This window comes from Pelodiscus sinensis, chromosome 10 (genome assembly GCF_049634645.1).
Source record: "Pelodiscus sinensis isolate JC-2024 chromosome 10, ASM4963464v1, whole genome shotgun sequence".
NCBI lineage: Eukaryota > Metazoa > Chordata > Testudines > Trionychidae > Pelodiscus > Pelodiscus sinensis.
The window spans coordinates 25,411,314-25,555,061 of record NC_134720.1 but is presented as its reverse complement, the minus strand read 5'-3'; the positions used below and the strand labels follow the sequence as shown (position 1 = coordinate 25,555,061).

Here is a 143,748-nt window from a genome sequence, read left to right as displayed (position 1 = left end):
CCTACCTCCCCAGTAGCCACAACTACAGATATGGAGATCTGGGTATCCACATGGCCATGTGATTGGCATCCATTATGTCATTAAGTATGTATTTAAGGTAGAAATTGAGTTTAACTGCAACTTCTGTGCATTTATATTGCAGCTTAGAAGTGAGTTTGACAAATTATTTGAAGATCTGAAAGAAGATGATAAAACTCATGAAATGGAAGGACCAGAGGTATTTGTTCTATTGAAAAAGTCTTACATAGAATTTAAGACTTGATTTAAAAGCTTATCATACACACTTTGCATATAAATATGTATACACATCTTTAAATTTTAGCAGTGTTATGCTAGAATGAGTTGCCCTAGATGCCAGTTAATTTAAATAAAATTTTAATAGTCATTAATCAAACATACCTGCCCCTGTCTTTTCAAAGGGATTAGGATTATTTAATGTGCAAGATATATAATGTTACTTATTTTTTACATATAGGCTATTGGAACACCATTACTTCCACACCAAAAGCAGGCTTTAGCTTGGATGGTTTCACATGAGAACAGTAAGGAGTTGCCACTGTTTTGGGAGGAGAAAAATAACTTTTACTATAATACACTTACAAACTTCGCTGAAAAAGAACGGCCAGAAAATGTTCTTGGAGGAATACTAGCTGATGATATGGGATTGGTAACTATGCTTAGTGCTTTAATAAATTTGAATACAGTTTGACTTATCTCTGGAAACATAATACATTCTGTCCTTTGTATTTTTATCTAGGGTAAAACACTTGCAACAATTGCATTAATTCTTACCAACTTTCATGATGGCAAACCTCTTCCTGTTAAAAAGATTAAAAGTGATCAGTTGCATAAGGTGAGATTTTTTTTTAAGGTAGATAGCGCACATCATGACTTGCTTTTTTTTCTGGTGAATCGGTTTCTTCTAGCACAGGGATGGGCAATAATTTTTGTTTGCAGGGGGGCCTACTCCAAGATTTTGGTAGGTGGTCAAGGGACGGACTTTCCTGTGGAGGGGATGTGGGGTCTAGGATGGAGGCTGAGTACAGAACAGTGCACAGGGTAAGGGACTGGGGTGCAGGAGACGGTATGGGGTCTCAGAGGGTGTTTGGGGAAGGAGGAGTTGTGACCTTGGGCAGGGGAATGGGGTGCAGGGTTTGGAAGAGTGCTTGGGTGCAGGAGAGGATTCTGGCTTTGGTGAGGGATGTAGGAGGGGGTACAGAGAGTCTGGGAGGGAGTTGTGACCTGGGGCCTGGGGGGATGCAGAGGGTTTGGATGGTGACCTGGAAGAGGGAGTTGTGGTGCGGGAGGGGCAGAGATGCCAGAGGCAGGCTCTGGCTGGGAGGCACTTACTTAAGCCTCTTACTGCAGCACCCCAAGGCAGGCTGGGCTCCCTGCCTGCTGCAGCCCCAGACTCCTTGAAAATACAAGCTATTCCCTCCAAGTGGCTCTCAACTCCTGGTGGGGGAAGAGTCTTGTGTTGCTCTCTGGCTCCCAGGACATCTCTCATCTCAGATTGACTGGCTGTTTCCAGCCAATAGGAGCTGAGAGATTAGCTGAGGTAAATTTTTATCATTCAGTTGTTTCTGGCCAATAAGAGCTGAGGATTGGGCTGGGGGTGGGGAGATCACAGGAAGCTTCTCCCTTCTCTGCATAGCAGAGAAACATAGGGACTGCACTTTAAACTGCAGCAGCTGTGTGCCTGAGGATCCCAGCTGGGTGGTCCGCAGGCCTGATATGGTGGCGGATCTGGCCCCCGGGCCGTATTTTATCCAGCCCTGTTCTAGCAAGTAAGAAAAAATCCTTACTTTGTATCATTTTATAGTTGACATGAGCTTTTTAATCTTGTAATATCTAGTGATATAAAGTAAGAAGCAGAATGGTATTACGTTACACCACCAAGTCTGTTACAATTACAGGACTTTATTTATACATAGATATGTGTGTGATTGATTTAGATGATGGCATAGAAATACAATTATTAAGTTTGCAGATTATACCAAGCCGGAAGGGGTTGCAAGTGCTTTCCTGTGGGTCAAAATTCAAAATAATCTGAACAAACTGGAGAAATGGTCTGAGGTAAACAGGATGAAGTTTAAGGACAAATGCAAAGTGCTCCACTTAGGAAGGTATAATCAGTTTAATACATAGAGAATGGGAAGCGACTGTAGGAAGGAGTACTGATGAAAGGGATTTAGGGGTTCTAATGGGGGACAAGTTAAACATGAGTCAACAGTGTGATACTGTTGCAAAAAACAAAACATGATTCTGGGATGCATTAACAGGAGTGTTGTGATCAAGAAGTCATTCTTCTGCTCTAGTCTGCACTGATTAGGCCTCAGCTGGACTATTGTGTCCAGTTCTGGGCACCACATTTCAAGAAAGATGTGGAGAAATTGGAGAAGGTCCAGAGAAGAGCAAAAAAAAAAAAAAAGATTAAAGGTCTAGAAAATATGACCTATAAGGGAAGACTGAAAGAATTGGGCTTGTTTAGTTTAGAGAAGAGAAGACTAAGAGGGGATATGATAGCAGTTTTCAAGTATCTAAAAAGGTATTATAAGAAGGTGGGAGAAAAATTGTTCTCCTTGGCCTCTGAGGATAGGATAAGAAGCAGTGGGCTTAAATTGCTGCAAGAGTGGTTTAGGTTGGACATTAGGAGAAACTTCCTAACTATCAGGATGGTTAAGCACGGCAATAAATTGCCTATGGGGGTTGTAAAATCTCCATCACTAGAGATATTTAAGAGCAGGTTAGACAGACACCTGTCAGGGATGATTTAGACCAGTGGTTCTCAATGTGGGCCATGCCTTACTTCTAGGGGGCCACATGGAAAAAAACCGGAACATTAGGGAGCCACAGTAAGCTTCTGAGGGGGCCACCTAAACTAAACTGCCAGGCATATGATGAATGAAGCTCAGAACAGGGCCATGAGCAAAAAAAGGTTGAGAAACACTGATCTAGACAGTGCTTGGTCCTGCTGTGAGGGCAGGGGACTGGATTCGATGACCTCTTTGAGGTCCCTTCCGGTTCTGTGATTCTGTGTGTAGATATATGTGTATATAAATGAATTATATTTTTATACACACATCTCTCTCTGAAACAAAATGGTCTGTGTTTGAACTTAAAACAGTGTACTCCAGGGAAGAGTTAATTCAGAGATCATGAAAATGTACTTTGTTCAGGTTCTATTGGGTTTATTCATATAAAATCAAATACAAAGGTCTATTTTTAAAAATGACCTTTTGTTATGAAAACACAAATGAGAGTTTTTTCCTCCAAAGACTTATTTACATAGTTCCCTAAAAATATGAAGCCAAGGGTCTGAATGTTGCAGGGTGAGGGGGGCACTTCAGATTTAATTTTTGGAATACCTGCTTACGAAATAGTGGGGTGTGTGTGTGGGTGTGGCTTTTTTTTTTTTTTTTTTTAAGGAGGGTCACTGAGGGTTGGAAAGGTCCTCTTGGACCATCTTATTCACCTGTCTATTTTGCTGCACTCACTGCCATTCCTATAAGTTTAATTAGCTGTGCTGTGGAATAGCATTGACTGATTATTTTATTGTATTTTGTACATGATTGCTTCAAAATTACCTGGCAGTGCTTTTTGTCTGGGCTCAGTATAGTCTGAAAAGCTTAGTGTTTCATTTTCCTTCCAATATACTTGTGTAATTTGAAGTTCTCATTTTGCCTTTTTAATGTATCTGTTTGGTTTTTTAAAATTATTTGTTAAATTTATATCTTAAGTTTTTGATTAATATACATGTATTACCCCCCAAATCAATCTTCTTTTTTTTTGTATGCAAAAAATTATCTGGACAGATTAAATTAGTAACTATCCTATTACAGTAATATTTACTATATTACAAAATGTAATTTTTTTCTTAGGAATTTGGTGTCACTGGTGTGAAAAATGAAGGACATGAACTTTTGGAAGGTAACAATAAACATGTGAAAGGACATATTTGTACAAAGTACTTGAATTATTAATATGATATTCTAGCTCTAGATCTGCTATCTCAGTAGTAAATAACACTACTGTTATTTAGACTAATGATATGCAATTATAGTTAGTTGGAAATTTTGTAATCAGACTGGAAAATACTAGTTCATCAAACTTGAAATTGCTCACAAAAATGATTCCGGTACTGGCAGAGCCCAGTGGAACCTGAATACTTGCCTGACAGACTGCTTGAGGGGGCTTGCCCTGGGGCAGCTCTGCTATGCCAGGGTTTCCAGGCTCCTATATAGCTAAGAGCTTGGCAGGTCTGGAAGGCCTGACTTTTAACTGAAGCTTGGGGCTGGGCTCCATAGCACAGAATCTGAAAGCTGTGAAAAATAGAACTTGAGCCAGGGTTCTAAGCCTAGGTTCCCTTGTCTGCAGTCAAGAGCTGGGAAGCCATGGGAAATATCTTTGGCAATAATACTAGAAGCTCTGAGACTGAGAAAGTCCTGGATAGGACTCAGAGTCCTGTAGCTTCAGGATAACCCTGCCTTGGATTGGAGATTTTGCAAGTCTCAGGATCATATCTCTGATCCTGTTGACTTTAGCTAGCTTTAGGTAACCCCAAAACTCAGATATCCCTAATTAATCAAGTCTTCAGTTAGAAGAACCCTTATCTTGAAAGTGTTCTATCCTGACATAGCAAGGACAGTCCCAACAAAGATATTCATATGATGATAACAATGGGGATGTGAAAATGTAACTGTTTACACCAGTGTTTCCCAAATGGTGTTCTGCAGAACCCTTGGGTTCTGCAAAGTGAAAAAAAGGGTTTCGCAAGAAAATATTACTCATTGCTGCACGTGCAGTCAGTCAGTGGTGCAATTGTGTATTGTATAACACCAGAAATCCCCGTGCTCACTGTCCAGGAGCATGGATCACTTGGGTGACTTTAACAATACAACTATTTAATAGTATCTACACATAGAATTTAAATTATTGAGACCAAAATTCCCCATGGATAATTGGCGAAAAGGAGAAACTTTAAAGAAGAGACTTTAAAGAAAAAAGCAAGTAATTCACTCCTGTTGTTACTGAAACCAGCAAGGAAGAGATACCAAGGCAGTTCAAGTTAATTATGAAGAATTACAGCCAAGTAATAAGAAACGTAAGTATGCCAAGGACTGTTTGTCATTTGGATTCACAAGCAATGGAAATAAAGATGCTCCAGATGCCCATTGTGCACTATGCAACAAAATATTATCTAATGGTTCTTTAGTACCTGCTAAATTACGAAGACATTTTGAAACAAATCACTCGGAATACAAAGATAAAGACATTAGTTTTTTTTTAAATGGAAGCTTGAATCACTTGAAAAAAGCAAACTCTTTGTGTCAAAAATTGCTAAAACAGATAATGAAAATGCAACAGTCATCTTACAAAGTTAGCTATCGTATATCGCTCGATGGAGAAGCACACAGTTGGGGAATCACTGATAAAACCACGCGCAAAAGATATTGTAATGTGTATGTTGGATGAGGAGTCTTGTCATAGTTGAGGCTGTGTTGCTATCAAACAATACTGTCACACGTCGTATTCATGATCTTGCTGCTGACATTGAGAAAGAGCTTATTTTTGGCTGCATTTATATGATGCATATACATTACAATTAGACGAGTCCACTGACGCTTCAGGTCTTGCAGTTTTGTTTGTATTTGTCCGTTATGATTTTGATAAATCTGTTGAAGAAGACTTGCTATTATGCAAATTTTTGCAAACCAATATGACTGGTAAGAATATATTCAATTGTATCAATAACTTTATGAAAACACATGAAATAAGCTGGGAAAAATGTGTTGAGGTATGTAATGATGGTGCCAAAGCAATGGTAGGAACAGTGGCTGGTGCTGTAACACGAATAAAAAATGTAGCACCAGACTGCACCAGCAGTCACTGTGTTCTCCTCATACATGCATGGTAGTTAAGAATATTTCTCCCTCTCTTAAAAAAGTGTTGGACAAAGCAGTGCAGATTAATAATTATATTAAAAACTCGACCATTACAATCAAGACTGTTCAAAATTATGTGTGAAGATATGGGTAGTTAGCACACAGCCCTGCTTCTACATACAGAAATCAGGTGGTGATCATGAGGCAAAGTGCTTGTTAGATTATTTGGGTTGCATCATGAGCTCTCTGCATATTTTCTATATCCGACTGTCTGATCATTTAACAAACTTTTTGTGGTTATCGAAAGTTGCGTACCTTGTGGACATCTTTACAAAACTAAATGAAGTAAATGTGTCACAAGGAAAGAATGTAAATATTTTTAATGCGAAAGATATAATTTTGTCATTGTCATGAAAGCTACAATTCGGATCTCATGGGACAAAATAATTTGGATTGTTTCCCAACCTTGAATGATTTCCTTGAAGAAAACAAATGTGAACTAGATGAATATATTCGCAGCAACATTGCAGATAATCTTTGTGATTTGTACACAAGCATCATGATGTATTTTCCAACCATAAATAACAACTACTGGATTCAAAATCCGTTAAGTATAACAGAAAAGCCAGTGGGTTTTTTTCTACACAAGATGATGTTGATCTCATGACCTTGTTTAGCATTTGTTTATTATTATCTTACTTATTTGTGGTCTACTTTTTCAGCTCTATATATATATGACTATTGGTTGCATGAAATTCTTTCGAGTTTAAAAGGGTTCGGTGGCCAAATAAAATTGGGAAACACTGGTTTACATGGTAAACCCAGGAGCCTGGATTCATTGTGTAGTCACGTGCAGGCCTTCCCCATTGCCTCTGCATTCCCATGTGCTCTGGTCCCTACTCCCTTCCTTCCCCCAGAGGGTAAATGTGTAACTGCTGACATTTTTCACTGTTTCCATCTAAGGGGAGCTGCAGGATAAACAAAGTATCTTGCGGCCTGCCAGCAGCTTATCTGCGCAGGCTTGCAACCCAGCTTTGAAAATCCCTGCCTTAGGGGAGTGTCTGTGTGTAACTGTAGCCTGACAGTTATCCACTGGCTCTCATTGGTTATATCGCACAAGGAACTCAACACATTCCCAGTCCCAGATTTCCCACCAGAAACTTATATCCTGTACTGCACAGCATAAACATATTAAGTCTGTTCATCCTTTAAGGGAAAAATAGGCTGGTTTTTTTTTTTATCTTAAATAGTTACATACTTCAGCTTCAACACACTGGGTTAGATAAAGCAATAAAACCAGTTTATTAACTACAAAGAGAGATTTTAAGTGAGCATAAGTAATTGACCACCAATTGTTTGGTAATTGAAACACCAACTGGCTACCCCCTCCCCCCCCCCCCCAAAAAAAAGGCCCTAATTAGGGATGTAAAATCCCAAATTAAGATGTTTTGTGCAGGGGGCCTGGCCGGGTTGGAGCAGTTCCCTGACTGCAGTTCAGTGGGCCCAACTGTACTAGAGCAGCTCTTCCATCCATAGTGTGCTGCAGACAGGGTTTCCTCTGACTAGGTTGGGCGCTGGTTAACTGGTTACCCCGGTAAGCATGCCGGTAAGGCAATGCTCACTGAGTAACCTGTTGCCCTTTTACATTCCTAGCACTAGTAAGTGTTTTAACTTAACAAACTATATTAAATTAAAGCAAAATTCTCAATACACGTGTCCAGTAAAGTTACTAACCTACATTCCCTCTTAGCTGTGTGGCTGTGCTGTTCCAGACCTGCCCATAAACAGGAGAGACCCCTGTCCTGGCATCTCTTACCTGGCTCCAAGCTGCTGCAGTGAGAGAGGGCTAGGGGTAGTCCTCTCTCCCTGGGCAGCTTGCACCCCAAACATCTCATCCCTGTCCACCCTCCTTTGGCTACTGTCACATGCCATCTGTGTGGAATACATTTTATGTGCACCAGTATGGATGTGAGATGTCACTGCCATATTGGTGCACATAACAAAATTCATTCTGCACATACATATAAAAAATTAGAGGGAACGCTGTTCTTGACCACACTCTTCAGAAACCGGTGCCCCCCAGATTTCAATGGCGGTCTTTCCTTTGTCGTCTGAGGAATACCATAGGTAGACAGAGGGGGACTTGGGGTGTTTGCCCCTTTTTATAATTTTCAAATTCTCACTCCCTGAAAAACTTTCGGATTCCCCCTAAAAACTTTTCCAGCTGGCATCTAGGAAAGAGAGAGTCTGTATGGCAGGATGTTTCTTACTGTTTTTTCCCCATCTGTTTGAGCTTTCTTTGATGACTCTGAATGCAAACTAAGGCAAACATAATCTCCATTAGGCCAGTAGTTAGGCCTCTGACCACTTTGGTGGAATGTAAGTTTTGCACAGTAGGAACGTTAGAAGTAATTTAATAAGGTAACCGTTTAACCTCTAAAAATCTTAGTGGTTACACTTGCTGCGGGATCTGCAGTATGAAGCTTATTTAAGCTTCATACTGCAGAGCCTGCAGTGAAGCCTCCCTGGGAGTGGAGCCTGCCAGCCTCTGCTGGTCCCGTTTCCAGGGAGAAGGTTCGCTGCTGCAGCAAAGCTACCTCTGCAGGAGAAAGGCAGAGTTTAACCAATAACCCTGGCTTATTAGTTAACCGGTTAATTAGTTAAACTCTTAACATATATAACTTTACGTTCAAATGTCGCACAATATATTTTATCAGGTCAAAAGTTTTGTAATGATATTTTTCAAAGGCATGCTTTGTACAAAGATTAGTGTACTAAGGTGTGAGTGCAATTGTGTACGCTATCATACAGGCTGTTAACTTTTTTTTTCAACTTTGTATTCAAATTTAGCTGATCAAGGTGCAGAGTGGTTGTTTTATGTCTCGGCATTTAGATATCTAGAAATATATTAGGAACATCTTCATATATTTTTATTTTACATTTACTGTCTTGACTCAAAATGCTAGTTTTGCTGATTGCATGTTGAGGAATTTAGAACATTATTATCTAAATCTTGTACTACTTTTATGCATCAAATAGCTCTTAGGTAGCTTGTCTTTCAGGCAAAAAACCTGTATTTTGTTTTTCATCACTTTTTTTCTGAAGGGACCAGCTGTAATGTGGAGCCTAGCATTTCTAATGAGAAGAGTGAAATTGTTCAGTCACAATGTTGTAGTTCCCAGCTAAAAGGGTAAGATCCTGAAACACACTTTTTCTCTTTGCTGGTTTGATACATGACATTTGAATAAGTGATTAGCAAGAAACTTAGAAGATAGTCTTTTCCTGGGTTTTTACATAATTTGGATTGGAGTAAGGATGATCTTATCCAGGTGCTAAGTGTTTGGCATCCTCTTCTTTGCCTATTATGACTGTTACCTACATTCTAATTGTTTTTATCTCTCTTGTCCCTATGTAATAGAGCACTGCATGGATGCAGACTTATACCCACAGATACAGATATCTGCAGATGTAAATTGGTATCTGCAGAACTGCAGGGCTCTTCTAGGAGCTACAGCAGCGAAAAGAGCAGAATGTGGAGCTAACACTCCCAGCTGACAGCATCATGTACCAACAGCAGTTCTTATGCTGCTGTACTGCAAGAGCCCCTTCCAGTGGCATGGGCACCAGGGTCTCAGTACCATGTCACTGGACAAGTAAAACATACTGCTGCATAGAAGGATTGGCGGTGATACAGCAATGTAGGGAGTGCTGGCTTCTGGGAGTGGCAGCTCCATGTTCTGTTCCTTTCGATGCTTTGATCTCTGGGAAAGCCCAGCAGTTCCACGGGTACCTGGATACAGACCTCTAATAATATTATTAAAGGTGATAACTAATCCATTCTTGTAATAATGCTGTTTTGATACCCCTTCTTGATTTTTTTAAAAAATAATGCTCCATTTGTCCGTGTCCATAGCAACAATAGTCCCTTTTCCCTCAAAGCTGTAGTCTACAGTTGTCAGAAATCTGCTATAGCATGTATTATAAGATGAGAAGTATCAAAGACCACAAATTGAGACTGAGCAATAGCATAAGTGCCAGCTATCTACTTCAGAATTAAAATAATCAGAAACTCTGTTTGATTTAAAAACCTTGTTTGATTTAAAAACCTTGACATAAAATTCTGATGTCCTGCTAAATTCCATTATTTTTTGTCAGTGTTTCAGGTATATTCAAGGGACAACTTTTGGCTTCATATGAGTTTAAAACATTAATATTTGTTCATGCCATTTCATCATGGCACAGCTTGTTCTTTTTATTGGTTAATGTAACGATTTCTGTGTGGGTTTTTTATGTTTGAGAAAATAATCTGTCTATAGAATTTTTGCGTGTTGAAGTGCAACAATGAATAGAGTGTGTTTTGTTTTGTCCCCTCCCACTTCACTCTCTGAGAAGCTTTTCAGAGTGCATTGGCCATATCTGTTGTATGTCAATCTCTGTGGCTAAAACATGCTCTTCAAGTTTTAGTACTGATTGTGAGGGTTTTTCATTTTAATATTTTAGAGATAAATCTGAAAAAACCAACTATATATTAATCAGTGACTCAGAAGAATCTGAAGAGTGGCTGCCACAACAAACGAGTAAGCTGTACTTACTTCTGTTTAACCCAATTATTTAACTTCATTCAGATTTTAAAAATCAGTTGTTCTAATTTTTTTGTTTGTTTGTTTCAGATAAATGTGTGAGAGAGGTCCCAACAACCAGAAAGAGAAGTAAACGTATGGGATTTTTTTTCCTTTGGAGTATGAGTGTTTTTACTGTATGAGAAATACAAGCAGAAATGGTACACTAGTAGATACTTCAGACCAACTTCTTATAAAGAAAATAATCTATATTACAAATGATATTTCAGTAAAACTCCTGCAGACTTATGTTAATGCAGTGAGCATAGACCTTGGTTTGACCAATACCATCTGTCAGAGTAAATTTATCTAGAAAATAGAACCTTGAACTCTTTGACTCTTGAGCTAATCTAGTGATGATACTCCTTTCCTGGGGTTATGTTTCTTAACAGCTTTTCTGGCTGAAGAAATAAATAATAATGTGACAATTTTTGAAGAATCCTTTCCTCAGTGGTGGAAGGTATAGTGAGGAAACATGAAATGCTTTAGATTCTGACAAGGATGTGGTGGTGCGTAGGCACTGAAATGGAAAAAGTATATTTGAAAGGCAAAGCTGTATTACAAATGAAAATGCTTTGATGATAATCTAAATGTACGAGAAGATATGTTATCTGTCAGACTAAACATCTTAGATGGAAGAAAATCTATAAAACACTAGATACTCTGCAATGAGAGTTTGTTTACCACAAACAGTTTGTAACAAGCTGGAATGTAAATCTACCCAGCGCTACCTTGCTTGCAGTAAGTGTCTGCGAGGACACAGCTGGAGTGCATTAAAAGTTCCCTAGTGCGCTTTGATTTATGCTGCTTTAAAACAAGACTTCAAGTTGAAGCTTTGAAGCATTCTAAGGAACTTGTAGGGTGCAGCAGCAGGACCATGTGGGCATTTAGTGAATGGCAGACTAGCAGAGGGTAGGTTTAAACCAGTGTTCCTTGTAAGCTGAGCACTGGGGTGGCCACTTAGAAGAGATTCAAATGCCGCTCAGCTGATTAGCAGAGAGCTCACAGCTGGCAGCATGTGCTTCTACTCGTGGTGCACATCCATGCATGCCTTAGTACACATAACACCGTTTATTCTGCACGTGGAAAACTTAGAGGGAACATTGGTTTATACCCCAGCTTAATGTTAACTAGCTGTTTGTGTAAACAAGTCCAAAGTACTTGATACATATGTGTGCTCCTGGAATGGAATTTTGGGCTAAATTGTTTGTCCTAATGGCTAATAGATTCTATCTGTTTGAGATTCACTTCATGTTAGTTACACTGTAATCTGTAGCCACCTGTAAAACAGTGAGAAAAACATTTGGTTAACAGGTTTCACTTAGTGTGACATCTGTATTAAAAAATATACCCACCCATGCACACATTTTAAAAATGTCTTGTATTCGGATGTTGTCTTTTGGCAGCAGCTTCTTGCATTATTCAAGAAGATACAGGCTTTGCATCTGCTCTTGCAGCTCCATCTACTCCATTAAAAAAGAAAGCAAAGAAAAAAGGTAATGAAATAAACATAAGCCTTATGAATTATTGTTTATTTTCATACTGAAATGATATACAAATGTTGCTTATCCTGAGAAGTTCTATTATTTGATGGGGACCTACAAAAGGAATACAAGGAACTGTTCAGTTTTTTTAGATTTATATTTTTATAATATTTCAACATAAAATAATTAAGTTAAATGACAATTCTGGGAAAGTGTCACTTCTATTTTCTCAGGTACTACAAGTATACAGTCTGTTAAGAAAAATGATTGTGAAGATGGCTCCAGAACAACACTGATCATATGTCCACTCTCTGTCCTGAGCAACTGGATTGTAGGTTTTACATTATCATGTTCATTCTTTAATATGTTGTGATGCATAATTTTGGTAGTATAAATTACATTGCTCCTGTAACATGTCATGTGACTAAAAATTACTGCTTCTCCTTAATTCAGAAATAAAGTAGTTATTTGAAAAACAGGTAATTTTTGGTAACAGAACAAATTGAAGTATTAATGCAATGAGACTAAATGGCTTTTCTTCACTGGTGCATGTGATTTATTTCATGTCTTTTAAAAAGCAACAAATATTAGTCACCTTACAATCTATATGAGGGAGTCATTATTGAACAAATGATTTCCACTGGGGCTCACAATTTCACTTTCCTTTGCTATTGCAGGAGAGGAGTTCATTGTAAACATTTTAAAGGGACACACAGCTTTAAAAAAATCATATGTTTCTTTATAATCTTTATGCCAACGGATTTTACAACTAAAAGAATTAAAATGGAAAAGAGATGATAGCTACAAAATTGAACTGAGAACTTGGCATCTGAAACTATTTTCATTTAGCTGTTTGAAAATCTGACAAATTTGCAAATAACTCTGAATATACTGAAATGGCAATTTTTGATGGGAAATAAACTATTCTGAAATTTTTTTGCCTAGCTCTAGTTAAAATTCCTTCTTTAGATTCTGGTGATTCATGAAATTGCTGAAATAGAGTTGCCAGAAAAATGCTGCCTAATACTTAGTAATGGAGAAACTTGCAGAAAATCCAATAATGAAGCTTTGCATGGAGAACTCTAAATCAGGCAGTTAAATTTACTTCCTCATACATTATATTTGTGTCCTAGAACAGTGCTACTTTTGATCAAAATCATTCTCTCAAGACTTCATTTCCTCCTTTTTGCCAATAGCTCAAATTCCACACCATGGTACTAGTGCTGGGGAAGAACAAAGATGAAACACATTAGAAAAAAAATGAAAGTGATGAGTGAATAGCTATTTGAAAGAGTTGCAAAAATTAAACACTAATGATTGAAAGATTTTATAGAGCTACTTTTCTTTTTAATAAAGTGTGTTAGTAACGTGAGAAATTTTGTTCAGAAATGCCATTCCAGCTTTATTTTACATCTGCGTAAAAATTTCTCCTCTTTTTTCCTCTTCCCCACAATTCCATAGCAGTACAATTATTTGAGAGTTCCCATGCAGCTTTTCTTTGTTTTTGGCACTGTTTTTGCTGTTACTGATTTGTCTGCTGCAGTTCCCTCTACTTCTCTTACCCTCATACAAATGACTTTTTTTATATGTCCTATCTGTACTATTGGTAGTTACAATATCTCACAGAGGTGGAACTGCAGTTGTTCCTTTAAATCATCCTTCAGGAATGTAGTTTTGTGGCAACATTTGATTAATTGCAGTTTCTCTAATGAATTTCCTTCTAGGATCAGTTTGAACAACATATCAGGCCAGATGTTTGCTTGAATATATATGTTTATTATGGTCCTGACCGCAGCAAAGACCCAGTATTTCTTTCAAAACAAGATGTAGTACTGACAACCTACAACGTCTTAGCCAGTGATTATGTAAGTAAGTAAAAAGTTGCTATAAAGGCATTAGTATCAGAAGATAAAAAAACAAACAAATCTAAAATGGCCATTTATGGAGAGTGAGAGGCTTTCTTTGAATATATCTGTTGTATGAAGTGCTTAGTACAGGGGTTGGCAACCTATGGCTCGCCAACCAAATATGGCTCATGAGGGAGCCAGACATGGCTCTTTTGAAGCTCAAGCCCAGCCTCCCCCTCCTGCTCTCCCTGCAGCAGGCAGCTGGTGCTACAGCAAGCCTGGGCAAAACACCCTCCACTGGCTGAATTGGGTCGGTGGAGGTAGCAGGGAGCCCCCATGCTGCCTCCCCTTCTTGCCCCGTTCCCGCATGCCATGCAGAAAAGCCTCTGAGGGACCCTTTGTTTTCCACACACTGTGAGCTGGCAGCAGAGGGGGGGAGTGGTGCCTCATGTCTGCTCCCGCCTCCAGCACAATCCCATTGGCCGGTTCTGGCTAATGGAAGTTGCCTGTTTCCCTTCAACCCTCCTACCCCATATAACTCAAATCCTCTGCCTGCCCCTCCGGAGCCCATACCCTTCCCAGATACTGCACGTAGGGCTGCCAGATGTTTGAACAAAAACTACCTCCCCCCCCCCCCCCCCCACACACACACACACATACCCCGCCAAAAAAAACCACAGCACCAGGAAAAAAATCTGTCGCGGGAGTGGGGGAACCAAAGTTGTTTTAAAAAAAGGGGGGAGGGGGAAGAGCCAAAGTTGTTAAGCAAAAGTTGCACCACTCCCTCCAGTGTGGGACCACACACTAATCACCAATGCACCCACCCCTCCCCCTGAGCCAGGACCCCCAGTCTCCCCATCCCAATGTACTCATCCCTGCCTCAGACCCAGGCTCCCCTAGTGCCCTCCATCCCAATGCACTCACCCCTGCCTCAAAGCCAGGCTCCCTTAGTGTTCCCCCATTCCAGTGCAGTCCCCCCTCCCCCTGAGGCAGGCATCCGCACAGCCTCGGGAGCCTCCCTTCCCTGCCCCCCCCCCCCCCCCATCAAATCTCTCTCCTCCCTCCTGCAGATCCAGGCATGGAGGAACAATCTGACTTTTCAAGTGGCTGCTCCTGCTGCCCGGTCTGGCTGCCTCGGCTTGCATTGTAGAGAGAGGGAAGCATCACGTGGCCAGCTCCCGGTCTCTGCTGGTCACATGGGCCAGAACAGCGTGCGCTCCACTCCCTCCCCCAGATGCGGCAGGGGAAAATTGTCCCTGCCTGGCTTCCGTCCCAGGGAAACAGGAAATACCAGACATTGCACATGTCTGGTATTTCCTGATTTTTTTTTTTTTTTTTTTTTTTTTTTTAACCGGATGGAGCCCGCAAATACCGGACTGTCGGGGTGAAAACTGGACACCTGGCAACCCTAACTGCACCGCAGTCCCCTCCTCTAGGTCACAGTCCAAACCCTTGGCCAGACACCCACCAGCAGCCTGCTCCTGCCCCCTCGCTCCCCTGGCCAGACACATACCCCCAGTTTGCTCCTACACTCTACCTCCCACCCAGATTCTGTACCCCATCTCTATCCCACTCACTGGCAGCTCTGTCCCACACACTTAACCCCGCATTTTTGGCCCCACCCCAGAGCCTGGGGGGAGAGCCCGCAAAATCCACTAACCCTGGAACCCCAGAAGAATTAACTTGGCCTGAGACCTTGAACCTCAGTCCTCCCTGCGCTTCACCCTACCCAATGAGGCTGGAGTACCAGGGGAGAGAAGTGTGTCAGTTGGGGGCCACATCAGTGAGGGTGGGAGGTTGCAGGAGGGGTTGTTTTTTTGCAACTCACTTGTGTGGTTACCAACTGATTTTTCTCTGGCACAGTGACCCCCCCCAGCACAAAAAAGGTTCCCCATCTCTGCCATCAATAAAGACAATGTTGAAACCTCTTGTGTTGGGCATAATAATTGACCCCATCTGGCTACAGCATCAGAACACTCCTGCACCCTCCCATCCCAGCCCTGAGCCCATCATACACCAGAACCCCCTGCCTGGACCCCTCTTACCCCCACATCCCCAGTTCCTGCCATAACACTCCAGTGTCACCCACACACCTCAAACCTGTGATAATCCAAACTCCTGCACCCCCACGTCCCCAGCCTCCATCATAAGATTGACAGAAGTCAGCCTGAATACATGCAGGAAGCTGGATTTGACCAATTATGATGTAAACTGCTGCTGCATCTTTTCTCACATTCCAGTGTTTCATTGATGCTATTATTAATCATTATGTCAATTATCAATAATATTAAGATGTATATTTTCAGTCATGCAAATGAGCATTCTTATATGGTTCTTTGTTGACCACTTGTTGTGAATTTTGATGTAGTTTGGCTATTTAGTTTGAAAAGGTTGCCGACCTCTGGCTTAATAGGCACTTTGATTTTTTTTCAACAGACAGTTTCCCCACAGATTCTTATTGCATTGTGCTTGATCTAAGCTGGGGCTGCACAGGATTTTCCTTATATTTTTAGTTCTGGGTAGTTGTGGACTGTGCTGGGTCTTAGAAAGCAAGTATGTATCTTCAGTAGTCAGTGATCCCGCAAACCCTTGGCAGCATGGAGGAGGAAGTTGCCTGATTCAGATGGATGGAGAGCAGGTTAGAACACAGGCAGCTGTAGAGGAGGCAAACATTGGGGTGGGAGTTTGGGACTAGCTGGGCAAAGAGACAGGGACTAGTAGTAGAAGAGGCAGATGGATTAAGAAGCAGCAGGTAAAGGTGTGGATAGAGATTGAGACTGGATGAAGAGCTTGAGGCAGAGACTGGGATTTAGAGCCAATGTATCAGAGGGGTAGCCGTGTTAGTTTGAATCTGCAAAAGCAGCGAGGAGTCCTGTGGCACCTTATAGACTAACCAGAGTGTTGGTCTGACGAAGTGGGTCTTTGCCCATGAAAGCTTATGGTCCAACACTCCGGTTAGTCTATAAGGTGCCACAGACTCCTCGCCGCTTTTGCAATGTGGGAAGGTAATAAGGTAGGGGGAACAGAGGGCAAAGATAGAACAAGACTGGCTGGACAAAGAGACTTAGGACAAAGGGCTGGAGGTAGTGTGGGACACTGAGATGGAAGGAGGAGCTCTGGAGGGTAGTCAGGATGGGGAATATAAGTGGAGAGCATTTGGAGACTTGGGCTATGTCTAGACTGCAGGCTTCTTTCGAAAGAGGCTCTTTCGAAAGCATCTTTCGAAAGAGCCTCTTTCAAAAGATCGCGTCTAGACTGCAGGCGGATCTTTCGAAAGAGAAATCCGCTTTTTCGAAAGAGAGCACCCAGCGAGTCTGGATGCTCTCTTTCGAAGACGGCCTCTTTACATTGAAGAACGCCTTCTTTCGAAAGAGGAACTTTCGAAAGAAGGCGTTCTTCCTCGTGAAACGAGGTTTACCGCCATCAAAAGAAAAGCCGCGTTCTTTCGAAATAATTTCGAAAGAACGCGGCTTGAGTCTGGACGCAGGGGAAGTTTTTTCGGGAAAAGGCTACTTTTCCCGAAAAAAACCCTGAGTCTGGACACGGCCCTGGGGAGAAAGACGGAGGACTATGTGAGTAAGGAGAGTGGGGACAGGAAGCTGGAGAATGGATGGAAACTAGGGTTGAGCAGAGGGATGAAAGTGGGGACAAATAACCGATGGGGGAGTCCTGATGGATGAGGCAAGGATTTTCTGGGCAAGGGGTTTGGAATAGGATAGACAAGGGAAGTGGGACTGGGATAAATAGCCATGATGTTAGGGCCATAGGATTGGGACAGAAAATAAGATGTTGAGCTTGAAAGGTGGGGGGAGATTGGCAGAAGTGGTGTGCTGTGCTTTATTATATAGCGTAATAAATGAAACTCAAAGTTCCCGAGTCTCACTTTTCCTCAGATGTCAACAAAAAATCTGCTAAACACTCTGGCATAGTGTCCCATTCCTTTCTAGTGTAGATCCACACTAAGGATTAACACCTTTTACTGCTATTAGTTACTCTGTTAGATCCACTGCAGAGATCGTTCCAACCCTGCCTGCTATTTTCTATTACATCGCCATGGTGCTTCAGTAAAGCTTTTTAGTTGCACAGTCAATGAATATATGTAAAAACTGATTTTTTTTTTCTTGAGGAGTGTAATGGTTTCCTGAATAAGGGAATGTGATTTGCTTAGCTTAATTTTCCTGCAAATCTCAAGTCTCTTTCAAAAAAAAAAAAAAAAAAAAAAAAAAAAGGATTTAGTATCAGATCTTTGAAATGTCCCCTCCTATTTAATTTATTATCATGTAGCATGCTTCCCACTCTTCTGTTGTCTGATCTGGCTTCCGTGTTATTACTCTGGTCTCCCTTTTGCATCCTCTTAGTCCCAAGAACTTGATGTACATTTCCAAGGCTTCTTTAAATCCAAGAGATGGGGTTCTTCACATTACTGGTTTTATTATTTTTTGTTGTTGAGTAACCAAGATTAAAAATGAATATGCTTTCCTGTATTAGTAATCTGTCCTAATGAATCTACCTCACTTCTGCTATGTCTGTTAAGTCTATAGCTCTATTTATCATAATTGCAAACATATCTATTTGTTTGAGTTACAATTTTATTTTTGATCCTGTATTTCAGAGCAGAACTGATAGCCTGTTACACAGATTAAAGTGGCTGAGAGTGGTGTTGGATGAGGGGCACACTATTCGAAATCCAAATGCTCAGCTGACTAAAGCTGCGTTAAATCTGGAGGCACAGAGGAGATGGATACTGACAGGTGAAATGTTTTACACTGCTGTAATTGTAGTGTTAAGCATTATTTTTGTTTTTGTATTACAATGACACTGTATTTTTAAAGAAATATTTTCGTTTTGTCTTTATTCAGAAAACCTAACATTTATGTTGGCTGTTGGGCTCTAAGTTCAGACTTATTTTGGAATATTCTTAAATTAATCTTCGTTCAAGATAAAGATCTTAAAACAGTTTTGAAAAAGTAATGACAGAGTTTTTCATAGGTCCTCAGTACCGAATTAGAAATAAATCGAAAATGGCTGCTCATATCATCTTTATAAAAGTTGATGAGAATGCAACCAAATTAAACTAAACTATTTAAAATAATGTTATTATTTCAACTGCAGTTTAAATTATCAGCAAAGTAGTGAGTGATTGATGCACCAAACCACATGTTGAATTTCTTTGAAACCCAGGTGTTTTGTTAATTTAGGCCTTGATTGAGGATAAGATTGTTAAATTTAGTTTAACCAACTAATTGACTAGTCGATGGATTAGTCAATAAACGGGAGAGCTGCAGCGCAGTTAGCTCCTAGGCCATGAGCTAACTCTGCTGCGGCTTTGCCTTTTAATTGTATTCAGAGCCTTTTGGCTCTGAATACATTTAAAAGACTAAAGCGCTGTAAGATGGGTCCAATGAGAGCTGGGACAGTTGATTCCTGGCTCGTGCAGGTTCCCCTACCCCTGCATACCAGCCTTTTAAATCAGCTGTCCCAGCTTGCACTGGGTCCCTCCTGCTGCACTTTAGCTTTTTTAATGTATTAAGAGCCTGTCAGCTCTTAATACATTTAAAAGGCAGAGCTGCTACTCCCTGCCCCCTCGCGAAGATAGTGTTGGGGGGGAAACTTGGTTTTAAGCCATCTCCCCCCAGCACTGGCTCTAGCTCCCAGCCTCCCGCTGTCTCTGCTAGAAGCAGCAAGGGTAGGAGGAAGTGACTAGTCGAGCTTTTGCATATCAGATAGTTGACTAGTCGCTTTCATCCCTAATTCAGGAAAATATCCTTATTCAGGACAACATTTAAGCGTGTGCTTGACTTAAATCAATAGAAAATAATCATTTGTCTGAACGGCGGCCTAAGTGAACTGCAAACCGTAAACAGCAGGAATGCGTAAATACCAGCCTTCGGGCTGCATCTGGTCCACCACGGTTAGCTCCTGGCGGGCCCTTACCGCTATATTTACCTTTTTGGCTGCAGGAAAAAGTCAATGATTTTTTTTTTTTAATTTTTGTACATTTGGGTGTCTTCCTTGTCTCTCATTACAGGATTGTGCCCTAACGTTGGGCTATGAGAGATTCTGGTTTGGTTCTTGCTCTTTCTCCTGTTCTACTTTCTATACATTCAGAAAATCATTCCAGCAGGAACTTGAACTTGGGTCTCCCACATCATGAATGCCCTAAGCACCAGACTGTGATCCTTCTCATTCTCTTTCCTAGGCCAAAAGTTTCTTCTTCGACATTCCTAGTATCAGTTCACAAGATCAGCCTTCAAGTTTCTGTAGTGTTTGCAAAGTATAGATTTCTCACAAGTCTCACATTTCAGAGTGTTTTGAAGTATTTCTCTTAGAAAAAGAAGACTCAGTCATGTTATTCATTTATCTTCTTAAGAAAAATTGATATGCAAATTTTTTTAAGAGTGTTTTTTGTTTTCTGGTACTTTGTGTTCAGTTTGGGCTGAAGCTATCTTTTCATCTGACAGAAAATATTGTTGGAGATGACTTTGACTACATTTTTTTCAGATTTGCATGCAACTAGTATGAATTCTTCAATATTTAAAACTTGCTTGTTTTAAAAATAATCCTAGAAACGGAAAACTTTCACTATACTTGCTTTTCTTTACTTAAACCATTGTGTATAGTTATGTTGTATTTTGTTTTTGAATTCCTACTACAGCAAATTGCATGTCTTGTAAGGAGGGGTGAGGCACTGAAACTTTGTTCTGAAAACTATTTAAAAAAAAAAAAGCCTAGAGAGTTTGTAATGTGACTGGACTAAAAATGAGAGCTCTGAGACTAGATTATCATAATCTATGAAAAAGGAACACACATTCAGTAACATTGTATGTCTATCAGTCTTAATAAACAAGTACTTTTGTGTCAAAACTGCTGTGATCTAGAATTCCCCTGACTCTCAAACCACCAGTTTCTTCTAAGTTTCAAACATAGTTTCAGCCAATTGTCGGTCTACTTCAGAGGTTTTCTAGAGTAGATGCTGAGACTGCCACTTTGGACAGAGAATTAGTCTTTTTTTATCATGAGCTGTTAGGGTGTATTTAAAATTTCATTGTAAAGAGATGAAATGATCTTAAAGAAATAACCAAGTTCTAACTCTTTTTTATGATAGCTCTTGCATTTTCCTTGTGTGTGTTATCTGAGTGATTTTAATGTGTTGTCCCATTATTATATATGGGTTAGAATCTTTGTTAGCTAGTTGTAGCTCTTCCTCAATTATGCCTTTTCTATTTAAGTGAAACTGTGTGGGAAAACTACTATATTTTAAAATAGCTTCAGAAACACATTTCCAAAGGAGTCTATGCTAGTGTAACATTGCCTTCTTTGTGAAAACCAGTACTTTATTTCACATAGTGGATCCATGGCTCAATCTTGAAAAAACAATAATCTGTGCTCTGTGTTTTAAAACCTTGCTCTACGTATTTGTGGAGGGGGAAGGGTGGACTACTTCTTTTAATCAAATTTGTATGTTTGGCTCTTAAGATTTTCTGGATTCTTTTTTTCTTATTTTAGGCACTCCTATCCAGAATTCCTTAAAGGATTTGTGGTCTCTTCTTTCCTTTTTAAAACTGAAACCTTTTACTGATCGAGAGTGGTGGCACAGAACAATCCAGCGCCCAGTCATGCTGGGAGAGCAAGGGGGACTCAGGTATGAAGAGCTTCCAAAATGTTTGCGGATAGTAAATGTGATAGTTGATTGTTAACGCATTATGACAGACTTATATAATCCTAGAATACTAGAACTGGAGGGGACCTTGAGAGGTCAAGTCCAGTCCCCTGCTCTCATGGCATTATGCATTTGTACTTAGCTTAAACTAGGGGTGTAAATTCCCATTGAATTGGCTAACCAGTTAAATAGCATGTTTAATCCGTTAACCGATTAAAGGGAGGGTTGACCTCTCTGCTGCAGGCCCCCTCACCAGATCACCAGAACAGGTAAGCATCACCCATTAAGGGTGATGCTTACTGGTTAACCCATTAACTGGTTAACCTTTCACGTCCCTAATTTAAACGTTATGTGCATTTTTGGTTCATGAGATTTATTTATACTTTGGTTGTAAAATGTAATATATTATATATAGCTTAATATTAGTGCAGTATAGTGTATTATCAAACTCAAATTTTATGCATAAGAATCAGTCATACCAGGGGCCGGCAACCTATGGCTCACTAGGGAGCCAGATATGGCTCTTCTGGAACCCAACTCAGTCCCTCCTTGCTCCCTCCGCAGCAGGGAGCCAGCACTGGTGCTACAGCCTTACAGCCCCTGGCATGATTAGAATGCCAGTTCTGGCTTCCTGTGGGAGAGAAGAGAGCCCCGAACCCCTTCCCCCCCATCTGCCATGCAGAGAACAAGCAGAGCAAAAAAAGTCTCGGTGTGCAGCTCTTTTCCTTCCCTCACATGCAGGAAACAAGCAGCCAAAATGGCTCCATGTACACTGGCCGTTTTTGTCCCCTGGGAAACACTTCCCTGGAGGCTTCCCGTGCATATTTTTTCTGGAGGCTTCCAGGAAATGGGAGCAGCAGGAGGTATATTACACAGTGCCTGCCACGCAGTGTGAAAAAAAAGTAAGCACCTCCCCACACCTTTATGCTAAGACCCCAATGCCCTCATTTCCTCTCCCTCCTCCCCCCGGTCCCTAGGGTTGCCAGATGGTTTCAGAAAAAATATCAAACCAACAACAACAACAAAAAAAAGCCAGGAAAAAGTTTGTTGAGCAAAAAGAAAAAAGGACCCCGAGAGTTGTTAAGCAAAACAATACAAAACACTGTGGTCCCTTTAAAAACTGCGTGGTGAGGCTTTTTGGCCCTAACAGGCTGCCGGTGGCTGCCTGCCGTCTTGCCTCCCTGCGCTGGGCTGGACAGCACTAGGGTTGCCAGGCTGCCTCTGTATTGAGCCAAACTGCTTGGGATTTTCGCCTTCTGGCCAGGAAAAAAATCAGTAAGTACTGGACATTTCAGGTGACCAGTATTTTCAGAATTTTTTTGCCAGACAGGAGGCGAAAATAACGGACTGTCCGGTTCAGTACCAGACACCTGGCAACCCTAGACCAGACATCCCCAGTCACCTGCCCCAAATCCCCCTTGCTCTCTGCCCTCTGGCCAGAATCCCCCCCGGCCGGGCAGCCAGCCTCCCAGCCTGCTCCTGCCCTCTGGCCAGACCCCACCCATTTATCCCCTTCTAGGGGGCCCCACAAAATCCACTAACCTTGAAACCACAAGAGAAAATAGGGCCTGAGGCCTTGAACCTCAGTCTTCCCTGCCCGTCCCCCCCACTATGGATCTGGAGCACCAGGGGAGTGAGGTGTTTGAGCTAGAGGTCACATCTGTGAGGATTGGGGATTTTTGGAGATGTTTTTTTCTTTTTGCTTCTCACTTGTGTGGTCCCCGACTGATTTTTCTGTGTGTCAGTGGTCCACAAAATAGGTTCCCCACTCCTGCCATAAATTAAAACAACACTGAAACATTTTGTGTTGGACATAATATTTTACTTTATTTAAAAATGAAGCCTGGCCAAGAGCCCCCAGTTGGGGCCCAGCCCTCATCTGGACACAGCATCACAACACTCCTGCAAACCCTCCCCCAACCTTGAGCCCATCATACACCTGAACCCCCTGCCCTGAGCCCCTAATATCGCCACATCCTCATAGTCCTGCACCTCCACATCCCCAGATCCATGCCATAACACTCCTGCCCCTCTACACACCCCAACCTTGTGCCCTGAGTCTGTCCATACACCCCAGTCTCCTGCCTTGAGCCTCTCGTACATCCCAACCAAGATTTCTGCACCCCCGCGTCACCAGCCCCCTGCCATAAGATTGACAGAAGACAGCCTGATTGCATGCATAAAGTTGGATTTAACCAGTTATGATGTAAATTTCAAAGAAATGTGTGAAAAGATTTAGCAGCAGAAGTCCCATTAAATAAAGGCTGTGAGTAAATGTTTCATTTATATTATTATTAATCTTTATCAGTTATCAATAATATTACATAGTATATTTTCAGCCCTGCAAATGGGCATTCTTATACAGCTCTCTGTTGACCACTTGTTGTGAATTTTTATGTAGTTTGGCTCTTTGGTTTGAAAAGGTTGCTGACAGTGTACAAAATTTTGTTGTTAGTTTGTTTTACTAAATACTGGTTCATGTGTCTTTCTAGGCGTTTACAGTCCCTAATTAAAAACATCACTCTGAGAAGAACAAAAACAAGCAAAATTAATGGAAAGCCTGTTTTGGAATTACCGGAACGTAAGGTATTCATTCAGTATGTTACACTTACAGAAGAAGAGAGAAAAATCTATCAGTCTGTGAAGAATGAAGGCAAAGCTGCTATTAGCAGGTAGATAGAAACTAAACTGTGCAGTTATTATTAGAGTTATCTGTTCTTTTTTTAGTCTGACTTCTGAAAACTACTGCTCCAGCTGTAATAGCAAAATGTAACTAAAGTAGGGTTGTAAAATCACAGTTAATCCAGTTAATTAGTTAAACCTTAGGTTTAACCGGTTAACTAATTAAACGGGATCCTGCTACAAGCCCCCCTTCACTCCCTGCTCTTAGAGCAGCCCTCTGCCTGTTGTGAGCTATTCCTGGGTACTCATTAACCAGTTATCTGTTCACATCCCTAATCTAAAGCAGACCAAACTCACTCTCCCCCCCCATCCCCATGATTTTCACTCTTAGTATGCCCTAAATGAATAATTGCCAATGACTGTTGATTTGTTCAGTTGTTAGCATGAGGAAGAATATGAAGAATATTCTAGCACAGGAGTGGGCAATAAGCAGCTCACAGGTTAGATGTGGTTCACCATGGTAGGTCCCTGGTGGGCAATCAGTGCAGCTCCTGTTGGCTGCTCTTACTACATTTAAAACGCAGAGGTGCAGCGGTCTTTGACTGGCGTGAGCTGGGATGGCTCAGATCGGTCCTGGCTTGCGCCAGGTCCAACAGCCACTGTCCCTGGTGGCCCAGGCTGGCCGCGGTCAGAGGCTGCTTTAGCAGCAGTCCCTGTTTTGGCATCCGGGGCTGGCCACGGACAGGTGCTGCTGCTGGAGAAGCCTCTGCTGCAGGTTGGGGGAGGAGGTGGCACTGGGGAGATGGTGCTGGGGTAAGCTTCCCCAACACCGGCTTCTGTTTCCGCCGCCCCTCCCCCCATTGCCACTTCTGTATGAGCGAGTGGTCGATTACTCGACTTCCTGATAGGTTTAGGCTTATTGAGTAGTTGATTACTTGACTACTCACTTAAATTCCTAATTCGCTCTCAGTATTTCAGGAGAAAAGTAGAATTAAATGAGTCTTAGTGTTTGTTTTTGTGTTTCACAACTTTAACAAAAGTAAAGACACAAGCAGTTGCACACCCACCTAAAAAAGAACAGTCATTTTTTCAAAGCACTGCATGAGGTTTCAGACGTGATTTATATTAGCTGGTGACCCAAATTCACCTGGTGCAAGCCCACTTACTTCAGTGAAGTTACGTTGAGTGGATGAGTGGGAGAACCAGGGCCAATGTAAAATAGATTATTAAAAGTTCATTCACCTCTCTGAAAATCTACACAATAAAAAATAGCTGAGACTATTCAAACATTCAGAAGTCCTTAGTTTCTGTGAGTGAAAGTATAGAGTGCAATTGGCTACCATGTCATGAAAGTCTGGGTCAGATTCAGGGATATCCCTAATGTTCAGGACACCACTGTTAGGGTAAATGGTAGTCCTCCAGTTTTTCCATTTGGTGTGCATGCATAAAAATAAAATAACATGCTGAAAAGGCATGCTTTGCATGAAAAACAAGTAAAAGTGACTAAGAATAGGACACAATTTATTATCACTGATTTCATATGTTGAGACCGTGTGTTTTACACACTGTAATATTAAAATTGTTCTTCAGGTATTTTAATGAAGGAACTATTCTGGCACATTATGCAGATGTCCTTGGTGTCTTGCTCAGATTGAGGCAGCTGTGTTGTCATCCTCATCTTTGCACAAATGCATCATCTTCTAGTTTTCAAATAGGTGAGAGGTGTATTTTCTGTATATCATTCTAAAAATTGTAACAGCATTTACATTTAAGTTCCAAGAGTAGAAATATTACCGGTAGGCTTTTTGTTACCTGCTGTATTACAGACAAAAACATTTACCCTGTGATTGACTATATTGATGTGTTCTACCTACAGTATTTTGAATTTTAGATTGATCTTTAAAACATACCCCCTTGCCCTCTCTCCTTAACTTATATATGCTATCTTCATATACCACCAAAGGCAAGCCCACAGAAAAGAAGAAAATATCCATCTAAGTAATTCAACAATCCATCTACAGTTCACTCATTGGTTCCCATTGTCATCCTTAAATATCTCCTTAACTACATGTTGATTGAAGGATGAAAATAGACCCATGTATATAGTATGAGGGGTAGCATGTAGATAATAGGAGGATGTTGAATGGCTTACCTGCATATTTCTTTGCTTTTTGTAAGCATTTGGATGTACAGTCTAGCAAACTTAACTTTTAAGGTACGTTTTGTTTTTTGTCTCGGATGGGACATGTAGCCATGTTAGTCTGTAACTTTAAAAACAATGATTAGTCCTGTAGCACCATATTTTTGTTAATCTCTAAGGAGCCACAAGACTACTCATTATTTTTTATGGTAGGGGAATTTACCAGGATTTAATGAGTATGTATTGGTGTTGACAGCTTTGTGATTAGCTATTCAGCATTAATACATATTATCTCCTCTATGTCCTTTGTAAAGGCCTGATGTTTCCCATAACTGTCTCTCCTGCCTCCATCTGTATGCATTGCTCCCAATCCTGGCCTCCTCCTCCCCAGTACCCTTCAAAGCCTGAATTGCTCTCTCTGCTCTAGCCATCGTGTCCTCGTTTCCTACTATATTCTGCTTTTAATATGTAGACAGTATAGAGGGTCATGGAGAATCTGACAGCTCTGCTGTCACAAAGATAGGTAGCCAAAATCAAGCTCTTGTATAGTGCACTGTAGGAGGCTTATCAGAGCACGGCTCTGCTCTGCTGAGCCATTGAAAGTTCATTAAGGTAGGTCTGTCTTGGCCCTATTTCTCCCCTTCTGAGGACAAGAGGATGAATGAGGTATGGGGACAGCTCTGTAGCTGTATCAAAAGTAGCAACTGCTTCTGCAGTGGAGTTGCAAGCTGTGGGTTTTTCTTTCCCCATGATCTTTTGCCAAAAGTGTTTAGCTCCACTATAGAGGCAGATGCCCCTGTAACTTCAGAAAATGGAAAGTAGCTGCTGGATTTGAATAGGTCCCTTAACTGCTTTTAGCACAGTCCAGTTTAAAATATCCTGAATATAAAAATATCTTTTGATGATCAGTTCTAAAATTTCAAAATTGCATCTGAGGTGTCATCTGGATCAGTAGGAAGAGTTTTGAACTTCTGGAAAAAAAGAAATTTGAGTAAGTGGGCCAAAAGTTCAAAGAGCATTTTAAAATGATGCTAAACATTATTCCTGAAAAAAAAATCATAGGACATGAATTTTCCATATAGAGTTCTACTGTGTTAAATTTGTGGATTCCATTCAATTAGTGTGAAACAGATGGGTTTGTTCCTCCTTTTAAGCATAAATCACAGTGCAGTCTCAACTATGGAGTAGCTACCAACATCTCAATAATAGACTCATTGTTGAAAACTGCTGTTCCATAAATGATGCTCTTTTTCCTACTGTCACTGAGCATGTTGCATCATGTACTGACCAGTGTGTACTTAGGATATCTTAAGTTTATTCTGAGGTGACTCGACTATTCTTAATGTTTTCTGTTTGATCAAGAATAATGCTGTATTACTTTCTGCCATTTTTACTTTTTTTTTTTTTTTTTAATGAATCTTAGGCCAGATCCTCACGTTGTGTAAATCAGCATGGTTTGGTTGGATTCAAAGGAACTATGCCGATGATCTGGCTCCATGTGTAAAATGATTTTTAGTTTTACAAAACTTTTATTTTCTTTATATATTAGGCAATAGTACTCCTGAAGAATTACGTGAGAAGTTAGTAAATAAAATGAAATTAATTCTGAGCTCTGGCTCAGATGAAGAATGTGCAATTTGCTTGGATTCTCTGAATCTTCCTGTGATAACACACTGCGCACATGTGTTTTGTAAACCATGTATTTGTGAAGTCATCCAAAGTGAACAGGTTAGCTATTTTGTTTATTGCATTTAATCATAGTGACAAATCTAAAAAGCAACGTGGATTGAATCTGGACAATCAGAAGCTTATCTGCCGTTTGTTTTGATAACTGTATAGAATTTGTGGAGGCAGTGGGCTATAATCATCCCTGATGTAACTCTTGTTGATATCAGTCAACGTATTCCATAGTGGAAGTTATGCTGTATTACAGATAGCGAATCATAAACATTAATAAATACAGAGCATCTGTAAGGCTAAAGAGTATTATAGGAGGCATAACATCCATCGGTATAGCCTAAGTAAGGACAAAATTTAGTCTTTGGATGTGCATATAGCTGTTTCCAGTGCAGATTTTACCAGTCATTGTTTGTTTTTTCTCATTATAAAATAGGAATAACTTTTTGAGATTACTGATACGCTATGCGTCTTTGAATTGAATATAATGGCACCATGTATAGTACTGTGTGTATCTCCAGGACTATCACTGGGGATATATAGTATGTATACTTCAAGTATTTTGCTAGCATGTTCTCTAACTGCATTTAAAATAAATCAATCACTTTGTCTTTGAAGATGAGCAATTAATAGTGAATCTGAAAAGTAAGGTGTGTGTTTTTTCTTTACTATTTGACTGAGATGTTTCTATTGTACTGTTTAACGGAAGTTACATCACTGGAAATTAAAAAAAAAAAAATCAGTAACTAAAACAAACACTAGCGTCATCTGGAAGACCCTAATAAAACAGAACCTTTTTGATAGGTCTGTATGTAATCTCTGCAAGTGAGTAAAAAGATCACTTGGAAGCTCCAGCAATATTGAAATTCCCCCTGCAGCATGTAGACTCACTAACCTTTTGTATGCTAGCTGACATCTGTTTAAACTGTATACTTATTCACTGATCAGAGGCATGTGTATTCTCTCGATTTTGTCACCAGACGTTGGTGCTAATCATTTTATAAGAGCTCATTCTGAGGCTACCTTCACTACATTGGCGAGGCTATTTTCTTTACCCATTGTAAGCTGAGTCGAAGGCTGGGGAATAATAGAATAAGAAAGTGAAAACAGAGAGGCAAGGTAGGTTAGGCAGTATCTTTTATTGGATCAATTTCTGCTGGTGTAAGAGACAGCTTCAAGCTACAGACATATCTTCCTCAGGACTTGAGAAGGTAGCCATTGTATCTGAACTGAATACAAGGTGTGACAACGGGTAAGTCTTGTTAAGTGCATGGTTTTTAATGTTGAGATGACTTACGAATTTAAGATCCTGGGCTCATTTTTTGAAGGTATTATGCAGGTTTTCTTTGAGAGGGGGAACTGAGAGGTTAGACTTTTTTGTAAAAAATGTTCTTGGGGTTTTTTAAATTATAATTTTTCCATGGAAGTTCATTCAAGAGCATATGGATTATGCGTTTTCAACACTTGGTGGTTGGGGCATTTGGTGCACTTGATGCGTTAGACTCCTTTGTCTTGAAAGGTGCATTTCATAGAATCTTAGAATCCTCGGATTGGAAGGGACCTCGAGAGGTCATCGAGTCCAGTCCCCTGCCCTCATGGCAGGACCAAATACTGTCTAGACCATCCCTGATAGACATTTATCTAACCTACTCTTACATATCTACAGAGATGGGGATTCCACAACCTCCTTGGGCAGTTTATTCCAGTGTTTGACTACCCTGACAGTTAGGAACTTTTTCCTAATGTCCAACCTAAACCTCCCTTGCTGCAGTTTAAGCCCATTGTGTCTTGTTCTATCCTCAGATGCCAAGATGAACAAGTATTCTCCCTCCTCCTTATGACACCCTTTTAGATACCTGAAAATGGCTATCATGTCCCCCCTCCAATCTTCTCTTTTCTAAACTAAACAAACCCAATTCTTTCAGCCTTCCTTCATAGGTCATGTTCTCTAGACCTTTAATCATTCTTGTTGCTCTTCTCTGGATCCTCTCCAATTTCTCCATATCTTTCTTGAAATGTGGTGCCCAGAACTGGACACAATACTCCAACTGAGGCCTAAGCAGCGCAGAGTAGAGCGGAAGAATGACTTCTCGTGTCTTGCTCACAACACACCTGTTAATGCACCCCAGAATCATGTTTGCTTTTTTTGCAACAGTATCACACTGCTGACTCATATTCAGCTTGTGGTCCACTATAACCCCTAGATCTCTTTCTGCTGTACTCCTTCCTACAGTCGCTTCCCATTCTGTATGTGTGAAACTGATTTGTTGGGGGTATTGAACATTGTAGCTGTGGAGATATGTCTGCATGCTTGCATCTGTTTTGGTATGGTCTCATACTGCTTTGAGTTACTGTGTCTTGGCCTGTGGGCAGGGGAGCTTCTGATGAGCTAGGTGTGGTTGGGTGGTGTTTAAAGGCCAGAAGAGGATATTTGGTAAATATTTCTTTCACTGTGTGGTCCCCATTAGGGATGTAAAATCACGTTTAATGTTTAACAGGTTAACCGATTAAAGAGGAAGTAGGCAGGGGAGCCTGCTGGAGTGCTCCCCTCCCCCTGTCACAGACAGGGCCTGCTCCAGCCCAGCCAGAGCATTCCCTACCTGCAGCCCACTTGCCACAGGCAAGGGCGACCAGAGCAGCCTCTGCTTGCGATGTACCCAGGCCTGAAGCAACCCTTTGCCATGGTGGGCGAGGAGCTGCTCCAGCCCCCCGCCCCCTTCCGGTTAACCCTTTACATCACTAGTTCCCATCAAATATGGATTATGTTTGTTTAATGTTATCTGTGTGGGTTCCATTGTGGAGTGGTAGATGACAACTAAGGATGTGCTGTCAGTGGGTTTGTTGTTTTTTGTGCTGCAGAAAGTTCAGAGGTATTTGGGTGATCTGTTCCATGATGTAATTTGTCAAATGAATTCTAATAGAAAAATGGTAAGACAAAAACCTTGTATCACTTAAAGCAATTACTCCAGATCTGACCTGTCCTCAGAGGAAGCCTGCAGAACAGCATTTAAAGACAAGCTTGGGAACTTAAATTTCTAACTCTTCTCAACACTAAAAACAAAAGTACTGTTCTTTTTGTCTACAGCAAACTGTCACATATGTTCCTGCCAGCTAATCCTTAATTGCCCACTTAAGTTTAAGTGGTCTTCTGCAGCATGTGTCAGACCTCTTATGCTTAGCTCAGACTCTGTTACTTACTCCAGGCCTGAGGAAGAACTCTGGGTATGTCTACACTACCCCGCTAGTTCGAACTAGCGGGGGTAATGTAGTCATCCGCAGTTGCAAATGAAGCCCGGGATTTGAATTTCCCGGGCTTCATTTGCATGAAGCCGGCTGGCGCCATTTTTAAATGCTGGCTAATTCGAACCCCATGCCGCGTCTAGCCGTCGTGTAGACATACCCTCTGTGTTGTTTGAAAGCTTATCCTTTTCACTATTAGAAGCTGGTCCAATAAAAGGTATTACCTCACCTATCCTGTCTCTCTCACATGGAAGCAGTCATACTAGGTCAGACATGGTCCATTTTGCTTAGTAACCTGTCTTCAACAGTGACCTTTACCTGAGCTCCAGGGGGAATGTATAGAACAGGGCATTATGGAGTGATCCACTCCATCTTTCACTCTGGGCTCTGGTTGTCAGGTTTTTGGCCATTGATTGGTCCATTCTTTTTGAACTATTACACTTTTGAACTGTTACACTATCACAGCATCCCATTGCTAAGTTCTACGGGTTGTGCATCATGTGGAAAAAGTACTTCCTCTTGTTGTATTAAACCTGCTCCCTATTAATTTCATTGGATGACCTCTAGTTTGTGTTTTGTGTGAAAGCATAAATAGCACTTCTCTATTTGCTTTTCCACACGATTCTTGATTTTTAATAGATCTCGATTATATTGCCCTTTAGGTGTCTCTCTTTTCTATACTGAATAGCCATAATCTTCTTAGTCTGTCCTTGTATAGAAGCCACTGTGTACACTTGAACACTGAATTGACTGTAGGGTCTGGCGAATCATGGTGACTGCTCTGGACCCATGTGATTCACCAGCAGCCCTGGGCTCTTGGTTGCTGCCCTGCGTGTTTGATGATCTGCTGCAGATTGGGAGCCCCAAGCGGTTGGGGGCTGATATGTCCTGAGCCTCCCAAGCTTGAACATATATATTTGTTGCTCTTCTGTGAATGTTTTCCATTTCCACAGTATCCTTTTCAAGATGGGGCAATGAGAACTGGACACAGTATTCAAGGTTGTGAACACACCATGGATTTATAGTGGCATTTATAATATTTTCTGTCTTACTTACTGTTCCTTTTGTAACAGTTCCTAACAGTTAGTCTTTTTGACACTATGTATTGAGGTGAAGTTTTCAGGAGCCTGACGATTTGCTGACAGATCCTGGGAGAGCCTGGAGTCCATCAGCTCCTGGCCTTGTGACCAGTCCCTCCCTGCTGAGGACCTCCTGGGGTTCTCTGGTCCAGGGGCTCTCTGGTTAGGCAATATCCATGGTCCAGCAGAGGGGTTTACACAGTATACAAAATTATTCAAGACAATGAAGTCTGAAACAAACAGCTAGAACTCACAGAAGAGTCTCGTAAAATTGGGTGTCTAGCCAACAAAATGGAAGATGAAATTCAATGTTGATAAAGGCAGAGTAATCAACGGTGGGGAAAAAATATCCCAATTTTATTCATACGTAATGATGGGTTCTAAATCTGCTATTACCACCCAAGAAAGAGATCTTTGAATCATGTATCCCCTGGTCCAGCAAACTTCCCTGTTTAGTTTATTAACTTGTTCTAAAACCTCTTCTATTAACACATCAGTTTGGGTCAGTCTTTTAAATATGTTGCCCCAAAATAATAGTTCTGATGTGAGTATCTTTCCCCATATACTCTGTAGTGAATACTGATGCCAAGTATTCATTTTTTTTCCTCTGAAATGGCCTTGTTTTCCTTGAGTGTTCCTTTAACACATTTGTTGCGTAGTGGCCCCACTACCTATTTGGTGTACTAAAAAAAAAAATCCATGAGACCAACACAGCTACCACACCACAAACAACATAGGTTTTCACTATTATATTTTAGTAGTCTTGTATTAGTCAACTGCCAGAGGAGGGGGGGGGGCGGAATTTTATATCATCAGAATTGTAACACTTTATTTCTTACATGGCTGTCATTCTCTGTTGTCATATTTCAGCAGTCAAAATCTTCAACCAGAGAAGTTCTCTTTGTTAAAGCCATTGTTAGGTTTTTTTTAAATAAAAGTTTTCCTTTCCTTCTGTAGAGACCGTGAACTAGGGCTCTTGCCCTTCATTCCTGCAGCACAGACCATCCATGCAGTGTGTGTTGAATGCAACCCCATGGAAATGTTAATAGAGAAATTCTTGGCCTGGCCTTAACCAGGTCTCCATTTCAGTGAGAGCAAATATTTGCAGGCATAAAATTGTGTCTTTAGTTATTTGTACCTATAATAGTGACAGTCAGTGTCCGAATATCTGCCGCTAAATATAGCGTAAGGGCAGGGATGTTCATAACTTTAAAAATAAAACATAAAAGATTAACTGCAAGGAGAGGAGTCTTTTCCTTAGTGTTCTAGATGTAAGAACTCAGTTTTTAAAAAGTGGTTTATTTTTCTGCTTCTGATATTTTGAATACAAAGAGGTTTTCTCTTCCCTTCCTTTTCTAGAAGATTAAATGATACTTAGCTCAAAGTTTAAAAATAAACATATTTAGGTTGTTCCAAACATAAATATGTTAGTTCAATAAGAAATTTTGAAAGAAATGTGAGTAAAATAGTATTAGAATGGAAACATGAGTATAGACTTCATGGTGTAGCAGATACAATCACTTTGCTTTTTCAGTGTCTTGTCACGTGGTTCGAGGTGTTCTATCATATGGAAAAATGAATCGTGTGTGAATGAAAATGCAGTCCTCAATTTCAGTGAATGTACTTCATGATGGCAATCTTAGAACTCTTTTGATGTGCAAGTGAAAATCTATTTTATCGGGGGAAATGCTCTTAATTTGATGTAAAATGAAGAAAGTGCTTTTCTTAATGTTCAATTCACTTTTTTTTTTAACAGCCAAATGCCAAATGTCCTCTTTGTAGGAATGAACTTCGAGTCGAACATTTGGTAGAATGCCCTCTGGAGGAGTCAAATCCTAGTATTGCAAAGCAGGGTGATCAGGAATGGATATCCAGTTCAAAAGTAACTTCCCACTGTCTTGTATAGTGAAATCTAGCATGCTACATAGAAATATTTTTCAGTGCTTTAAAATAGAATTTTCATCCTACCATAAGCCTTAGTTGCAATATGAAAACAGAAAATTGGTTTAAATTTGCAGCTAAATCATGTTGTTGATCTAAAAACTCCCTTAGAGAAGGTTTGTTTGCGGGGTTGGAGTGTGCTAATTAAAATATTTCAGCAGAAAAGCAGAAAACCTAATGTGTTTTTCTTTTGAAGATGTGTGCTCTTCTAAAAGTAAATCATCTTTAACTTTTTTAAAAATGGTTGAATGTATACATTTCTTTAGAAAATTCTTAATTTTCCTGAATGAAAAATAAATGAGCTTCACAGTTTATATTTCACAAATGTTGTATAAAGAAACATTTCACTAGTTTACCTAGCTGGTTATGTCTGTTTATTTAGTCTCAACTTTGTCAGCATGCAAGGATCTTACTACCAAATCAGAAATTTTCCTGCTTTCATGGGATTTCTTTTTTTATTTTGTTTTTAATTGCAGAATTTGACTTTTTTACCAAACTTAATTGGAATTTGAAAGAAAGTTACTTCCCTTTCAAAGTCAATATATATAGAGCCCTTAAAAATATCTCCAACCTGACCATTATAGAAGCTGAAGAATAAGTATATTTGGCCTTTGGGCACAAAAGTGGAAGAGGTCACTGTTTGTTCCTCTCAGGTCAAAAGAGAATCTTTGATCTTCCTTTTCCTCCTCACGTTCTATAACCCTACTTCCCCCAGAACCTCATCTCAGTCTCATTGCTTTGGGTTCTTCCCTCCATAGCTTTCCTCTTTGCATGCTTTCTTGCTTGAGGAAGGTTATTGACACTTGTTAGTAGGAGAAAAATGCATTGGATACCAAGACTAGATTGATACTAATTCCTCCAAGAAGTTCTTTCTCTAAATGTTGCCAACCTCCCACTAGCCACCATGTAACCATAAAAACTGTCCAATCCTTATTTTCTTTTGAGGAGTTGTTCTAAAAAACACATTTTCTTTAGAACTACCCTGTTTATTAAAGGCTAATTCAATTAATCGATTTTATCAATTATTAACACAGTACAGTAGTTAAGTATAAAGCTTTGAAGTATATCCACAGAACTGGGATCATAATCCTGCTGCATAAGTCTTAATTTTTGGCATTTCAGATCAGTGCTCTAATGCATGCTTTGATAGACCTAAGGAAGCAGAATCCAGCTGCAAAGTGTCTGATTGTTTCACAGTTCACCACTTTCCTGTCTCTAATAGAAACTCCACTGAAGTAAGTTGAACTAATTAAAATGTTGTACCTCCCAGTGGCTGAAATGTCCATTTTATTTAAAATGGATATTTCATAGACAAAATGTGCTTTCCTTTTGGAATGTTAGTGAATCACATTACTTTTTGTCTAGTGGTATAGATCCATTTATCGCAATTTCTGTTTTGACTTAAAAGCATAACTTTTTAAACTTCGCAGAAGAGGTTAGGCTTGTAAATATATGTATTTCCTGTTGTCACAAAGGTTGATAAATGTTTTTCCTTTTGCAGAGAATCAGGATTTGTGTTCACTCGTTTGGATGGAACCATGACACGGAAGAAAAGAGTACAAGCAATTAAGCACTTCCAAGACAGCCATGCAGGGTCCCCGACCATTATGCTGCTGTCCCTAAAAGCTGGTGGAGTTGGTTTAAATCTAACAGCTGCTTCACAAGTGTTTTTAATGGATCCTGTAAGTAATAGGCTTAACTGTGGTATGTTAAAAAAACAACAACAAATGGTCTGGTAGTACTTTATAGACTAACAAAACATGTAGATGGTATCATGAGCTTTCGTGGGCACAGCCCACTTCTTCAGATGACCAGAGTATGTTGACAGTGATCTGTGCAAAACTAGTTTCAGTTCCCTCAGAAATTTAGGAAGGTGTAAAACCTGTGCTACGATTAAAAATCTAGTGCTGGCTGATGTCTGCTGACTTGGGCTCTCAAGGCTTGGGAAAAAGAACTTTTTAATTGTGGCATAGATATTCTGATTTGGATTGGAGCCTTGTCAGCTGGCACAGTATAAACATGCCCTAAGAGTCAATGACATCAGAAATATCTGGAGGAGGGGCAGGTAAGACATTCTCTCCTTTTTCTATGTCTGTCTTTGGCAACATAACACTCTTCGTATTCTTTTTTTTTAAAGAAAAATTGGAAAAGGCCGAACTACTTGTGCAATAATAGTAGAGCTGGCTGCTAAAAGTCTGATTTTAGTGAAACTTCATATAAAGTACTGAAATTAAGTACTGCCCTTTATTTTCTGTTGATTTTTATGTATTTTTAATCCTCTTTTGTTTGTCTGTTCTTTGTCCCCTGCTTCCTATCTTCATTGCTTATTTGAGAGGCGTCAAGAGAGATAGCACTGAGTTTGAATGGAGAAATCCTGTATTTTTTTCTACCAGCTTGCAGAGTACCAGCTGACTGAGATTGTGCATGAGCCACTTTCAGTCTATAGCAGCAGTTCTCAACCTTTAGCAACCCAAGGACCCCCATTTTAGTTTTAAAATTTTCAGGAACCCCCTCTTCCTGCTTGCTTCATCCCCCTTCTCTCTGTTGCTTGCCCTTCCCTACCGTCACTCATTTTCATTGGCCTGGGACAGAGGCTTGGAGGGCAGGAGGGGGCAGGGGTAAGGGTTCCAGTTGGGAGTGCAGACTCTGGGGTGGGACTAGGGGAGACTAGGCTGGGGCAAAGGGTTGGGTGCATGGGGGATGAGGGATCTGAGGTGGTGCTGGGAGTGAGGGGTTTGGGTTGCAGGAGGGAGTTTGGGGTGCCAGCAACATTTATTGCAGTACCCAAAAAGTGGCTGCCAGGCCCCTGCAGCCCCTAGGTGTGTGGGCAGCCAGCGAGACACCACTTGCTGGCCTAGCATCCATAGATTCTGCCCCTGTAGCTCCTATTGGTCGTAGCTCCTATTGGTCACAGCTCCTGGCCAGTGGGAGTTGTAGAGCCAGCAGTTGGGCCAGGGTTGGGCCTGGTGCCTCCCTGGCTATCCAAGTGCCTAGAGGCTGCAGGCACCTGGTGACTGCTTCTATGAGCCAAATGGAACCAGGGCAGATAAGCCTGCCTTAACTGTGGAATATGGGCCCTAGGAAGCACTTGAGGGAGAAAGGCAGGGTGGGAATTGATCAGGGGGTCCAGAGGCCCACTAGAATTTCCTCATGGACCCTCAGGGGTTCAGAGACTTCAGTTTTAGAAATGCTAGTCTATAGCATCTTTAGGTTTAGCACAACTCTCTTCTGCTGTTAGAGCAACTAGAGTCCATTCTTGGTGCACATACACCCAGGATGCATGAGATCAGATTTTTTTTGGCCAGCAGATTCTTTTGGGACTGCTTCTATATCCTCTTGTCCCCCCCACTGGTGGCATAATGGGTAGAGCGAAGTCACCTGCCCCAGATTGTTTCTTGATGTAATGTCTGTAAGATGAACTCCTTAGGAGTGTCTGCTTCTCTTGTGTACTATGGTATTCCCCTATATTTTTAGTCTCTTGAAAATGAAATCACAGTCTCTTAAGTTACTTAGGCTGTTGTTTAAACTTTTAAAACTAGTAAATCTAATCCCCTCCTTCGTTTTATTTATAGACTGGAAGAGAGAAAAATGTCTTTTTTTTTCCAGCTCCCATTCAGTTTCTCAACTATGAATAAATTAGTTCAAATGAAGAAAATGTTCTCTGTCTGTCTGCAGAAGTGGCTGTTGCTGTCAAAAGCTTAGCACTTCAATAAACTCCAGGTCCAGGTGCTTAGCCAAGGACTTACACAAGTTTGGTGTGATGTTCTTTAAAATATCTTTAGCAAACATGTATTGCTTGAATGGTTCACTCCAGCCTTGAAATCTGTTATAGTTGGCATGATTGATTGGATTAGATGCAATGTCATAGCAGCAGCATCCTCTTCAATAGTCAGACATCTATTTTATATTTTGAGTTGATAATATTAGCAAGAAATTGAGGTGGAGTAAGTGCTTGATCCACCATCTTTACTGCATGCAATTTAATTTTTGTTGTTAGATGTCTCTTTTCAGTCAATTGAAACTTTCTGCAGTTTGTCTAAGGCAGTGAAAATAGATTTCACAACATTCAGCATATCTTCTACATTTCCATTTAGTGTGTGATATAGGCTACTTTGCCCATGATAATTCCATCTATTTTATTCTGATTTTCATCACAAACTGACATCAAAATAGGAAAGTTTTTAATAAGTTAAAGGCAGTCAGCCACTGAATTCCATTGTACACAATAGAGGAGAATTTAATTTGGATCTTGCTCTCTTCGGTGAAGATGAAGAAAAGTGGTAAAGTATTTTCAATTTCATCAACATTTTCATTCATTCCTGGAGTGGTACTTAAGTCTCTAGCCATAAAATGAATCAAATGAGCACTGCACCTATATACATTTCAGGTTCCTGCTTCTTCTGCTCATCTTTGCTACATTTGCAATATTGTCTGTGACAAAGCTATGTGCTTCACACTTGAATTTTTGTTCACTTTTTGTAACAGCTTTTACTACCTTTTTTTTAAGTACTCTGCTGTGTGTGGACATTTCCTGATGTATCATTTTTTTTCTGGAAGATAGAAAAACCCCATCTTCTTGTGTCATGCAAGTACATATTACTAAATCATTTTGTACATTGCTGCACCCATCAAGATTAACAAATTTCTCATCAATGTTTTTTGCACACTGTTAATTTCCTTCTTGTACATTATATACAGAAACCTTCCAGCAATGTCTGTTCTGCTGAGTGGAGTGTAGCCTGGTAGTAATGAGTGAACCCTCTCAATGGAGTATTTGTTCTGAATAAGACAAAAGAGAGACCTGGTTGCGTAAATGAACCAAGTGAACTTTTCATTTGTGGAGTCTTGCTGAAATTTGCTGGTCCTGATCACAAACTTATCCATGGTTTTGTTGAATTTTTTAATGATTTTTTTACTTGCATTTTTAAAATTCGCCCTATTTCCTTACATAAAATAGTGTGGTCTTGTCACATGCCCTAATAACAATAGTTACTGGTAAAATAAACAACCCTAATCACATGGCTACTTTTATTATAAGCCTTCATTGTATGGTAACATGTTTTAGTGAATTCATTTTTAAAATTTATCTTGGTGTCTTAATGTACTGAAAGTGTAATTTTGAAAATTAAAATAGTTCAAGACAAAGTTTAGATTGATTGATTGATTGATTGATTGATAGGCTTGGAATCCTGCTGCAGAAGATCAATGTTTTGACAGATGTCACAGACTTGGCCAGAAGCAAGATGTTGTTATCACTAAGGTGAGCTGTCTGAACAACTGTGATTTTGATATAGGAGTGATTTTCTTTTAAACAACTCTTTATTTAAAAGAATTGGGTGGAGGATATAGCAATAGTATAACTATAGTTTGGTTGCAGTTTTGAAATGTTAGCTTGGGCTTTGTTGTTTTCATCACTTACAGAACTGTGAAATTTTGTGAAAGTTGCAGAAATGGCATATGACCTCTCTCTTTGAAGAGACATTAATTTTTGGAGCCAGGTTTGCTTGTTCTGGGCTAAGATCTTAAGGTGGATAGGTGTGATGGTTTCTCAAGGTGCCTGGAACTGTGATTCACCTTCTTAACCCTTCACTGACTCCAGTAAGAGAATGACTTACTAGTATCTAACTTAGTGTCAGCTCTTCTGTCACCACCAGTCTGTTAGCTAGGGATGTTAAAATGTGTTTATTTTGGTAAACATGTACCCGCTGAAAGTTTCAGTTGATACACATTTACATGCGGAGCGGGTCTGGCTTTTAAGCCGGCTGGACAGGGTATCAGCAATTAATGCTTATTAATTTGAGCTTCATACATTTGTGTAGCTAGTGAACTGTTCCAATACTCAAACTAAAATACAGTCATAGGTTAGTTTCCCATGTTAATTTCCTCTTGGGGAGAGGTGAGGTGTGTTTCCTTCTCGCATGATCACTAAGCCCACAGATGAAAGGGCACCTTTCTCATTAACATATTCACTTGCTGCACTGGTTCTGACCTATCTGGGTTTTTCCCATCCTTTACTGAATTGCATGGATGTCAGCATTTTTACCCCCCAGTCTCTACCTTGTTCTAGGGTCGCTCTGAGGCATGTCACCTTAGGGCCTATCTAGTTTCCCTTTTCCTAGTGCCATTTTGGTCCACAGCACTTTTTAGATGTATCAGTGTTTCACCATACCTAGTAATCTTCCCTACTCCTAGAGGAGTTCTGTTCGATAGCATTTCCTAGCTGTACTGTTTTCTTGTTGCTCGCAGCAGATTCTGGGAGACATCACTTTTTAGTTATGCCACAGACACACTCAGCACTGACTCAATTTCCACGGTGAGGGTAGATGGCAAGTTTGCCCCCTCAGCCACAGAATCTGGCATGGTGGACTTGTACTCTCAACTTCGTGATTTAACGCTGTACAACTCTATTGCCGAAAACACACATGGAAAAATAATTTCCCATACTCAGAATCCCAGAAGAAACTTTAGTATTTATAGTGATTCAGCTTCAGGCAGAGTGATAGTGTCCATCATCGCCTCATCTATTTGTATGTTAACTCTGATCAGGCACACGATTTTGTCCTTCTCCTCATTCCCATGGGCATGACTTGATCCTCTTCTCCTGTTTGAGTTGCCTTGTTTTGTCCAGGTCAGCAAGCTCCAGGAAATGGTCCTGGGCATGTCTCTTCCAATCTCCACAGCTCTGTACCATTAGTCACTGCAGATACCTGTGCTGGTTTATTTGTGGGCCCATCTACTTTATCACTGCATGTCCTATAGGAGAAAAAGAAACATCCCCGTCTGCTAATTTGGTGCAGGTGACCCATCGTACCTCATGGCACATGATTGCATGCTGGCCACCAACTCCCATTTCTCCTGATCAGGAGCAGGTAGACTTCACTGTATATATGCTTAGAAGCTGCTCTTCAGGAGCTACTTGTAAATTGTGCTTTTTAAATAGCTTTTACTGAAGACAAATGAACAGACCACTCTTGCTTTCAGTTTGAAGAGCAAAAGAATAAGCCCTTGTAACAGTGTTGTTAAAATATTCATGTATTACTACAACACCACCATTTTGTCACATCAAGCATCTCTTCGGGTACATCAACACAGCAGCGTTATTTCAGAATAACTGACGTTATTTTGAAATAACAAAATGTGCATCTACACAGCAAGCCATTATTTCGAAATAATGGCAAGCTGGAGGACTTCTTACTCTGACTCCTGTAACCAGTATTCCCGCTAAGGTGTGTGCCTGCGCAGCTGCATACAAAAATTCTTCTGCCACCTACCGCCTCTGAAGAGCCTTGCAGCAGGTGGCTGCTCCGGCAGGGTGGGGCTGGTTGAGACCACATTGTGAGGGAGCTACTGGGGTGTGGGGGAGAGAGGCCTACTTCGGTGGCTGGGGCTGCCACTGCCACATGGCAGGGGGAGGGGCAGAGCCTGTTCTGGCGGCTGGGAATGGGACCTGCCGCATGGGCGGGGGCTGGTGTCTGTTCTGGTGGTTGGGAATGGGACATGCCACATGGCGAGGGGGAGAGGAAGTCAGGGTCTGCTCCAGCAGCTGAGAAAGGGACTGGCACGTGGGGAGGGAGGGAGAGGGTCTGCTCCAGCTTGTAGGAACGGGACCTGTTGCATGAGAGGAGGGTGGTTTCTGCTTTGGCAGTGTTAATAAATTGGGTGCCACTGTGACATGAACAACAAACCAGCACACACGACCTCAATATTGGTGCACAAGCCAAAACTCACTCCACTCGTGGTTGGAAAATCTTAGAGAAAACACTGCCTGTAACCCTCTTTTCATGAGGAGTAAGGGAAGTTGAAGGAAGAGTGTTCTTCCTTCAACTTCCTGCTGTGTAGACAGCGCCAAAAGCCGAATTAAGCTATTTTGACTTCACTTACGCAATTGACGTAGCTGAAGTTGCATAGCTTAATTCGACTTTTGTCCTGCTGTGTAGACAGTCCCTTCCTGGCCATTCACTAGAACTGCTGAGAGAGGAATCTGAGTTTCTGTGCTCTGGATTCCCAAGGTGTTTCATGCTCCTGACACCTAAATAGAGGCTAGACACAACCAAGCTCTGTAGGTCTCTAGGCGTGTTATTGTTCAGCCAGCCAAGTGTGTTGGTCTTTTTAGGGAGGGACCCAAGTCTTCTCCCTTTTGTCCCTGCTGTTCTTCACTAGCCAATCATTCCTTCCCCCCCCTCCTCCATCCTCTCCCACGCCCCAGCGGCTCCCTCACAATGCTGTCTCAGCCAGCCCCACCCTGCGGGAGCAGCCACCTGCTGCACGGCTCTTCAGAGGAGGTAGGTGGCGGGGGGGGATCACATTTAGGAAACTGGGGAAAATTGATTTGTTCCTCTTGTGATGTCTGGTTCAAGGAGGAAGAATGTGTTATTTTAATAATCAAAATGGAGGCAAAAGAGAAATTATGCCTCTCCCCAAGACCCAAGATTTGTCTATTTACTCTGCCACTTTCTAAATTGGCAAAGTAGATTAATGATAGAGCCACACTTTAGAGTGTTACAGTATTTGACAAATTTTTCAGAAATACGGGCCTGTATTTTGAAATCCATTGATAGGTACTCAAATAAGTGACCTGACTTCAAATGTGGTAAGTAAAGAATAATTCAAGTTCATTACTTAAGTGCATACATTTAGACACCTGTTTTTGAAAATGTCTGCTTTTTACTTTGTTTTTCTTTTTAATGTATGTTAGTTCATTGTGAAGAATTCGGTGGAAGAAAATATGCTGAAAATCCAGAACAAGAAAAGGGAACTTGCAGCAGGAGCCTTTGCAGCTAAAAAGCCTACTGCTAGTGAAGTAAAACAAACCAAGATCAATGAAATTAAGACACTGATTGATTTATAATTTTGTAAGAGGGTAGGTCACTCATGCTTTCTGAATAAAGGATATAGAACTATAGTTAGTGGCATTAGTTTTTATGTGCCCATACTCCATGTATGTTTATTATGATGCTGTTAAAGTACTGTGGCAGATAGAATGTAGACTGTCAAATTATCCAACAAGAATAAAAATTGGTTTGAGTATTTGTTAATTAAAAAAATACTTTACATATTTTTGTACACATTGAACCTATAAAGTCACAAAGTAGTTTGTTTGAGAAATGGACCAAAAATTCAGCAGAAATATATAACTTATTTTACTGTGAAATATTACTTGCTAGATACTGACCTATTTCTAGAATGAAAATGCAAATTTTATTTTTCTGGCTTTGAAAATATGATCATCTACCCCCCAAAAAATGGAAGCATTACAAATGTAAATAAAATGCAGACTAGAACATAAACTTTCTTTTAACCAATCAGGTCTTGCTCGTATTTCAGGACTGATGTTTTATAGTAATTGCAAAATTAAAAACATGGTAACTCCTTGTGAAGACTGATTTTAATTTATGGATTTATTTTTTGTTAGTCTGTACAGGTAGTTCTAAATATTTTAGAAGTAAAACTTATAGGAAGACACTTTCTGTGCATCAGGGAATGAATGTTCCTTTGGGGATCCAGGATTTTGTCAAAGTGAACTATTTCAACTATTCATGTAAATATTTACATTTAGTGTGTTAACTTCATTTAAACAGAATTCCATATAAGTGTATGAAAATTGTATGATGATAGTAATTCTATATAAAAATATTTTACTGTGTGGGAAAGAACATGCAAATTCTAGTTTGGTATTCGTGCTATCACTATGTGTTTGGATTTTGGAATCTGCCACTATATATAGTTTTGCTGTATTCAACGTACAGAATATGTTGTGCTTGTTTTGTAACCCCATTTGGACATTGGAAAATAATTAATTTTTTAAAGTAGTTAGAAGCTTTGTAATAAGTTTTCCCATCTCTAAATACTTTTTTGTATATCCAAGTTGGAAGATGCCATATGGAAGACTGATCTGTCTAGAACTTGATTGCCAGGGGAAGAGGCAGTTTAATAAAAATCTATAGTTCTGTTTTTTCAAACTTAGTACAAAAAGCTGAAGTTGCATATCACTCCTTCTACCTGCCTCCTCCCAGTTTTCTCTGTTCCTCAGACATGTGCTTCCTTACTGCTCCCGTGCTGCCTGATGCTTGGCTCAACTAGTTTGGACTTAGAAAATTCAAGAAAGGTTCCTTGTAACAGGAAAGGGGTCAAAATTTGTTTTTGATGTATTCCACTTTCCATTTGCTGTCACGCGGCTCAGTATTCTGGGTGCTAGTGCAAAATTGTAACTGAACAGCAACTGCACATCCAATAATATTGTCTTTGGATGAATAATTTAAATTCTTAAAATTAAATGTAAAGGATGGAAGTCCTTACTTTGTTCAGATATAATGGATTTGGGTCTATTATTTTATATTTGTATTTTTCCTTCTGGTTTAATTGTGCTAAGGGGAAGGGCCACTAAACACAATTGGCAATTCCATGACGTTAGCAATATTTATTTATTATCACAGTGCCCAAGGCACTCATCAGAGCCCTGTGGTGGTAGATAGGTGCTGCATAAGTGAGTAAGAAAATAGGACATAAGTGATTGTAAGAAACAATAATATGAAATGGGGAGGGAGGATGAAGTTAACTGGTCATTCATATTTACCTAGTTATTTGCATGAATGTATGGTTTTGAATTGTTGTAATATATTTAAATGGATCTTCAGTACCTTTTCTCCTTCTACCAAGCTTTTATCAGTTGATACAGGTCTTCGTGTACAAATGAACCATATGGAGAAGATAGTAGGACCTTCATAGAGTAGGTTGGGGTGGTCATTTTATGCACAAAGGATGGAGGGGAAGAACTAGATGAGAATACGACAAAGATACAAGTACAGATAAGTTGAAAGGGCATTGGAGATGAGGACAATGTGCTTTAATTTTGTGAAATGAAGAGTAGTTAAACTCAGGAGTTATATGGTGACAACTTTGATGGCTTTGTTTTAAATTGAGTTATAGCTTAATATAAGTTGTTACGAAGGAAGTGGTTGAGGAGATGAAGGCCTGAATGAGAATATTAGCTATGAGGTCAGAGACACAAGATTTTAGAGATGTTAGAGGAAGAACTGACAATTTGGATGCTGCCTTGATGTGTGGAGCAAGACACAAGGGAGTCACAGTAGCCACTTCTATCACCACCAGTAAAAAAGCCTAAAAAATTGTTTCACAGTGATGACTCTTAATCTCGCTCTTGTTCTTTGCAATTTGAATAAGAAGTGTGATTCTACTCAGCCGCAAGTCTCTCATATGCCCATTGTATAAACTCGGTGCATTCTATTTCATGCTGAAATAAATGTAGAACAAGTATATCTAAGTAGATCTTCCTTATGTAGTAGTTATGCCTTTGGGTAAGTCAGATTTTCCTTGATATATGTGTGGATCTGGTTAGTGTGGTCAGAAGTAAGGACTACATGCTTCCCCTCAACTTTGCTGCCTCTGTATCAGTGGTAGCAAGGTGGGAGGGGAGCTAGCTTAAAAGCATGTTGGAGTCCAGCAGGCAGCACCACACACAGGCAAGGCAGGGGGCTGCTGGACCCAGCCCAAGCTGGGAATGAGCAATTCCAGCTCAGTCCTGGACACAGTGAGAGCCAGGACCGAGAAAGCCTTTGATAAAATGTTTAACTACATGATTAGTGGACTGCCCCTTTCTTAACATCCTTAGAATTAGAAAATAATTTTTACTTTTGCCTTAGATGGGTTTAACATTGACTAACTTTCCTTTTCCTCCCCCCACTCCTTCCCAAAACAAACTGACCTCCCTCACTAGGTTACACACAAATTGGTGCTATTTTTATGCCTTTCCTCATCAGTCTTTTACCTTTAATTTGTCCTGAGCTATGAGGGCCCAACAATAACAAAGAATTGTGACTACTTTCTGGGCATTAGATAGTGAAATGACTAATAGCCTCATTGGGTACATCTACACACCCCCAGCTAGACTGTGCTTCTATGGTTCATTGCGGTCTCAACTTCTGAGTTTGGGATGTTGTCTGGTCTCTAAGACCCTGTGGGATTAGAGGGTTCATGCAATCCTAATTATGCTGTCATGGGCTAGCCCTGGGTTTTTCTTTGCTATGTGGGCATACCTATTTACAGTTGAGTTCCTTGTTCCTGGAATGCAGTAGAAAAAAATTGTGGCTGGGTGTTGAGTGCTTCTGGTCAAGTGGGTGTATATATTTTGTAGTGATTACAAATAGCAGTTTAGCCCAGGCCTTTGCCTTCCTGAACTTGCTGAATCAAACTGCTTCTCTGACATTGAAGACCTGAAACCACACGTCTAGCCCCAGGAAGCTCCACTGACTATATCAGTATTGCCTATACAGGCAGTCCCCGGGTTACGTACAAGATAGGGACTGTAGGTTTGTTCTTAAGTTGAATCTGTATGTAAGTCGGAACTGGCATCCAGATTCAGCCGCTGCTGAAACTGACCAGCCGCTGATTCCAGGAAGCCCGGGGCAGAGCAACTCTGCCTCAGGCTTCCTGTAGTCAGCGCTGGTCAGTTTCAGCAGCAGCTGACTTGGGGATACCTGGGACAGAGCCGCTGGGGTGCTGCTGGGTTGCTCCAGTAGCGCTGAGAGCGGTGCTGCAGGACCAACTGGCAGCACCCCAACTGCTCTACCACAGGCATCCCGAGAAAAACCTGGTCTGCTGGGGGGGACGACCACTAGCTGCACGCCCCCACCCAAGTAGACCAGGGAGACACGGGAGGCGGGACTGAGACGCGCCACGGTCCCACCACCCCAGTCCTCCGCGTCTCCCTGGTCTGCTGGGAGGGGGCCCAGCAGACCAAGGAGATGCGGAGCAGCTTTTCTCACCCTGGAGGACACGGGCGGTTCTGCTGCCCGCATCCTCCAGGGCGAGAAAAGCCCTGTTTGTAAGTGCAGATCCGACATAAGTCGGATCCACGTAACCCGGGGACTGCCTGTACTGAGGTATGGAATAGAATGTCCCAGATATAAGAATGGGGTGTCACGGTAGAGCAAACCTCCAAGTCACTGATTTGCCCTCTTACACAAAAGTCAAGACCAAAAGTTTAATCTTAAAGTATTAGACATTTAGCTAAATAAAACATCTGCTGTTATACTAGGTACAATGAAGCTTACTCAGCAGCTGATCACAAGCATAATCGTATAAGTCTCTTTGTGCTAAACCATTACAGGGTTAGGTAAATGATGGGTAAATTTTTGCACTTTCCTCTTAAAAATCCAGTAACATACTGCTCACTGTTGAAGATAAGGTGCTAGGCCCCCCCACTATCCTCCCTTAGTTTAATGCAGCATGGCATTACTCTGGAAATCAAACTCTGAACTGATTGTGGTTTGCCACATGCTGCACAATGGAGGCAGCTTTCAATAGAAGTAATTTAGGGATACAGATGGCTTCAAAAAGTCTACTTTAAGCAATTTGCCTGTAATCTATCTGATCATCATATCATAGGTGGTCATGATATTTTTCAAGTGTCCATGGATGCCAAAGAAAGAGTAATCAGGCTTTTGTCTGATTCTGGAAGATAGTCCATCAGTAATTCATAGGAAAAAATGCAATGCCAATTTGGGAAATATTAAATACTAATTTAAATGCCCATTGCCAGAGGCTTAGTCCTTGCCCCTATGTTATGGTTGTAGACACCATGAACACTTCAAATATTGTGCTTTGTACAAGCAGTTGCTGCTTCTGAAATCACTGACAATAGCCAAGGAAGGTTGAGATTCTTGTGGTAATGTGACAGACCAGTGATTTTTTTTTCTTTGCACTTTCATGTCAGACATATGAAAACACACTAAGGTGATACAGTTTGACAATGCACCAGCCGATACTAACTTACAATATGGATCAATAAGATTCATTGGCAAAAGTGGCATACTTTCTGCAAAGACAAACTATGTACATCAGCTGGCAAGGGGTATAAGTAAAAAAAAAAAATGTAAGCACAGAGAACATATGGTTGCATGAAAACATGCAAGAAAGAGCACAGAACTGTATTACGTCTTTTTGCCCGCTGCTATGGTGAGCATCTGACTTCAGCATTAAAGTGTGATAGGAAGACTGAATTTGCCCCTGAAATATTAAAACTTGGAAAATGGTTCATGAACAATTAGTACACCTCCTGGCCAGCTTAAAATACTACTGCAGGTAACGTTTGTTCAGCTTTTACACTGCTTTTTTCCATATGTTAAGAGCAGAATTAAGACATTTATACCTTAACTTAAGTGTTAAAATTTGAGACCTGCATTTTGAGGCCCTATCTCACTGCAAGAATTGAAATAGAAAGGCTGCTACTCTGGTGATACCTAAAAGATCAGAGTAGTTGAAATATTTTCATCTTCTGTATGTTGGAAATATCATTGAACCAGTAGAGGCTAGGAATGTAGTTGTGGATAGTGAACTAAAATCATGGTGTGGATAGTGAACTAAAATCATGGTAGTTTCTGGCTAGTCAAGATACAAGTTTGTAGTGTCAATTTTGAAATGGTTTCCTGTACTTTAAATACATTTTAAATGTTTTCCTAGGATTTTGCAAAGACTGTAAGCTCTCCATGCTAAATTGCTGTGCCTTTCTTTCAGGGCTGGGTCAATAGACCTTTTAAGTTTCACTGAGTTATAACTATGGCTTGAAGTTGCAGTCTACAACAGTGGTAGCTCATACTTAAGACATTTTCAGACTACTGAGTGATTTACTATCAGGTATAAATGGAGGACAGTAAACACTGCTTCTGCTCTCTCGTTTCCTGGAGCGGTGATGTAGAATAGCCTTTTATTAAGCAGAAACATTTATTTAAAATATTTATAGCCACTAACTATTTTTCAGGGAAGACTACTAAAATTAGAACTCCCATGTTAGCTTTTAGGTCAAAAGCTTCATTAGTTGTCAATTTGGAAATAACGTACTTCAAGCACCTCTGCTTTTAGTTAGAATTTACATTGTACCTAGAACCATACTACTGAATTCATGTAAATTCTGATTGTGTATTCTGCATCTACCATGCCTAAGGGTGGTGGTTTCAAACACAAGAGCCACTTAACAAAAGTTGGTTGTTGTCTTTTCTGTGGAAAATGTACAAAGGCTCAGCTTGCTTAGTGAATGTGGTCAAATGTAGCATGAACATATCTTATAGAAAAGCGCCTATGCTTTGAGAGTACAGTCCTTTGTTAAACACCTTTGGAAATAAAATTAACTTCACCATTCCTTAGCCATCCAACTCTTTGGCAAGGTTTTTAACTGGCTCCTTTCTTATACTGAAAAAAAAAAATCATTGCATACAGTCTGCTCGGATATTTGCCCCTTCCATTTCAGATAAGGGAACTGAACTGAAAATTAGATGCTTTTATATACAGAGATTCATATAGGTTCACACCAGACTTCCCTTAAAAAGGGAGCACAGTTCTATGATTTAAGATCACAAAGCATTAGATATTCACTTAAAGCTACATAAACAATTTTGGTATTGAACATTCTGCTATTTTAAAGCAGAACAATTGCTGTAGCTACTGTGCACCCATATATTGGCAAGAGTACAGTGACAAACATGCTACCCAAAAGCTATATACACAGACCCAGCATGCTAGTATCATGGTATTCAGGCAGTAAATAAATCAGTGCACATAGATGGATGCTGTTGATATACTACTGACTTTATCTCTACAGCAAGCAGAGATGGGCAAATTCCTGCCCACAGGTTGGATCCTGTATGCAGGGTTAGTCCCTGGCAGGCCTCACCTCGTTTACCTGTGCCTCTAGGTATCGGAGTATCACAGCTGTGGTTGGCTGTGGATTGCCATTCGTTCATGGCCAATGTGAATGGTAGGAAGCAGCGTGCCATGTGATGCTTCCTGCTGCTTGCATTGGTTGCAAACAGTGAGTTGCAGCCAGCCAATGCTGTGATCCTGATACCTGCAGAGGTACAGGTAAACAGTGGCAGTAGGCCAGCAGGAACACATGCTGTGGGCTGTTTTTATTACCCACTCCTGATAGCACATCCTTTGTGGGATTGTTTACTGGTGGCAGGGGACTGGTGAGAATGATGCTAGTCCTGCTACAAATTATGGCAAACTCCAGTCCCACTCATTCTGCTAAGCAGGATGCTAAACTCAGTAGAGCTACCAACTGGAATTCTGTCAAAATAGTAGTTAGCCTGAACCCTCCACTACATCTTGAGTAAGGGAACCTCCCCGAAGCCAATATTAGAGCAGTGACCAGACACTACCATAGTAGAATGACTTGGTGACTGCAAGTTAGTGCTAGTGGCTGCATCCAAAGATACAGGCAGATATGGACTAGTTGAAGAGGCAGGAGTCAAAGGAAAGTTGGAGTGATGGTTTAAATCCTTGACATTGTGCATGAATGTCTTTTTTACAGAGATGTGGCTTGTCTTCCACTTCTCTTCTCCTCCCCACACTCCATGAAGCTGACATGTGCTTGGAACTATACAAGGCTCTACTGCAGTGCCTGTGCTCCTGCCACATACTGCCTCACCTCTTGCCTTGCAGGTCAGCAGTTGCTAATGGAGTAGGTGAGGCATGCCCTCTTGAGTTTTGTCTTACTCCATGCATGAGTATGTGGCATTTCTTTGTCTATTGGGGAAAATTTACATAAGGGAGCTGTGCTAGAACTTGGTTTATTGGACTTAAGACCTGGGTTTGCACAAAGCAATGGCAGCTTTTACTGTCTGCAACAGGGCTCTCTAGGGAACCCTTTAAGATTTTTTTTTTTTTTGAAGGCCAGGGAATAAGTCTCCTTCCATGTCTAGTCCTTCACAGCTCTTGTAGGCTACTTTGTTGATCTTCCTACTGGAGGGCAGCGGAGGGGGCAGACCTCCTGTATGAGCCATCACTCTGAAGAACTTTTGGTTTATCTTTGAGAGATGAGATCCTTTGGAACTCAGACTAGTCAGCCACGCAGACCTCTTTCAAGACGTATTCTCTACAGGACTCCTTTGCTCTTAGTCTGACCTGCAGACATGTTTTATGCTGCCACCACTATCTATCCATCCACTGCCAACAAGATAGCTACTCTTAGGCTACGTCTACACTATGAGTCTTGCCGGAAGAGGCAATGCAAATAAAGCATGCATTAGCATTTTCCTCATGCTTCATTTGCGCACTCACTTCCGATCTATTTTTGCACAAAAACAAGCAGTGTGGATGTTTCCTTTTTGCGCAAAAACCCCTAGCGCAAATGAAGCGCAAGAAAATGCTAATCTGCGCTTCATTTGCATTGCCTCTACTGGCAAAACTCGTAGTGTAGACCGTAGCTTTACTGTCCCCAAAATAAAGAAGTCCATTAAATTCACAAGCTATTCTATGAGCCTACAAGGAGTTTAATTACTGCAGTGGTCTCCCATTTCTAGCAGTCAGGACTTTGAGACCTTTGCAGATGTATCCAATATTTCTTAGAATGGCTCAAGATTATTAGTTAGGGAAACCAGAAATGCATCATGAGTTTATTTTGCAATGAATGCAATTACAGGTAAAACTCAGTTTTACTAGTCCCATAGTATATAGAACTAAAGAAAGATTCTATCATGCTGCATATACTGTACATAAAATCAGCTCAAGACCTTCAGTGTGAGACTAATACAGTAAAGCCGTGCCTTTGTTGTTAGAAGTTCTATTAAGTTTGTATGCTAACAGTTTAGTACTAACATTTACAGTAAGGCAGTGTTCCAACCACTTCAATTCTAAACAATCGCCCACAAAATAGGGTCTTCTGTACAAGATAGCAAGCAAAAAGGAGTGATGCCACTCCTCTTTTAAAAGAGAAAGCACAGCCCTACAGGGTTTAAGGAATAAGTGTCTAACCAGTTTAGTGCCCCTGTTCGAAGTGTGGTTTTTTGTTTAAACTAGGCACATCCAGCAGTCTTACTTACAAGGGAAGACTTCAGGATTCTGCAGGTACAGCTGGCACAAGGATTTCTACTCTATCCCTTTTGCTCAGTTCTCACCTGTAGTACTGCAAATATCTTCAGCCTGATGAGTTTTATCAAACGACTAGCAAGCTTAACTGACCATATTTAAACACTTTCCTAGATGCTATAGCTCTGGAACAAGTTCTTGTATCTGAACATCAGCAACAGAAGCGCTTCTATTGGAGGTAGGAGTCAAGTTTTTTCTTGATATTGTCAAAGGAATCTGCTCCCATGTAGTCAGCCTGGCCTTGCTCCCACCTTTCCTTCCGTTCTTCTGAAGATACAGCTGGTAGGGTAGATGTTGGCACTGCTGCTGAAAGTGACATGTGGGACACTGCCTCTGCAACCTCTTCCTGGAAAGAGAGCATAGTAAGTAGACTGTATAAGAGTTCTATGGCCTATTTCTAAGCAAGCAATAGAGGGCAGGAGAACCACTAAGATGCTCTCATGCAAAGCAGCAAGCACTGTTAAAAAAAAATGCAGGAGTTATACAACTTCCTTAGCTGGAAAACAAAAACAAAAACCGCACAACAAAAAAAAAACAGAAACAAAAACCAGAGTGAGAAGTCAATGGAGAGCGCATAGGAATGTACTGGTTTAAGTTCTTCATACCTCTCTACAGAAGCCACAAGAGAAAGCCAGAGAATAGACCAAGCCCGATAGCTGCAAATAGTTCATTAGAAAGGTGTAAGATGGATAACAGAAACAACAGCTCTAATAGATCAGTAACTTTGGGCTTAGAAAGGTTGAGAACTTAAAACTAATTTATTTTCTTATATTAAATTTAGTATATAGTCACTGCAAAGCTGCATTCCATACATGCTATTAAACACACTGTTTGAAAGGTAAAATAAAGATAGAAAGTTGCTTTACCCTATACTTTGCATTTATTCTACCAATGCAGTCTTCTAGACTAGCTTTTCTGGCTTCTTGTTAGATTAGTCAGACTGAATCATTAGAGATGTAGCATTCTATTTATTTTCTCTCCTCTCTCCTCAGAGACTGTCAACACCAGCCTTGAGTGCATTAGCAGCACTTGTGGTATGCCAAGTTCTCTTAGTCATGCTTATAAACTATCTGCAGCCTCAGTCTGAGATGCATGAATAGTAATGCTGTTAGGTTACTTCTACAGAGTAGCTTCAGAATGAAGGATGATCACCCATATATCTCATATCACTTGTGGTGCCTATACTGGCACACTGTCATTGAGGGAGAGAGCTTAATCACTGCATCAGATTGCTTTCTCTCACTAATAGGGGCTCTGTTAATCAGTGAAGTTAGGATACCAGTGTTCAGAATTCAGTTTCATTGTTATGGGGGAACCTCTAATAAGAGGTTCCTGATCTATCCTAATTTTAGGCCATTCAGCATCAACATTTTGCTCTTCATTAGTCATGGAGCATAAGATGGGGGTTCACTTTAGTTAGTAAAGGGGGGTTAGTTAGTTACAAGGTAGCTCAGTATGGATTTCTGGAGTTTCTCTTGTTTGTGATATCATGTAAAAATTCAGTATTTTGTTACAAGACAAATCTTTTTTTAAAAAAATAAGTGGGTTGATATTTCTGCATCAGTAGCATAGCTTCAGTACTAGACGTAAATGGAGACAAAGTTTAGGCTCAGGTTCACGTACTTTCTAATCTGAGATGTGCTGACTTTGGAAAAATTAGAAACATTTAGTTCAGTGTATGTAGTTCTCCTGTTGGAAAATTATTCAAATTTAGTCTGGTGAGCTTTAAATTGGTTAACAGCTAGGTAATTCCTATTAGTTAGTAGGAATGTTAGGTTGCTGCAAATTACTTAAGGACTTCAGGATCCTGACTCTTTACTTTGTAAGATAACATTCTTGTTTGGGTGACAGGTGTAAGGACTGTCCCCAAGAACCTTGAGTCTTTACCGCTTGAGCTAGATGACCAAGTCTATTCACTTGAAGTAAGTAAGAGTCAGGCCTCTATGTAGTTTGAAAAGAGATTTACCCCAATTTGATTTCTGCAGCATTGTTAGTAGCTACTTCCTCAGTAATCCTCTGCAGTCCAATACTCCATCACCCAATTGTTCAGCACTCCCAATACTCCGGCATCAAAATGTCAGGTGCTCCTGTCCAGCTGATTAACAAGCCGACCACTCAGCACAGGGTGCCGGCTGTACCAGGACCGACTATAAGGTTGTGCGTGCGGTGTGTGTGTGTGTGGGGGGGGGGGGGGGGGGGGGGGGGGGGAAATCGTATTACAGTATGGAGAAGAGTCTTCTGCTTCAGCGAAGGGGAAAGGAGAGGGGGAGGGGATCGGGTTACAGCATGGAGTAGAAGGGGAAAGGAGAGGGGGAGGGGATCGGGTTACAGCATGGAGTAGAAGCTAAGAGGAAAGGGGAGGAGGAGAGGGAGGGAGAGTGTGTCACGGCCAGCTGTTAAGCCATGCAGCTGTACCAGGACCTCCCGCTACTCCGGCATATCTGATAATCCGGCACCACCTAGGTCCCAAAGGTGCCAGATTATTGGAAGTCTACAGTACTTATTTGGAGAGGGAGATGGGTCAACAGTTCTACCAGCGGTGAGGCTAACCCAGTTATTTCCTTTGTTCAATTTTATTTGAAGTCAAAGGAGCTGGAGAAAGCTACACTTCAAGTCAATGGATTGCCCCTGAAGCCTTCAGTAATTTGAAGTCTGGGATGGGGAAATAGAACATTCCCATTTACACTGTTTTGAAGCAGGTATCCAAGATAAGAGGACAACATACCGCCTTTACACCAGTAGCAGTGTCTTTTACAATTCCATGTTGTTCTAGTAGTGGTAAGATGTTGGTGATGAAGGTATCCCACCACATGTTGAGGAATTCTGGGTGAACAATTGTAGGATCACTTGTATCACCTTTTATGCTTTTTGTTTTGGAATCATATGTGTAGTTCCATGGTTTCATTCTTCCTAGGAAATGCACCACTTTAGCATTTGTACCAAACCTGCCAAACAAAGACATTTGAATTAGATATTAGATGTCCAGGAAAAAAAACAAAAAAACCAAACACTACCAGGATAGCACTCCATCTCCTAAAGAAAAAGCTAAGGAAATGCTATTGCCTACCAACACTGAACACATCACTATGCAACAGAAGAATGCAGGTAGAAAGCTCTCTTAAATAGCTTATTCAGATTGAAAATAGCACAAACCACTAGGTTTGGGTTATTTCAGTACTTACAACAGCCAGTTTCTTTGTAGTTTGGGGTCCACAAGTGCTCAGGATGGAACAGTCTCAAGCAGCAGTTGCAATCAGAACAAGTTTTAAAGAATGAGAGTTTCCACTACAGATTCGGTGATCCAAATAGCTAGGTACCATACACTTAGCTTAATCAGATCCCAGTGACAAGATCACTGGTTTCTTAGTCTTCAGCCCTACAGAAGGGGAAGTTCTAGTTGGTTGCCACAGCACCTTTGCTAAGGGTAGTTCAGGCCAGAGTTGTGCCTTGGGTAGAGCAAATTGGGGCAACTGCCCAAGGCCCTGTGTTTTGGGGAGTCCCATGTTTTGATAGAATCAGGACTTTCCCAGTAGTTAGCCCTCTGTTCTGTGTTCCTAGCCATGTACAATTGGGCTGCTATTTGTACCACAGTTCAGGTGAGAACATGGGCAGGAGGGTGAGGCAAACAGCAGGCAGGAAAGGGGCAAGGAGGTGGATATGGGGGCAGGACACTGGACAGATAGCTTGGAGACTAGGTAGTGAATGGGAGATAGGTGGACATGTGTTGGATGGATGGTGAGATTAGCTGGGAGGTAAGTGACAGGCAGATGAGGAGGAGAGCAGAGAGGTAGATTTGTCCCAGGCACTGCACCATCCCTACGGACAACACTGGCTCAGTCTGTACCACCTGTCAGGATGAGACTCTAGGGCAGGGGTGGGGGGGTAATTCAATTCTCCCCCACACTGACAAACTGCATCTTTTAAATACATAACTATTCAAAACCCCTACAAATCTCAGCTTTCTAGGTAGGTCAAGAGAATTTGATTATTTATGTAGTCCTTACATAAAAACTAATAGTCATGCAGCTATAGTGTGGATGTACTTTTTAAAGTCCCTTTAATGTGCTAATAGTAATCCAGTAGGACCAGGAAGCCTAGCCCAGTGAACTCCTAGTGTTACATAGCTATGCAGCTTGCCTCCACTCAGGGTATGTCTACACTGCAGAGTTTTTCTGGAAAAACTACACTTACATTCACACTGCTGTTGCCTTCTTTTGACAGTCAAAAGAATAGAGGGGTTTTTCCAACAGCGGTAAACTTCTTTCTACGAGGAGGATGCCTTTTCCTAAAAAACGCATGTGTGGACACGGAAGTGTGGTTTTTTGAAAGAAGAGGCCTCTAAGAAAAAAGCACTGCCCTGGTAACCATTCTGTCTTCAGTAATCACAACTGAAATGCAAAATAGCATCCTATCAGTGTGGATGAGATCACTTTTTCATTGTACTTTTGTTGTGTAGACAATCTTTCAAAAAAAAAAAAATTTTCTGGGAGATCTCTTCTGGAAAAGCTTCTTCCAAAAGAAGCTTGCAGTCTAGACATAGCTTCAGAGTGAGAGTTAGTTTTTAGCCTCTCTGGTTGCAGGAACCTAGTCTAATCAATCAGTCTCAAATCTCTAGGCAGAAGTTTTCCAAATGGTGAACTACCAGTGGTTTTGGTGTCTATATTTCCCCGCTTCACTTCTGATCATTTCAACAGAAAAGTCAGATAATTTAAACAAGCTCAGCTTACTTTCTCCCAAGGCCCAGATGCCCTGGCTCTCTCCTCTGCAGCTAATACTCCCACTTCTCAGACTTTAGGGTACATATAAAACTCTATTAATGAGATCTGTAGCATGTTTTTCAATTTTAGTGTTTTGGAGTAATTAAAAACTACATTTTATTAAATGGCATGTTTTCATGTGTGTCAACATAAACCTTTGAAAGTGATTGAGACTACTGTATGATACAGCTGGAGGAATCTTGTTGCCACAGTTTAGGTCAAACTTGCTATTAACTATAAATAAGAGACAAGAGTTTGCTTTGAAGAATTTTGCTTTTAGGCTTCATGTGGAGTCCCTGAGAGAGAGTAAGGGATTGGATTAGAATAGATGGCCAAGTTTAATTTTTAAGCTAGTCAAGACTGCTTTAATGGAATCAAGACAATTCCATTTTATCTTCGAGGGCAGCCTTCCCTCAGTTGGCTTTGTTCCAGGGCAAGTCTACACTACATTAGCCCTAAACAGAATAGAAGCGACTGTGCTTATGCTCCCATCTTTGTTGGTGTTTCTTTTGCGTTAAGACTTGCTCGCTAGTAAATCTGTGAAAAGTGATATTTGTACATTGGCTAAACACTGCTTTATGTAACATTCCGCCCCTGCCCATTACTCTCCAGGAGGCTGTGCCTGCATTTGAGAAATGCTGGTTTAGGATGATTCTTCTGGTTTTGTGAACATTAGACTTTACTGTAGAATACCAATTTCCTCTGAGTTACACTAGTACAGTCCGTTCATTCCTGAATTGTTCTCTGCTGCCACTCATTTTGAAATCAGGACAAAAGTGCTTTTATCTTTTATTAAACATACATAGAAAACTTAATGGATTGCAATCATTTGTATTCGCCGCTCCCCCCCCCCCCCCCCCCATATACCCTGCAATGGTACCTCCACTCAGTGCTTTGAAGCTTGACAACATGTACAACTTTCTATGCAGGTGTGAAGCTTAGTCTCATGGTACGTACACTTCACAGGATTAGATATTTGTTGGGGTAGATTTAAACTTTGGTTCCTTCCAGCCATTAAGCAGTCTAGTGGATCTGGACATCTACATGAAAAAGGTGTTCACTGAGCATGCCTACCCTGACACAGATCATCTGTTACTTGCAAAATCCAGAAGCCACAACCATTAGCGCATTAAGCTGACTGCATCTCAGTTTAATTTATAAAAAAGTTTTGCCTGCGCCAGGCAGATCCAGCTGACCTCTCATGGCAACAAGATCAATTATAAGAGTTCCCATATGAAATGATTAATCTCAGCAAAGGAGTAGTTGAGAAAGGTGTACATCACAATAGCTTTTAGCTTATTACATTCTGTTTATTTGGACTACTGAGTGAGTATTCATTCTGGCTTGCATGCATTTCTTCTTAGAATAGGTGTTCTAATTTTAAACCGGACAATTTCAGATGTTCAGATCACAAGACATGGTTTGAACTTGAGCCAGCAACAATACTGCTTATGTTAGCTGCTGCGTTAATCTCTAGCAACTTGATGTCATCTAGAGATCAGCTGAGTTTTCATGGAATTACTCCTCACTTGCTTTTGAAGCTAGCAATGTAACATGGTCCAGTTATAACAGGTTGTAAATTGAGCTCATGTTCGAATAGTTTTTGCATATATTTCATGCTGTAACAATGTAGAGTGCCATTACATAGGAAAAACATTACCTGAAATGGCAGAGAATTGCAGGGGCATGTTGATCAGAAGGACAAAACCAAACTTTTACTTGCTGCCCTAGGAGCGGTCTATTGCAGATTTAGAAAGATTGCGGTGAAGTGCAATGTAAGCAAACAGAGGAAAAAGCTTCATGTCTGCTTATTTGCAGGATATAAAACCTGGTGTCCCTGCCACATTGTTTGTGAAATATTTATGCTACCGATGATAGCCTCAAAAAAGGGGCAACCCAATAGCTATGCTGGTATCAGGATTAATTTTTGTAACATGGAGGTCAAAAAGGAAGGAGAGAATATATATTTTAGCTAGGAGTTGCCCCCCATATCTAGCCCACATTAGCTTGGGCTTCACTCAACCAAATTCTTTAGAAAGGAAGCACTGCAGGGCAGATAATACCTTTGTTCACAGCAGAATGTGACATTAAAAGAGCGAGAGTTGCACCCTTGCAATAGAACAAGAGCATGTCAAATGCACCTATGCCAGGTAAATTAAAGAATGAGTTACTACCACATATGTAAAGAATATTTATTTCAATTTTAATTAGTTTTTTTTAATCTAAGCTTAAGTTTAAACCATTACATGGTTGTTGCCCTTTACATGGTTCAAAGTGAAATTAAGAGCCTGCACTAGCTATTACATACCCTTCATTTGGCCTAAGCCATGGATCTCCATACTGAAAATGGAGTCAAAAGAACTGATTTTAAATACACAGCTTTTTCCATCTAGCAAGAGATCAATCAGCTTCATAAGAGATCTACTAAATCTGGCCTATATAATGGCTACACAAGATAAATCATTTTTCTACAAGAAAATGTTGAACTTACGCTTTAAATGCTGGAAGGTAGGAGTATAGAGAAATGCTGCTTAAGTTATAAATAAATGGCAAGTGTTTGTTGATATCCGCTGTTGCCCAGTTGCTGAAGAAGGTGTTTAATAAACCCTGGTCCCCACCTGAAAGGGAAAGAGAGTTAGCAAGCTGCATGGAAACAATCAGTATTTCTGTTAATTTTCTATCTATATCACTAACTGATTCAAGATTCAGTTTAGTCACATGAGCTCGTATATCCAGTAGAAATCTCTGGCAATGGAGTAGCATTCTATTTGTAGAAGTTAGTTTTCTTCAACTTACATTTTCACCCTTGGGAGGGCATATCAGTCCTCTTCTTCTTGCCACATAGAGATTTGCAAAGTTCAGTCATACTTTATAGGCTATTTTACCTCCCAGAAGACCACCAAAGGCTTAGAGTCCCTAGTGGCTACATGTGAACATATATTTGGTCTTGCATGATGCTACTCAATTTCCATTCATAACTTGGAGTTAAACTGGAGTAGTAAACATTGGAAGTGTCAGATATGTTATTTCAGTTGCAGTTAGGCAGATACAGTAGATCAGTCTAGATTATGATCTGTCACTCCAGATTTACATGTATAACCAAGATAACACTGACTCATGATTAATTATTAGAGACTCACTTTTGGCTTGGTAGTTTTGCAGGGGACTGCTTTTTTGGGATCAAGGCCTGACTGGTTTGCTAAAAGCAGTTGAGGCTTTCATTACATTTTCTGAGGGATGTCATACTAGAAGTCTACTGGATTAAAGCGCCTAGTTAGCTGTATAAATGCATATGATACTAGAAGTTTTATGCTTCAGAAGTTGATACATACAGTAAGTGTTCAGACCCCTATGTTGAATGTAGACTAGTTTACAACACAAGAAGTCAGTGAACATCTACCTGGACAATTATGCAGAACAATTATGATACGTGCTTTCCTAGGAGACTTCTAATGCTAAATAGAAGTAGATTAGACAAAGAAGTGATATTATGTTCTTCACCTTGACATTTGTTCTTTACATATCGATATAGCTTCAGTACTTTTTTCCAGACGAATAACAAATCCTCCACTCCCTTCCCCCCCACCTTAGCTGGACCATTTCTGTTTAAGGACATTATAGGGCTACCCCACATACGATCTTATGTTGGTAAAGAGTATTAAGGTAACATTAAAACTACTGTATTAATACTAAACATGGGGAGAGCAGTAACAATTCAATTACATTTAGTCCAGCCAGTCAGTTTGGGCAAGCAAGCTTATCACTTATCAGAGCTTGCCAAGCAGCAGCGAGCCCTGCTTGCCAGCTGCGCAGAAGTGCACACTGCACATGCACAAACCGCGCTGCGCAGCCACATCGGGCTATAATCTACTCGCCATGGGCGAGTAGATTAGCCTATTTGTCGAGCCCATCTTATCATAATGAAATCACTATAGCAGAGCCAAAAAGATACAATTCTGAAGAAATCATGGCCATGTTTTACTATGAAGATTTTTGCCAAAGCAGCACTAAAAAAGCAATGAGTGACATGTGGGATACATTTGAGGGTCACAGAAACCTACTGAGTTTACCACCTGATATTAAGAAAGCTCTTCCAAGTCGAGAGACTATATATTGGGAGCTTGCAGGCCTTTATTTTTTCAAGACTCCTACACTATTAGGAAGTGCCTATGTAAATATTTGAGATGCTTATTCCAATGGTGTTCTACCAACTCAACACATCTTAATACAGTTCTGTTACAACAGCAGTTTGAGGTGGAATGGCAATTTTTCTCTTCTATCCCTGAAGGGGATACTCCAGTTTGCTGGTCCACAAGGTAGCAACTACATGGAACTTCTGGACTGCATGTCTAGCTATTCAGCGAAGCAGCAAGTTTAACTCTACTACCAAAGGATTTGAAAAAGGTGTTCCAAAGGACATTTACCAGCCACCTATAATCAGTATGCCATTTGTTGAATCTCATTTGGCTACCACTCTAGATTAAGGGGCCTAGCAACAACACCTGCCAGAACAAATACAGAAAAGCAAGGAACCACGTACACCAGGAAACTTACTCCTGGGAATAGTCAGTCTGAACCCTCTTTAGAGGTCTGATAAGCAAACTGCTACTCAGTATGAAGAAGGCTGTTAAAGAAGTTCACTTGAATTTTAATGAGTTACCAACCAGAGATGACCCGTGCCTGCTGATAGTGAGGGGTGGAGCTCAGAATGAGGGTAGCTGAGGGTAAGGGTATTGAGCATGCTTAATACAAGCAAAGCAACAAATGAGGGATAGAGGGGTGGGAAGGTACATGACTCCAAATGCTTTCACCACATGCACTCTGAGTAACACTATGGTTGTCTCCATAGAGACAAATTTCATCTTTTTTTAGGAAATGCTGCTATTCATTAATAAAAATCTCCAATTTCACTGAAAGCTATCTGACAAACTACTGGGAGTGGAAGAATAAGTTTAATTGGGGAAAAAAAGCTATTTAGAGCAATCCAGCTTTCTGAACATCACATTCACCTTGTCCTTGGGATATCCACAAATTATTTTGTGAAAAGTTTCACTAGAAAGGAGCTTATTTTCACTGATTAATGTTTAAGTGGCCAACGCAATCAAATCCATTAGTGACTAGCTGGTTTCAAAAATGCAGGATGCTATATTGATTTATTGTCTGAACAATGTTCAGTATCCTAGTTGAGAACTGCAGAAAGAGCTTTACAAATGGCTGTTTAGTTTGGCCTAGCTTTCTCCACTTAAGACTCATTAAGGTGCCTTTGAATTCCATCTAGGCCTTTTAATACTAGATAAGCTTATTAATGATTGATGTTAGATTTCCAACTATAATCAAGTCAGACTCAATCTATAGGAATCCATACATATGAGATTCCTGTAAACACAAGTATTCTTTCCAGCGAGGTACTGGAATTTCAGAATTCTAATGTAAATGGTGTCCCTGAAGGAATGCCTATCTGAAATATTCTCTCCCCTATCCCACAACATTTTAAACAATGTAAACCTGAATGCTGGCAGTGAATTCAATACATACCATCAAAGCTGCCTTTTTCTGTGGCAAGTTGTAACAGCTGATTGTATGTTTCAATGGAAGGTCGATAAACAAAAACTCCGGAATTAAAACAGTCAGGCCAGCCTGGATCTGGTGCTGCAGATAGCTCTTCTCTCTCAAAAAGCTCATCAATTTTTGATAAAACCTAGTTGTAAGGGGGAAACATTGCTTTGTTTTCTAGGCTAGGTGATTCATAGCATTATGCTCTGTTGATTTTGCCATCCACCCCAAGATATGAACGCAAGTGTTCATATCAAACATCTCATTTTTTGGAGGACCATTTTGACATGGATATATTCCCTTATTACACCCAATTACAAGTTGTTTTGTAGGCTTAAGCACACTGAATTACAAGTCCCCAATAATAAGAGGTCTCTACTGCAAACCAATAGAAGGAACAGTATTCTGAATAGCAAACATATAAAACTTACCATTGTGTCTGCATCCATGAACACACATTTTGAATACTGAGTCAATTCCCAGCAGTGGAGTTTTGTTAATGTGACACCCAGCTCAGGTCTTTTCATTAGTGCTAGATGGGCTGAATCCCCACTGTCCAAGACATTTACCAATACGATTTCATCAAAAACCTTCTCTAGCACTTTCCTGTGGAAAAGTAATCATTGATTTACTTTTGCAAGACAATCCTTCCAATATCCCCAACCCTGAGACAGCTTTGTACGGCTTAAACTTTTAGAGCACAATATGGAGTGGAAGCCTAGATGAAATCTTAAATTTAGTCTATTTAAAAAAAAAAAAAACAGATGGGTAAGAGTTGTCAAATGTCTAGTTTAGAAATGCCTTAGTTACCAAGTTGGTGTTCCTGAATGCTACTAATCCCATCACCAATGAGAACTGAAGTCATGTGTATAAGTCAGGTAGATAATGTCTTACAGTTTAAGCCTCCCACACAGTTTGCCTCAGCCAGACCTGAAAACACTGCCTCTTGATGAGGTGACAGACTATTTTAAGCCTCTAACTGAAAAACAGAAGGCTATTAGACTAGTCTGTACAGGACTTTGGACAGCAGCTGAATCCTAAACAGTTCTAGTACAAGTAATTGCATAACACATTCCTTGCATAGCCAATATTAAGTCAAAAACAACTGTTGATGTTTAAAGCTACAATGACCAGACCCCAATGTTGCTAGTTTATCTAGTCCATCAAGAGAGTGTTCACTTAGGCTTTGTCCACACTACCACATCTTGTTGCAAAAACCCGCTTTTTGGTGACAAAACAGTGAGAGTGTACACCATGCAATGCAGCTTGTCAGGAAAAATGCTCAGTTTCATTGACAGAAAAATTTCCACAAGAGACTTTTCTTCTCTCCTCCCTTAATGGTTGACAGAGCCAATGTAAACACTGCTATTTGTCTTGTTGACAGAACTGGCTTCTGCCAGTATCTCACAATGCCTGCCTAGATTGCTCTGCTCAGTGTTTTGATCTCTGCTGCCCTGCAGGGATACATCGCTTCCCCAGAGCTTTGAAAGGGAAATATCTGAGAGCTGAGTATGCTGCTCACAAACAAAGAGCAAATCACTGGACTGTTCCTGTTCTGCCCTGCACTAGAATCACAACAGCAGGCAATCTGCTGCTGCAAAGGGAGGGGACAGACTATTGTGCTGTTTTAACATCTCAGAATGGAGACCTCGGAGCTACCCATAGTACCACTCAGCAGCTGAGGAGGCTGTGGGAGAATCGAGGGTATCCCCAAGATGCTCAGATCAGCTCCATCTACCCACAGTGTATTGCTTGCACCATCACTGATGGTGCTCTCAATGTGAATGGGATCCGTTGACAGAGGGAGCAAGTGTAAACACCCTCTGGTAATCTGTTTTGACGACTTTTGGGTGCCAACATAAGTTTTGTTGACAAAATTTGTTAATGTAGACTATGCCTGAGTCATGGATTTGTGTGCCAATGAGTGAAATAGATATCTAGGTAGCTTAGTTTACTTCCTTTTACTTGGAAATGGTCACTTGCAGCAAGAGATTGTCCACTAAGTTAAAAGACTCAACTCTGAATAGCTAAACTACAGTATGATACAAGTTCTTAAAGCTCTTGGCAGTTCTTCAGGTTCAGTTTTTATCATTTAAGTCTGCTGATTCTGATGTTTTAGTGAGTAGAGAGACTAAGAGTATTACACTTGATTTTGACAGACTATTGTCGGGCTATTGGGGACCAACATTTATTGTTTCTGAGTCCTTGACATTTTACATTTAACAACAGCAGTGCAAGTTGGAACTAGCCAGCCCATTAGCATCTGGAGTATTTTGAGCTACTATCAGGGAGTTAAATTGTATACTTGTTGTAGATCAAGACCATTCAATTTGTACTTTGCCCACCAGATTGTCACCTGTTGTGCTTTTTAAGTGACATTCAGTATCATTCTAGTGGAAGTTTTTTAAAAAGCTACTTCTAAAATATGCAATGATGTTGTAGATCAGTAATGAAATCTGCAAATTCTAATAATGCCACATTTTACTGGTTGTGCAAATAAACTTATTTTAATTACGTGTGTTTTTACTTTCATCCCTTCCTCTTGTGGAGGAAACTGCTAGCCTAGTGGACAGGAGTAAGATTCACCTGAACAGATTGTTGTGTAAGTGAGGCACTGAAGTTGAGAGCTCTGAGAGATTAAGTAGCCCATTTTGTGTTGGAGATAATCATGGAATCACCTGTCATTACAGCAAGCAGTATTTTGCCAAAACAGCTTCCTGTGGATTAGAGAACAAGGGTCATGTAACCAGTCTAGCTAGTAACTTCCCATTCTTAAGTTCAACGGGGAGTCATTGCCTGAAGTTAAACTCTGTAGTCAGAGACTTAAGGTTTGTTTCATGCCAGAGTTTAGGTTTGTAGTGGAAAGGATTGTTACATTGATATATTCAATGCCAGATAAGACTCTCCTCATCGTTTGAGCTTCTACAATCTGCTTGCCCATTTTCTACATTCAAGAAGAATTTAATATGAATGGTCAGTATCAAAGTTTGCAAGGGCATAAGTGTTTTCAAAATTGGAAGTTCTATCTAGTGTACTTATATAGCCTTCATTACTGGATTATTCCACTCTCACAGCTTTTGATGCAATTATCTCAAAACACCTATGAATTAGGGAAGGACTAGTCTCTCCCATTGTACAGATAGGAAACAAAGGGAGAGAGATTAAGACTTGAACAAGGTCACACATGATGCCTCATAGGACAGCAGGGTACTCAGCCTTGATCACAGTCTAGTGCACTAGCCTGAAACTACTTGTCCTTTGTCCCTAGGCAGAAATAGTACCTTGAAGAACTTAATTTAGGGCCATGACTACACAAGAAATCTTACAGCAGTCCAGCTCCTCTGCTCTCTCTCCACTCTCTGAAGTAGCTGCTCCATGCCAATGGGAGAGATCTCTCCTATTGATATAATTTATCCACCCCCAATGAGTGGAATTAGCTACAGTAGGGAGAGAAGCTTTCCTACCAACATAGTGCTTCCCATATCAGTGTCAGCCTTAAAATACAACATAGAGAAGGGGTAGGAGAGGAAGCATTATCTCTATTTTACTGATGAAGCGAGGCAGAGAGATAGGACTTGCCCAAGATGTCTGTGGTAGAGCCAGACATTGAACTTTGATCTCCCCAGACAACCACAAAATCATCGTTGCTTTTCTAAGTTAGTGGATTAAAGTTTAGCTATGTGTCAGTCTCTTCAGCATACAAGCTTGTCTATCAGCAAGCTCTGGCTAGACAGTTTACTGCTGAAAGCAGCAAGGGTATAGAAACTGATGGAATAACTCATTCGTATCTACTGCCCTCAGCGTTTTGAGATAATATTCTGAGTGTAGCAGGAGGAGCCCCTTAGATATAAGCTCTTGTATTAGAGACCTGAGCCAAACTAACAGGCAAGCTTTGCTGATATGAAGCAAAGTTAGAAAAAAAAAATCAGGCTGTGAGCAAACAGACTCTACCTGCTTACAGGCTCACAGAATCTGGCAAGAACTAGACTGATATTGCAGAAACACACATTTCTAAGTAATGCTAAGTACAGAGTACTCACACAAACAGAATCCAAAAGTGTGGTACCAGAATGTTCCCAATCTCAAGGATGGTGCAAACGCATTTATCACAGGTAACAGGAACATACTAACCTCTCCTAAAGAGAAGGTCAGGATGACAGTATAAATGGAAAGAGAAGGTGATAGGTGGTAACTGGTTACATGTCAGAGGTTCTCAGGGTACGTCTAGTCTACCGCGTTTTGTCGACGGAAGTTTTGTCGACAGATACTGTCGACAAAACTTCCGTCGACAAAGAGCGTCCAGACACATTGAGTTCTGTCGACAAAGCAAGTTGCAAGCTGCTTTGTCGACAGAACTCCGTAGTCTGGACGCAATGTTACAGGCAATAACACCTTCTGTCGACAGAAGGTGTTATGCCTCAAAGTGAGGTATACCAGCATCGACAAAACTGCTGAGTTCTGTCGACATTATGTCGACAGAACTCAGCGGTAGTGTAGACGCTGGTATAGTTTTGTCGACAAAACTAGGTAGTCTAGACACACCCTCAGAGGGGTAGCCGAATTAGTCAAGTGACAAGAAAAACTTAAAAACCAACGAATAGTCTGGTGGCACCTCAAAGACTAAATAGTTAAAAGAGGCGGATAAGAACCATTAGTTTGCACTAGGAAGAGTACTAAACTAAGGGCTTGTCTGTACTACATCCCACTTTCGAAATAGGGATATAAATTAAGCACTTTGAAAGTGCAAATGAACCAGAGATTTACATATACTGCACTTCATTTGCATATTTATGTCCAAAAGGGTGGGGTTTTTTTCCCCCCCCCCAAAAGTACCATGTGTAGACTGAGATTTCACTTTTGAAATTGCTGTTTTGAAAAAGGGTATTTCAAAAGTGAAATCTCAGACTACACATGGTACTTTTGGGGGGAAAAACCCACCCTTTTTTAACTTAAATATCTTCATTTTCATATTTGTAACGTGATATTTAAACCTTCACTTCGTTCTGCCTTATTTACATCCCTCTTTTTGAAAGGGGGATGTAATCTAGACATAGCCTAATGATCATCATCAGCCTCTTAACTATTTAGTCTTTGAGGTGCTAATAGACTATTTATTGTTTACGTTTTTCTTGTTACAGACTGGCTTGGCTATCCCTTTGAAACTTATGTACCCAATGGTCCTTCTCCCTTGTCTCCAGTTTCCCCCACCCCCTTTATTTATTCTTGGTTCTGGACTTCCATCATTCTGGTCATCTGAAGAAGTAGGCTGTGCCCACGAAAGCTCATGATACCATCTACATATTTTGTTAGTCTATGAAGTGCTACTAGATTATGTGATGTTAAAGGGTGCCAGCCAGCCACTTCAGAGGGGCAATACATAGCTTGGTTATACGGAAACAACATGAAGTCTAAGGAAGGGTGTTTGGACAGCTGGAGCAGTGAAAAGTCCCACGACTGACTGAGCTGCATCCATCACCTCATGCATACATATTTAATATATAAAGGAGAATGTTTGTATGTTTGTGCACTAATAACTTGTACACTTTAAGAGCTACCGCAACCAAATTTTGCATGGGATAAAACCTTCTCCTGGATAAAAGGTTAAGAGACTGTGGGTGGGACGAGATGAGAGAGAGACGCCTCTCCCCGGGGCTACACGGAGCTTGGCAGTGCAGGGATAAGTGACTTCCTGGGGGAAGCAGCGGGGACAGTCACTCACTAAGGCCGGTGGAGGCACAAGGAAGCGGAGGGTGGGGATCAGGTGCCAGCAGCAGGCACACAGCTCCTTCCCCCTCCCTCCCCTCAGGCTCATCATCTCAGTTATATCAACTGTCCTGAGCAACACCAGGTAACTCCAGCTAGTCTTAAGTGAACTCTAAACTGCCACTTTACTGTGTTACAACTTTCTGGCTCAGAGGTGTGGAAAAACAAAACCCCACAGCCCCACGAGCACAGCAAGTTACAGCGCTGTAAAGTGCTAGTGCAAATGGACCCCCAGCACTCCCCTAATGGAGATGGTTTACATAGAACACTGGGAGAGCTCTCACCCAGCACTCCTGTCGTGGCCATACTTTCCATTTAAAGCACTGCCATAGCAGCGCTTAATTTTAGAAGTGTAGACAAAGCGCCAGCATCTGGCAGACTCTAGGGATACTATTACTGTGCTTTGTTACCTTACTGGTCCTTGTGGGCATTGGGCAGTTCGTGCAAGGTCTCCTGTGCCCGATACCTGCACATAACTGGGTTGGCACCCAGGGAGAACACAAACAAGAAACCGAACATCTAATAACATTTACCAGCTTCTGACGGTCAGTACAGAGCACTTAAAATAATTTTAACCCCCAAAGAAACAGGAGTGATCAATGAATTAGGTTACTTACCTCATGGGAGCAGAGACCTGAGGAGTGATGAGCACAGTTAATTTCTTTGTTGTTCTATGGTGTTGCAGAGAAGAACCCAAGACCAGTGCTCCTTTAACATAAGAGTCATTTGTAGCTAGAGTCACAAAAGACTGATCTTGAAAAGGAAGAAACATTGTGTCAGTGTTCACATTTCGTTTTAAAACCAGTCTGCTTTCTAAAATTACTCAGCCCCACCACTGCATTTCATGCCAGAAGGTGGTGAGCAGAGATTTAAGTTGAGGAACCTCAAAGGAGTAAAGGAGCCTCTCACTGTGTTTAAGACCCCTTGTACATTAGTAGGCATGCACAACATTTACGGAAGAGGTTGGCACAGTTGAGGTATGCTACAGTAACATGTCTTGATTAGCTCAGCCAGTGCATTGACAGACATGGTCCTAAATGCAGAAGGAAGCACATTCCATGTTGTGTGGAGAAGAAATCCAAATGGTACATCCTAGCCTCTAATTTACCCAGTAGAAACTTTCTTCTGGATGTGGAAAATTTGCATCTAGGTCCTGGTTGAGTTGTATCCAAAGTGTAAATCAGAATGAATTCAAAAATCCACATTCTGGACTGTTAGGTGGTTAAGGAAACAACAGCTGCAGATGTAAGATTTTTTTGGGTACCGGCCAACCTCGTGTGAATATCTGTCAGATAGTGCTATTATCATTCTGGAGGCAGTCCTACAGGAATGTGTTTAAATCTGAATATTCAGGGAGTTGTGATAACATGTTTGATTTTTCACTTCCCTATTGAGGCAGGCCTGCCAATGGGGCCCAGAGCTCCCAGCTGCTACCATTGATTCTGCAGCAGCAGCCAGAGGCCCTGGCCCTTTAAAAATCATTGCCAGAGCACCAGTGAGAATCATTTTTATTTTAGGAAAAAAACACACCAAGATTTTCTGCTTAGTGAGATAAATCAAAGCAGTTTAAACTGCCAATTTCAATCCAGCTTGTCTGCTTCCAAGGAAGATGGATAGCTGTGCTCAGAATTGCTGAAACAAGTTTCAAATTTGTGTTTTGCTTTTAGGAAGTTTAGCTAGATTATTAGTTTGGTTCATATTTTGAACAATACAGAAATGTGACTGCAGATATTTTAGAGCAGCAAGGCAAGAGAAGTAATATCTTTTATTGGACCAACTTCAGACACAGAGAGAAACTTTGAAGCTTCCAAGGAGGTTCTTTGCATCTTTTTAGTAGCAATAGACTTATGAGCAACTAGGGTGATTTTTTTAATATTCTATATTCAAATAAAATGGGCAGGACCACAGCTTTGACAAAAAAACCTTAAAGGTGTGACTTTCAAAGAATTACACACTTGCCAAAGTTAGTTCTACACAAAAGAGGTCCATACTTTTGGAGTGCCATGTGGAGCAATTTGCATCAGGTATCATTCACTTTTCAGAGAGTTGCTGAGTGTGTAGAACATATTGCTGGATAGCTCTTATGTAAGAATGGTTGGCTTAGAACTCAAAGGCCGTGTCCAGACTCAGGGGTTTTTTCGGGAAAAGTAGCCTTTTCCCGAAAAAACTTCCCCTGCGTCCAGACTCAAGCCGCGTTCTTTCGAAATTATTTCGAAAGAACGCGGCTTTTCTTTCGATGGCGGTAAACCTCGTTTCACGAGGAAGAACGCCTTCTTTCGAAAGTTCCTCTTTCGAAAGAAGGTATTCTTCAATGTAAATAGGGCTTCCTCAAAAGAGAGCATCCAGACTCGCTGGGTGCTCTCTTTCGAAAAAGCGGATTGCTCTTTTGAAAGATCTGCCTGCAGTCTAGACGCGATCTTTCGAAAGAGGCTCTTTCGAAAGAAGCCTGCAGTCTAGACATAGCCAAAGTCTGCAGCTATGGCATAGCCTCAAAATAGCAGGCAGGATTCGTCCCCCAACTTCCTTTCATTTAGAGGAAATGAGAAGTTGCCCTTAGTTAGGAAGCAAATTAAGATACTTCTTGCAATAAAAGCCACCCCTTGCCGCTGAAGTGAGACATTAAAGTTCATATTTAGCTTCTATCCAATATTGCAACTTAAAATCTTTTGTTGAGTTAAAAATATAAATGCATTCTTGAGTTGTGTAACCACCTTGCTGTAGCTGAAGAAACTAATATTCTCTCTTGCATGAGGGGGGGAGGGGAGAAGAGGAAGATATCTCTGATATTAAGAAAGAAGTTAAGGAATCCTCTTTAAAGCATTCATATTAAGTTCTTCAACTAGCGTAGTAGCCACCTATATGGAAGACCAATTGCAAGCATTGGATGTATTTTAGATTTCAAGTATTAAACTGCCATATGTTGTTGGATGTAAATCTTTGGCTAGAATAGAAAGAAAATTAAATCAAATCTTAGGTCATCTAGGTTGCATCTAGACTGGCATGATTTTGCACAAATACTTTTAACGGAAAAGTTTTTCCGTTAAAAGTATTTGTGCAAGAGAGCGTCTATACTGGCATGTACCTTTGCGCAAAAGATTTGCTTTTGCGCAAAAGCATCCGTGCCAATGTAGACGCTCTCTCGCACAAGAAATTAACATAGCTGTCTACACTGGCCCTTTTGTGCAAGAATACTTGTGCAAGAGGGCTTATCCCTGAGCGGGAGCGTCTGAGTATTTGCACAAGAACCACTGATTTTATACATTACAAAGTCAGTGTTCTTGCGCAAATACTCGCGGCCAGAGTAGACAGGCGGCAAGATTTTGCACAGAAGCCGCCACTTTTGCGCAAAATCATGCCAGGCTAGATGCACCCCTAGAGTGTAGTGCAGGTATGTCAAACTCGAAGCCTACTGAAAGCCACACAAACGAAAACCGATAGGTTTCAGGGCCAAAGAAAGTGTACTTCTATCAGAAAGTCATAATTATAGATGATACCCCCCAACCTAATACCTCCCTCCTTCCCCAGAGCCAGACATTCCCAGCCCCCCCTAACCTAATGGGTCCCGGAGCCGCCACACATTTCTTCCTCAGACACCGGGGCGGCGTGAGCACAGCGGCCAGCTATCAGCAGGCGCTTGATGCCTGTGCAGAGCAGCTGGCCGGCTGTGAGGAAATGCTGGACTGCCCAATGCAGAGTGGCCTGGCCAGCTGTGAGCAGTCACTGGAGCACCAAGCAGCCTGGCGAGCCGTGAGCAGAGCAGCTGGTCAGCAGGCTGTGATCTGCACTCGGCCATGTGCTCTGAGTAGCCAGGAGGCTGCACTTTATTTTTATAAAAATGTAGTCGTGGGCCAAAAAAAATTTCGAGTGGGCCCTCCAGAGGCCTGTTTGACATACCTGTTGTAGTGTTTTCATGTTTTTAAACTTAGCCCAGTTTTTTCCCTACAGAGTCATAAATGGAAGGGCTAGATTTCTTACTTAAATTCACTGAGAAATAGTGACCTGTAGTAGTTCATTTTGCTTGGGGAGTCTAAAAACAGTATAAACAGAACAATTCCCAGTCTGTTAAGAACTTTAGAAACTAGTAGCATTAATACTGAACCACAAGTCTAGAAGTTATGCATACTGTTGATGTAGTTATTTGGGAAAATTCTGAAGAACTATTTTTCCATTCTGTCCCCAAGGAGCCAGTCTGAATGCAAAAGTTTTATAAACTGCTTGCATGAACTGTGTCAGAACAGCAAGTTATTAGTATTTTAAGCAGTGTAAACATTCCTCTAGTAACAAACACTTGTGTTCTTGTTCTTGGATTTATAAGTTACTCTTCTCATTCCCAATGAATGAAGAGTTTTGGCTTGAAAAGTTAAGAATTCAGTAGACCTGACTCAACAAGACACCAACATATTACTCTTTTATAAAGGGATTATACACACATGAATAGTCTTACAAACTAGTGACTGCATCACTTGTGCCATCATTCAATGTTAAGTCTTTGTTCAGATGTTTTCTAGGCTATATGGCTCTGCCAGTGATCCAATGACCTTGTTGTTTATTTCCACTGAGGCCATACAAAGGTCTCAATGTCTGCCTGCCTTTTTGAAACTGCATATTCAAGTTTCATACCGCAGGATTCACTAGCCCAAGACCTATGAACAATTCAGAACATTCTTAAGAATGGCCAAGGTAACATATATTGGGGTTTATGGTCAGAATGAAGCATTAAGTTACATTAGAGGATAAGCAACAGAGAGAGCATGTGGAAAACAATAAATACAAGGAAAACCCTAGCTACTAAGTTACTTGCTAGTTTTGCTTTTTGGGACTAGGGTTAGGGTCAATGTGTAGTCAAGTACATGATTAACCGATAAACCTCGGTTTATGGATTAAGCTTAACTACACGCATCTCCCCCCTCCCCACAGCGAGGCAGAGAGCAGGAACCAGTGCCATGGGGGGCTGGCTAGAAAACTGACTCCCCACGAGCACCAGATCTGCAGAGCCACCTTCCCCCTCCCCGCAGTACTGCTGCCTCCGATGGGGGAAAACAGGCAGGAACTAATATGCATGGGCCGGCTCTCCTCATGGACCAGCTCCGCAGAGCCACCTGCCCTCCTCCCACTGCTGCTTCTGATACAGAGGCAGCAGTGTGGGAGTGGCAGGGGAATCACCAGGAGTGGAGCCAGGAGCACACTGGCTGCTGGCCCCACCCCTGGGGACTATTAACTAGTCACATAACCGACAACATTTGTGCCATTACACGACTATTAAATTACACAATAGCTAACATCCCTATTTGGGACAGCATGGCTGTATTTACTTTTGCTTAATGAAGTGTGGCACTGTCAACCCCTTTGGACATATCCTCATCTGACATATCCCAAGTCTCCTCATCTGACATATCCCAAGTCTATAAAACAGGACAGGTTAGTGTTAACATAGCTAGCCTAGGCTTGGTGTTCCATAGGAAAGGTATTAGGTTTCGTACTCATGTGGAAGATTCAAGCAGCTTCTCTTTTTAAATTTAAGCACACAAAAGGTATCAGAAATGACGAAGTTGCTGTAACAGTGCTAGCCATAGCCTCCATGTCAATTGATTTTTGGGAACATCCTTCCACCTCCTCAGTTCCTTTGTTATCATTTCTACTTTGTTCCCTTTACAGGGTACAGCAGCTGAACAGGGGAGTACCCTTCACACTAATGGGTCATCATAGGTAATGGAGACATGCATGCAATTCTATATAGCCCAGGGCAGTGGTTTTCAAAGAATGGTTTATAACCTAGTACCAGGTCATGGAATGTCAGACACCTGGTCACCTTGCTATAGGTAGGGTGACCAGGAGGGTGCTAAGGCAGCTTCCTGCCAGTCCTGGTACTGCAGATCACATTGTGCCCTGGAAGTGGACAGCAGCAGGTCCAGCTCCAAGCTGGGAGGCACACAGGGCTCTGCATGCTGCCCCACGCCAAGTATCAGCTCTGCACTCCCATTGGCCAATTGGCAGCCAATGGGAGCTGGGAAACAGTGCATGCAGGTGAGAGCAGCAGCACCACCTGTGTGCCTCCCACAAGGGAGGGCCTGCTGCTGGCCACTTTTGGGGTGTAGTGTGGTCCACAGCACCAGAACTGGATGCCTGCCTTCACACCCATCCAGCACCACAGCACACGGAGCTGGAGCCACATGAGTTAAGTCTGTGCTTCATCCACATACCCCAAACTCCTGCCCCAGCCCTGATCCCCCTCCTGCACCTCAAACCTCTCATCTCTGGCCCCAACCCTGAGCCTGCACTCTAATAAAAAGGTACAATTATGTTGGGTCACGGGCATCGACAATTTTCTTCACCTGGATCACGAGAAAAAAGGTTCTTGTGGGGGGGGGGGGGGGGGGAGAGAAAGAAATCACACCACCACTACTGGCCTACGGACACAAGCTTTACTTGCCTGAACATAGAACTTTTAACTCCAAAAAGGCTGTCTTAGCAGGTGTAGAGCTATCCAAGGGTTGATCTGTTGCTAAGCAATTGTGACTGGCCCAACACCTTCTGTGCATCAGCCCTCCTCTCAGAGGCCTGAGGCATTATATTTACAAGACTATACATGCCCTTTGTACTCTTCTCTCTCTCTCTCAAAAGGAAACTGCCTAGAATGGAAGCAGACTCCACCACTGAGTTTGAGAGATTAGCAAGTTTAAATTCTGCAAATAGAAGGTTCATTAGGACCTATGTATAATCAACAACCATATCTGTATGAGCAGTTGGAAAAATGCAAAGAAATGTGTCTGAATACTATTTACTAAGGAGTGCATTAAATCCATATATCAGCAGTTCTCAACTAGTTCATTGAGTCTACAAGCCCTTCCAAGGAGGATGTAAGATCCTGTGACTAAAACCCAGAGCCCGAGTCCTAACAAAGCTGAAATTAGGAGCTGTGGCTGAAGCCCTAGCCCTGGTGCTCCCTGTGAGGCCGAAGACCTGAGCCCATGGACAGAGTTGGAAAACAGAGGGTATTCCCCTCCCCACACATACACAGTGCAAGAGCATAAGTCTCAGGGGCAGCTTCCCCCCGTCCCACCAGGTCAGAGGAGCAGAGCCAGAGCTGGTCAGCTGCTGCTCTGGCTGCTGTGATGGGGCAAGTAATGGCAGCATTCCTGTGTCTCCTGCTGGTGCCCCAAGTTCAAACTGCTCCTCAGCTCCAAGCCCCATTTTCACTTGCAAAGGCAGCTGGTAAAAGCTTCCTGGGTGGGGACACCAGACTTCATGACTGGAAGACCTTTCCAAGAACAAGTACCTCAGGTAGCCCTCACAGCCCCTTAGTACCCCTCTCCCTATCCCCCAATCCCCTGCCCAAATACAGTCCTTAAACACCTCCTCCCTGAACCCAGAGCTACCTCCCTGTCCACAGAGACCCAGCTATTCCCTCCCTGCACCCTCAGCTCTCTGTACACAGCCCTCAGCTATCTCTTGGTTTTAAAACTGAGCCAAGTCCACTTTTGGAGTTGTAACTTTTAGTTGTGTGCCCTCCCCCAAACCCAGGCAGGCTGGGTGGCTTGCTGAGTTGTCAAGGAAGTAGGTAGCACTTCCCCCAGACCCTGCCATGTAGCATTTTCTTAAGCCACATTGGCCCCCACCCACTAAAATAGAAGTCAAACTATCCCTATGCCCAACCTCCCCCCCATCCCGAGCCTCCCGCCCCGCAGCTCTGGAGTTTTTAATAGCATATTGAGGAGGCATCTTGAAAAAAAAAAAAAAAAAGGACCCCTGTCACACATAGTAGTACTAAGAATCTGAACGCAAACCTGACTTCCTCTATCCACGTCTCTTGGCCTGGGCCATCAGTGAGGACAGATCATCCAAGAAAGTTCTTGTGATGAAAAAAGGTTATTAAGAAAGATTAATAGATGCACTGAGAGGACAGCATCCCTTTAGCATTTGAAAGGCATTGACTGTATTTTGTCAGCCACACTTCTGAGAGATACTTGCTTTATTACAAGAGCTAATATTGTAGCTGAACGATCAGAGCCGGTTAGGCATGGAGCAAGTACTGTCAAATACATCTGTCAGTTTCCATCATAGGGATGGTTAAGGGGGAGGGGAAGAAGCAGCAGCTCAGTTTTTAACAGCACAATACTGAGGAATTTTCCAGGGACAGGCAGAACATCACTTGGGAGCTATCACCCGTTTTAGTGCAACCAGATTTCGAGCTGAGTGTGTCATTTTAATTTAAGCTTCAGCTGTTTGACAACCTTCCCCCGCGCCTCCATCAAGAGTCCGAACAGGACTGAGACTTCCTGGAGATGCCTCTCCCCACCCCCCAGCTTTCCCATTCCAGCCACAGGCGTGAGGGCCAGACCGTACCTCTCCCCAGAGCTCAGAGGGGAGCCCCATCGCCTCTGCAAGTTACGCGCCCATGAAGCGGCACCGAGTTGTGCGCACACGGGGTAGATCGCTACCCGCTTCTACACCACCGCCCGGCCACTCGCGCTGCAGGGAGCTCTCCGGCCAGAGCGGGGGACGGGCAGGACGTGCGGGGCGCACGGGGTACCCAGCCGGGGGCAGGCAGGAGCGCGGCTCGCCTAGAAATAGGAGCCGCCATAAGCGAGCGAGCGCTGGGGACCCCGCAACGCGGAACAGGCTAGGCCAAGCGCCGCTTCCTTCCTACTCCCCGAGCCTCCCCGCGGCGCCCGCCCTGGGCAGGGCGCAGCTCTCCCGCTAGCCAGCCAGCCCACGCCGGGTAGGGGCTTCGGGGCAGGGGCCGCCCGCTGGCTCCGGTAACGCTCTCGCAGCTCCGCCAAGCGCCGCGCGGGCCCGGCCAGGGCGCACTTACCGGCCATGGTGCCCGCGCTGCCGGCCCCTCCGCACAGCGCCAGGGGCAGATGGTGCGGCTACTCGCGAGCCGGAACCGGAGCCGCCCCTTATATCTGGGCGGGCGGAGCCACGTGGGGCACGTACGCTGCCCCGCAGTTGGGCCCGGGCAGCCCGGCGCTAGCGCGGCGGCGCCCAGCTGGGGACCCCGGACGCCCGGCTTCCCAGCATAGGCCGGGAGCTGCGATATCAGGAGTGAAGTAACTCAAATGACTTGGGGGGGGGGGGGGTAATGGTATGGGGGCAACGCCGGGCGGGGGGCTGGAGGTGCTGGGGGGGTGGGAGTATGGGGTAACGCCGGGCAGGGGGCTGGAGGTGCTGGGGGGGGTGGGAGTATGGGGCAACGCCGGGCAGGGGGCTGGAGGTGCTGGGGGGGTGGGAGTATGGGGCAACGCCGGGCAGGGGGCTGGAGGTGCTGGGGGGGGTGGGAGTATGGGGCAACGCCGGGCAGGGGGCTGGAGGTGCTGGGGGCTCAGGGTAGGGAGTTGGGAGTATGGGTCAACTCAGGGCAGAAGGCTGGAGCTGTTGGGCGCTTAAGGCAGGAGTTGGATTGGGGAGGTGCAGGAGTCAGGGTTAGAAGGGCTAAGGGTGTCAGGTGTAGAAGTCAAGTTGGAGTGGGGGGGGGACTCAAGCAGAGGACTGGGGTGTGGGAGCAGGGGTGGACTGGGGTGTGGAGGGCGTAGGGGTGCAGGCATCAGGGTAGGAGATTGGGGGAGTATGTGAGGGAGCTTGGGGCTGGGAGTGCAGCCACTGTGCTGCCTGCCTGGCCTTGGGCTACTGGATCCCCAGGGCTTGCCAGGGCACAGTGACCACACTGGCTGGTCGCCTGAGCAGTGGGGCTGGAGCCTGGGTGCACTGTGGCTGTGCAGTCCATGGTGACAGCATCATGCAGAGCCTTGCCTCCAGTTGTCCTGTCTCTTACAGGTTCACTGCACCACAGCACACCGGCTTACTTTCACCTTTGGTTATCTCCCGTGCTGCCTGCTGCTCTGCCTAAGAACAGCCTTTCCTCTGGCTATTTCCTTCTCTCGAGGCCATTCTCCCTATCTGTTTTGCTCACAACATGTTCTCTAGTCACCGTATGCTAAGAGGCCAGATCCTCCTCTCCTTGTCCATGTTCTTTGTGCTGCCAAAAAGCTGCCCTTACTGTTTTGCCGGGGATTCATCTGGTGCTGGGGAATTCTTGGATATTGTTAGGCCACCTTTATTGCGGGGGTATCTGAATGCTTTGATGCATTGAGTAGTCTCTTGCTTTGCTGAAGGCAGTATGGCACTGCCCCCTCTTCCTTTCCCACTGCTAGGAAAAGTTATCTGGCCTTCCTGTGATGTTACAGAGCTCGTGTGGTGTGCATGCAAGAGTCCCACGGAGAATGTGGGTCAAAGTAGCTTTTGTACTTTGCTTGTGCTTATGGCTATCCAGGGGTTATGGTCTGATAAGTGACCCTGTAAGAATGACCAATAGATTTCTTATATTGTTCTTTCTTAACAATTTTCAAGCCCAGTTTGTTCACCTTGTAAATAAAAATATGTTTTCTACCTTCTAGTGGTTCATTTGGAATCTGAGAGTCAAGCTGCATTTTGCCTGTGGCTTAGATCTGTTCCACTAATAAATATTCGGCAGTTACAACTCTACACTAAGAATTCTGTTGATAGTGCATGAAGCAGCTGGATTTCAAGCTGTGTTGGCTGTGGAAGGATATCACAAAATCTTACTTGATTCAGTAAGGTGAGCAGCCTCAGGAAGTACATTTGCTGAACCTTTTTTCAGTCATTTTTCAGACTAAAAGTATAGTAAGTTTCCACTGGAGTCTGAAAAAAGTGACCAGACCAGCTCCTACACAACCACTGTACTGAGGGTGATAGATTATTTGTTTATGTGGGGGATGAGCGCTGATATAATGCTAGGTGATGTTCAGATACATAGTGAGGCTCTAAAACATTTATAGTGTAAATATATTAGATGGGAAGAAACAAAGATAGAGAAAAGTGAAGTAACTTGCCCAAGGCCACCCAACTAATTAGCAGCATAGTTGGGATTAGAACTCAGGTCTTCTGGGTCCTGCTGAGGTCACCGAGCCACAGTGTATGCGATTGCCCATTTGGACATTCACCCATGGTAGGGATTATAGAGATGGGCTTGGCAGAGTTGGGATAGATCCATATTAGGAAAAAAGGTGGGGTTTTTTTAACCACATTAACTAAGGGACAGCCAAATTTTTACCTCAGTGTGCTAGCCTATATTAGAACTGTACTTGCTTTGTCCACACTAGTATTTTACCATGTTTTAGTTATCACATGTTAGTTAACATATGGTAAAAATTACTTGTTTTCCTAGTAAAACAAAGCTTTAGAGAGAGAGCTCTGGTTGTTGGGAAGGAGGTAGTAGAGTTCAAGGAAGATGGAGTTCTTCTCTAGTATGTGTCCCTGTGGGTGCTCCACTGTGGGTGTCGGGCTCATCCCCGGCACTGGGACGAGCCCAACACCCACAGTGGAACACCGGTGGGGGGAGACATTTCGAAGAACCATTGATACTGCACAAGGTGAGTAACTTCTTCCTTTTGAAGGGAATGAGGAGAATAAAACTTACTTTGATGCAAGGAAGGAGCAAAAGGGCTCCCTAAAATGTTTGAATAAGGTAGAATAAGTATTGAAACTGTTTGATTCAGATCTACATAGACTCATCCAGACTTGAAACCCGATCAGAATTAAAATATTGCTCTGATTTAAGATTTCTATATGTACTAAGCTTTTAAGTAATAAAGGTCTTTCTATGTTCACAACTATTCACTTCTGTCCACCAAAGCCTGTTATCTATGGGCAAGATTCTGATTTATTTGTGCCTGTGTAAAATGTGGAGTAGTTCCACTGACATCACTGGAGTTTTGCACTGATATAAATCTAGATTTAGAGTAACTTAGTTGATTTTGCTAGCATTTACGCAAGTGTAATCTGGAGAAAGTCCACTGACCTCGTTTCTGTTCCTCCAGATTTTACAACAGCTGCTGTAATAATCTGGCCTTCATAGAGAGTGCCCACAATGTTCAACAGAAAAATTCTGATTTCAGATCTCTAGTAAGTATGTTCCACAGTTGCAGAACCTTGCACTGCTGATTGGGGCTTCCATAACGTAGTTCTTTAGAATTTAACATGCAAATGTTTTCTCTTTTAATATTTTATTTTTTTTATTCTGAAGGACATAAGAGAGATTCTGTTCCATAATCAGGTGTGATATTAAAGAGGTGTATTGTATGATTTAGTTGTACTATTTATACTTTATTTTAACCACCATTTGTAATCTGAACCAACCTTGTTCCAAATTCCTCAGAAAGTTTCAGATTATTCTCTCCTCTGTTATGGTCTCCAGGTGCTGATCCGTGACTAATAATATTAAAGCCATACATTCTCTCTGGTGAGTAATGTCGTGCTGTTATCTTAACACTGAATGAACTGTAAGGCTCCCTGCATTTCAGAATGTATTGGACCTCTCATGCCAGGAAACTCTGGAACCTCACAAGATTTGAAGATGACAGAGAGCACAGAAAAAGGCAAGACTGTAAAATCTTGAGATCTGGAGGTGTAGGTATCTAGCAAAGGTTTGGGGAGAGAAAAGGGTAATACTTATCATAGTTATGAAACCTAAGAAAAGGCTTTAATATTTGTGCAGAGGTTCAGACTTTCTTCTTTTCCCCCCACTCAGTTTGGCCATCCGTGTGTTTTACTAAGGGCTGGTGTAATGGTTGAGAAAAGGGGTGACATGCCAGGAATGTGTGGCCAATGAGGGTTTGAGCAGTTTTGTTTCTGACTGTAATTATGCCCCTCTGGGAAACCTCATTTGTTGTAGTCAAATCAAGACATTCCCACTCATTTCATGCCCCAATAGTGCAAACAGCTTCAGTGTTTTAAAGAAGGGACTACAGGAAGAATCTCTGTAAATTAATCAATTTAATACTCATGGCTACGAGGCAGGTCTTATCTCCATTTTTGTAAAGAAAGAAAATGAGACTCAGAGAAATTAAAGAGCATAATTATTACTCCTTTATGCTAGTGTAAAAATGTAGTGGAGTTAATCTTAACTGACTTCAGGGAAGTTACTTCTAATTTATACCAGTTTAAGATTGAGCAGCATTGACCCTAAGTGACTTACCAAATAACTATGCAGCAATCAGTGGCACAGCTAGTGTTAGAATTCAAGAACTCACTTCCACATCTATACTCTGTCATTAGGCCTTTACTCATCATATAAAACAGTAGACTTAACATGAGCTTCTAGATAGGTATCCTGAGTTCTTGAACTGGGTATGTCAGTGTATGCAGGCAGATTAATAAGGCTTCCTTTTTATAGGAGTTCAGTTTCATAAAGTTGAAATCTCTAGGACCTACAGATCTGCACATAAGTGTCCATTCATTACTCAAGGCTTAAACCAGAGTGATGATTGGAGAGAGATCAGTTCTACCCTCTGTATAGCAGTATAAACAGATTGCAGTGATAGAATTTAAAGCCTACCATATAAGCAGCATATCTCTTTCCTGCTGGGCGACAGAATGACGACATCATGCTCTCTAGCTGTGAAAGCAGCCAGAGAGAGGGAAGGCTGGCAAGTGTAGTAAGCATGGGGCGCAGCCCTCTAGTCTGCACTGAAGGGCACATGTCGGCTACGTCTACAGTGGCATGATTTTCCAGAAATGCTTTTAACGGAAAAGTTTTCTGTTAAAAGCATTTTCAGAAAAGAGCGTCTAGATTGGAAGGACGCTTTTCCGCAAAAGCACTTTTTGCGGAAAAGCGTCCATGGCCAATCTAGATGCGCTTTTCCGCAAAAAAGCCCCGATCGCCATTTTTGCAATTGGGGCATTTTTGCGGAAAACAGTATTGTGCTGTCTACACTGGCCCTTTTGCGCAAAAGTCTTTCGGAAAAAGACTTTTGCCCAAACGGGAGCAGCATAGTATTTCCGGAAAAGCACTGACTATCTTACATGAGATCGTCAGTGCTTTTCCGGAAATTCAAGCGGCCAGTTTAGACAGCTGGCAAGTTTTTCCGGAAAAGCAGTTGATTTTCCGGAAAAACTTGCCAGTCTAGACACCGCTGTCCTGTAATAGTAAAAGTAATAATAATAGTAAATGGCTCAGGAGTAAATATTAACTAAATGAGGCTCCCAGGTTTCCTTCTCAAATTAGATTATAGTACAATAGTATACTACGTAATAGTATAGTAGTATAGCTCATGTAAGATAAAGAATTGCTCTTTTGCTTCATAGACTCATAGACTTTAAGGTCAGAAGGGACCATTATGATTATCTAGTCTGACCCCTGCACAGTGCAGGCCACAAAATCTCAACCACCCCTCCTAGAATAATCCTCTCACCTATATCTCAGATATTGAAGCCTTCAAATACTTTGAAGACCCCAAGATGCAGAGAATCCTCTAGCTGTGATCTGTACCCCATGCTACAGAGGAAGGCGAAAAACCTCCAGGGCCTCTGCCAATCTACCCTGGAGGAAAATTCCTTCCCGACCCCAAATATGGCGATCAGCTAAACCCTGAGCATGTGGGCAAGACTCATCAGCCAGACACCCAGAAAGTTCTCTATAGTAACTCCTATCATCCCTCCATTAACCTATTTCCCACTGATAATGAACGGTCAATTAGTTACCAAGATCATGTTATCTCATCAAACCATCCCCTTCATAAACCCATCTAGTTTAATCTTGAACCCAGATAATCTTTTGCCCCCACTACTTCCCTTGGAAGGCCGTTCCAGAACTTCACTCCTCTAATGGATAGAAACCTTCATCTAATCTCAAGTCTAAACTTCCTACTAGCCAGCTTATATCCGTTTGTTCTTGTGTCCACGTTGGTATTAAACTTAAATAATTCCTCTCCCTCCCTGGTATTTATCCCTCTAATATATTTAAAAAGTGCAATCATGTCCCCCCTCAGCCTTCTTTTGGTTAAAGTAAACAAGTCAAGCTCCTTGAGTCTCCTTTCATAAGACAGGTTTTCCATTCCTCGGATCATCCTAGTGGCCCTTCTTTGTACCTGTTCCAGTTTGAATTCATCCTTCTTAAACATGGGAGACCAGAACTGCACACAGTATTCCAAATGGGGTCTCACCAATGCCTTGTATAATGGCACTAACACCTCCTTATCCCTACTGGAAATACCTCGCCTAATACATCCCAAGATCATATTAGCCTTTTTCACGGCCATGTCACAATGGCGGCTCATAGTCATTCTATAATCAACCAGGACTCCGAGGTCCTTCTCCTCCTCCATTACTTCAGAGTATATAGAAAGCAATTTCCTATTGTGTCACAGTTATAGCTTCCATACCAGCTGTACAAAGTATCTTTGCCATCACTCCCTATGTCACAGTCCTCACATCTGTTAACTGTAGCTAAGAGTTTTGCGAATATCCAGTGCTGGGTGGGTATTTAAAAAATGGTTTCAAAATAGCAATGTTGTAGTGGTGTTGGTCCCAACATATTAGAGTGTCAAGGTGAGAGAGAGAGAATATCTTTTATTGGACCAACTCCTTTTTATGAAAAAACAAGCTTTTGAGCTATGTAAAGCTCTTCTTTTGAAGAGCTCTGTGTAGTTCCAAAGCTTATCCTTTTTGTTCAATAAAAAGTTTACCCAATAAAAAATATCACCTTGTCTCTTTAAAATAGTGAGTCACATTAAGAAATTTGGCATCATATTTGACCATGTCCTTTCCACAGCTTAGCTCCCATTTGCATGAGATGATAGAAAGCTGTTTTTCCACATGGTTTGCACAGACCACACACTTGTACGTCTCATAACAAGTTCTCAACAGCAATTCATTCCTTTTTCAGAGGATATCTCAGTTGCTTCTTATCAGGGTGTTCAGTAATGAATCTCTTGCTTGCAGATTATTAAGAGTGGAGCAGCATGTTTTCTCATGGGGTTAAACAATTGCAGTCCTATTACACCTACTTTGTGTCCTCTACATTATAAAGTGGCAAATGGAATATAAGTTGTTACTGTTGATTTTTAAATCCCTCTGTGGTATAGACCTAGCCTACGTACGCACTCTTTCAAAACTTGGCCTGATGTCTATTTGCACTCTTATGCAATCTGCCTTTTAGGGATTCCACCTGTAAGGTGGCAGGTGCATAATAAATATAACTCATTCTTCATTGTCTGAGTTCATAACACCCACTTAAAATATTTTTTTCTTTTCAGAGAAGTTATTTATGATGACTACCATTGTCCCCATGGTTCTAATCTTCTTCCTGCATATTTTCCCAATTTTTAGTCTTATTTTTTGACTCCCTTGAATTTTGAGAGAGTTCTTTAATACCATGTTTTTACTGTACTTCATAGTGAAGTTATAGCACTGCACAATGCCTGGAGTGGTTGAGTAGAGATTTTATAAATATTGTTTTGATATCCTCAGATTGTGAAATAAACTTCACAGTTGTAACATTCTTCAAGAAAGAGGGCATATGCAGTTTCATACAGCCTTTCTTTATGAAGAGAAACAGTTTGCTTTGGAATAGTGTAGATACATGTTGCTAACTGGTCAGACCACATGTTGTTCTATGCGCATATATTTACTGAAATTTAATTGCTTTTGAAAGATCAAGACACTGTCTCTTACAACATGTTTTGTTTCCTGCTTTGAACAAAGTCAAAATCATAAATGGGACTAAAGCATAGCCTCAGATATGATCACCACTGAATTTTGAGTGAAGGTCTGGTTAACTTTGTGGCTGGCCTATAGCTTTCTCATGGAATGAACCAAAACCCTGAACCCAAACTATGTGGAAATTTGGATTTCATATCAAATCAAGCTAGTGATTCATTTAGAGCAGTATCCTATATCTGGCCAGTTCCACGTGATTCAGACGAAGAAGCAAGAAATCCTGCAATGGACAAATATCAAATAGCACATATTTTGGGGAAGTTTCTGTATAACCCCAGCAGTCAGTGCTTATTTTCTGAGATATGTGGCTTTTGAGTGTTTTTTGGTCTGTCATAGTTTTTAATCCTATCTGATTGTGAGTTTTATTATTCAAATAAATGTCTGATCCATTTTGGAAGTCTGCTAAAGTCTTGGCCTTAGCATTGGCTTGTGGTAGTGAGTTCCACAGGTTAATTTTACAGTTTGTAAAATAGTAACCATCGATTGTAGAGATGCTCCCACTTCACAGCTCTCCAGTATCCTTCAATAGGTAGGATAATTTTCAGTAACTTCTGAAAGATTCATGGTTCTGAATGTTTTGATGTTTAGAGGGGGGCTATATAACCTTGAAACAGTCTTGTTTACAGGGTACATACTGCATAGTTTAGATCAGTGTTTCTCAAAGTGGGCTCTGACCCACTTGAGGACAGCTACTAGCAGACCTGGGCTTCCTATAGGTTCCATAGCCACAGAGCCTTGCAGCTCCCATTCGTTTGGGTTTGCCATTTCAAGCTAAGAGGAGCTGTGGGAAGCGGCAGCCCAGGCCATGCCACTTCTCATGGCTCCTTTTGGTGGGAAATGGTGAACCAGAGCCAATGGGAGCCACAAGGCTCCATGGTTATGGACCCTTTAGGTAAACAAAGCAGTGCGGGTCTGCTAGCAGCTTTTCCCACTTTGAGAAATGCTAGTTTCGATGAAAATGCGTCTTTTTAAAAATAATCCCATCTTCCTCTGAGAGCCTACCTACTTTACTGAATGTCTTTATAAAAATAATTTATAACTAGGGAGTTTCACAGCAGTTATTTCAAATCTAAATTTATGATTTATAGCTCCTAATATTGGCTGATTTGTGTTATGAATGTTGCTAGAAAAATGAGATGGAATACATTTATAGATGAAACATCCATTAACATTTAATGAATATAATGGTCCATCTGAGAGAACATAGATTTTTAGCCTGTATTATATTAAGCACTTAATGCTGATATGACGTATATTAAGGTAGACCATTTGGATAGACAGAGTTGAGCATCACTTACATGAATATAGGTTGAGGAAATGTTTTATTCTCTCAGTAAAAGGAAACGGAAAGTTGGCTTCAGTTGGTCCGGAAAACTGCAGTTCTGAATAAAGTTGATATGTATATTTAATTATGGAATTGTCTTTAATGTCAATATCTTCATGTAAATTACTGCTCTTTCCTTTGCTACCCCATTATAGAATCATTTATTTTGGGGACAGCAGCTAAGATTTGGGTCCCACATAGAAATACTTTAATTGTGCCGTGTTGTCACATGTAGGAAGGAAAAGAGTATCTAAGAGTAATTAAAATTCAAATATTTTGAGGGAATAACAAGGCAAAGAAACAGAAAACATGGTCATACCTGGCCATCATTTACAGAGTGCAAAATATTCTGTTTCTGTACCTTACCAAAAAGCTGAGTAGTAAGCAGCATTTGACATGCAGATGCAGTAAAAAGAAGGTGAAATAATTATGGTTCTCTGGTATCCAGTTTCACTCCCCAAGAAGATGAAGAATTGGCTGATTGCTGGTTTAAGAAACCTCTATTAAAAATTTTTGGAAACACTTATGTTTGTTACTGTTGAGACCTGTATTTTTTTTCATGTGTCAGACTTGAGCTGCTTATTCATGACACAGAATTTAACCCCACAATTAAAAAGCTTCATGTCTTTAAAGGAAATTAAGGTGACAACTTATGAAAGAAAATGACATGTTCAGGTGGTTATATTTTTAGAATCTGTAAAACTGGAGTTGAGCATAACCAAAATGGCCAAATCTCATATCCCAGAAGTTTATGTATGGATTTGCTCAATTTCTAAAATTGCCTAAGCCAAAATCCAAATCTAAACAAACTTGTGTGGTCAGACCCATTTTTAGTGTAGATAAAGCTAATTTTTTCCACAGACTGAGTTAGGATTGCAGGAAAGCTTTAGGGGAAGGGAGGATGCATACAGGAAGGAAAACACAAGTTCTGAAGTGATTTGGGGTTAGAGAAAATGAGGTGAGTTTGGGAAAAGATGGGGTCGGGGGAATTTAATGAGAAGTTGGAGACTGGATTTTTGGGAGAGGGCATTGGCACTAGCAATTCTGAGAAGACAATAAGTGAAATCATAAAGGGGGGAGGAGAAGCAGGAAACGTTAGGCCTGGGGAATGCGCAGAAATCAAGAGAAGGAGGGAGGATTTGGAGCTGTGGAAGGTGAGAACTGGGAAAGGGTAGTTGGGGAAGAAGACACTTATTTAGAGAGTTAGGGAAGAGAGAACTAGATATTTGGGGGTAAGGGAGGGAATTAGGTACATTTCTGAAAAGTGACTGCTAGGGACAGACAGAGAAGTTTGTGGGTTGACAAATTGGATGAATTCATGGGAGGTAAGGACTGAGAGAAAAGTCTAGAGGGGAAGAGTAGGCCAGGAGTGGTTTTCCAAAAAGTGCTGCCAGGAAAGCCCTGTGAAGGAAGGATGGCAGCCATCCAAAGACTTTTCTTTGGGAGGAAAAACTGGAGTAGGCTGAAGTGAGCCCAGAGAATTTGTGGAGGGTAGAAGGAAGTAACTTATGTCAGGCCTATATGAGGTATGTGGGCGTGTGCACGTGCAAAGGGTGCAAATGCACCTATATGGTCCGCCAAGCATGCATGAGGGTGCTCTGTTAGGGCAGTGGTTCTCAAACTGTACATGACCTCCAGCTCAGACTCAGCCCTCTTCCTTCCCCCCGCAGCGGGTACCCTACACTGTTGCTCTAACCTTGCCCTCCCCACACGTGAGCTTGGAATGCCAGCACTGGCTTCCCGCAGGGGCGGGGGAGGAGGAGAGGGGAAAAGGAGGAGAGGAGAAAGCCCTGAGCTTTGCGGTTTGATCTGACTTGTGGGGAGGAAGTGCTTCTGGCTCCCCGAGCTGGGGAGCAGCAGCGTGTAGGCACTCTGCCTGGAGGCTTTCCCTGCTGCTCTCACTGGCCAGATTCCAGCCAATAGGAGCAGCGAGATGCAGTGCCTAGGAGCAGTGTGGGATGTAAAGGCAAGTACCTCCTCCACCCCCCCATGCCAACCCTACCCCCCACCAACATCTCATACCCCCAGCCTGCTCCTGTATCCTCCCCATGGCCGGACACCTACCCCCAGCCTGCCTTTGCACCCTCCCTTCTGGCCATACTCTCTCCCTCCTGGCCAGACACCCTACCCCCAGCCTGCTCCTCCATTCTGTTCTGCTCCTGCACCCTTCGCCCTGGCCAGACACCCTACTCCCAGCCTGTTCCTGCATCCTTCCTCCCATGCAGGCCTCTCACCATCACTCACTTCTGCACCCCACCTTCAGTCCAGATTTTGCACCTCCATCCTCTTGCTGGCAGCCCTGTTCTGCACACTGAATCCCACATTTTTGTCCCAACCCCAGAGCCTATGGGGGTCCACAAAATCCACTAACCCTGGAATCCCAAAAGAGTAAATTTGGCCTATGGCAAACCCTAAACCTCAGTCCTCCCTGTCCCCGTCACTCCCCCAGTGGGGCTGGAGCCCCAGAAGAGTGAAATGTCTCAGTTGGGGGCCACATCAGTGAGGGTTGGAGACTTCTTCTCCCATGTGTGGTTCCCCAGTTGATCTTTCTGTGGATCAGTGCCCCTTACCCAAAAAAGTTTCCTCACCCCTGCCGTAAATATAGAAACCATTGAAACCTTTTGTGTTGGACATAAATTCATATTTTACTTTATTTAAAATGAAGTTTGATAAACCAACAGACAAGTAAAGTGCTTTGTTTAATAATTTAAATTAATATTTCCTTTTTTACTGGTTAGCTTAAACCGTTCTCCCTACCTGCAGCACTAGCAAAATGGCTTGGGTGTAATTATGTAATTAACGGTGAGTTTCCATTAGCAACTGGTGAGCCACGGAAGGGTTTGCATTGAGCCAGGTGGGCCAGGGGTCCAAAAGTTTGAGAACGAGTGTGTTAGGGTGATAGGAGAGTGCTGTGTTGGGGGGGGGATGGGTGGGTGGGGCTGGTGGCAGTGCAACAGGGCTGGGGAATGGCATCTTCCACCTTCAAGGAGCAGTCTGGGCCCAGCCTCACTGGCCAGAAGACCCACCTGCACTCACGCAGTGCTGGCCTCACAAAGCAGGTGGAGCAGCAGCAGGTAGAGGCAGCTGAGGGAACAGGCCCATGGCGGCTTCACTGCCCACCATGATCGCAGAAGGTAATTTCTATAAAATCTTTATTCCTGTATACATTTTTAGCATGTTATAAACAAAATCATTTAACCAATCACTGTTTCCACTCAAATATTTCATTAACCTCTCTAAAGCACTCATTGCATGACTATTTTGAACTCCTTTATATTTAAAAAAAATCACGGTCTACATTTATAAAGAAAGCACCTCCCCCCACAGAAATTCCGGAGTACGGTCCCGAATGCTGGCAAAATCTCATTGGGTTTTTATGTGTCTGGTGGTGCTTCAGGACAGTGGCTCTGTTCAGTCTAACTTTGGTGTAACCGTTACTTAACAGGCCTTTCCTTAACAGAGCTATTGCCTTAGGCTTTGAGACCTCCATCTGCTTTGTTCTTTGTTTTCCTCTGAAATGCTGACTAATGTAAATTGTTTTGTGCGTGGGACTTGCCTTTGAATATCCAGCAGAACCTTAAGGTTGGGTGAGATTTCAACATTGTACACGGAAGTAGAGTCATTTCTCTGTCCCACCCCCCAATTAGTATGAAGATTTGAAAAAGAATGAAAATATTATATAAAAGAGATTTTATTCTTCAGAGTGTTCTCTCTTGCTGTGGTTGCCTTATCTTTCCATTTTCCTGCCTCCTTTGCATGGTTGACAGGATTATTTAAAACTGTCTGAGCAATATTCATTCATATTGAAAACTAGAATTATGTATATGCAGGGAGCCTTCATGGCTGAAAGAGTCTTGTATAGGTGGTAGAAAAGAGGATTCAGCTAGGATTTATTTTTATATCTATATCTTTTTATAGGATTTTAAATTTAAACATTAGCCACTGTATGTAAAAGAAAACCCCAAATGATAAATGTGGAATTTTGGTGATATGTAAATACTTAAGAAATCCTAAAACAGGATAAAGTAAAATGCACCCCACTGTTAGCTGAGCAGTGATGTCCATACTTCCCAAGAATTAATACAGGCTTTTTCTGTTTTTCATCAACTTTTACATTTCAGAAAATGTAAAAATATATTGATATTTTTACTCTAAGAATGTTTTGCTTGGAGGGATCGGGGGCATCATTGATGCAGTGGTCACCATGCATACTAGTGTTTTTTATATAAAATGACACTTGGGTTGCAGCAGAATGCATTGCCAATATTGTTTTTAATGAAGAGAGGCATTTACATGTCCTTGTGGTTTACCACTTAAAAACTGCTAAAGCCCAGTGGGCTAAATTCATCTCTGATTTAACTCCACTGAAGTGAGATCAGTTACTGAATGGCTGAATCATTGTAAGCCACCTTTTGAATATATATATATATATATATATATAAGCTTTTAACCAAAGATAAATTAAGTGACTTATGTTAAATCCTTGAAACTAGTTAGCTGGGCTAAGGGTCCTGCTCTAGATCTCAGTTAATAAAAACTATTTCTTCCCTGTCTGTACATTTTTTCCAGCAGACCTAGGTCCTGATTTTCATTTGTACTAAGGCTGTGCATAGGCTGCACTTAGAACTTTCACCTTCAAGACCTAGAAAAACTGACCTCTGGTGACATGTTGCCAATACAAAGGGTTGTGGTGCCAACTATTGCTAATTACTACAAAATGTTTGAGAGCCATTTTACACTCCCCCAATATTTGTATATTTTTGTTGTTTTGTCATTTTTCTCATTCTGGCATAGTGCCACAGTCTGGTCTACAGGGGTGCGAAGGATTCTAACATGTCTGAAGTAAGGGTGAGGGGAGAAAGGCATGTTAAATTTTTTCACTGGCGAAGCAGTGCAAAGAAATAGCCAGGTGGCAACCCTAAGCTGCACTGGCAGTGTAAAGGAGCTGAAAGTAGGTGAGTGTAAAGTAGCTATAGAGTGGGACCTGGTTCCTTTATATGCCAGAATAAGAATCCCAGGGGTCACATTTTTTCCCCTCTGGATTCAGTTTTACAAACTGTTAGTTTTATTAATTGCAGAAGACTTGTCTCTTCCCCCAAAGTAAAACTCCACAAGCTACAGTTAGATTTCAGTTTTTGCACCCAGCTATGAATAGTGACTATTCTAATGAAACGTGAGGCTTGGTTTTATTTTTTTCCCCATCTGGAACAGGAGCTCTATTATTCCAAATAAAACTGACTAAAATTTGTTTTAGAAATTGTCTGTGCAGATCAGTGACAAGTGAGAAGGGAGAAACACTTCCAGTGCATTCATTTTTATCACACTAAGCCTGCTAACTTCAGACAGGGCAAGAATAAATCCTATTCACAAATTGGCTTTAGTTTGGGCTATGGGAGATTTATAATTAAGGGACTAAAGTTCCTTATGAGATTTAGATATGTCCGCCATAAGTATTTAATGTTCTCCTTTTCTCTTTAAAAGAGCATGTGCGGTAGGTGATGCATCCTTTCCTTATTGGTATCCAGAGATTGTTCTCGGATTCTCTTTAGAATCCGAAAGCTCATTTTATTGATACCACTACAATGGATAACATTTTCTAACACCGCTTGAATTCTAGTCTAGGATTAGACTATTTTGTGTGCTGTTAGTCCAGTGGCAGCTCTCCAAAAGGCATATGTAAATTCTTAGGGCCAAGTGACTTGCTGCTCACTAGCTACATTACAGGGAAGATGTAAGAAGCTTTCACCATGCTGTTCCCCTTGTGCAGTTTCACTTCCTGTGTGTGCTAGCATGTCAAGAAGCATAAGTTATCCCAAAACAGGCAGAGGAACACTCTGCCCTACATCAGCACCACAGTCTGCCTGTGGAAATGGGTGTGTTCTGCAAGAAGGGAGGATGGAATGACCAGGCCACCCAAGGCTCTGCCTATACTGCCACTTGAGCCACAAAACCGTTGTCATTCACAGGTGCTTAATCTTCCCCCCCCCCCCCCCCCCCAATCAAAGACACAGTTTTGCAATGGCAAGTGGCAGTATAAACAGATCATTGTAGGCAGGAGTGCCAACACCACTTGTAGGGGGTGGACGTATCCCAATTTTCAGTGACATGGCTGTGTCACTAAAAGCTATGTAATGTAGACACAGCCTGAGTATTTTGGGTGCCAATTGGATTGTACCTTCCTGAGGCTCAGACCCTTCTGTAGTTTCTTCTGAGGTAGTGCGACTCTGAATCACCCAGACTCAGGGTAGTGCTGCTGCAAAAGTCAAACCCTTTGTTGTATTCAAGCTTGATAAAGTCCTATGAAAGCCTTTCCTGCTTTCATTGTGTATTGTTAGTCACATTGGAAAATCAGTCTTGTGGGGCATGCCTAGCTCTCAAGTCCTCCTCCTCCCCACCCACTTCCTACAGTTTCACCCATGCCTCCTTCCTTAACTTCCTGTTTGCTTCCGTTTGCCATTGTGGTGCCTTTTCCCATGCCCAGCCCAGCCCAATTCATAGCTGTGAAGCATCACAGACTATGAAATCTGATCTTTGTGTGCTTTTACCCTATACCAGTGGTCTCCAGTCCTTTTAACCACAAGATCACAGTTTCAATTTAAGTGCAATGTAAGATCTCATAGACTTTAAGGTCAGAAGGGACCATTATGATCATCTAGTCTGAGCCCCTGCACAGTGCAGGCCATAGAATCTCACCCACCCCTCCCAGAATAATCCTCTCACCTATATCTCAGATATTGAAGCCTTCAAATACTTTGAAGACCCCAAGATGCAGAGAATCCTCTAGCTGTGATCTATACCCAATGCTACAGAGGAAGGCGAAAAACCTCCAGGGCCTCTGCCAATCTACCCTGGAGGAAAATTCCTTCCCAACCCCAAATATGGCGATCAGCTAAACCCTGAGCATGTGAGCAAGACTCATCAGCCAGACACCCAGAAAGTTCTCTAGTAATTCCTATCACTTGCAAGTAGGAATAAGAGATCCTCCAGAAAAGGGCTTTATTCCGGAGGATCGCGCCAGTCTAGATGCTTTTTTCTGGCTTTTCCCCAAGCCGGAAAAAAAGCGGCAGCCATGTTTATTTAAATCCTGCGGGGGATATTTAAATCCCCTGCAGATTTCCCTATTCCAAAGTTCTAAATTAGCATGCCTCTTCCGGAGAAGGGGCCAGTGTAGACGTAGCCATCTAGTTTAATCTTGAGGCCAGATAGATCTTTTGCCCCCACTACTTCCCTTGGAAGGCCGTTCCAGAACCTCACTTTTCTAATGGTTAGAAACCTTCATCTAATCTCAAGTCTAAACTTCCTACTAGCCATCTTATATGCATTTGTTCTTGTGTCCACATTGGTATCTACCTCAAACCTAAATACCCTTGGCCCTGCTTCTTTCCTGCCCCTTCTCTGAGGCCCCGCCCCTGCTCCACCTCTTCTCCGAGGCCTCACCCTGCTCACTTCAACTCCCTGAACCTCATTCACATTCATCAGGCTGGGGTAGGGTTGCAGTCTCTGGTCTTGGGTGGGGTGGGGCTCTGGGCTTTGCTCCAAGCAGAGGATTGGGTTCCAGGAGGGGGTTCAGGGTGCAAGCTCTACGAAGGAGTTTGGGTCCAGAGGGGCCATTCTTCCCCATTAGTGATCACTGGGAGCTGAAGGAGAGGTGTCTGCAGGCAAGGACAGCATGTGGAGATCCCCTGCTCTGCCTTTCTCAGGGGCTGCAGGGACATACTCGTCACTTCCAGGAGCAGCAATTACCACAAGGATAATGACTCCAGCCACGACAGGTTAGGCATTTTAGGACTCCTCAAAGAATTAAATTAGGTGTAAGAGAGAAATGAGAATTATGAAATGCACAGACCGGTCAAAACCCAAACATACTACACTTTGTAAGCAGTAAAAGTAGTAATAACAACAACCCACATATGTGCTGGGTCGGGAGATGAGTGTGAAGTGTGTGTGAGAGAGAATGTCAGAAACACACACTGTGTGAGTGTGACAGATTTGCATTGCCAAGCTCTCTGCTTCCCTTTCTGTGTGGAGACAGGGTACAGAAGTGGGAGAAAGATGGACATCCTAACATCAGTGCCCCCTCTTCTCCCATACCTTGCATAGCAAGCAGGAGGCTCCCATGGGGGCAGGTCCAAGGCAGAGGGCAGGAGCAGCATGACAGTGGGTGGAGAGAAAACTGAAGTGCCAGCACTTGAGAGCTTCCTGGACTAGTCACCTGTCAGAGGCTTCAAGATCTCCTGGTAGATCCCGATTTACTGGTTGGTGACCACTTCCCTATACTATACAGATGTCATGGGGGAGACCAGTGTTTCTCAAATTGGAGGTCCTGACTCAAAAGGGAGCTGTAGTGACATAAGGCAGAGGGCAGGAGGGGCCACCTTTACTTCTGTGCTGCCTTCAGAGCTGGGTGGGTGGAGAGTCGTAGCTGTTGTCCAGGCACTCAGCTCTGAGGACAGTGCTACATCAGCGGCAGCACAAAAGGGTGGTAGGGCAATACCATGCCACCTTTATGTCTGCACCACTGCCATTAGAGCTGATCAGCCGAAAAATGGTGGCTGCTGACTGAGGACCCAAGCTCTGCAGCAGACAGCTTAGAAGAAAGGGTGGTACCGCATCCTGCCTTCCTTACTTCTGTTCTGGTGCTGCCTTCTTTACTGGGCTCCTGGCCAGCAGCCATTGCCCTCTAGCTGCCCAACTCTGAAGGCAGTGAACCACAAGCTGCAGCATAAAAGTAAGGGTAGCAGTACAGAACCCCTCTCCCCATACTGTAGTCTAGTACATACAATAACCTTATGCCCCTCCCATTTTGGGACAGGATTCCTACAGTTACAATACTATACTACAATAAATTACTACAATAATTTCAGCTTTAAAGAGCTGAAATCATGACATTTATTATTTTTTAAAATCCTATGACTGTGAAATTGACCAAAATGGACTGTGAATTTGGTAGGGCCCTATCTATTTCACACATCACCTTTGGAACTGCCTCCCCTGTATGGGTCAAATAACCACTTTGTTTTTATTCCAGTCATTCTTTAACACATTTATTTTTCCAAAGCCTCATTAATCTACCAAAGTCAGAAGAACATTTTAAAAATCAGCCCTTTTTTGGGATGGTGGCGTCTTTTGCAAGTCTGGTGCACTGTGCCTAAACTGTATTTTCTGTGTAATTTATAATATAAATTTCTTAGAGGCCGTGTCTTAGCACCATGCACACTATTGGCACTCAGTATATTAAAATGAATAATCACGGAAGGTAACTGTGCTGATCCTCTAACCAGATTTGTTGAAAGTTTATAGTAGTGCGCTACAGAGTTCCTTTGTTCTTTTAAAAACTGCGTTGCCGCTTATTGATTGGAAAACTGTAGGCACTTAACCCAGGGGAGGGTAATTCAGACATCTTGGAGACAACATAAAGTGGAGATGACAAAGGGTATCTTTGCCTTGCACCTTGTGATGGGAACTGGCACATTGCCATTGCTATACGAGAACAGAACAATCTCAATATAGTTTGGACCAAGTCCTATTTGTTTAAAACTCAAAATGCACTGCTTAACTCTGCGGTGTTTTGCAGCCGAGCCAGTCCTAGGGGCATACTAGCCTTTGAAACATGTGCCCCTTATGCAGTCAAAAAATGATATTTTTTTGAGCTTCATGGGTCTAGGCATGATGGAGTAAATATATTCTATATACAGGCAGTCCCCGGGTTACATACAAGATAGGGACTATAGGTTTGTTCTTAAGTTGAATCTGTATGTAAGTCGGAACTGGCTCCAGATTCAGCCGCTGCTGAAACTGATCAGCGGCTGACCACAGGAAGCCCTAGGCAGAGTTGCTCTGCCCCCCCGGGGCTTCCTGGAATCAGCCGCTGATCAGTTTCAACAGCGGCTGAATCTGGACTCCTGGGACAGAACAGCTGGGGCACTGCCGGGTAGGTCCCCGCAGCACCCCAGCTGCTCTACGCCAGGCATCCCGCAACAAAAGCCTGGTCTGCTGGCGGGGGGGGGGGGGGAGGCACTAGCTGCGCCCCCTTCCCCCCCCAGCAGACCAGGGAGACCCGAGCAAAGCCGCGGAGGTGCAGAGGTCCCGCCGCCTCTGCGGCTTTGCTCCTGTCTCCCTGCTGTGCTGGGGGAGTCCCCCCCAGCACAGCAGGGAGACCCGAGCAAAGCCGCACAGGCGGCGGGACCCCGCTGCCCGTGCGGCTTTGCTCCTTTGCCCCGGAGCAAAGCCGCACAGGCGGCGGGGTCCCCCGCCTCTGTGGCTTTGCTCCGGGGCAAAGGAGCAAAGCCGCACGGGCAGCGGGGTCCGCCGCCTATGCGGCTTTGCTCGGGTCTCCCTGCTGTGTTGGGGAGTCCCCCCCAGCACACCAGGGAGACCCGAAGCAGCTTTTCTCGCCCTGGAGGATGCGGTGGTGGGACCGCTGCGCTCTGGGTGGTCCTGCCGTCCGCGAGCTCCGTGGCGAGAAAAGCCCCGTTCGTAAGTGCGGATCTAACGTAAGTCGGGGACTGCCTGTATTATAAGTTCTGCACAATCGTTACCAGTCTGGTTGTTTGCCAAAAGAAAAGCCTCTCTTTGTCTTAGCCTCTTTTTAATGGTCCCTCTCATCTTGATGTACATGTTAAACTGCTCTAAACTGGGACTCTGTTGTTGGACCAAAGAGTCCCGGTGGAGGGCCGGAGGCAGGAGACCTGCAGGAACTGGGAGTCCAGCTGGGCTGACTGCAGGGATTCCAGCGGCCAGGAGCCCTGCTGCAAGAATCTAGCTAGGCAGGCAGCAGGGCGAATGGGGCACCAGCAGGCTTTAGTGGGGCAGCGAGCTGCCATGGTGGGGCTGGGAGCCCAGTCTGCTAGGCCCAGAGCCCATATGGGCTGGGAGTCCGAGCTAGGAACCCGGCAGGGCTGGGGACCTGGCATGGGAAAGGGCTACCAGGGGCCGGTGAAGTGGTGTCAGGTGGAGAGCCAGCAGGCACACCGGGGACAGGGAAGCTGGTAGCCCTGCTGTCACTGTGAGCCCAGATGGGCTGATGCTAGCGGGGGAGCCAGCAGGAAGCCAGTGGCCAGGCCAGAAGTGGAATCGGGTTAGGAGCTAAGCTAAGCAGACAGAAACGATCTCTCCTGGTCCGGCAAAATCCCTTAGGAACTGGTCAGGTCCCGAGGGTGTCCAACCTGTACTAATTGCTAGAACCAGTGGCAAGTCTGCCTTTATTACCCTTAGGGCCTTCTCCCAGTAAGAGAAACATTTAGTTTTATCTGCCTCAGTGTATCATTCACAACTATTTAACCATGTAGTATTTACAAGTGTCCATTTGGGGACAGCTGCAGTGCAGTGGCCCCAGATTGTGTAGCACATGCTTCTCCAGAGAGCCACAGACGATACACATGGTGCTGATAACACTCTTTCTTTCCACTAGTATCTCTGGGAGATGTTAAATAAGAAGCTACTAACTTGGGATGTGAAAACGTAACCATGTACACGGTTAATCGATGAACAGTTAACCAAGTACACGGTTACATGCAGGCTCCTGGAATGCACAGAGAGCCAGCTTAAAAGCTGGCTCCTGGAATGTACCAGCTCCTGGGGAGCCAACTGCCCCCCTGCTCCGGTGTGTGACCATTGAAATTTTCAGTGGTTACACAGTTACATTTAATTAAATATTTAACATCCCTACAACTAACAGTGGATGTTTTAAAGTCAGGAGGTCTTGATAACTTTCATCCAAGAGTTTTAGAAGATCTTTCTCAAGTGCCTGCTGATGCACTGGGGTAATTCCAGAAGAGTGGAAGAAAGCTAACGTTGCCGTTTTTAAAAAGGGTAAACTGAATCGTGTGTAATTATAGGCCCGTCAGCCTGACTTCAATCCTGGGCAAAATAATGGAGTACAACTTGATTAATATAGAATTAAGGGGCAGGTAATGTGAAACTATATTGCTATCTTGTTTTGATAAGATTACAAGTGTGGTTGAGAAAGCAGGAGTGCTGATGTAATCTATCTAGCCTTCTCTAAGGTGTTTGACTTGTTACTGCATAGTATTTTGATTTAGAAAAACTAGAATGATATAAAATTAACAGAAAAAAACATTACATGTATTAAACCCTGGCTAATTGACAGACCCTGAAAACAATTTTGGGTTGTAATGGAAAATAAGCTGACCATGAGCTCTCAATGTGATGCTGTGGTCAAAAGAGCTAATGATGGAGTCAGGGGTGGATATAGGGCAGACCGAGCAGGGCGGCCGCCCCGGGCCCCGTGCTTGAAAAAGCCCCACGCATGCGCCGTGGCAAAGGGGGGCCCCGTGAAATTGGGCTGCCCTGGGCCCTGCAAAATGGTCATCTGCCCCTGGCTGGAGTCAAAGGGGAAATCTCGAGTAGGAGAAAAAAAAATTTTTTTTCCGTTTCGCACTGGTGTGACCACTGCTGTCATACAGGCAACCCTTGCCATTTGTAGTGGATGCGTTCCTGGCACCACCGCCAATGGCAACATTTGCAAATGCTGGGAGCTATGGCTCCCAGCCACTGCAGTGAGCTCTCCGTGGCTTCCAACTCACCCAGATGGAAAGCTGCAGGAAACTCACCATGGATATAGGCAGCCACAGGGAACTCACCGCAGCTGCTGGGAGCTGCAGGGAACTCACTGTGGCTCCTGGCAACTGAGAGTTCCCCATGGCTCCTGACTCCCTTCCTCCTCCCCTCCGCGCCCCCCCCCTCCCCTGCTTTTTCCCAGTCCAGGAGAACTCCACAAATACGTGGAACCACAAACAGCGATTCTGCAAATTGCGAGGGTCCCTTATACTGTGTCCAGCACTGGTGTTTGCAATTCAAGGAGGATGCTACTAAGTTGGAAAGGGTTCAGACAAGAGCCACTAGAATCATTAAAGGCATAAAACACATGCCTTATTATATTGATACTCAGTCTACTTAGCAAATTTGTTTAGCTTCATAAAGTGAAGGTTATGGGGTGAGATGATTACAATCTGTAAGTACCTATATGGGGAACAAATATTTAATAACAGATTCTTCAATCTAGCATAATCCAGTGGCAGGGGCAGCAAGTATCATAGGCGACTGCCAGCCCTGCCCTACCCATTCTCCACTCCCAGAACACCTACTGTAGGAATAGTGGGGGCAGAGCATTGCTGCACCTGGGTGCACTCCCTCCCCATGCTCTGGGGCAGGGAAGCTGAGCCTGTGCACTACCTGCCCCCCTCCCACATGCTCCAGGGCCGAGAGGCTAGGGCCACATACCGCCTCCCTGTGCTCTGGGGTTGGGGAGGCTGGGGCTGCATACTCTGAGGTCGGAAAGGTTGGGGCCACACTTGCCCATCCTCCCCATGGTGCTGAAGTGGGGAGAAGCTGAGGCTGCTTTCTGTCTTACCTCCCTGTAGTGCTTGGGGGGTGGCTTGGCTCCTGGGGGGGCAGGGCCTAGGCAAAACGAAGGAGGTGGGGGCTTGCCTCCCCCAGCCCTACCTTCACCCACCGCCCATGTCCAATGGGCAGAAGCTGAAGCAAATTCAGACAAATTCATATTATTCATATACATTTTAATAGGCAGCAGGTTTAAAACAAACAAAAGGAAGTTTTTTTTCCACTCAGTGCACAGTCAACCTATGGAACTCCTTGCCAGAGGATATGGTGAAGGCTAGAACTTTAACAGGGTTAAAAAAAGAGCTAGATAGATTCATAGAGGTTAGGTTCATCAATGGCTATTAGACAGGATGGGTAGAAATGGTGTCCCTAGCCTCTGTTTCTCTGGAAGTGGGTGACAGGGAGGATTACCTTTTGTGATCCCTCCCTCCAGGGCATCAATAGTCCACTGTCGGCAGATAGGATGCTGGGCTAGATGGACCTTTGGTCTGACTCAGTGTGGCCGTTCTTATGTATTGGAAATAACGTGTAAATGTGTTATAGTGAGAGTAAATACTGAAGCAATTTACCAAGGATCCTGGTGGCGTCTCCATCACGGACTATTTTAAATCAAAATTGGATATTTTTCTAGGAATTATTTTGGGGAAGTTCTACGGCCTGTTATACAGCAGATCAGACTAGATCAGTGATTTTCAGCATGTGGTTCGAGGGTCACGTGTGGCCCAGTTGGCACAGCACTGTAGCGCAGTTATGTGCTAAAGGCCATCAGGCCACATGGTGGGGTCCCAGTTCTTGTCTGTCCAGCTGTCCCACATGGCAGGGTCTGGGTTGCTCAGCACCCGGTAGTGGGGTCAGGATTGGGGCTGTTAGTCATCCCTGCCTGACCAGGGTTCAAGGTCAGGGCTGTTGGCTGGACCTCTGGTGTCCAGGGCTGCTGCCATCACATAGAAAGACTAGGGCTATCATCTGATCAGCCGAGCTCTGGACTGGAGGTGCTGGGCATAGCCTGTGTGGAAGGTTTAGGGAGGCTATGCTATCATTTTCCACCTGTGGCCCAGGTCATACATGACTCACGATGACAAATAGATTGAGAAGCAGATTATGACAATGGTCCCTTTTGGCCTGGAATCTAGGAGCAGTAATTTAAGAGCAACTGCAGAAATTCAGAGACAGTATCTGTAGTTCAGAAAACAGCCCACCAGACACAGCAGCCTCCGAGGGGTGTTAGCTAAGGAGAACCAGAGTGACTCACCTAGACTTTTGATGGAGAACTGCACCAGCACAGTAACTTTGGCCCTTATCCTGGGCTGCATCCATGCTGCACTGGCTTTAGTTTATAAGGAGAGCGGGGAGCTATAAATGTAGCTTAATGCAACTTTGTTTCTCCACTTTTGTGTCCGGCCAGGGATCAATCCAGCCTCAGAGCTGCTGTAAATTACACCCTACCCCAGTTGTGTCTGTTTCAGAAGTAAGGGATTGCTGGGACATAGGAATGCACATTCTTTCCTCCTTGCTGGGGGCAGGCACTGCACTGCTGTTACATAACACTGGAATTCCATTTTAACTATGGGTGCCCTCGGATACACCTCCTGGCTTTCCACCTGTGTTGAGCCTTCCAAACAGACCAGAGGCTCTGTGTCGTTGTGCTGCTTCTATTTCAATAATGCTGCCGGCATGGTTATCAGAACCCCTCCAGGAATTCTACCAATAACCAGCATTGCAGTGAGCCATCCTGACAAACAGGAGTGCACCATATTTTAATTATTACATAATGAATGGAAGACTGTGCAGAATGGACTCAGGTGGTGACACTTTCAGAAATGGTGTTACAGCTTTGATCAGCCTTCCTGAGCTTGGCTAATCTATGAGTTTGAACTTTCCACTGCATATGATGCTGTAAGCCTGTTCGAAGCCCCATCAAATCCCTGTTGGTACTCACTGCACACAGCACTGGTTTTTTTACTTACCTTCCCTTGCCCCCAGAGGTTATTCTACTCTGTCTCTCTCTCCCATAACTTGCCTCACACTGCCACAACCCCACTCTTCTGTTTACTGTTATCAGCTTCCTAAGTAGGTGGGAGTGATGATAAAGCATCTTGTCTCTTAGGGGGTCAGAAGAAGGTCATTTTGCATAGCATGCCCTGACCTTGCCTGTGCTAATTGGGCTGTAGGCTAGACACAGGTAACAGCACCAGACAGCTGGGGCAACAGGTTTGCAGGAGTTTTGGTGATGCCCAGAAAGTCTAGAGCCTGCACCCTTCCCTCCTTCAAACTTGCTACTCCACACCTGCCTAAGGCTCTGGGTGAGAGTGGGGTTTGCAAGGGAGTGCAGGGGGAGGGAGTGCTTACTTGGGGTACCCTCTTCTGGGTGTCTCTGCATGCTGCTACCTATCTGTCACCCGCATGCATCACCCAGCTCGCTCTGCTGCCCCTCTCTGCTTGGACATGTCAGCAGCTGTGTGCAGCCACCAGCTAGAAGCTGCTCTAGTTCTGCTTTGCTGCTAGTGGTGGCAAGTGGGGCTGCCTGGGTTCTTTTAAATCTCCAGGGGGTGGCAGGCAGAGCCAGGAAAGAGACCTGGCCTTAAACTTTGGTGGAGCTGGGCCCTGGGTAGCATAGCCCACTAGATCTTGTTGCCTATGCCAAATGGGGCACTAAGACAAGAGCAGACCCCTCCTTGGCTTGGTATTAAATCCAGTGCTGTTCCCACAGTTTGAGGAGCCCTGCCCCCCACACCTCTGGATCTGTGTTTTGAGTCTCAAGAGCCATCTGTGACTGTAAGCACAGACCCTGCTGTCCCCTTAATATGGCCATTGCTCTAATGAATTTTTTTCACTCCGCTCTTCCCACACAGTGTGTCGGAAATAGCTGTGAGCTATCTAGGAAGGAATCTGGAGATTTCGTAGAGGATCAGGGACTATAAGTTGAGATGAGGTCAGTTTGAAATAAGAGTGTGCTGGGCTGGCTTCATTTCATATACCTGCTGCCTTGCTTTTTCAGTATTTGTCCAGGCAAGCAACTTGCTTCTCTTATGTGATACTATGTTGATTTTGGCTCCAGTTCTGATTTACATCCTCATTACTAATTGAATGAGAAGAGCCCTCTAATTTGAGCATATATTTTTTTTAACCAGCACCCCACTGTGGAGAAGTAAGAGGAAACAATCCAGTAATTTTGCTATTTGATGATGATGTTTGTTTCCTTTCTGGCTGTGCAACAGCAGATGAGCACTTTACTCAGAACTGTGCTGACATCATGGTAGAACTGATGCATAAACCTGCTACAGCAAGATAAAACCGAAATAATTGTTAACAAAAGAGGCAAATTCTTTCCTATCTCTGGGCTTTGTGCTCAGAGCTGGAGGTCTCTGTCCAGCTCCAAGTATAACAGTATCAAAACACTATTATTAACTATTTCTGGGAAGATTTAAGCCAGGACTGAAAGGTCAATAGGGACCAAACTACCTTCTCAGTCCATGAGCTGGTTTCTTTGGAGGCTTGTCTATATAAATAACTTGCTGGAATCTGGGGTATAAATCTATTCTCTATCAGCCTGCTGTGTGCTAACTGTCCATATGCACCCTGCTTCCATGCACTGAAAGTTTCCTATTGTGCTTTAATTTGCTCCCATCATTTCAAAGTAAAGTAGGCTTAAGTGCATTAAAGAACTTTTAGGAATTGTCTACGTCAGGGCTACTCAACTTTGGAAGCCCTGGGGGTCACACTGATACACACAGCACATGCCGAGGGCTACAACTTAAGTGTGGTTGCATATACATGCAAATAGCTTCTTTCACACTGACAGGCATGAATACAAAGATTAAGGCAAGACTACACAACACACAGGCCCCATTTAAGTCTGTTCTGCAGATATTAATAAAATGCAATATTTACCCGATTTCCACCCACATGAAAGCACTTTTAATGAGCAATGACAGTCCAGGAATGTAACTACTAAAATGTATATCAACAGAAGATCGTTACATTGACTCATTGTTGTGGAACATGTTCCCAGTGGAGGCCATGTTCAAAGGATTCCACCTGTGGGCTGTGTGTTGAGCCCTGTGTAAACCCAAACCGCACCGTGGGCTGCAAACAAACAAGCTGTGGGCTGCATGTGGCCCATGGGCCATGTGTTGAGTAACCATGGTCTTCATTATAAAGTTTTTATCAATGAAACTAACATTAACATGCAATAATCAACAAAAGCAAAAGTTGCCAAAGAGTGTTCTCACCTGCTCCCCTCAGGGACACAGATTGTGTCCAGATTGGGAGCTCCATCAGACAGTGTGAGCAATTCATTGTGGGTACATATTCCATAGTGCCTGGGAATACCTTCTCTCACTAGGTGTTGTGGGAATGCCGAACAGGAGCACAGCACATCTTGAGACCATGCAAAACATCCCATCAGGCACTGCTTTGTGCCATTTTTCCACCTGCCATTGTGCTATGCTCTCCAGTGGGAAAGGATGGATTCCACACTTCTCTATGTTCTATTAAGTGTTGTGAGGACATCATGCATGGCAGCACAATTACTCTTGAAAGTTACACAGAGGAAGACTCACAGGCACCCAGCATTATGTGTTATATGCGCAACAGCAACTTAGCATTGATTCTGGCATTCATAGACCAGCTGCCTAGGTTAGACTGTTTTAGGCTAGGGAATACAGCACTGATTGGTGGATCACATCATCATGCAGGTGTGGGATGAAGACCAGTGGTTATAGAACTTTAGGATGCATCAAGCAATCTTCCTGGAGCTGTGTGCTGAGCTGGGGCTATTTTGCTACAAGAGTGCAAGGCAATAAATTGCATTCTGCTGTGGAAGACCATGATGCTGGGAAATGTGCATTAAACAGAGGATGGCTTTGCAGAGATAGGCTTCCCTAACTGTAGGGTTGGAGGAGGAGCAATAGCTGGCACACACATTCCAATTTTAGCACCAGACCACCTTGCAACAGAGTACAGAAACAAGAAGGAATATTTCTCAATGGTATTGCAGGTGCTTGTGGATTTCCATGGGTGACCATCAATGTAGGATAGTCTAGAAATGGGCATGATATGTACATCTCCAGGAACACAGGTCTGTACAGAAAGCTGCAAGCATGGATTTTCTTTCCAGACCTCAAGATTCCAGTGAGGGATGTGGAAATGCCCATAATATTTCTGGGAGATCCAGTTTACCCCTTATAGCCCAGACTCATGCAGCCTTACACAGGGCCTCTGGACAGCAGGAAGGAGTGTTTTAACATCAGGCTGAGCATGGTAGTTGAATTTGCATTTGGCAGATTGAAGGCAAGATAAAGTGTTTCCATGGCAAGCTAGACCTTACTGAGGATAACAGCCACTTGCTGCAGTTTGCATAATCTCTGTGAATCTAAGAATGAAATGTTCTCTCAGTGATGGTGCACTGACAGCACTTGGCTGCAGAATTTGAGCAGCCAGACATCAGGGAGGTTTTACAAAAGCACTTTGACAATGAGGGGCACTAACATATCTCCCTTTTGGAGTTGTTTTCCGGCTGTATATAACACGTATCAATGTATGAAAATGCTTAAACACCCTGTACCTACCCAAGTTATTACTATGTGAATTTGTGGAACAATAGGAAAATATTGTATCATTAAAAAACTTTGCTTTTATCGATCAAAATGGAGCACAGTAAAACATACCAAATTTGCTGGTAAAGGAGGCACCTGGAAAGGATGACACCTCACAACTGTGTGTGGGTTCAGCTACCATTGTCAAAGTTGTGAGAAAGGGAAGAGTGAAGGGAAAACTGAGGAATCCCAGAAAGTGAAAAGAAATGTGTGGGTGGGAGGTGAGGGGGGCATTGTTAGACAGAGAATTGTGCATGTGCTGTAGAAGTTGACCTCATATCTGCTTACTCTGCAGCTTGATTAAGGACTTGAGCATCTCTGTCTGCTTCCCCATGACTTATCATCCAGTCAGTGGCATCCTGAGCAAATGCTTCATTTTTTTTTTTGTCCTTCCTTCCAGCTTCCCAGCACTCATTTTGTCTCCCACTGGAGCACCTCCCTAAACAGATAATTTATTCTGCATCTTGGCCTCTTTCTTACTGGCTGGAGCCTTTTTTCTGTAGTGAGTGTGAAGGTCTCAGCTGCAATGCACGAAACGGGGATTGTTAGATTCCAGCTCAGCATTGTAACATTTCACTTACAAGCAAAATGTCAATCACTTTCTCACTGACCCTTGTGAGGCACACACCTCTGCAAGTACCCTAAGCATGAAGAGGGTTGGGACTGGGGTGCTTCAGAGTTTGCAAATGGGGAGTTTGCACAGACAAAATAAAATACAGTCTTTGCAGGGCTTGTGGTGCAGCTTTGCAGGGAACTCATCCTAAAACTAGTCCACTTTTCTACAGGTGGGATCATTCTAGGAGCCATTTCACTGCTGAGGGTAAGCAGGGCAACTAGGGAGCACTTGCTACATGCCTGTGGCTTTCTCCCTGCTCCATATGCAGCTCACCTGTGCGCTGTTTTGTCCCTGCACAAGTGCTTGCAGAATGGCACGGGACAGTGGCCTACAATGCGGGGGGGGGGGGGGCACGGAGGGGGGGGAAGGAACAAAGCTGCACTGCCATGGAACCTGTGGCAGAGGATTAGCAAGCACCTCCAGGAAATTTTTCAGAACGTCTCTCTGGAGGATTTGCTGCACCCCAGGAGTGGAGAATAGTTCTTGCTACCTGCCCCACTGGGCAACCCTCTGGGAGCCCCACATCCTCATCTAGCTGAACCGCTTCATCTATTATTTCATCCTCCAGCTTAAGTCCTCTTTCTGCTGCCTCCAGAGTATCCAAGGGGCTCTTGATGGTGGAGATGGGGTCACCACCAAGGATAGCATCCACCTCCTTATTGAAACAGAAGGTTATAGATGCATGACCAGAGCAATGGTTTGCCTCCCTCGATTTATGGTAAGCCTGCCTCAGCTCCTTTATCTTCGCTCTGCACTGCACCATGTCCCAGTCAGAGCCCTTTTCACACAAGCCTCAAGAAATTCTCATACGTGTTCCATTTTCTGTGGATCATTCGCAACTGAGGTAAAACAGACTCCTCTTCCCATACGCTGATTAGATCCAACAGTTTCACAGCGGTCCAAGTAAGAGTGATTAGTGCAATACCCAGCCATGATCACCCAGCCATGATAACCTGAGAAGACACTACGAGACCTCTCCATGCCAGCAAACAGGAAATGGAATTTAAAATTCCCGGAGCTTGCAGAGGAGAGGGGCGGATTGCTGTTTACCTGGCTGTGGGGAAGTGGAGTTCAAACTGACCAGAGTGGCAGCATGGAGATTGTGGGACACTTCTTGGAGGGCAGTAAAAGCAAAACAGTGCCTTGCAGTGTCCGAAGTGCAGGATTTGGTGGTGATGGGGGACTTCAGCTATGCAGACATATGTTGAGAAACTAATACAGCAGGGCACAGATTATCCAATAAATTCTTGGACTGCATTGGAGGCCATTTATTTCAGAAGGTTGAGAAAGCTACCCGGGCAAATCTGTTCTATATTTGATTTAAAAAAATAGGGAGGAACTGGATGAGAATTTGAAAGTGGAAGGCAGCTTGGGTGAAAGTGATCATAAAATCATAGTGTCATGATACTAAAGAATGGTAGAAAGGAGAACAGCAAAACTGAGACAATGGATTTCAGGAAGGCGGATTTTAGTCAACTCAGAGAGCTGTTAATCTTTCTTCCCACGGGACCTTATCTAAGAGGAAAAACAACTGAAGCGAGTTGGCAGTTTTTCAAAGGGACATTATTAAGAGCCCAAAAGCAAACTATTCCACTGCATAGGAAAGATAGAAAGTATGGCAAAAGACTGCCTTGGCTTAACTGGGAGATCTTGCATGATCTAAAAATCAAAAAAGAGTCATATAAAAAGTGGGAACTAGGTCAAATTACAAAGGATGAATATAAGCAAACACCACACATATGCAGGAGCAAGATTAGAAAGGAAAAGGCACAAAAGGAGCTAAACATAGCTAGAGACATAAAGGGTAACAAGATGACATTCTATAAATATATTAGAAGCAAGAGGAAAACCAAGGACAGAGTAGGCCCATTTCTCAGTGAGAAGGCAGAAACATAACAGGAAACTTGGAAATGACTTTTGTTTCAGTCTTCAAGAAATTTGATGAAGGGATGCCTAACAGTGAATACTAGTGGAAAAGTAGTAGGTTTAGAAGTTAAAATAAAAAAGAACAAGATAAAAATTACTTAGAAAAATTAGATGTCTTCAAGTCACCATAGCCTGATAAAATGCATCCTAGAATACTCAAGGAGCTGATAGAGGAGGCATCTGAGCCTTTAGCTATCATCTTTGGAAAATCATGGAAGTCAGGAGAGATTCCTGAAGACTGGAAAATGGCAAATCTAGTGCCCATCTATTGATATGAGGTGAATGGGGGGAGAGGCCCCATCTATAAAAAGGGAAATAAGAACAACCCAGGAAACTATAGACCAGTCAGCTTAACTTCTGTGCCAGGAAAGATAATGGAGCAGGTAATTAAGGAATTCATCTGCAAATATCTGGAAGAAAATAAGGTGATAGGTAATAGCCAGCATGGATTTGTAAAGAACAAATCATATCAAACCAATCTGATAGCTTTCTTTGATAGGATAACAAGTCTTGTGAATAAGGGAGAAGTGGTGGACATGGTATACCTAGACATAGGCATGTGCAGCACATTGCATTAGGGTGTGTGTGAGGGGGTTTACTCACCACCGCAGCACCCCAGGCCATCTGTCCTAGAAATTAGCTTCTTTGGCTGGCGGGGTACCTTCCCTCCGGTGGTGTTTCCCCTCTTTCCTCCAGGCCGCATCATCCTCTTCAACATACTGCCCTCTGACAGTGCCCAAGTCAGTCTCTGAGCCCCCCTTCCGGGGTTAGTTGTTTCTCCAGCAGGCCGTTATTCAGGCCCTGAAGTCTGGAGGTTTGCTTGGCCAGAGCTCTCCTAGCCCTGCCCTAGGTCCAGGGAGCCTCCTACTCCCCCACCAGCCAGGTTCTCACTGCTCTCCCCTGGGAGCAGCCTCCCATGCTCTTATATAGCTCCCAGCTGGGCCTTAATCCATGAATGCAGCCTCAGCTGGGGCTAAACTCCCCGGCCCTGCTCCAGGCTGGGATTTGCCCTTAAAGGGCCAGTGCAGGGCAAACGCCCTGTCACAGTGTGCACCCAAAGAATTTTTTTAAATGTACTTTGACCCCCATTAGCCATACCCCTGACCCGTTAACCACTCTCCTGATCCCCAGGGGCCACACCCCGACTCCCATTGGCCACACCTTTAGAGGTAACACTCTCGGGGCAAGATGAACACATGACCAGAAGTAAAAGGTGTCATTTGACCCCCTCTAAGGACTTTCTCCACTATCCTCCTACCAATAAGTATTAGTTTGGCCCCCACCAAACCCTCCTTATGCAATTATCCTGCAGTTGCATTAACTCAATGTGTGTGACATTAACTCAGGGGCAGAGAGGCTGGGGGAAGTGTTCCCTCTAAGAGTTTCCTCCCATGAGCAGAATGAATTTTGTTTTGTGCACCAGTACTGAGTTCATGTGGTTTGTTTGGATGTGCCACTGTTATTAATAAATATCTTATAAACTGCTACTTTTCCCTTCTGCTGCCAAATCTCCCCTTGCTCTATCAGCTCCCCTCGTGCTGCTGCCCCCAACCCCTCACCCTCCTCTGCTCTCCTGATTCCTGCCCTTTTCACTGTCCTCAGCATACCTGAGACCTGCCTCCCTCCACCAGCACTTCTCTCCCCCCTGTGCCCACTCCTCCAGTAGCCCCACTCTGATCATGTGAGCTACCCCTCCTTCTCCCCTCTCCTAACACCTCCCTCTACACACCTGCCCTGCCTCTCTCCTCTGGTGCTGGTTCCTCCCCTGCAGGTGTCTGTCCTTCTGCTTCACCCCCAGAATCCCCTGGCACCTGCAACTTCCCTTAGCCCTGCACCCTCCTGGTGCCCCCCCTTCCCTCACTGCCTCTTCCTCTTTTGCCCTCTTTTTCCCTGATTCCCATCCCCTCACCACCCTCTGCCCCCGTTCCCCTCATGCCCCTGTGCCCTCACACGTCTTGCTCCATCCCTGCCTTCTTCATGCCCACCCCTTCTTTCAAGCCTTCTCCCAGCATCACCCCCTTCCCCTCAAACTTCCAATGCCCTTCCCCTCTCCTCTCCCAGCATCACCCTGTCGCCCCTCCCACTGACACCTCCCCTCCTGTTCTTTTCCTCATTGTCTCCACTTGGCCCCATCGCATTTGTCTCTCCTCCACCCTGATCCTTGGTGCTTTCCCCTTTCTTCTCCTGACCTGCCCCTCTCCCCTCAGCACAGGCCTCTTTCTCTCCCACCCCTGCCTATTTTCCCCCTCTCCCTTTCCCTTTCCCTTACTTTAGGCTAAATCGGCTTCTGCCTTCCAGCTTGCTGGGCTGGAGTCAGAGCCAGCCCAAGCTACAGGCTGGCCGGGCCCTAGCCTGAGGTTCCTCACTTTAAGGGGTACCACGCAGCACGGCCGGGCCAGGCGGGGCCAAGGATGAGGCCCTGGGTGCAGAAGGGGTGCTGCGCGGTGCGGCCAGGCTGGGCCGGGTGGGGCACCCCCAGGCACAGAAGGGGCGCCACGCAGTGCTGCCGGGATGGGCGGGGCCAGGGCCACGGCCCAAGGGGCAGAAGGGGTGCCACACATTGCTGCCAGGGTGGGGCTGGGGCCGGGGCCGAGGCTGAGGATGGGGCCAGGGCTGGGGTTGGGGCTGCGGCCCCAGGGGCAGAAGGGGCACCGCACAGTGCTGCTGGGCCAGGGCCAGGGCCAAGGCTGGGGCTGGAACCCCGGCCTCAGATGCAGAAGGGGCACCGCACGGTGCTGCTGGGCCGGGCAGAGCTTGAGGCGAAAAAATGGCTCAGGCTGGTGTCTTTGGTCCGGCCCCAGCTGCTTCCGCCATGCACGTGCGCTCTCTGCCCCAAAGTGCCCCGTAGATGGCTGCGGGGAAAGTGATGGGCCGTGGTACCCCGTCTCAAATTCCCCCCCCTCCTCCAGCAGCTTCTAGCCAGCCCGAGACATTAGGGTGTGCCTGGGCACACCCGGCACACCCTGTGCGCACGCCTATGTACCTAGACTTTAGTAAGACGTTTGATAGGTTTTGCATGAACTTCTTACAAAAAAAGCTAGGGTAATACAACTTAAATGGGGCTACTATAAGGTGGGTGCATAGCTGGGTGGATAACCATTCTCAGAGAGTAGTTATTAATGGTTCACAGTCATGCTGGAAGGGTATAACAAGTGGGGTTCCACAGGGGTGTGTTCTGGGACCGGTTCTGTTCAATATATTCAACGATTTAGATGATGGCATAGAGAGCACACTTATTAAGTTTGCAGATGATACCAAGCTGGGAGGGGATGAAATTGCTTTGGAGGACAGGGTCATAATTCAAAATGATCTAGACAAACTGGAGAAATGGTCTGAGGTGAATAGGATGAAGTTTAATAAGGTCAAATGCAAAGTATTCCACATAGGAAGGAACAATCCATTTCACACATACAGAATGGGAAGTGACTGTCTAAGAAGGAGTACTGCAGAAAGAGATTTGGGGGTGATAGTGGACCACAAGCTAACTATGAGTCAACAATGTGGCACTGTTGCAAGAAAAGCAAACATGGTTCTGGGATGCATTAACAGGTGTGTTGTGAGCAAGACACAAGAAGTTATTCTTCTGCTCTACTCTGCACTGATTAGGCCTCAATTGGAGAATTGTGTCTAGTTCTGGGCACCACATTTCAAGAAAGTTATGGAGAAATTGGAGAAGGTCCAGAGAAGAGCAACAAAAATGATTAAAGGTCTAGAGAACATGAACTATGAGGGAAGACTGAAATAATTAGGCTGAAGGAATTGGGTTTGTTTAGTTTAGAAAAGGGAAGACCGAGAGGGGTCATGATAGCGGTTTTCAGGTATCTAAAGGGGTTTCACAGGGAGGAGGGGTGAAAATTGTTCTCTTTGGCCTGTGATGATAGGACACAAAGCAATGGGCTTAAACTGCAGCAAGGGAGGTTTAGGTTGGACATTAGGAAAAACTTCCTAACTGTTAGTGTGGTTATACACTGGAATAAATTGCCTAGGGAGGTTGTGGAATCTCCATCACTGGAGATATTCAAGAGCAAGTTAGACAGACACCTGTCAGGGATGATATAGACAATGCTTGGTCCTGCCGTGAGGGCAGGAGACTGCACTTGATGATCTCTCGAGGTCCCTTCCAGTTCTAGTATTCTATAATTCTATACACTGCATGTTTGTTGACAATAAAAGGTGTGTGGGGAGAGGGAAGGGGGGAAAGAGTCTCTCATAGAGGTGGAAGGTTTTTTGTGGCCAAAGTCACTTTGCAGTGTGTATGCTCTCACTTTTTGTTACCAAAAGACAGTTTTGGGCAACAAAACTTGGTAGTGTAGACAAGACCTTAGGGTGTGGGAGATTTGCACCACAGATTGCCATGAAGGTGTGCAGTAGATGAGGCCTGGATCAGAGTGGAGGCAAGGCAGTGTGGGAAAGCCTGCTGTGGTGGAGTGTACGTATGCCATACTAACAGAGCAAGGCTTTAGATAAAATTTGTCTGTGGAGATAGTAAGAGTATACTTTAATGGGAGCTATTAAGGATCAGGAATAAAAGCAGTGATGATTAGTAGCTTAGGGTTTAATGCTATTGCCCATCAATCACCATAGTATCTGAGTGCCTTCCATGTAAAATTGTTAGCAATAGAGAAGTCTCTAATGGGGCTGGGTTGCTTTTGATGAGATGCAGAATGTTCCTGCTGAGATGAAGAAGTTTCTGTTTGCTAAAGCCAGGAGCCAGTTTATCCTTAAATCTTCCAGTCAAACCAGCAACTTACAATTTGATTTGCTTTCATCAACCGCTAAAATGATCTAATTTATAACTCAAATCTGTATATGACAGTCATTTAACCATGTTAATGCTGATGGCGTCTCTGGTCTTATCATGAGTTGAAACTGCTTGTTTGTGTGATATCCTGAAGGCCCTTAGTGAGTTAAGAGTCTGACCATTAAACAAATCCAATTAAATCACTTGAGAGCACTATGACTTTGCTCTCCGATGGGGACTCCCCTGGAAAATGCATAATTGACTATCCCCTACTCACTATACTTGGGAGAAAGAAATATGTCTGAATTCTACTTAACCTATTTGGGTCCCTGCTCTCCCTTTGGAAAAGATAGTCTCTTCTCACCCCAGAGATGTGGTCAAACTGTTCTGCGAGGTATCTAGTGAACAATGTGGCAATGGCAGATGTACGATGATGAGGGATTATCAGTACCAGGGAGAATCAAAATCTCTGAACTTCAAAATGTTGAGATTTTGAAGAGAAAAACAAATAAGAAAAAAAATTCTCGTTGTTTTTAACCAACTATGCACCTGCTCAATTTTTTTCGTATTTCAAAATTTTGAAAGTAAAAACTATTTTATTTTATTTTTCTTTCAGATTTCATTCCTTTTGTGTTTTGACTAGCTCTATGCAGTCATGACCACTGAAGAGTGTACTGACACCCGTCTGAGTGGGTATGTAACATTTCCTTGAGGGAACTGCATGTCAGTCATGCATACAAAGATGGTGCTGTCATAACAGAACAGGATGAACACAGTCAATTTCAGATTCTTTTCTAATAAGGACCCCAACTTGGATCACAAACAGTGCAAACTACTCTTCCAGTCGCAGAGGCTAGTAAGAACTGTCAGGTTGGAGGAAGGTTACTAGCGGAGTTCCTCAGGAATCAGTTTTGGGGCCAATTTTATTTAATCTTTTTATTGCTGATCTTGGCACCAAAAGTGGAAGTGTCCTAATAAAATTTGCGAATGACACAAAGTTGGGAGCTATTGCCAATTCAGAAAAGGATCGGGATATCATACAGGAAGATCTGGATGATCTTGTAAATTGGAGTGATAGCAATAGGATGAAATTTAATAGCGAGAAGTGTAAGGTTATGCATTTAGGGATTAATCACAAGAATTTTAGTTATAAGCTGGGGACACATCAGTTGGAAGTAACCGAGGAGAAGGACCTCAGAGTCCTGGTTGATTATAGAATGACTATGAGCCGCCATTGTGCCATGGCCGTGAAAAAGGCTAATACGATCTTGGGATGTATTAGGCGAGGTATTTCCAGTAGGGATAAGGAGGTGTTAGTGCCATTATACAAGGCATTGGTGAGACCCCATTTGGAATACTGTGTGCAGTTCTGGTCTCCCATGTTTAAGAAGGATGAATTCAAACTGGAACAGGTACAAAGAAGGGCCACTAGGATGATCCGAGGAATGGAAAACCTGTCTTATGAAAGGAGACTCAAGGAGCTTGGCTTGTTTACTTTAACCAAAAGAAGGCTGAGGGGGGACATGATTGCACTCTTTAAATATATTAGAGGGATAAATACCAGGGAGGGAAAGGAATTATTTAAGTTTAATACCAATGTGGACACAAGAACAAATGGATATAAGCTGGCTAGTAGGAAGTTTAGACTTGAGATTAGACGAAGGTTTCTAACCATTAGAGGAGTGAGGTTCTGGAACGGCCTTCCAAGGGAAGTAGTGGGGGCAAAAGATCTATCTGGTTTCAAGATTAAACTAGATGGGTTTATGAAGGGGATGTTTTGATGAGATAACATGATCTTGGTAACTAATTGACCATTCATTATCAGTGGGAAATAGGTTAATGGAGGGATGATAGAAGTTACTATAGAGAACTTTCTGGGTGTCTGGCTGATGAGTCTTGCCCACATGCTCAGGGTTTAGCTGATCGCCGTATTTGGGGTCGGGAAGGAATTTTCCTCCAGGGTAGATTGGCAGAGGCCCTGGAGGTTTTTCGCCTTCCTCTGTAGCATGGGGTACAGATCACAGCTAGAGGATTCTCTGCATCTTGGGGTCTTCAAAGTATTTGAAGGCTTCAATATCTGAGATATAGGTGAGAGGATTATTCTAGGAGGGGTGGGTGAGATTTTGTGATGAATTCTGGAGCAGAAACTTGCTGAGCCTTTGCAGCTGATTCTGGTCTTAGGTAAATTGGTTGCTGTACGTGAGATTCTGCTCTAGCTGGTGAGTCTGCACTGCTTCAAATTCCACTGGTAGTTGGGCCTGTTGGCTGGAAGCTCTGCTGGCAATCACATTAGGTCTGGCTGTGGGCTATGTGCTACTCACGGTCTGTATTCAGAGGGCTCCTTCTGAGGCCAGCCAGCTGATCTGTTTTATCTGGTCTGGGCCAATGTTTAGTAACTAAATTTCTATACCAGCTCCCAGTTGGCCCCTTTCTTTTGCTAAACCAGATTACAAACAGTTGTCACTTGATAACTCTTCCCTGGCCTAGGTTTCCTATACTCAGCTGATCTGGTTGAGCTGCCTGCATCCTTTTTAACCTGGTTTGCTTCTCTCCAGTGCATGAGAACAGGCAGGGCAGGAAAGCCTCTCTTCTTCAAGACCCCACACTCTTCCCCTGCTGCATCTTTGCTGCTTCCTGCCAACTGAAATAATTTCAGATCAACTATTTCAGAGGTGTCCAGTCTGGGTAGGCAATCCCTGCTTGCTGAGGGAACACCGCTGTCTCCCTTACTGTAATATAATGAGCAACCATTATTTCCTGTAGCCCAAGAATAGGGGAGAAGTTGCCTGTTCCACTTCTGCACATAGAGTCATGGACTTTAAGAGCAGGAGGGACTAACAGACCATTTAGTCCAGCTGTGGCCAAAACCATGGCTCACGAGCCAAGCCGCATGTGGCTCTTCCCCCCAAAAAGTGTGGCTCGCAAAGCCACGCCTGCGCCCCCTCAGATGGCCCCCAGCACCCCTCTGCCCCTGGCTCTCCTGTGCTCACCAGGACAGTGATTCAAAATAGTGCTCAAGATGGTGGCCATTGATGGGAACCTGTTATGGCCAAAAAGCCTAAGCTCGCTTGCTCCTTTTTTTTTTTTGCTTGACAATTCTGGTACTGCTCTTCGCATTTTTTCCGCCGCTATTTTGGCTCTCTCTGTTAAATGTGTTGGCCATCCCTGATTTAGTCCAGCCTCCTATATATCACAGAACACCAACACCATACAATGTCCATACAATAAATCTGATAACTGAACTTAGTCTAAAATATTACAGCTACCAAGAGACTCGGATTCAAGTAAGTTAGCTGCAGAGTCATCTCGCCACCCAGAGGCTCCTTCACCACCTCCTCTGCTGTGTTTTCATGTCAGCCTATAACAAATCTGAAAACAGGGACTGAGAGGTACTATGAAGTGGCAGTCAGCCCCCTGACCCTCCCTCCCCCCTCGAAGAGCAAGCTTAAAGTTGATGAAACAATCAAGTACATTTTGGGGCTTTGGAAAAATCTAAACCATAACATGTGGCAGTTAGGGGTAAGGACAATAGCAGAGGGTGTGATTAGAATGTTGCTAAAGAGAGAAGAGGAAGGGCCAAAGTCTATACATGGTGTAAATCTGAAACTTAAATCCATGTATGAGATTAAAATGCAATAAAACACAAGAAAGTTTTGGATGATTGAATCATGACTGCACAAATCACTGAGCTTATACACTCATAAACTGGTGACACCCGTAGGCAACTGCAGCCCCATGAATAATATACCTGTTAATTTTTTGTATGTCTATGTAGTCATAGCACAGTAGGTTGTCATGGTATCTGAGCATCAAAATAGAGAAAATTGGCCTTTGTTAGCTTTAGAATTATAGTAACTGGTCTTCAGTATATACATGTGTCTGAAAGCATAGGAGAGAGCACCATTCCGAGGAACATAGGTTGTTGCGGCAAAACCCATCCACAGAGTGTCACTGTTGATCCAATTTAGAATATTTTCTGGCAGTGGAAGAGACATATTCTCTTTAAGCACACGTTATAAAGTATTTTTGGGTCAGTCCCATAAACATAAGCAATTATCCTCACCTGAACTCTCAAGCCCTCCTCTTGGATTCTTTGTGATAAATGGCTTTTGAACATTGATTTTCAAATGTGCTGCTCCCTCATGATAAACATCTCAGAACTGTTTTTTTGTTCAAAGCCTATGACCTACAAGAATAGTGTTCTAATGAAAATGGTGAGATCGCTGTGTAACAGGTTTGCCAAGTCTCATTAAACTTGATGCTCTATGTGCACTTGAGAGCACAACCCCCATTGAAGTCAATGGTTGCAGGATTAGGCCCATCAAGTGCTCGTATGACACATGTAGGTAAATTTGTTCATCACACACTTGTGACTGTTCTGCCATAGTAGCTAATATGGGGTGTTGCTGTAGCTTTGTTGGTCCCAAGCCTGAGCCATTCTTTTTAGGTGACAAATCTGAGGAAATTTTTACTAAACTGAGGTGTTATTAGAGGAAGTTTTAGAAAAAATGATAAACAGTAATAAGTGATGGTATTCATGCAAGAGATCTGAAAGAACTTTAATGTAAAATTTCAGAACTACGAATTAGTCTATAACCTATTATTTAAATCAGCTTCTGTTCCAAATGACAGGAAGATAGCTAATGCGACGCCGATTTTTAAAAAGGGTTCCAGTAAGCCTGATTTCAATACTGTGCAAAATGGTTGAGTCTATAGTAAAGAACAATATTGTCAGATGTATAGATGAACATAATTTGTTGGGGAAGAGTTAATGTGGTTTTTGTGAGGGGAAATCATGCCTCACCAATCTACTAGAATTTTTTGAGGGGTTAACAAGCATGTGGACAAAGGGGTGGGGGGTGTCCAGTGGATATTAGAGAGCATGGTTCCATGTAAGGTGCGCGCCTGTGTGGGTGCACACCAATAATTTCATTCTCACCCACCCCCTCAGGAGAGCCACTCAGTTGCAGCTCTAGCTGCTCCTGGAGCTGGGGCTATGGCGGTGTGGCGGTTGCCAGTGCTGGAGCCTGGACTGCAGTATGCAAAATAGCACCATAGCCCAGCTTCAATCATGGCACACAGGGCAGCTGCCCACTGCGTAGCCCAGCCCCTGGGAGCAACTGGGGCCGGGACCATGGTACTAAAAATAACTCAGGGTATGTCTACACTACCCCCTTAGTTCGAACTAGGAGGGTAATGTATGCATACCGAACTTGCTAATGAAGCCTGGGATTTGAATTTCCCAGGCTTCATTAGCATAAAGCCGGCGCCGCCATTTTTAAAAGCCGGCTAGTGCGAACCCCGTGCCGCGCGGCTACACGCGGCACGGACTAGATAGTTCGGATTAGGCTTCTAATCCAAACTATCTGTACACCTCGTTCCATGTAGACATACCCTCTGTGACCCCAGCACACAGAGCATGCTGCCCAATGTGCTGGTATTGGAGCTGGGTAAGGTTGCAGCTGCTCTTGGGCTGGGGCTGCAATACTAAAAATAGCACCGTGGCCCTAGCTCCAACCCCAGCACACAGGGCAGTGGCCTGTCATGCTGCCTTGCCATGCAGGTGCAGGTGTCAGGATGGCAGAGGTGAGGAAAGGGGCAGGATAACCAAGTGGAAGGTGGGGGTAAGGAGAGGAAGGGGCTTGTGATGAGGGGAGTGGAGGGTGCCAGGGCAGGAGAAGAAAGGGGAAGGGGAACACAGGCAGTGAGGGAAGGAGGAGGCACCAGGAGGGTACAGGGGTAAGGGAAGGTGCAGGTGCCAGGGGAATTGTGGGGGTGAATCAGAAGGGCAGACGCAGAGTGGAGGGGTGGAATGGGCATCAGAGAGCAGAGGAGAGAGTCAGGATAGGTGGGTAGAGGGAAGTGGTAGGAGAGACAATGGGGAGGGAGGCTAGAGGATGGGTGGGCATGGGGAGAAGGGCAGGTGCAGAGGATGGGGAAGGGAGCAAGTCCCAGAAGGGCTGAGAGGAGTGAGAAGGGCAGGAGACAAGACAGCAGAAGAGAGTAAGTGGTGGGGGGTCAGGAGCAGGCACCAGGGGAGCAGATGGGAGACATGGCAGCAGAAGGGAAAAGGTAGAGGTTTATAACTTGGCACACATCTGAACAAGTGCACATGGCCTCAATATTGGTGCATGTCAGGGGGTGCATGCCCCCAGTGCGCCTCAGTGCCCCCTGACTGTCCTCATATAGCCCCTCGCAGGGCCAGTTACAGTCTGTTTGGGGTTGCTCATCATAGGCATCGGGGTTGTCTCAACTGTCCTGCTTACCTAGGCTGTATCAAAGTCCGCTTCCAAAGCGGAGCTTTGCCTCCAGCCCCTAACCAGGGGAGTCTTGGCTGGCCCTCTTCCAGCTGTTGCTGGCTATCCCCAGCTTGTCTCCCTCCAAGGAGCACCTGCCTCCTCTGCAATCAGCTATCCACTGGCTTCCCCCGCAGCAAACTGGGCTTCTCCCTTTATAGCTGCCAGCTGGGCTTGCCTAGCCACCTGGGCTTCCCAGATCCCTGACAGCTGGGGCTCATTAGCCTACCCCTTTCAGCTGGGTTCTTCCAGCCACCCTAAGGCTCAAGGCCTGAGCCTTGGGCTTAAAGGCCCAGTGCAGGGCAGGCGCCCTGTCACAGTGCCCAAGACAAAACTCACTCCGCTTATGGATGGAAAATCTTAGAGGGACACTGTTAGGGAGGTTATTGGTTAACTGCTAAGCATCACTCACCCCCACTTCCACCCTCTGACTGGAGTATTGTTAACAGGTCACTTCAACTTCAATAACCCTTTGAAATATATATTATCTACTCATGATAAACAATCTAGTCACATCTTATATTTAGTGGTGACACTCTGAGCTAGTTTCCCGCACCTGAAGGAGAGCAGTGTAAACTCAAAAGCGTGTGTCTATCACCAACAAAAGTTGGTCCAATAAAAGATATTACCTCACCCAGGTTGTCTCTGTTACAGTTAATACTTTAGCAACAAAGCAACTGAAAACATGGACTTGCTGAGGGAACAACTCCCCTTGCAATTACTGCACTGGTTAATAGTGATAGAAATGTAGCCGTGTTAGTCTGGTGTAGCTGAAACAAAATACAGAACTATGTAGCACTTTAAAGACTAACAAACCATCTTGTTAGTCTTTAAAGTGCTACATAGTCCTGTATTTTGTTTCAGCTACACCAGACTAACACGGCTACATTTCTATCACTATTAACCAGTGCAGTAATTGCAAGGGGAGTTGTTCCCTCAGCAAGTCCATGTTTTCAGTTGCTTTGTTGCTAACGTATTAGCTGTAACAGAGACAACTTGGGTGAGGTAATATGTTTTATTGGACCAACTTTTGTTGGTGATAGACACACGCTTTTGAGTTTACACTAACCATCTTGTTAGTCTTTAAAGTGCTACATAATCCTATATTTTGTTTGCACTGGTTAAGTGTGCTCAGACTGAACTAAGTGATCTCTTCCTAACATATCACATGTCCTGGGCCACAAGTGAGCTCCCAGGGCCCCAGGGGATAAAGCACTGCAGTGAGCTCTACACTCACCACTCATTGGTCTGATTTCTTCGCAGTTGTATTGCCTTCCTGTGTAGAGATGACTATTATATCTCCCCCGTGCACACTATCATGGGTGGACCACTGCAAGGAGGAAGAGGAGCATTTCAAAGCTGGTATAGTTTACTCATTCTTGAAGAGCTCCCTTAGCATCAACCAAATGCAAACCAAAATAGCCCAGAAACCTTACATTGCCTCAGGCTAGTATGATGTGGCTCTTCACAGTGCCAGCAAGGGATGGTATTCGTGAAAGCATCTTTGTCCAGCTGTTCCTCTCAAATCCCAAGGAACTCGGTACCCCTGGTACTCCAGTATAACACTTTCCACTGTGTTCCATGCAGGGGCGATGAGTCTCCCTCCACTTCAACAAGTGGATTGTCCCCATTTTATGTAAGTGGAGGGAGTTAGCCGGGCCCATGAATCTAACTTTTTTATGTATTCCTATCCTGGGGGAATTCTGAAATTTTACTATGGCTCCAAATGCAACAATTGCAGAATTCCCCCAGGATTAATATAGTGGGCTAAAAATCTAATCCATGAGGGGTAGGTTCCTGTAGTCCAAAGTGCAAAACAAAAACCAGAAATCTGGAATTGGAAGTGAAAGATTAGTTGACTTTTTTTTATAAATTAACTTAAAACAGGTGCCCCAAGTGTTCTCTAACCTAATTTCCTCATCTATAAAAAAGAGTTTTGGGGGAAATGTCATTTTAAAAATGTTTTGTATTCAACTGGTTCTGCTAGTTAGTGGACTTCAGTGGGACTACTCCTGTGCTTAAACTTAGACATATGCTTAAGAACCTTATTGAATTAGGGCTAATGAGTGAGAGGTGCTCTTATCCTCAATAGTAGTGTTATTCTTGAATTCAATTTCTGTTGGCTTATTCTAAAACTTTATTTATTGGTTTGTAAATATCAGCAGTAGGTCAGCAAATACTAATAATAGATACTGTTTTTTCTTCTGTGGCTTGAAATAGGCTCTGAAAGGAATACATTTCTAAGTCTTTGAAAGTAAAATATACTCTGTCCTGATGGCAAAAATCACAAAGCATGGCTGAGGACATAACTAGCAATAGATTTGACTGCCAGCATAGTCTCCATACAAGTTGGCTTTATCATAGATTCAGGGAGGAGAAAACCATATTTGCCCTTGTCACGGAGCTCAAAGCCGAAGGAGTATTTGATGCCTTGATCATAGGCCCAGTCATCAGAGCTACCAGAAGTAGGATCTATAAAACACGTAATATTGTTATTAGTTGCTGCTACAGATACATAGTAATAAGAGAAAAGGAGCAAGGAGCCCTTTTATATAGGAGGATATGTGTGTCAAAGAGAGGGGGAGGCCATTTCAAATTATTATTATTATTATTGTGTATATAGCACCAATAATGTGTTGAGTGCTTAGCAGTCAAGCATGAGGACAAGGTTTCTGTCCAGAAGAGCCTGTAGGAGTATGTATTAGATTAGTATGTAGAAGGGCTGATCCACATGAGGTGAAGGTCTTGTTTCAAGTTTTTACTCTTTTCCTCTGTTGTTCTTTTAATCTAAAATAAAGGTACTTTTTACCAAAAGCATATGTCCATTCATTGACTATGGGAAGTATAACAAGGACAATATTTAAACAAAAACAAATTCATACAGAGATAGTGAAGAAGCTAAAAAAATAAAATACAATTACAACCAAACAAAAAGGCATAGCTATATATGGGGAAAGTGGGAGGCTACAATACTGTTCTAATAATGGAAAGAGGAAGAATTTGGGTCACTAAGGACTATAGTATTTTTATGGAAATACTATTGAAGATAGTGGCAGGAAAAGGACCTGTTTTTCTAACACTGATAGGATGAGTAACAGTTGCAGTGTTATTTCCCCCTGGAACTGGGCAAGCAGGAGTACAGGGATTTAACTGATAGATGCTTGAAACAAATGATGTGCCAAAACAAGCTTTCTATTTGAAAGATGCACGCTCCAGAGTAAAATCATAAGTCATATAGTTCAATGTATCACCCTTTTTGTTTCCATGCAAGACCATGTCATATTTTGATTCACCAGATAGAATGATGGGCCTGTTAATTAACAAGCTGTTGCCAACACCATGATGACACTCCTCATAAGAAGTTTTGCTAATGCTGATGACAAGATTAAATATTTAGCAAACTATGATAGTTTGGCTTATATACTGTAGGAAAACAAAATTAGCACTTGCCATATAAGGATAAAACTAATGTTAACTTTAAACTTCTAAACTTTTTACAAATAGGGGAAAGTTACAACAAAAGGAAAACCGATTTGGATTCTTTACAGTGTCCCTCAATTATGATTCATGTTCCCTATGGTGGATGCTAATGGGCTTCTAAAGTGGACATTTTAATTCCATTTGTTACCATAGTAAATGTAAATAATAAAACAACTAAAGAGCCCACTTGAACCATTGGCCTCTACTGTTACAGCCTAGATTTTTTGTTTTTGTTTTGTTTTTGTTTTTTTTGCTCAGTGAATTTATTTGGCAGACTGTTTGGGTTCTCTTATTTAATGTGCTTTAATTTGGAAACTTAAATGCTATTAGCATACAGTGAAATGCCTTTCCTGGCCAAAATACATTTTTGGATACTGAATCTTGCTGTAAAATTATGTTTGGCTACCTCACATCTTTGCATGACAATTGTGCACTAAACCCTTTCCTTTTTTGGTCATCAGAATATTGGTGAGTTTGCATTCTTTGTTATAATTTGTGATGTAATTTTCCACTCTTCTTCTCTGGTTGAGACAAACATGGCAAAATTTGGACTTCATATTGTACTTTTTACATCAGATCCAACTAGGGATCTCAAACACTGTGCTCAATTGTGTAAGAAAGAGCTGGAGCAAAGGAACAGACTGTAACACTCATTTCATGAGAAGTAAGGGAAGTTGAAGGAAGAGAATTCTTCCTTCAACTTCCTGCTGTGTAGATAGCTCCAAAAGCTGAATTAAGCTATTTCAACTTTAGCTATGCAATTGATTTAGCTGAAGTTGCATATCTTAATTCCACTGCTGTGTAGACGTGCCCTAGTGTTTAAGGTGCTAAAGGACTCCTTGTTTTTACCTTGCTCCAGAAAATCTTCCTCTGGAGGCTTACTACAGAAGCAGGAAAGTAGATTTAATCAGAGTTAAAGGTGACACAGTTAATACTAATGTCTATAGGTTTGATTGGACCGAGTAGCCACCTCACACTTCCTGACAATTCCAGACAAGCGAAACAAGGTTTTGAATCTCTTGTGAGGTTGAGGAAGGAGAGTGAGGAATGGTATGCAGAGCCAACCAACGCTTTTCACTGTTGGGGTCTGTCAGATTTCATTCCCTTTATCTTTGGAGGTGGAAGGGGAAGCTAGTCCCTGTATTACTAAATTTTTTTTTTGGTATGAGTGGTTTGTGTTTAAAAAAGAAAATGGGTTCAAATACTTACATATTATAGAGGCTGATGCACCATATTTGTATTTTGTACCATACAGGCTGGATAAAGCTTTCACTGCTGCCTTTGCAACCTCCATCTGGTTTTCAAAAGGAAGAATGAGAGAGATAGTGAGTGAAAAGGAGAGCCAGTTGGTTGGAGATTTAAATACCTTGAGCAAATGCCATGAAAGCATATTTGTTTGGTGAACAATGTCTGTTTTTTTAATAGTTAGAACATGTTTGCCTGTGTCTAACTGTACTCCTGGAGAAGATTACATCATAACAATGGAAAGATACCTTGGCTCTTATGTATATGACTTGTTATTGGTAACTAGGAGTTCAGTCCTGCACTGAATGAATTCACCGAGGGTATGTCTACACTACCACCCTAGTTCGAACTAGACTGGTTAATGTAGGCAACTGAAGTTGCAAATGAAGCCCAGGATTTGAATTTCCCGGGCTTCATTTGCATCTTGCTGGGCGCCGCCATTTTTAAATCCCCGCTAGTTCGGACTCTGTGCCTGCGGCTACACGGAGTAGGTGGTTCGGATTAGGCTTCCTTACTCCTCCTGATGTGTGAGATCAAATTCACCTTGGGTCTACTTTTCTATACATACCAGTTCAGCATGATTAGGTGCTTTCTGGGAAGTATAGCCATAAGGAAATATCAGCATCTGAGAATAAGCATGGATGGTCAGGTATGCTTTGATGGAAGAGAGGTGATTACGAATGAAGGTGGCAACAGCTTTAGTCTCATCCTCAGACTCTGGGGCAGGTCCATAATAAGTTTCATCACATGGGTCATCTGAGATAAAACCAGTAGCTGCAAACAAAATTTTTAGTCACAGTTTATCAGTATTTGAATTATAGCCTAAATTTAGGTAAGTGTTAATTGGACTATTAAACTTCTTCATTTTCATTGACTGACAAGTTTACCCACATCATCAACTCACTCCTGCTGATTGTTTTTAATATCTTTGTTATTTTAGTCAAAATACTTACTGCCCCATGCAGCAGCAAAGTTCCTGTTGAGGTCAGTACCAGAGCAATTGGTGCCAGAGTGTTTGGAACGGTTCTTTCTCCACATGCGATCCTACAAAATGAAGTATTTACATCATAATTCACAACCTTGTCTTCTTTATTGTCTCAAATTGGGCACATTGTGAAAGGTAAAAATTGGCTCAGAACTTGTCTAAAATTCCACATGACTAACAGGAGGACTTTCATCTTTAAAGTAAAAGACAATCCCAATAAAAGGAAAAACTGTCCACTGGGAATGCACATCTAATGATTTTATCCTGTGTCAGTCTGAGTCTCCAAAGCATGAACTGTACCACAAATCTACAATATGTTAGCAAAGAACAATTAGAAAAGCATTTTTCTTCCTATTTGCTTGGATTTTGTTCCCAGCTGGCTATATATGATGCTTTCAAGTACCTATAAACACAAGGGCTGATGTGATTGCCTATACATTACTTCAGAGAATACAAAGAGGAAGCATCCTGTTCTGATCTTAGAACAATCTATCATATTTGAGAAGCAATGAAGTAATTATTAATGGGTGAAATTATATATATTCCCCTCTCTCCTGCATCATATAACCCATGTATTCAAACTTTGTATAGGGGGGTGGGGAATAGACTCTACCTCTCCCAGCCGGGCCATGAACTGCAACACAGCCATTCCTCCACCGTTGTTTGAAAAAGGGTACCGTTTTGGATTACTCCTGTGCATGGGTTGCAGCATCTGGGTTGGTGTAAGTGTGGATTAGATAACACTGTCCCATTCCAACTGAAATAGACTTTTCTGCATTGCCTGTTCAGGGCCAGTGTAGAACATCCTTCGATTAGCAAAAGATGTGAAGGTCTGGCTGTGTTACCACTTCATGCATTTCCCTGCCTCTTCCAAAGATTAATGCAGGACTTGCATGGTATTGAGGACTTTAGTCAAGCCCTACTTCTTTACCTGAGTAAATTCTATCTGATGGTTTTGGAAGTGATACGAACTAAAAATAAAATACCCATGATCCTCCATAGGGAAATGGTGTGATTCTCAGTCATAAGAACATAAGATCATATTGGGTCAGAACAATGAACTGTATAGCCCTGTAGCCTGGCTTCTGACAGTGTCCAGTGCCAGATGCTTTAAGGGAATGAATGGAACAGGACTATTCTGAGTGATTCAATATGGCCTGTCATCCAGGCCCAGCTTCTGGCAGTTGGAGGTTTAGGAGCAAAGCACAGGGTTGACCATTGTAGCTAATAGCCATTGATGGACCCCTCTTCCTTAAGCTTGTCTTTTTGTTTTAACCCAGTAATAATTTTGGCCTTCACAGCATCTCCTGGCAATGAGTTTCACAGGATGACTATACGTTGTGTGAAGAAACACTTCTTTTTGTTTGTTTTTAAAACTGCTGACTATTGGTTTCATTGGGTAACTCCTAGTTCTTGTGTTATCTGAAAGGATAAATAACACTTCCTTAGTCAGTTTCTCCACAGCATTAATGATTTTATGAACTCTAATGTATTACCCCTTCTCTGTCTCTTTTCTAAGATGAACCATCCCAGTGTTTTTTATTGCTCCCCGTATGGAAATTGTTTCATCCCCCTCCTCAATTTTGTTGCCAATCTCTATGCTTTTTCCAATTCTAATTTATCTTTTTTGAGATGGAGTGACAAGAACTGAACTCTGCACTTAAAGTGTGGGTGAAACATGGATTTATATAGTGGCATTATTATATTTTCTGTCTTCTTATCTGTCCTATCCAAATGGTTCCTAATATTCCGTTAGCTTTTTTGACTGTTGCTGCCCATTGAGCAGATGTTTTCAGAGAGCTATCCATTATAATCACTAGATTTTTTTTTGTCTTAAGAGTTAAGTTATACCACATCATTTTCTATGCATAGTTTTGATTATTTTTTCCAACATGCATTACTTTACACTAGAAGGAATTATTGGCAACCTAAGGGAATCTTTGGTTTATTATGCAGTTTGTTACAGTTCTAAGATGTATTTTAAGGAATAACTTGAGGGTCCTAGAGAGGAATTTTTATTTTAAGCTGGGACTTAAAATTCTAATGATGATCAGACATTAAAATAGGTGAGTTATAGAGAAAAACAAAATGTGGGTAGTACTTGAGTCCAGCTCCAGACATAGCCATCGATGTTGAATACAGGGAGAATGTAGAAGTTCAGATTGTCCAGTAGATGTGTCATGATCTTGTCCTTCCCATAGGTTTTAGTTGCCTGTGAGAGAGAGATGTATGCAGACTTATGTCCCACCTCCACATTGCTGAAGACCCCAATGATGTAATACAAAGGACTACATAACTTACAGATGAGTTTCCACAAACAAGTACTTTAAGATAGAATATGCCAAGAGATCAAAAATACCTTTTTCATTGTAAACTTGCCTTTTAATTTGGTGAAAACCTTACCCAGAGGAGAATTTTTCAGACTATGCCCCCACAACCGTCACGTATTAGACAATTCTCCAATTTGGTTTTCTTCCACTCTCTAGAGAATAGTTATTACAGTCTATAAGGCATCTTTCACATTCCGTTTAATTCCTGGGGAAAGGATCTTTGGCTGCTGTTGGTTGAGCGCCCACCATAGGATACAAGTAGTACTCTGTGATAATTGGGCATTGCTAATCTACCTAGCTCCACCCAGCTTTGTACATCAAAGGAAGCAGCCCAAGATCTGAACCCTAGGAAAATTCTGGATGTGGAAATATCTGAATAAGATCACGTGTGCTCACTTGCTTCACAAACCACTGGCAGAATGCAGGTGAGATCCATTCTCGTGCATGGATCCCACAGTCCATAAAGATGGCCTTCTTCCTGCCACGCTCAGTCCCAACCTGCTCAAAGACAAATATGTTACTTTTCTTCATTCTGGAGCTGTTCCTCTGTTAACCTGTAGAGCCTGCACTGACACTTCCAAAAGATAAAACATGTCCCTCCTAGCCTGTGTCCCTTTGAGAGAACTTTATGGAAGAAAAAGTATCAAAGATCATGACTGTTTAGGACATTAAGATCTGATATCAATCTAAATTTAAAATTCCTCCCCCTCTTTTCTGTATCATAGAAGGAAAATGTCAGTTTAGTTACCTGACATAGTGCCTGAAACTACGTAACGACTATGATCTTGTTTTCTTTTATGGTTCCTTTACATTTCACAGCCTGTTGTCTGAAGAAGCAGTTGCCATTTTGTGAGAGATGAAACACATGCTGCTGTCTCATGAAGACTTTGCTATTTTTTGTTTGGATTGTTTTCTGTTACCTACCATAAGTCATTCACAGTGGAAGTCTATAGTTGGTCTTTGTGTGTAGAAAACATGGTAATCAAACTCATTTGTTTTGCCTCTAATCTAAATAGGGGAACCGATATTCAATGCTACTGGGCTTTAACCTATGAGCTTTTTGTGTGTGGCTAGAGCCTAGTTCACTTTTATACTGGGTGCTGCATTTTTGTCTTCTCTGACAGAATTGAAAAGTCTTGATGAGAACTGTTATTTCAAGCAGGATTGACTCATTTTGGGGGTTGCCATGGCCTCAGTAATGTCACAGAAAGTGGCTGAGCCTGGGTCACAGAGTCCCTATCCAGGAGAGGAGTTTCTCCAGGGTCTCAAGAGAGAAAGGAAATGTTAGGAGAACAGCACTCCCTCCTTCAGCCCTGGGAGCAATCCATGAGATGTGAGTCTTTCTCACAGAAGTCTTGCCTAAATAAGGCTTGCAGGATTTTGTTCTAAATGAAAATGACCTGCTGATCTGTGTATTTTGGTAGATCTTTGGTTAGACATTCATCACTAGACTGTATTTATGGGACCGTGGCTAATGTGCTTAGTATTGGCTTGTATCTGTTAGTTCAGGTCTTTTACCAGATGCATCACTGCAATAGCTGATTTGCCTCTGCAAATCCCACATCCCCACTGCTATTTCTCAACTTCAGTGAGTGTTAAATCTGGTGACTCTCTTAGGCAATATTTCATCTCAAAGTGTTTCTGCACATCAGCATTGGGAATTTAATAGACTGGAGCAATATTACTTATACATGATGCTATTTTCATCTTTACTTAATTAATCGTCAATATATTTGAATATCTGAACCACTCTTCATGTTCGTAATCTCACTGGAAAGAAATGTATACCTTAAGGAGGTACATGGGTCGCTTTTCAAAAGTACTTCCAATCTGCATGCGGGAGACCAGTTTGGGATACATTTTAGCAATTCTCACAGTCCAGGCAGCAATCTAGAATAACAAATCATGTGCAGTTATTGAACAAGCTTTGGATTAAATACGATTCAGAATCAAAGGGAAACTGTTTCCATTTACAGTACTGTTTCAGGAAAGCTTCCTCGTTCAGGGCAACATGAATCACCTGCTTAACTTTAAGCCAGTGAGACTTAAGCACATGCTTTCTTGATTCAGGGCCTCCATTTGTATCAAAGGGTTAAATGATCCTTTCCCAAAATCTGAATAATTTGGTTGTCTGCTTCAGTTATATATGGGGGAAAATGGAGCAATCTCATTTCTCCCTTCCCTCTTCCAGGCTTTAGAGGACCTGTGGAGATGCTCCTTGATGGTTACTTGAAACCTGGAATGGTCTCTAAATAATTTCTCCCTTTCCCTCCACTCCCTGTGTACAGAGGGCAGGACTAGAAGAGCTGTATAGTGGCAGATTCTCTAATCCCACTTCTCCCTCACAATGTCTCATTCCCAAACTCCATTGCACATGTGTAACCCACAGGGATTGGGGCCTCTTGCTGTGCAAAAGATGTGCACTTTCTCTGTTTCCTTTTCAAATTCTGCAGGAGAGGTCTCTTCTCAGCCTGGTGGAGGGAGCCCTGCAGCCACGAAGGAAGGGTCAGGATTTACCCATAAATCCATAAATTTTGAACCCTACCTTGTCCCAGTCATTGTATTTTCTGTAATTGTATCTGCCAGTGAAATTCCTCTTGCCATCAAACTGTTTTTCAATCTCTTCTTGCAGGTTATTGAATACAATTCTATAATACAAAATATATACATATATGCTGCCTGGTAAGGAAAATATTAATCCCATACAGTAAGGCCATGGCAGTGGTTTTCAATCTTTTTTTTTTTTTTTTTTCATTTGTGGTCCTCTTAAAAAGCTTCAAGTGGAAGGGTATGGCTAGGCTGCAGGATTTTTTTGGGTATCCCAAAAAAACTCCACCATGTCCAGGGAACGCATTTGCTCTTCCACTTTTTTTGCAGAAGAACAAACGGAAGCCCCTGTATTTCTCGTTCTATGAGGAAGAAGGGGGTTTTCAAAAGAGGGTTTTTTTCCCTGACATTTGGCCCAGTCTAGACAGGCCAAATGTTGGAAAAGCCTCTTCCTACAAAAGAATCGGAAAAAGGTTATCAAAATGCAGAGCGCATTTTGAATTCCTTTTTCTGAGAAAAACTTATAGTCTAGCCGTACTGGAAGTGGATAACTCAGACATAGTCTGCAGACTTCCTGGGGCCAAAGACCACAAGTATTTTTATAGGGGTCATTGGCATAGCCTATGAGAACATCATAGTCTTCAATAAGTTTAGTCTCACAACACCTCTGTGAGGTGGGAAGTACTATCTCTATTTTATAGAGGAGTTCAAAGGCACTGAGAGACTTTGACCTAGTCTACACTGGACAATTATGTCCAGTACATTAGTAAGTAGCATTGCTAAGCCAACATAGTCCCTGTGTAGATAGTACTAGAAGAATTCTTGGCTTAGCTCCTGCTTCTGTTCCAAACAACATCCAAAAAATCATCCAACATCCATGCAGACATCCCATACATGCAGCCCCCACCAATATTGATTATAACAACAACTGCCTCTCTAATAGGGCGAGGAGTCCACCTAAATAACCATGAAGTCCAGAGCAAGTGGTCACTCATGGAATAAGTCCTCCATATCAATCTTCTGGAACTAAGAGCTATCAGAAATGCCTGCACACGCTTTCTCCCAGTCATAAGAGATATTTACACAAAAGTCATGGCACACAATATAGTGTTCATGTTTTACATATTTCACCTATGGGGTGCCAGCTGGCTCCTGGGGCAATCTGTGTTCTGGAAAGGACTTAAGACCAGGGCAGATGCACCTCCATAAGAAGGAGTTTCAATTTTAGCTCCCAATTCTTTCAAGACCTAGGTTTCTGCTGCTGGCAGAAGGTGCACTTCTGCAGGATATGTCCCTCTGCAAGGCACCTGACGCAGCAAGAGTGTCCATCTGTCATGAGAATTGCCTTCCTTGAAGAAAGGGACCTATTAAAGCCAGGGGAACCAGGCATGCCCCTATTGGGCAATCTCACAACAAAGTTGGGAAAACAAGACAAAAATAACTTTATTTTTAGAAGTGAAGAATGGAAACTTTAAAGGTGCTACAAAAAAGATGGTAACTCTTAAGAACTACAAATTAACAATATCAAATATAAAGTAAGTAAACTGCACAGATACTCTCTCTGCTTCAAGCAAAGGTTGATTGAGAAGGATCTAAGAGCAGTTTGGCTGCTCAGTGCGAGATAACCTTCTGGCATAGCACAAGGTAGCGAGGGCGCATGTGTGGGCCAGTCACTGCTACCAAAACCCTCTGAATAGAGGCGTGGGGCATAGATATGCCTGCAGTGGAGCACCCATACTAGATCTAAGTGCACTAAGCATACTGTAGTGATTTAAGTATAGATAAGCTCTAAGACAAAGGTGGGGAACCTAAGGCCCGGGGACCAGAGGTGGTCCCAGTTTGCCTGGATCCAGTCTCTGAGGCTTGGGGCTTCCCACCCTCAGGGATCCAGTGTTGGCACTGTAGCCTGGAGCCCCCCATCCCACCTAGACCTCCCACTCCCACTTTACAACTGCACCCTATCTCCCACCCAGAATCCTCACCCCCAGCCATCTCCTGCACCCACTTTTCCACTCATCCCCAATCCACTCCTGCACCCTCCTGCCCAGACCTTAAACCTGCTTCCCAGCTGCCCCTTCCTACATGTTGAACCCTTCATTTTTGGCCCCACCCCATAGCGTAGAGCGGGCCTACAAAATCTACTAGCACCCGAGTCCCCTATGCATTGGTGTGCAAGGGGAATGTGGGAAGTGTCTGCTTCTCACTTGAGGGCCATATCAGTGAGGTGTTGGGGTTTTTAGTTTTGGTTTTTTTTTTTTGCTTTTCACCTTTGTGCGGCCCCCAACTGATTTTTTCTGTGAGTCACCACTGACCCAAAAAAGGTTCCCCACCCCAGCTCTAAGAGACTTGCCCAGGGTCACACACAAATTCTGTGCTACAGCAAAGAATTGAGCTTGTGGGTTTCCTGAGTCTTAGGCTAGCACGGTAACTTCTGGACTATACTGCTTCTCTGATAAGGTATACTTAATAACATAGTATTATCAAGCCATAGGAAAGACGTCATACAAACTACCCATAGTAAAGTCCTTGTTCTTTGTTCAGAAAGACAATATGGCTACGTCTAGACTGGCATGATTTCCCACAAATGCTTTTAATGGAAAAGTTTTTCCGTTAAAAGCATTTGCGGAAAAGAGCGTCTAGATTGGCACGGACGCTTTTCCGCAAAAGCACTTTTTGCGGAAAAGCATCCGTGCCAATCTAGACGTGGTTTTGCGCAAGAAAGCCCCAATCGCCATCGGGACTTTTTTGCGCAAAACAATACCTCGTTGTCTACACTGGCCCTCTTGCGCAAAAGCATATGTGCAAGAGGGCTTTTGCCCGAACGGGAGCAGCATAGCATTTCCGCAAGAACACTGACAATCTTCCATGACATCGCCAGTGTTCTTGTGGAAATTCAAGCGGCCAATGTAGACAGCTGGCAAGTTTTTCCGCAAAAGCAGCTGCATTTGTGGAAAAGCTTGCCAGTCTAGACACAGCCTATATGTACATGACATTTTTTAAGTATATTTCAGTTTACTTCAGATAGTGGTTTAAAAGTGGTGAATAACATTGCATGTCTCTAAGTACTCTAACATTGCAGGTTGTGGAATCTCCCATCACTGGAGATATTTAAGAGCTGGTTGGATAATCATCTGCCAGGGATGATCTAGATGGTTCTTGGTCCTGCCATGAGGGCAGGGGACTGGACTTGATGACCTCTCGAGGTCCCTTCCAGTTCTAGTATTCTATGATTCTACTCAATCATTCTCTTTTGAGCCCACTATATGAATAGCAGGTGCAATTTCTATGAGGTCTTTTATCTGAGGGTGTCAAAGCACTTGCAGAAACTTATGAATTAAATATCATAGGAGCCCATCCTTGTCATGCATATGGTGACAGACAGATTATCACCCAGATTTCCCTTTTTAGGAGGGTACCCACTGGACCATTGGGCCTGATTTTCAGCAGTACTGAGCACCCACAACTCTTACCAAAGGCAGTGGGACTGCACTGGTGAGGCCACATCTGGAGCACATCTGGTGTCCAAATCTGGTACCCCCCCGTTACAGAAAGGATGTGGATGCATTGGAGAGAGTCCAGTAGAGGGCAAGCAAAATGATTAGCGGGGCTGGAACACTTGACTTATGAGGAGAGGCTGAGGGATTTGGGTTTATTTAGTCTACAGAAGAGAAGAGTGAGGGGGGATTTAATAGCAGCCTTCAACTATCTGAAGGGGGGTTCCAAAGAGGATGGAGAGAGGCTGCTCTCAGTAGTGACAGATGACTGAATGAGGCACAATGGTCTCATGCTCCAGGGGGGAGGTCTAGGTTGGATAGTAGGAAAAACTATTTTACTAGGAGGTTGGTGAAGCACTAGAATGGGATACCTAGGGAGGTGGTAGAATCTCCGCCCCCAGAGGTTTTTCAGTCCCAGGTTGACAAAGCTTTAGCTAGGATGATTTAGTTGGAGCTGGTCCTGCTGTGAGCAGGAGGTTGGATCTGATGACGTCCTGAGGTCTCTTCCAGCCCTATGATTCTATGTATGTGTCCAGGTCTGCTCCATGCATTCCCTTTACAAGACTAGGGGCCTTTGTTGGGATTCTGTAGCACTAAAGCAAATCAGAACAGTGATTTGGGCAAACTCAGGTGAATGCAAAAATCTTAGCACTTGGAACAAAGTAAAATCTGAATAACTGGACATTTCAAAACCTAACTGAGCAGGGCCAAGTGCCCCCAGAACCCACGAAGCGCCCGGCATGGTGCTCCGGCGCTCAGGTGGTGATTCAAATGAGCCCAGGGCTCCACCTGTCAATGTTGCTGCAGTGACCCCTGGGCCTCTTAGAATTGCCAGACCCTGTGGCAACTTCCCCATTCCCCCCCCGCCACCTCCAATCACCAGACCTGACCTAATCTATGTTATTCCTGTCTAAAGATATTCTTGTTTGAGTGTACTAATCCCAGATCAGGGATTAGTTCATTGGTGGACAATAACAAGCTGGCGGGCCAGATACAGTTCACCAGGGTTATCTGTGCATCTGCAGGTATGGCCACTTACAGCTCCTGTTGGCCACAAATTCCTATTCCCAGCCATGGGCACTGTGGAAGCAATGCCTGCATCTACGCCACTTCCCACAGCTCCCTTTGGCCGGGAATGGTGATCTGTGTTCAATGGGAGCTTCAAGCAGCCATACTTGCAGAGGTGCAGGTAAATAAATTGCCAGTGGCCTGCCAAGGCTAACTCTGATAGACCGGCTCTTGCTTATTGTCCATCCCTGGATTAACTGAAAGTCCATGGGATTTGAGCTGTTTAGTCAACTGGGTATTTCTGAAATCCCCTCCACTGATATTCAGGCGGCTTCCTATCTCCAGTGTGCTAGAATTATTAAGTACAACTTACTCATATTGTATTTCATTCTGCTCCATAAGAGTCTGTACAGCTCTGGATTGATGTGCTCTGACATGGAAATCCACCTCCATCTGAGTGACTATATGAAAGGCTGAATCTGGATGCCAGAAGTCAAGCTGCATAGGAGAAATTCAATCATGCATGCACTTGTGAATGGTGAGTAGTCAGGAGAACCATTATAGGTCAGTGTTTGTTCTCTCTCTGAAATAAAGCCCCATTTCTATATATTTCTGGCAATGGAACCATCTTAGAAGTTTGAGTCTGCTATGAAGGACCATTTTTCAAATGCTTCGGGATTGGTTATTCAACAATAATTGTACTAAATCATAAGTGGCATAAATTTAGATTGGTTTAAAATAATATTTTCCCTAAAATATTGAAGGCAAATAGGAAATAGAGCTGCCTGATTTATAAACTTCTTATATACCCTTAAATAATAGCCCTGTCATTGCTATAATGCTGAAATGCTACACTACTTTATAAAAGGCTCTATATGTGTAAAACACTTATGTTAAAGGCCACATAGCAGATAGAAAATACTTTCCTCTGATTCATTCCATCTGAGAAGAGGAGAAATGGGTTTTTCTAGGAATTGGCACGAGATTTTTTTTTCACATTAAATCCTCATGACCTCTTCATCTTGCTGAATGAGCAAAAACTTCAGTTGGATTTCCTCTTGGGACATTTGGGTGGTCCCTGATTTAGGGTGGGCAGCAAGGACAGGATGACAGAAGCCATCAGGGCCACCTTTCCCCACTACCAGGCCCATGTGTGGCTATGGCACTGATACTGTGTCATTTAAAAATTTCCACACTAGAGCATACCGGATATTGAAGAATGAGAACCCAAATCCCTTGTAAAATCCCTGTAAAATTTCTCACCTGTTTAATGCTGGCCAGGTGCTTCAAGAAGTTCACTTGTTTTTCATTCTGAGGCTTCACTCGAAACACCTTTGCACTTCAAAACATAAAAAAAAAGAAATAAGTAATGGACCTGAGCCTCAAAAATGTTTCTATCAAGGGCCAGTTAAAGCAAGAATGTTCTACCTGTCAAAACAGCGAGAAGAAGTAAGAGCAAAAGTAGCTACTACAATCAAGCCTAAAGGCACCATAGACTTCATGTTTCTTGTTTCTCTAGAGCAAATACTGTCTGTCAGCTTAGTTCTAATCTGCTTTTTATTGCTCCGTGAGCAACTGACTTCCTCTTGGGGTTTGCTGGACAGCATGGGTTGTTTTGTGGCTTAACCTACATGCATATTTAATGTAATTAAGATTCATATTAATGTTTCCAGGCTAGATGGGGAAAGAGCACTATGCCTATTTTGTGTTATCATTTGCATTTAACGTCTGAAAAAAAAATAACTGAGAGTTGGCTTGAGAATAAAAGTCCCACAATGATTAGTAACTTACTCCTCAGGAAATCCCACCGATTTCAGTTAGTTGTGTCAGGCACTCTTCATTGTGGCTGTGTCTACATTGGCATGATTTTGCGCAAAAGCACTCGCTTTTGTGCAAAAACATGCTGCCTGTCTACACTGGCGGGGAGTTCTTGTGCAAGAACACTGACGTTCTAATGTGTGAAATCAGTGTTTCTTGCACAAGAACTATGATGCTCCCGCTCAGGAAAAAGGCCTCTTGCGCAACTGTTCTTGTGCAAGAGGCCAGTGTAGACAGGCAACATGAATTTCTTGCGCAAGAAAGCCCGATGGCTAAAATGGCCATCGGAGCTTTCTTGCGCAAAAGAGCGTCTACACTGTCACGGATGCTTTTGTGCAAAAGCACATCTCTTGCGCAAAAGCACATGCCAGTGTAGACGCTCTCTTGCGCAAATACTCCAACGCAAAAACTCTTGCGTTAAAAGTATTTGCGCAAAATCTTGCCAATGTAGACATAGACTAAGGTCAGTCTGGCTCTAAGGTACAATAAGAAACAGTTACCTGAAGGAAATGTGATTTATATAAATTAGAACCCAGCCACCAGCAGGGTAACCATGCCCTTCCAACTACAAATCTCCCATTGAAGTCAATGGGAGTTTATGTTTAAGAGGGCTGTGGGAAATGGGAAAGTTACGTAAGATCCACTTATTTAGATTCCCCCCCTCCCCACCAGTGGGTGTCTATGGTTTCCCTCTGCAGTCACATATGTGAGTTCAATCACAGAGTTATCCCAGACTGTGTCTAGTTTAACTTGGTCATTTAAATAATGTGTTTTTTTCTGCTTCTGGCCTTTCCTAGACTTGAGTCTAATTAACCCTGGCTAATTGAAGGCAATGGACATTTTGCCATTGATTTCATTGGGAGCAGAATTTGGCACTTCATTTTTACATGTCTGACACTTTTCCTTCACGTAAGTGTTATGCAAATGTCAGCCACTCAGAAATCTAAACTGCCATCAGACAGTGTCAAAATGGTGATTAAGACCTGTGTGATTTTTATCCTCATGTCCTTTTTCACACATACACATGCTGTATCTTATCTGGACTTCTACTTTGTCAACAGTAATTTTTCATATCAATTTCCTTTGCTAATTGTGTACTAGCTAACTCTTCCATCTACAAAACTGCTTATCATTGCTGTTACTTCCTCTTGTTCTCTGCTATCAACTCTGAGCTAAATTCATTATCATATGTGCGCAGTGTCTCGTGTAATAAGATCCTGTCTCTCACTGTGGACTCTTAAATGCTACTGCAGCACAAATAATAAAATCAATATCTCACATTTATACGTGGGTAGTTGAGAGAAATCTTCCCTCTTTTTTTGAAATTCAGCCCTTATATAAGCAGGTAAATTAATAGTTGTGTTTTGCCTATTTACACCACAGCTGAATTTGACTCACTTTCTCATTTTTACTTTTCATGTATTACTTACATATTAGCTAAATATATTATTTGAAGAGTCTTTCCAGTTTGACCAATATGATCTTGTTTTAATTTTCAATTTTAATACTTATTTTATAGGTTTCAGAATCTTCCTTTCTACTAGATTTGCCATTAAAAGTACAGATTTATTTATCGATTAAAGAGTTTTGTACCATACACATTTCCATTTTTTCCTTGTTCAACCATATCTCTGCTTTACCAATGAAATGTTTACTAATGTTTACCAATAAAAAATTAAAGAATATTATATGCACTCAGTATTTCTAGATTTGGTATAAATGATTTAACATTTCTGTAGCACTTCCCCTTGTTACCTCCTCTTTATTCACCTTTTCTCTTATCATTGGGTTCTGATCCTACAAATACTTATTGTGCTTAACTGTGAATAGTCCCACACACTTCAGTGGGTTGACTTATTGATAGTAAATTTAAGCACTGTGTAAGTATTTGGGGCTTTAATTGGAAATCCATGAATCTCCCTCTCTATTTTCCTTTCTGTTCCTCTTTCATTGATCTAAAAGGTGCCTAGACTACTTTCCATACTAGCAGTCGGACTAGTTTAGGTAGGGATGAAGTCCGTTTATCTGATAAAATGTTGTTTTTCAATTAAAAAGAATCCTGAGATTTGCATTATTACATAAATAATTCTTCTGATGGCTGAAAGAATTAAGTTCAGAGCAACATTGAAGTCTTTGACCACGGTTACAATGTAATTATAACTATGTCCGATAATGCTATTAGCTCTTATTATTGCTTATCTACCAAATGTAGAAACTGGACGTTCTAGGAGGTGCGTAAATAGATTGGGAGCTGTGATATTTGCTTTGCCTTTTTATTTCTTGGCTTCTGTTGATGTTTTTCAGGTATTAAAGTTCCAAGCCCTAATCGTTCAAACAGTGTTTTACAGTCTATGAAAATGGATATAATTTTGTCACTAATGGGCATAAACAGCTGCTGAATTTATCTACTCTGACCTATTTCTACCTTGCAGTGTCTCACTGAAACTGTAGATGAAACAGTCTCTCTTCTCTCTCAAGAAGAAAGAACAGCATGATAGATATAGTACTGTCTTTAGAGAAACCTTATGTTGTGTGCTGTCTCTTATAATCCTCCCCACCCCCAATACTTGTTAAGCTCTTTTAAGTGTTTCTTTACAAAGGAATACTGAATCCCAATTTTTCTTTAAATTTATAAACAGACAGAGGCTCCATAGCAACCAAAGAATATTTTGGGTGAGCATCATGCAGTAGCATTCCATGCATATGATGCATACCCTTACATTTAACTGCCTGAGGAATTCTCTCACCTGGCACAACCAGGAGAAGGTATACTATGAATTACGTGAGATTTGTTAAGTGTTTTGCTGCAGTTCTGGAAATAAGTCGTCAAGGCTCCAAGATTTCTTAGGGATGCTGGAGATGCGAGAATGAACCAGACCTTTTTATAATTAATCCAGGCTCTGACAATATTCTGGGGAGAAGGTTGTAGCTAACATGCTGCAGGAGTTCTTGGCCATGTGAGACATCAACCCTGTTTCCATAGATGTAAGGCAGAAAGGCTGAGTGAAATGTGGTTGACTTACCAAAAAGTCATTAGGGTTTTTTATTGAGAGTGAATCAATACCCCTTGTGGGGGAAATGTAAAAGACAAGCTGTTAGGAACACTATAAGTCACAACTAAAGGTCACTGGGACCAAATGTTGCTGAATTGGGGGAAAGATTAAAAAGAAGAGGACAGGCAGAATGTAGGACTCTGCCTGACCACCATTAAACCCAGTAACCCAGACTCTGGATGAAAATGGTCAGCAATGAAGACTTTCCTAAAACATTGCTGGACTTTGTGTTCCTTTCTTATGAACTTGGGTACATAGGAATTAGTCATTCTGTTTTTATCATCTGTGTGAATAGTGACATATCCTTTCCCAGCTGAGCTCCAAGTGACTTACTTCAGTGTTTTGTGTGAGAAGTGCGTGCTTGACCCGTCATGTGAGTTGAATCTTACCTGGCATCAGTGATATGACAATGGATACAGATATCTTGTGGTTAGTTTTATACTCTAAAAGAGTCTGCCAGCGCTCCAGATTTTAAAAGAAGATAAACTATTTCCAGTACCCAGGCATACTGGGTGGACTTTCCCCACATACACTTTATTTGAAAACATAGTAAAGTCCACTAGGTAACTTGTGCTTTCTCCAGCCACCAGCCATTCCTTTCTGTAGTGGGTGGAGATATCAGCCACCTGTGTCACACCCTCTGGGGCACTCAGGAGTGGTAGCGGTAGTAGAGGCCTCATCCTTACAGTTAGAGAATGCAGCTAGCTCTGTTGTGGTTGACTCCTGTGCACAAGTGCTAAGGGAAGGATGGGCCACTGAGAGTCCTTTGCTCATTGCACTGAGTGAGCCATCATGTGGCCCATAATAAGTTTTAAATGGATATGATTAGAACTTTGTTTAATACAAGTGACTGGAAAACTATTAAGAAAGAATCTGACCCAAAGAATCTAATATGCTGCATAGGTATATTGATAAATCCAGAGAAAATCAGTGGATCTCTAAGTCAGTATGAGGGAGGTCAGAATCTAGCCCTTTAGCTATTTAACTGTCTCAGTGTGAATTGTTTTTAATGTTTGACTTATTTGAAAGAAATATTATGTAAGTTGGATGAACTTATGAAAAATGGGTATGAAAAAGTGAACATGCAGATGCGATAAAAACCTGCTTTTAAAATAAAGTATATTGTCAGCACCACTTGTCCATGACGGTGCAACTTATAATTGGAAAGTGATAAAGGAATAATGGTGACCAAAACAAAACAAAACATTTTTCTATCTAGCCTTCGATTTAAACTAAGCTATGCTTCATTTGTGAGGATTATATTGTTACTCTTCAGACGTGATCCAGAGAAGCACATTTAAAGGAGGAGAGCAAAGTGTAAAGCCTCATTAGAAAGTCTAGCCCTATTAGAACTGAAAATGTTCTGTTTAGGATTTTAAAGACAGCTTTCAGCTCAATGAACAGTATTTCCATTTTAGGAAAATAAACAAAATAATCACTGTCTGAAATCTGTATAAAATGAAATGGTTACTATTTAGATAATTTACATAATCATTTAATGGTCACATTTTAAAAAATGCTAAAGATCGGCAGAAGCAGCATGGAAACAAAAAGGGAAAAGAAAATACAATGTTATTTTCTAGTTTAGGATTAGAGTGGAAAGCAAATTGAATCCAATCAACTTAGTTTGTGAGTTTAATATCCAACATAGCTTGCCTCCCATCTCAGTTAAATATGTTGAAGTAGGCCTTCTGGGCCTCACCACGCAGGAATGGAGCCAGCATGCTGGCCCTCTGGACTCGGGGCCAGCCTTCCCGCAGGGCTGTCCTCTCAAAGGCCAGAGGTATGCCTCCATGTCATCCGCCCCCATCATCTCTGGAGGTAATTGCTGGCCTGCAGGGATTGAGTCCCATCTTGGCTGTACACCTGTGTGGTCAGGCCCTTCATCTGCGTTATCACTTCCTGCAGGGTGGCTCAGTCCTGGGCAGCCTGGTTCATCAGTAGCTGATTAGTTTCCTGCTGTAGCCACACTGACTCCCGCTGGGCAGCCACCTGAACTCTGGTAGCTTCTTGCTGTGCTTTGGTGACTTGCACAAGCACCTTCACGACATCCTCCATCTTGCCTTTCTTCCTCCTTACGGGCCAGTTTAGCTTGCCCTGGGTGGGTCCACTGTGGGGTCTCATGGTAGTGGAGTATCCTACTCCTGACACCACCTGTGTCAAGGTCAGTCACACTCCTGGGCCCCAGACCCAGTCCACAAACTCACAATCTAAGTACTGCGTCATGGGCCCCGCTTGCCCTTGCTAGGATTTGGGCTTCTATTCCTTGGTTAAAACAGCATTGGGTGATGCTCCTGGTCAGCCTGGACTGGGTAACCAGTCCTCCCGAGCTACTGGCTGGATTCTCAGGCTACATGGGGAAGGGAGTCCAAAAAACTCAGAGTCCCTCAACTTCTCCGTTATCTCCAGCAAAAGCGCAGGGCCTGGCATGCCTCTGGTCTCCCATTACTCTTCAATGCACACAACTTACTTGCATTTTATGCTGCTCCAAGAGAATCTTGGCCTGGATTGAACTACATTGACCTAGAAATCCACTTCTATGTTAGCAACTTCATCATGAGCTGACTCTGGATGGCAGAAATTGAGCCACCCAGAGAAATGAGAAGTGTCTCATTTTAGTGCTTATATAATGCATTTGGCTTAGTGAGTATGTATAGTGGCAATGAAAAACTCTTGGGACAGTGTTGTTATACTTCTAGACAATGACTGATTATATTTTAAAATTATGAACACACATTTATAAGTTATAGTGTTTACAACCCTGCTTTCAGAAAACCTCATCTATTTTCTCACTCATCAGCAGCCTTAGAAAAGCATTTATTTAAATAAAATATTGTTAGGACACACAGAACCTCAAATGCTATGTATCTTTTAGAATCTATAATTGATTCACAGGGACAAATTCATTCCTAATGTGAGTGGATGCAATTAGAGTTAATGGAATTCTGCCCACTCACGCCATGGGTGAATTTGGCTCATGGAGTCTTTCCCATGTTGATTGCGAGTAAATTTGGCACATCTGGTCTTTTTAGTGAAGTCCATATGAGTAGTGACCAAAATTGTTACATCTGATTGTTGTTCTACTTGCTTGTGGGAAATACATTTAATAATTTCAGTTCAATTTCTGGTGGTCAAGTGCCCACACCACAGAAACCAGCACTGCCACAGGCATTAATTAGCTATCTTGTTGGCAGCTTCAGAAGAGAGTCCGAGGATTGAAAAGTCTTCTCACCTTTCAATGAGACTTTTCTGGAAGACGACTGAGGCTCATTGGCAAGGCTTTGTCACTGCGTGCCTGTTGTAGGGATAAATGCAGGACTCTCGTGTCTAGGGATGTTGACACAGCAACTTTTACAAACACTAAATGTACTCACATTTTAGTTTTTAAAAAGTTCCTCCATTTGTTTAGAAGTCTTGGCCTTTCCTTGGTTTGTACTGTAGTACTTTTCACATTACCCTTGGCTGACACAATCTTTACCAGCTTCTCTGATAATTCAGAAAACATTCTTGCTTTTCTTATTTTGTGGTGAGAAACATAATTTTTTCTATTTTTAAATTGGGGTTATAAATATCTATCTAAGTGTAAATGGGTCTATAGGGTGCCCCGTTGGCACCACGTCACCCCTCCCTTAGTCCCATGCTTCCTTCACCTCTTTTTAAGCGCCCTCTGGTGTCCCAGTTTGTTTCAACAGTGGTTCGTGTGGCCTCCTCTAGGTTGGGAGTTCGCTAGGTCCTGAGGCGGGGAGAGTGGGGTCCGGGCCCGCCCCCTTTAAAGGACCCCAGCCCAGGGCCCTGAGGACACGAACGCCTATGCCATCCGGTCCGGCTGGCAGGGCGTTTGCTGTAGCTCGCCAGCCCATAGGCTCCCTTTGCCCGCTCTGGGCTACTTCCTCTCTCTGCCGTCACCACTTCCCCTAGCAGCCAGGCTCACCTCCTCACTTTGGGTCCCGTCGCTGCTCCTCGTTGCGGGGGGGTGCTCCCTCTGAGCTCCCCCCTTCCCCGGCGTCTCCTGGGGTTTAAATATCCGTGCTGGCTCCCAGCCCGTGGGGCCCCGCCCCTTCCGGCGTGGCCACGCTTCCAGGCCAGCGGCGGGGCCGCGTGATGACGTCACCCCCTCTCTCCCCACCATGGCGTCCGGACTCCCCGCTGTACCCGGGCGTCCTGTTGGGGCGGCTGCCTGTGAGCACCCGGCACACTGACGGTATGCCGTCTCCGGCATCGCTCAGCCCCCAGGCTGCAGCGCGCCCAGCACTGCAGCTCCGCCCCCTGCCCCGAGAGCCACTAGGAAAGCGGGTGCCGGTGGGACTGGAGTGCGGGGCGCCTCTGCCCCATCACACTAAGACAATACTTATATCACTCCAGTAACACTAATAGCTTACAATCTTTAATGTATTTATCCATAGCATACCCCTGTATGGAACAACTATTATCCACATTTTACAGATGGCAGCTGGGACAAAGTAAGATGCTATGTGATTTGCCTCATGTGACATAAGAAGTCTGTGGCGAAGCACATGATTGGACTTTGGTCTCAAGTCTCTGGCTAGCAAGATCCCTTATTCCTCAGAAAATGGGGTTTACAGGATCTTGCACAAAAGTGTTTCCCCCCCCCCCCAAAAAATGACTCCATCTACACTGCCATTTTTTTTACAAAAACCTCTTCCACAAAAAGGATTGGAAGAAAATATTCAAATGAGAGCATGAGATTTGCAAATGAGCACTTCATTTACATTTCCTCTTCCGCAAAAACAAACAGTGTAGAGGGAGCATTAGGGGGTAGCCGTGTTAGTCTGTAACTAAAAACAATGAGTAGTCCTACGGCACCTCAGAGACTAACAAAAATATATAGCATCATGAGCGTTCATGAGCAAAATCCAGAGATAGTTTCTCTGACCACACAGCCTTCATAAATTGTGCTTATAGCTATATAGAATTTAATTCCTCTATTAATAAATTCGTTGAAATGCTTCTCTTGAGTTAAAGATGTGTTAAATCTTTCCCAGGAAAATGGTTTGTGGCTTTTGTTTCATTCAGTATCTAGATGGATAGGAACACAAGCCAAAGATTTTTACATTTTGGGGAAATAATGAAATAATCTATTCTGGAGAATGTCCAATGTGCTGCTGAGAAGCCTCTATCACTACAGTGCAGTACTTTAGTAATAATTAGTACAAATTATTTATGAGATGCTGAACATAGATTTTACAGTGCTGGAACTTAATATGCCTTTTTTTCAGGTTTTTCATCATATATTGATAATGTAG

The 143,748-nt window shown here is 42.8% G+C and overlaps 3 protein-coding genes and 1 long non-coding RNA gene across 9 annotated transcripts in view; 2 read left to right on the top strand and 2 right to left on the bottom strand.

Moving 5' to 3' along the window:
- Positions 1-45,468, top strand: part of HLTF (helicase like transcription factor) — a 110,863-nt gene extending 65,395 nt beyond the window's left edge. For 2 of the 3 annotated variants that reach the window (XM_075937692.1, XM_075937690.1), the window contains exons 6-25: positions 143-217; positions 476-667; positions 758-853; positions 3,882-3,930; positions 8,991-9,075; positions 10,386-10,462; positions 10,556-10,600; positions 11,911-12,000; positions 12,222-12,319; positions 13,713-13,853; positions 18,448-18,586; positions 21,342-21,477; positions 23,988-24,167; positions 25,708-25,832; positions 27,807-27,985; positions 34,010-34,135; positions 35,317-35,429; positions 35,696-35,876; positions 39,374-39,454; positions 42,890-45,468. In XM_075937692.1, the coding sequence (XP_075793807.1) occupies positions 143-217; positions 476-667; positions 758-853; positions 3,882-3,930; positions 8,991-9,075; positions 10,386-10,462; positions 10,556-10,600; positions 11,911-12,000; positions 12,222-12,319; positions 13,713-13,853; positions 18,448-18,586; positions 21,342-21,477; positions 23,988-24,167; positions 25,708-25,832; positions 27,807-27,985; positions 34,010-34,135; positions 35,317-35,429; positions 35,696-35,876; positions 39,374-39,454; positions 42,890-43,042 (2,361 nt within the window). In that variant the 3' untranslated portion in view covers positions 43,043-45,468. The remainder of the gene's footprint in view (positions 1-142; positions 218-475; positions 668-757; positions 854-3,881; positions 3,931-8,990; positions 9,076-10,385; positions 10,463-10,555; positions 10,601-11,910; positions 12,001-12,221; positions 12,320-13,712; positions 13,854-18,447; positions 18,587-21,341; positions 21,478-23,987; positions 24,168-25,707; positions 25,833-27,806; positions 27,986-34,009; positions 34,136-35,316; positions 35,430-35,695; positions 35,877-39,373; positions 39,455-42,889) is intronic. The other variant, XM_075937691.1, reaches the window with a different exon arrangement.
- Positions 45,469-50,111: 4,643 nt separating this feature from the next.
- On the bottom strand, positions 50,112-77,099 carry GYG1 (glycogenin 1). 2 transcript variants are annotated; one of them, XM_075937695.1, is made up of 7 exons: positions 76,960-77,099; positions 68,765-68,900; positions 62,816-62,990; positions 62,367-62,529; positions 59,323-59,449; positions 54,800-55,019; positions 50,112-52,420 (listed from the first exon to the last, which is right to left on the bottom strand). In XM_075937695.1, exons 1-7 carry the CDS (start codon positions 76,964-76,966, stop codon positions 52,244-52,246), a joined length of 1,005 nt encoding a protein of 334 aa, XP_075793810.1. In that variant the 5' UTR covers positions 76,967-77,099; the 3' UTR covers positions 50,112-52,243. The 2 variants fall into 2 exon arrangements, with proteins under 2 accessions (XP_075793810.1, XP_075793809.1); XM_075937694.1 differs by lacking the exon at positions 76,960-77,099 and adding an exon at positions 70,992-71,085.
- LOC102456607 (uncharacterized) lies at positions 77,064-88,875 on the top strand. 3 transcript variants are annotated; one of them, XR_012906237.1, is made up of 4 exons: positions 77,064-77,192; positions 78,542-78,723; positions 79,985-80,069; positions 80,362-88,875. It is a non-coding gene; the product is annotated as an uncharacterized LOC102456607 (long non-coding RNA). The 3 variants fall into 3 exon arrangements; XR_012906236.1 differs by having other exon boundaries at positions 77,081-77,197; XR_012906238.1 differs by lacking the exon at positions 77,064-77,192 and adding an exon at positions 77,678-78,369.
- Positions 88,876-120,483: 31,608 nt separating this feature from the next.
- On the bottom strand, positions 120,484-137,980 carry LOC102456017 (mast cell carboxypeptidase A). The gene is made up of 12 exons (XM_006115918.4): positions 137,857-137,980; positions 135,042-135,240; positions 134,877-134,952; positions 133,987-134,111; positions 129,110-129,212; positions 128,353-128,454; positions 126,961-127,062; positions 126,336-126,446; positions 124,203-124,293; positions 123,818-124,023; positions 123,214-123,298; positions 120,484-120,996 (listed from the first exon to the last, which is right to left on the bottom strand). The coding sequence occupies exons 2-12, from the start codon at positions 135,218-135,220 to the stop codon at positions 120,809-120,811; spliced, it is 1,368 nt and encodes a 455-aa protein (XP_006115980.2). The 5' UTR covers positions 135,221-135,240; positions 137,857-137,980; the 3' UTR covers positions 120,484-120,808.
- Between the last annotated feature and the right edge of the window lie 5,768 nt (positions 137,981-143,748).

Coding starts and splice junctions, on each gene's coding strand:
- GYG1 (XM_075937694.1), bottom strand. CDS start 71,028: ATGCTTGCAATTGGTCTTCCATATAGGTGGCTACTAC. Junction 62,991..68,764: donor CAGGTCTCTGCTCCCATGAG/GTAAGTAACCTA, acceptor ACTTTTCCACAG/GAAAGTGCTAGAGAAGGTTT. Junction 62,530..62,815: donor TCATGGATGCAGACACAATG/GTAAGTTTTATA, acceptor CCTTACAACTAG/GTTTTATCAAAAATTGATGA.
- LOC102456017 (XM_006115918.4), bottom strand. CDS start 135,220: ATGCTGTCCAGCAAACCCCAAGAGGAAGTCAGTTGCTCACGGAGCAAT. Junction 123,299..123,817: donor CACCTAATCATGCTGAACTG/GTATGTATAGAA, acceptor TTTGAAAACCAG/ATGGAGGTTGCAAAGGCAGC. Junction 120,997..123,213: donor TGCATCAGCCTCTATAATAT/GTAAGTATTTGA, acceptor CGTGTTTTATAG/ATCCTACTTCTGGTAGCTCT.